At 55.1% G+C, this 132173-nt stretch overlaps 7 protein-coding genes and 1 long non-coding RNA gene across 11 annotated transcripts; 4 read left to right on the top strand and 4 right to left on the bottom strand.

Moving 5' to 3' along the window:
* Positions 1–9606: 9606 nt before the first annotated feature.
* SDC4 (syndecan 4) lies at positions 9607–31186 on the bottom strand. 3 transcript variants are annotated; one of them, XM_065645432.1, is made up of 6 exons: positions 31099–31186; positions 29591–29706; positions 14870–15011; positions 13886–13938; positions 13467–13650; positions 9607–12201 (listed from the first exon to the last, which is right to left on the bottom strand). In XM_065645432.1, the coding sequence occupies exons 3-6, from the start codon at positions 14991–14993 to the stop codon at positions 12050–12052; spliced, it is 513 nt and encodes a 170-aa protein (XP_065501504.1). In that variant the 5' UTR covers positions 14994–15011; positions 29591–29706; positions 31099–31186; the 3' UTR covers positions 9607–12049. The 3 variants fall into 3 exon arrangements, with proteins under 3 accessions (XP_065501504.1, XP_065501503.1, XP_065501505.1); XM_065645431.1 differs by lacking the exons at positions 29591–29706; positions 31099–31186 and adding an exon at positions 28797–28920; XM_065645433.1 differs by lacking the exons at positions 29591–29706; positions 31099–31186 and adding an exon at positions 21497–22107.
* Positions 31187–35412: 4226 nt separating this feature from the next.
* Positions 35413–37743, top strand: SYS1 (SYS1 golgi trafficking protein). The gene is made up of 3 exons (XM_065645435.1): positions 35413–35578; positions 36124–36191; positions 36757–37743. Exons 1-3 carry the CDS (start codon positions 35417–35419, stop codon positions 36995–36997), a joined length of 471 nt encoding a protein of 156 aa, XP_065501507.1. The 5' UTR covers positions 35413–35416; the 3' UTR covers positions 36998–37743.
* Positions 37744–41567: 3824 nt separating this feature from the next.
* On the bottom strand, positions 41568–46135 carry LOC135994678 (neuritin-like). The gene is made up of 4 exons (XM_065645437.1): positions 46061–46135; positions 45453–45588; positions 41966–42202; positions 41568–41634 (listed from the first exon to the last, which is right to left on the bottom strand). Exons 1-3 carry the CDS (start codon positions 46101–46103, stop codon positions 41977–41979), a joined length of 405 nt encoding a protein of 134 aa, XP_065501509.1. The 5' UTR covers positions 46104–46135; the 3' UTR covers positions 41568–41634; positions 41966–41976.
* A 17372-nt stretch (positions 46136–63507) lies between these two features.
* Positions 63508–66962, bottom strand: LOC135994679 (uncharacterized). Its single transcript, XR_010607030.1, has 3 exons — positions 66630–66962; positions 65627–65818; positions 63508–64282 (listed from the first exon to the last, which is right to left on the bottom strand). It is a non-coding gene; the product is annotated as an uncharacterized LOC135994679 (long non-coding RNA).
* Positions 66326–73201, top strand: DBNDD2 (dysbindin domain containing 2). The gene is made up of 4 exons (XM_065645434.1): positions 66326–66461; positions 71063–71218; positions 71681–71818; positions 72614–73201. Exons 1-4 carry the CDS (start codon positions 66419–66421, stop codon positions 72820–72822), a joined length of 546 nt encoding a protein of 181 aa, XP_065501506.1. The 5' UTR covers positions 66326–66418; the 3' UTR covers positions 72823–73201.
* Positions 73202–74170: 969 nt separating this feature from the next.
* Positions 74171–80546, top strand: PIGT (phosphatidylinositol glycan anchor biosynthesis class T). The gene is given in 14 exon segments (XM_065645426.1): positions 74171–74260; positions 74263–74428; positions 74431–74694; positions 75812–75989; positions 76816–76943; positions 77413–77513; positions 77673–77759; positions 78020–78107; positions 78196–78293; positions 78591–78756; positions 78855–79055; positions 79551–79716; positions 79848–79931; positions 80043–80546. Coding segments are annotated over 14 exon segments (2070 nt in total). The 3' UTR covers positions 80296–80546.
* Positions 80547–83421: 2875 nt separating this feature from the next.
* BLCAP (BLCAP apoptosis inducing factor) lies at positions 83422–91466 on the top strand. Its single transcript, XM_065645634.1, has 2 exons — positions 83422–83568; positions 89807–91466. Exon 2 carries the CDS (start codon positions 89890–89892, stop codon positions 90151–90153), a length of 264 nt encoding a protein of 87 aa, XP_065501706.1. The 5' UTR covers positions 83422–83568; positions 89807–89889; the 3' UTR covers positions 90154–91466.
* A 5699-nt stretch (positions 91467–97165) lies between these two features.
* Positions 97166–125174, bottom strand: SRC (SRC proto-oncogene, non-receptor tyrosine kinase). 2 transcript variants are annotated; one of them, XM_065645429.1, is made up of 13 exons: positions 125060–125174; positions 111625–111700; positions 107202–107451; positions 106911–107010; positions 103186–103284; positions 102370–102473; positions 101027–101176; positions 100631–100786; positions 100323–100502; positions 100166–100242; positions 99663–99816; positions 99303–99434; positions 97166–98871 (listed from the first exon to the last, which is right to left on the bottom strand). In XM_065645429.1, exons 3-13 carry the CDS (start codon positions 107440–107442, stop codon positions 98663–98665), a joined length of 1602 nt encoding a protein of 533 aa, XP_065501501.1. In that variant the 5' UTR covers positions 107443–107451; positions 111625–111700; positions 125060–125174; the 3' UTR covers positions 97166–98662. The 2 variants fall into 2 exon arrangements, with proteins under 2 accessions (XP_065501501.1, XP_065501502.1); XM_065645430.1 differs by lacking the exon at positions 125060–125174 and adding an exon at positions 112947–113027.
* Positions 125175–132173: the final 6999 nt, after the last annotated feature.

Below are 132173 nucleotides of genomic sequence, written 5' to 3'. Positions count from 1 at the left end.
CAACAGTCAAACCCATGGAGGTGTTTACCTCACCCTGAACCCAGCAGGCAGGGAGGCAGAGGACACAGTGCTCCATGTCCTGCAGCACGCCAGGAGCATCCCTGGCTCATCGCCCAGCTTACCTGCGTGTTTTGTGCCACGCTGCGGCTCAGGATGCTGAATTCGGGGCTGAAGGGGACCGACAGCCTCACACCATCCAGCACAGCGATGCCCGGTGTCTTGACCTCCTTCCTCTGCAGCTTGTTCATGGCCCCAGCACCCAAAGAAGCACAGGAGCTTGAGTCTTCAGTCTTGAGGGCTTCCCTGGGGGCAGCAGCTCCCTAAACCCCACCAGGAGACAGGGTTCCTTCTTCCCCAAAACAGAAGGTGAAAAGCTGTCAGCAGACACATCCATGTGCATCTGGAGCTGCAGCTGCCAGAGGAAAGACTCAGGGAAAATATGACAGCACATACAAACAGCTAAGGGCTGGTGGGGGAAAGGGCTGGTGGACAGAGGAAGGGGAGCCATGGGGAGATCCACAGGGTGTTCCAAAAGGAAGCGGTGTCTTCCGCTGTGTGACAGCTGCTTGGGCCACCCCATCAACCCATGCTCACCATCCCCTACGCTCCCCAGCAAATCCACCCTGGCCCTAATGCAACAGAGGATGAGATGCAAGAAAATCCTTTAACCCATCTGAGTGAAGGAGCCCTCATATCTCCCTGATCTCCTGGAGGGCAGTGGAAAGATGGGGCCAAGCTTTTCCATTCCTGCCTGCATCCCACACAGGAGCTTCTGGAGCCTGCGGGCTCCTCAACCCACTCCCCTGCCTTGAAGGCCGGAGTATAATTCACATTTTATGAATGGAAAGTGCCCTGGGCTATATTTAGCAGCAGCCCGAGCCTGAAGGGCAGGAGGAGCATTTGCTGTTGACTTCAAGGGCTTGGAACAAGCCTGCCTTGTTATGTTTACGGCACAGCGCTTTGCTGGAGAGGCCAAGAAAGCACCGAGTGGCTCATTCTTCAAGGCTGATGGATTAAGCAAACAGCCACAGTAATTCAAGCCACATGGGGAAAGGGAAGAGGAGGCGGGCGGGCTGGGGGGGCCTTGAGGGGCTCCTGCCTTCCCCCAACCAGCCACGGGCTGTGTTTAATCTGATTTTCACAGCAGGTCCCGCACATGAAAATGAGGAGCTTTGCGGCTCCTGGAGGAGGCACTTCCCTGCCACGGGGAACATATGCTCCACGTCATGGCGGAGTTGCTGGTAGCATTGGCAGAGCTGTTTATTTGCAGAATCAGTGATTAACACAAATGTCTCGGACAGGCGCCAGCCATCCAGTTGCATGTTCTCACTCGCTCGCGGATCGGCAGCACCCGTCTCTGCTGGATCCTACAATAACCCAGTGCGTGCCAGGGAAACACGCACAGACCATCCCACCAGCTCCGGAGAGCTGGGCTGCCCTGCAGAGCCCGTCTGGCAGCTCTTTCTGTGCTCCTGAACTCTACGTGGAGCTTTTCCCCAACCACAAGGCAGCCAGAAGTGGGTATAAAAGGTAGCGTGAAAAAACTTTCACATGACTCCAAGAGCTGGGGATTTAGGAGAAGCATCAAATTCATTAGGGATGCTCCGGATAACTTATGTTGTGTGCAGCCACAGTGTTGCATGAACAATCCTGGAGGATGATGAGGCTCAAAGGCAACAGGGATCCCAGAGTCCCATCACATCAAGGAGCCAGAGGTGACTGTACCTTCAAAAACATCAAGAAGAAAATAAAATCCTGGCTTTCCCTCCATGAAACAACACCCCAGAGGAACACAAAGTCTGGTCTTGGTCTGTCTCCCTTTTTGCCAGGGCTGTGCAGCACTGTCCCAGCCGTTTGGGAGAAGAGTTGCTGCCATCTAGTGAGCCCAGGCACCAGCACCCTGCCTGCTGAGCACCACCACGCTCATCACCCTGCCTGCTGAGCACCACCACGCTCATCACTCTGCCTGCTGAGCACCACCGCACTCATCACCCTGCCTGCTGAGCACCACCGCACTCATCACCCTGCCTGCTGAGCACCACCACACTCATCACCCTGCCTGCTGAGCACCACCGCACTCATCACACCGCCTGTGCCCACGCTGCCCAGCAGCTCAGGCCAGCCTGGGAGCCATGCTGGGTGCTGGGGATCATCTGGGCATCTCTGGCCACCCCAGGGGGACATTTTCTGCCCAACTCAGAGGGTTTGGCTGTTCTTTTCTTAAACAGCCATTGCATTGCGTTTTGCCCCAAACCATACAGCAGGTTTCCTGACGTGTTGGTTGAGTGTTTTTCGGAGCGTGGGGGGCAGCTGTGACACACAGAGGGTGCAGGGAATGTCCTTTACCTGCTCACCCAGCCCAAATCCAGCCTGGTGACACCGTTCTTGGCAGCAAACCAGCCAGCAGGCTGGCTTGCTTGTAAGGTGATTGGCAACCACACCTGCAGAAAAGCCAGAAAAATTCTGGTTAAAAGGAATTTTTGCATCCCCTGAGTGTGAGGGGTGGTGAGCTGGCCTGGGGTCTGTGAGAAACTGGGCTGTTCTGTACCAGCAAGGTGTTTGCCTTGGCAAGGGCAGCCCGGGGCAGGTCCCTCTGCTGCGCTGTGGCTTCATCACCTCCCCACACAAGTGTGCCCACGGTGGTGGCAGCGCTCCCAGGTCCCTGCCCGTCTCTGTGGAGGAGCACAGGCCTGCGGGCGGGCATCACCAGGGTCCCCACGCCAGGACGAGCTGCTGCAGCCAGTGGTGGAGATACGGAACAAGCGGGACCACCCCCCCAGAGCAGCCTGCCCCCTGCCAGCCCTAAACTCTTTGCCTGGGTCTCTCCCTGCCCCACACCCCCAGGCAGAGCCTCCGGCTGGTGTAAATACCTGTATCACCATCCCAGGAGAGCAGGGGATGCAGTGATAGTGCTGTGCCCACCAGCTGGGGTAAAGGTGCAGAGGAAAAAAATCCCCTTTCTTGGAAACGTGGTGCCCCTGAGGCTGATGCCCAGGGCTGGTTCAGTGCACAAACAGGGCTCGGCCAACAAGACGGAACCAAGGGGCTGGTTACCGCATCATGAACCAAGAAATCCCCTTCCTTACCAATCCCTTGCATTGGTCCCAGCCCTACCCGCAGACCCCAGTGGGGTCCCACTACCCCAAGCATCCCCTGGCCCCAGCCCAGCCCAGCCCTGCTTACAGGGCTGTAGGTTTGGGCAGTACCCAGAAACCCTGTGCTGACTTTATCCTTTCTCTGACAGAGCTATAAATAACCCAGCTGGGATGTAGAGCTATGCCAGGGCCAAAATAAGTTGAGTTGAGTCTTTGACAAATTACAGTTACCTGTTCAAGAGACTCTAAGTGCATCAGGAACTGCCCAGGGCTGCAGCCCCGCTGGCCAGACTCTAAAAAAAAAACCAAATAGCATTAAGGACAGAGCAAGCCAGAAACTCTCATGAGTGCCCGTGTCACCAGTGATGGCAGGAGCAGGTATTATTAGCCCCTGTCCCAAGTTGGGCTGTTCAGGGGCAGAGACTGTCATGCTTCTGTGCCCACAGCTCTGGGTGCTCAACCCTACCCTTGCAGCCAAAAAGCCTGTGGAAAATTTGGTTTCCTTTTTTTTGGTTTTTTCCTTGAAACAAGAGAAACAAGTAGAAAACAAGCTCACTCCTGGCAAGCTCCAGGCTCCCTGCAGCCCAGGGAAGGACTGAGCGCGGGGGCCAGCAGCATCCCGCTGGGATACGGGGCTGGACCACTGCCTCATGGCTGCACCTGGGCCTTGGGGCTGGATTAGGGGAGCGGGGCCAGCGCTGGGCACGGCTCCCCACGGCCGCCCCACACTGCAGCACTGCTGGGGACTCCGGGGGGCACAACAGGAGGACCTGGCAATCTGCTTTCATCCTGCTCTCAAAACTGACACACAGAGAGTTTTCTCAGGGTTCACTGGGAAGGGAAAGTAGATTTTTTTTTTTAGACGGCTTAAATAAACAACTGGGTTTGAAAAACACAGGCCTGATTTCCATGCACCGTTGCTGTAATTAGGCATGCAAAGCAGGCAGACAGGTACAGTGGCTGGGATCAGCACTGAGAAAGAACCGACTGGGTGCAGCTCCCTCCCTGGGAGCCCAGCGAAGACTTGGTGTCTGTGGAGTCGCTGGCAGAGCTGAGCAGCAGCCCTGGGTGCTCGTCCGCAGCCCCAGGGCTGTCGGGCTCGGTGCTAGCCCAGCTTTGCTCAGAGCGCCTCATGGAGCAGGCAGCACCATGCAGCACCGTGCACCGAGTGTGCTGGCACCCGGCTACACGGTCATGCTGGCTGCAAGAACCCCCGTGCCCCCTGCCACATTAAATCTGGCCTCCTGCCCTGGGACATCTTGGGGACACAGCCTCAAACTCCCCCATTGGTGCTCCTCACCTCTGCATCAGTCCTGGCCAGGACATTCCACTCAACTGGTCTCTGCGAAGGAACCGGGATGTCGGGGTGGGCACCAGGCTCTGCCAGGACAGCGGCTGGAAGGAGAAGCAGCAGCTGAGGGGCTGAGACCCCGCAGGGATGTGTCCTTGCTCCCTGTAACCACAACAGGGGCCTGGCTCTGGTCGCAGCCCCGGGCAGCGCCAGGATTTCGGGGTGTGGGCTGCACAGCAGACATGAGCAGGGAGTAAAAAAACAACAACAACCAAACAACCAGAGGGAATGAATTGCTACAGCTTTGATGCGTGAGCACCACTCAGTCCAGCACACAGCCACTCCCAGAGAACCTGGCCCTGGGAACCTCCTGGGGAACGGGGCTGTGAGCGAGCGGGGCTGCGGGTCCCAGCCAGACCCTGCCTGCGGGGCTGCCCGTCTGCCCCTGCCTGAGCCGATCCCTGTGAGGGAGGCTGAGCCCTGCCGGGGCCAGGGGACACGGTGCCGGGGGCAGGACAGGGCTGTGGCCCTTCACACACCCACTGCACAGGGATGCTCAGCCTGGTCCTCGCCTGCCAGACCCGTGTGAGGCTGATGCCAGGCCCCTGGCACAGCAACTGGGGGGTGTCCATCCCGCCCCTGCACCAAGGGGCTGCCAGGAGCCCCTGCCTGCAGGGGAGCGAAGGGAGCAGCCCCCGCCGCTGCTCCCCGCCGAGCCCAAAACCAGCCCCCAGCCAGGGAGCTCGCATACAGGATGGGGCTCCACAGGGGCAGAAGAAAAGGCGCTTTATTCAACCTGCTCCAGCATATGGCTAAATTAACAAGACCAGATCAGTGCTGAGAGGCATGGGGAGATTTGCTCTTTGCTGTCTGCCCTGGGGTGCACAACCAGGAGCTCCAGGACGGAAGCCCCCCCCACCCTGGCCATGGCTCCCAGGAGAGCTGGGGATGCGCACGGGGTTTGTCCCCACACCACTGCCCAGTGTCACCGTCCCCTCAGACCCAGCCGAGAGCTGACACGTGTGCGTGCACACAGCCCCCCGGGCTGGCTGGGGGGAGCGGGCAGGTCTGAAGGGCTCTTTGTTCCCCCATGTAATTATACCCAAACAGGGGAATAGAAACGTGCTGAAAACCCCTCGCTGGACCTTGCTGACAGGAGCCGGAGCGTTTGGCTGCACAGTGGCCCCTTTGTTCCTTCCTGCATGCCTGGGGCTGCCAGCCCACCTCCTGCACCCCCCGCTTCCCCAAAATAACCAGCCTGTGATTAAAAACCGGGTCTTTTCTCTCTGCAATGTCAACACTGGGCAAAATGCCAGGACTGGCAGGGTGACACTGCGGCAGCAAGGGCAGCACCCATGGAAGAAAAGGTGCCTTTCGGCACTGGGAGCACCCCCAGCACCCCAGGATCTCACGACAGCCCAGCTGGGCAGAGCCATGGGGACATCAGCACTTGTGTCCATCCTTGTCCATGCCAAACCCCACAGAGGTCTGAGGACACCTGCCCCATGCTGAAACCCTCTTGCCCTTGGGATGCAGAACAGAAATGGACTTGCAGCTGCAACAAACTGGTTTCCAACAATGAACTGGTTGGTGGTGGTATGACTGCTCACTGGGGCAGCAGCAGGACCCTTATGCTGGTCCCAGCAGGTTGCCTTCAAATTTAGGCAACTCTAAGCTCTGGCTTTGCTTTCACACTGTGCTTCGTCCCGAGCCTGCTGCAAGGAGACGTGCACAAACCATCATCTTCCTGGTAGCCCCAGGAAAGGCCCAACCAAGGACCAGGGTTTCGGATCACCATTGCCAAGGACAGACTTGCAAAACACACATGCGATGAGCCCAGCAGCTTCGGTAGCCTTGGTGGCCAGATCCTGCACGAGCAGCGCCTGGGATAAGGACAGGCAGGGACTGGCTGCTGGCAGATGTTTAGCACCCTGCACATCTGGCTGTCTTGGCCACACAGACGAGCAGCTGAAATGAAGGACCACCAGTCCCAGGAGAGCATCCCACCCTGCAACCAAGTGGAGATGCACCCACAGGGCTCAGGACAGCCCCATGTGGTTTCCATCCCATGGCAAAGCACACGATGGGGCGGCTGAGCTGAGCCAGGAGCTCCGGCTCCACACCAAACCACCCACTGCCCCCGGAGGCTGGGGGTGCTGCTGGGAGCCAGCCCAGCTCCACCACACCCTCCGCGATGCTCGGCACAGTCCTTGCAGGTCCGGGCTTGCTGGTGGCTCTGAGGACACAGCTCCCAGAGCTGTGAACATGGCAGCTCATTGCAACGTGCTGGTCCCAGGCCAGGACATGCTGGGGGAGCCTCTGGGGCTGCCAGCACCCAGTGGGACCCCCATGCTGGGTGAGGGTTCCCCCCTGAGGCAGGCTGCCTGGCACCCCCAAACCCCGCGCTCGGCACAGCTGCGGGGGGATTTTCTCAGGTGAACTCCCAGTATCATGGGGTCACACCAGACACACAGGAGCTGCTCCCACAAGGTCCATTCCCCACCATTGAGTTCTGCCTCGTCTCATGGCATCAATCAGACGCACCTTCACCACAGTGACCCCGCGTTATGAAGTTTAATCTATTCCCAGGACAAAGGCATCATTACAGCTTTTCCCACCCACACTTTTCCCAAGCCGCCAATATTTGAGGATGGCAGGAGAAATCCCCGCTCCTGGTTTCCACATGGGGACCATCTCCTCTGCTGGGGAAAGGGAGAGGGGAAGGGCCCATCCCCATGGCGGTGGGACACATGGGGGTGATGGGGGGGACTCTCCCCACGTGGGCTGAGTTGTGGGGCACAGCACAGCCCGATTGTCTCCAGACACAAAATGAAGTGACCCCACCTCTATAAAGCTGCCCACGAGCTTTGGCTGCAATAGTTGTGACAAAAAGTGACGTAGCCGACGCCTCAATAACGTTTCCTCTGCATCCTCCCTGTAAGGAGCACTAACCTGGGCTGGGGAGAACCTCAGGAAGCGCTTGCGCCTGTCTGAGACTTCAGGAGTTGGTGGCATCTCCAGGTGAGAAGCTGTTTCGGTCTTTTCTCCCCATTCCTGCCAAGGGCTCAGGGCCGTTAGCTGCAGCGAAGCCATGCTCTGCAAAAATAGAAAAATAATAATAGTAACCATATAATAATAATAATAAGTATATATAGAAAAAACATAAAAATAGAAAAACACATAGAAAAAATTCTGGAAAAAAAGAAGAAAAAGATATTTTTAAAAAGGCAAACCTCTCAGCAGCCAGCTGGATTTCTGAACAGCATTACCACCACTGCAAGTTGCAGTCTCGCACCTGAGACCAGCTCTTGCCGAGGAATTCCCACCCGTGGTGGGGTGTCACGGCCGGGCAGCCTGTAATTAGCAGAGCAGCTCCCCCAAAAAATCCTCTCCCTGGCGGCGGGCGGTGTGGAAGCGCTGGCAGCAGGCAGGGGGGCAGGCGGGGTCCGGCCGTGCCGGGGTTTCCCAGGAGGTGGCAGCAGACACAAGGCGAGCGGCAGCGAAGCGCCCGGGGACACCCGCCGCAGGTCACCCTGCGAAACAAGGGACCCGAACACCTACGAACTCCACCTCACCCCCCCCGGAAGCCGCAGGGCAGAGGGGGTCAGCAAGGGTCCCCTCGTTCCCCCGAGCCCCTCCTGCCAGGGAGGGTTTTGGGAAGGGCAGAGCTGCCCACGGCTGCTCGATCACATCAGCACCCAGGAGGGTGCCCGGTATTTTCAAGCCAAGCAAAGCAGGTCCTCAGGGGTTTGGTTCTAAAACCAGAGCAGCATTAGGAGGAAAAAGTGATATCTCAAGGGTCAGAGCTGAAGACCAGAAATTCCCAAGGCGTTAGTGCGAGTCGCCCCTCAGCTAACACCAGACCCAGGCAGGCTGGCCAGGGAGGGCAGAAATGCAGACGGAGGGAACGGTGACAAATCCGTCCCAGGAGCTGCAGCCATGCAAGCACGGGCAGGCAGCCAGGCTGGTGCTCCAGGGAACTGCAGAGTACCCGTCCAGATCTCTTTGCAAAAACAAGGCACTTTTACGCTGAGGGCAGTTTTGGAAAGTACACGGGCTTCTTGCAACAGAGGGATGAAACCCAGGAGAGGAAAAAAAGAAAAAGACAAACATACATTGTTCCAAGGAGCACGTCCAAGAACCTGTCACAGCCACACGAGGCACAAGAACATGAAGATTGCAGGCGTACGTCACCGATTTACTGGCAAACAGCAGCTCTCACGGAGCAAAGATCAGCCCAGTGAGCATGTGGCTTCTTGGTACCAGTGGCAGGTTCTCAGTGGACCCTGAAGCACACCGGTGACAGACCATGCAACAAGGACCAGAGCCAGGGTTTGCTACCCCCGAGGGAGCCTGTGTACCAGTCTCAATTTGTTTCCTCCATCCCTGCTAATCCTAACCACCCAGAGTAGGAGTTCCCACCAGGGAGAAGGGAATTAGATTTTCTCAAGGAGGATAATCCATTTAAATACGGCACTTCTTAGTAAGGAGACTCAGCACTTTTCCCAGCCAGCAGCCCCACTCTCCGCACAGCCCGCCTTGTCGCATGTGCCTGGCAGACAGAGGTGGGTCCCATCCCTCAGGGGCACCAAGCTGCCAGAGCTGAGGGGCTTGGAGAAGCAGCAGCTTCCTCCAGGTCTTGCTTAAGAGCTGCTTTAGTCCCCAAGGGCATGAAGTCACCTGGGGACTTGCTCCCAGAGCAGCTGATCCCAGGGAAGCTGCAACAACTCTACCCTCACTTGAAGGCCCACAAATTAAACAGGGTTGGCTTGAAACTTGGTCAAGCAGGACTCTGCGCACATTGCTCCCCGGTTTGAGGGCACGGGAACGTGCTGCTGCCATCAGGGGACGTGCACAAGCCCATCTCTACCTCCCGCTGTCCCTTTTGGCTGCAAGGGGACAGCCCTCTCAAAGTGCCATCACAAAACCGAACACCAGATAAGAAATGGACTCACCTCACTGTGCCACGCTCCATCGGCTTTACTTGCCTAGAGGAGCTTTGGTGGCTCCAGAACCCCGGTGACGCTGGTCCTGCTGGAGTCACTGGTGGGTCAGATGCTGAGGACAGCTCGGGAGCAGCTGACAAAGCCCCTCTGAGCCACCAAGCCAGATCCCAGTGTGCCTCCCCCTTTGGTAAACCAAAAAGGTTACACAAACATCAGCTCTCTGTTATCCAGCTCCCAAAAGTAATTTCAGAGCAGAAACAGTCCAAAAAGCCAATTTTAGAAAGTACCAGTTTATTTGAGAGGAAAAAAAAAATAAAATAAAAACAGTAACAGTGGAAAATCCCCAGGAGCAATTACACAAGAGAATCTAAATATCCCGAGAAGCAGACACCGCTCCTGCCCTCCTGGTAGGGCTGTCCGCAGGCAGTAAAATCCTCCTTCTCCTTCCCAGTCAACAGTGACCTTTGTGCAGATTTTAGAGCCTCCCAGAGCCCACAGTTTCCCCAAACACAGTTGTACAGGGACCAAGCGAGTGAGTCAGCCTAGAGGAGGACCCTTGGGAGAAGTCCTCCTGCACCAGTGTCTCAATTCGCAGCTCCCCTGCCATCTCCACTTCGCCTGTCTAGCTCCGAAGAGCAGCTGCCACCAGCTGAAGCTGAATTTCTTTGTTCTATCACCTCTATGAATTTGGCCTCAAGCCTACAACAAAGGCTCGGTAAGGAGGCTTCAGGAGCCGATGGGATTTCCAAACAGCCTTTAGAACAGTCTGGGTTTGTGCTGCCTGCCCGGTCACACAGCTTAGGGACCCACACTCGGTTTTTGTGTTAAATCCGACCAGATGCAGAGAGCTGCAGCAGGACATGACTTGTACGAAGCAGTTCCATAATACCACCCTGGAACAGAGGCATCGGACACGCGTCGCCCTCCGCTCTGGGAGCACCAAGGGGAACTGGTCTGGCTCTCAGCAGGAGTAGGAGCTCTGTACATGATATATGAAGAAAGACCCACCCCAGGTTCCAGGCTAGCCATCTGTGGAAACCCAGTGCTCCCAGTTTGTGGCACTTGCAGCCCCCAGCCAGCCTCTGCCAGGGCAGGTCCCCACCCCGCACCAGCCCCCAAAACAGAGCGGTACCTTCTCCACACTGCAAACCCCCAATGCTTGCCTCAAAAACCCGCCCCAGAACAGCGATGGGGAGCTCTGCTCCACCCCAGAGGATCAAACCTGGCCCATCCCAGACCCAAACCTGCTTCCAGGCACGGCCGGGACTCGGCGACGGAGCCCCAGGCTCTGCACAAAGCCCCTGTGCTCCAGACGAGATGTTGGACAAACAGCAGCGAACACAAGATCAAGCCTCTCACACACAGTAAGGCTGCCAAAGAATTAACTCCAGCCTTTTCACTCTTAACTGTATATTTCTCAGTAAAATATATAATATATAGCTCTATCGGACTGATTATAATATATTACAGGCTAGAAATACTCTCGTCTTTTCCCTACTGCAATTATATTATGAATCCAAATTTGCATACAGATTAATCCTAGAAGTTATTGCCTTGAATTTATAATTAAAATTCACAGAATAAAGCTTAAGTAGTTTTCACAGAGACTCATTATATTAGTGTTTTACATAAAAAGGATAAAAAGTTACCAAATGAGAACAGCCATTTCAGAAACTATAAATAATTCTATTTAAAAAAAAAAAAAAAAATCAAACGCTAAAAAAAGTTATGGGAAAACCATAAATATCTTTACCCTCTACAGTAGCTGCTATTAGAACTAAAAGAAACCTGTAACACACTGTAGCTAACTCTGCTTCAGTTCAGAATATGAATCATACAAAACAACATCTCTAGAGAAATGCCCAGCCAAAGGAAACACAAAGGGATTGAAAAAATAAATCTGAGGAAATTAAAAAAGTAATTTTTTTTTATTATTTCAAAACAATTTCTACAAACTTTATATAAACATTAGGCTATTTTCTTTAAAATTTTGTTATTAAAAAAGTCCTACAAGCAATCTTTAAAAAAAAAGGTAAGAGACTGAAGGCAAGGAAAGGGTGTTGTCATAGCCAAACAAAACTGGCTGTCCTGATTTCATGGATTAATGACCCTTGCCTGGGGCCAACAGGAAGAGACAGAAATCTCCTGGGGAAGACATTCCCATAGGCCCTTTATGGCATCCAGGGATTTCGAGCCCCTATGGGCCCTTTCACTCCCTGATAAGGCAACATTATCTGTAGTGTAAGAGATTCATAAATAGTTCTCCACAAAAATGCTTCACATCAACCGCCCGCTGCAAGACATCTATTAGCGAGGTTTATAAAAAAAAAAGCCATCTTCTCTAGAAGCAGCCAATCTGAGCACGGCACACGGGATGCAAACACATGGTGTTTGCCTCCATACAGTCTGTTTTGTGTTTACATACCCTCTATAAAACCAAGCAGAAAATTTGGCATCTTTATTATTTTTACACTAGCTTTAGAAGAAAAATACACTGAGGTTTGGTTTTGTTTTGGTTTTTTTCAGACTCTTTGTATTTCATTGGGCCCTTGTTAGCTGAGCAGGATGGGAAGGGTCACGTAGGAAGTTTGTTTTTTCTCAAAAGTCACTTTGAAATTCAATCCAAAAAGAGCATTTGTTCAGCACATCTCATCTGAGGGCACAGTGTTTCCATACAGTCTGTCTGTCCCTTGATGGGCACAAGGTGCTGCTGAGCTTCAAGCATAGAACTCATTTGTAGGGGCTTTCTTGTAGATGGGTTTCTTCCCAAGGTCATAACTGCCTTCGTCCTTTTTCTTCATGCGATAGACTAGGAGGAGGATCAAGAAGACAGCAAACAAGAGGCCCACTGCCCCTCCGGCAATGAGAGCTGGGGGAGGAAAAGAAAATCGATTAAGTTTAAACTCCTGGATGACTCCAAACCATCAGCTACATATCAAAATCTGCTTCAAGAGTACTAGCCCCAGAACTGCCCCCAGAGCCAGCGCTGTCCTCGTGCCTGTCACTGTATGTGCTGGCATTTTCAGCAACAGATGTTATTGGAGAAGGCCAGAAATTGCTTTTCATCCAACCATAGAATAATCACATGTTGCACATTAACCAGTTTGTGTTAATACTCCAGCTGGAGTGGAAGAAAGAAGTTTTTATCAAAAGACATCCTCCTTGCATGAAGACAAAGCAAAACAAAAAAAGAAAAGAAAAAAAACCCCACCCCACCACAATACACAAACAGTGTCAACATCAGGAAAATGGTCCAGCTTTGATTTGAATGCTTTGTTAACTGCCTGCATGAGTACACTCTGAGGACTCTGTATTTCAATTAGACAGCAACATCCCACTACCACCACTCCAAAAAAACACCCCAACCGCCAAAACACCACAAAAAACTCCACCAAGGTTCTCTCTCTCCTCACACCAAGTATGGCCACAAGCCCTCAGTGAAGTTTATCCTTTGCTGTGACACCTACTCATTGCACTAAATCAGTTTCTTTGTGAGGTGGATTTGCAATCCACTCTTCCAGTCGCTCCTCCAGCTGGAAGGACGATTGCGGAGCAGCGAGATGTGCTGAGGTTTGTACTCGCACCATCAGGTCAAGTGCGTGACGAAGTGTGCCCCTAGACAGACCTGTTCCATGTGCTGGGGGGAAACCACTTGTTGGGTTTTGCTCTAGACAGAGGTACTTAGATTCACACCAGTTGAGCAGGTGTTCAGATCCCTTAGAGGAACTGTCTGGCTCCTGGCAAGGCTCAGGAAAGGCAGGACTTGGGCAGAGGTTATGAAGGCATTTTTCTTCTTTGATACAAAAGTCTGCGATATCATTGATGTATGGCTAGATATGCCTCTCACTGAGGTAGTATCTGGGTGCAGAGCAGCTGCCACATGAGTTGTGTGGCACTTATGCCAACAGTCAGCTGACAGGCTCAAAAACAAGCTCTTTAACCCAGAAACACAGCAGTAGCCTCCTCTTCTGGTCAAGGACTAGAAGGCAGAAGCGACCGTGCTACAGGTAGTCACAGAGGTAACACATCTCACTCCTCTTGTCAGCAGGAACTGCTCCCCAGAGGAACAGGGAACAAGAGAAGCCTTTTTGGTTTATAGTACTAATGATTTCTCAGAACAAGGTGGAATATTACCTGTAAGGACTTCTGTTCTTTCAAAGATGCTGCCGCTGGCTGTGCTTGCCATGGAGATCTTGTTGGACAGGTCCTCTTCAACAGGTGCAGCTTTGTCTGGAATGATTTCATTGTCCACCAGTATGTTTTTCTTCTCACCTTCAATCTTTCTCTCAGTATCTCCAGGGATATAGTTGTCAGATATCTACAGAATACAGACACACCACACCCATCAGTAAGCAACACCCAGCCTACCAACAATTGAAAATAGAAGGGTGTGCAGGGAAAAGAAGGTTTGCTTAGTGCATTACGAGTGTGCTGTTCCTGCTCATGCAGGTAGATTCATCTTGACAACATGTCTTGAGGGGAAAGGGTATTCAGAAAGTGTCACAGAGCAGAGTAGCTACGTGTTGCTTAAAACATGCAGAGCCAATACCTACCAGAGGAGTATCCATGGTAGTCAGATACACGGCATCTTCAGAGTCTGAGAAGTCTGCAGAGAAGGAGAGGAAATAACACTTAAAAACAGGACAGGACACCAATTGTTCCTCATTATATGCCATTTTTCCAGAATTCAGACACATCCTGCAACACCAGCAACTGCAGACAAACTAGGACTCTTGTTCTCTGCTGACTACAATTGACTAGTACTTTCACCACTTAATGCATTTGATTGCACAAGACCATGAGATGTAATCTTCACACCTCTCCCACGGGAGGGATCTTCAGCTGGATCCATCGGCCCCTGCTGCAGCTGATCGGGTGTCACCCTGCAGAGCAGGTCTGCTATAGCTTGCTAAGGTAATGCCAATGGAGGGCAATGCTCTCAACACCCATCCCTAAAGGATGGTTCACCAACCCTCTCGTTACCAGATCTGCCCAAACATGTCAGGCACCAATTTCAGCACTTGTTCTTTCCCTTTTAGAGAACAAGTGTTCACATAAAGGGGACAGTGAGCTACAGAAACTGGTTTGGGCAGGGAGCTTTGCATGTCACAGAGTTCACATGAACACCAGTTAGTCCTTTACCTTGTTTGGCTTCAGCTGAGACACTAACTTTTAGCCTTGTAACACTGCCTCAACAATAGATTATTTTTTTATTATTATTTTTATATTTTCAGAAGTTCTTTGGAGTTCAACAGGAAGGAGATCCAGCCAGTGCCATGCCTTTTCACTTGCAGTAAGACAAGCTTGGCTGGGCTCCATTTGTCCTCCCCGAGTGATTCAACATCACAGTACAACCACTTTCACTGTTCTCATCTGTGGGTGCCTACGATTCACAGGGCTTTCTCATCTCCACCTGACACTGCAGTTCCCTCTGGAGCTCTGGATGTGCACTTAGCGCATCACTCATGACCGCTGGTGCTGGAAAAAATTTCACAGCATCGAGTGATGGAGATCCATTTCCCTCCTTCCCCGCTTACCTCCAGACCCCGACACATCATCTATTTCCAACCCGTCCGAAGTTAAGTGAGGCCTGAATCCGCCGATGTCTTCATCGTCTGGCAAGTCTCCGGAGGCAGGGTAGTCAAGCCATCGGGCGTCCATTGTCTCGGTTTCTCTCACCTGACAACAGGGGTGGAGAAGTGTTAAGTACCAGGCGACTCTTCAGAAGCATTTCACAAAAGGTCAGGAGTTCAGAGCCTGTGCTGAGCACATCACTTCCATCAGAAGAACATTAAATGCAGAACTCTCCATCAAAAGCATTATCTTCATCACGCTGGAAATAGCTGAATTCCCCTAGAATTTCTCAGAACAGAAGTGAGAGCCAGCCCGGGAGGGGAATTTCCTGAGGGCTATAGATTCAGAAGGTTCACTTTAACCCACAGGGTGAAAATAACACAACAGGATCTTGGTCAGGAGTTTGTAGCAAAAACATTTGGAAAAGCAATACCTTCAGGTTTTGATAAGGAAGGATTTGGAAGGACTTGCTATTTCCAGAGGAAAAAGCCTGGCACCTTTAGGTCAGTTTTTTGCATAACACTGCAGCTTCATGCCAAGACAATTCATTGCTTCTTGTATTGGCAAACTATTTCATCACCCAAGGGTTAAAACCTAGTCTGTCAGTTCAGCTGAATAGCAGTGCAATATAGTGTGACGTTCAAGAGCACTTGCTATCAGTAATGACTTGCCTGAAGGAAGAGCTTCCCCTGCCTCACCTTTTAAAATGTGAGTAAACAAACAAGTCTGTAAAACGAAGTCCCGGATCCCGCAGCCTGATGGCTGCAGCTACAGACACATGTCAGCGAGAGCAGGAGAATGTTCCAGAGAACCAGCTGTTTGGCCACAATGGCAATTCACACACCAGAGCTCATTTGCACTTGGGCCTTCGAGAAGCCGCAAGCACAAACCTCCTGCCCTCACTGAGGTTCTGCAATTTCCCCAGAACTATTTCTCCTCGCCAGAGCCCTGGGGCCAGCCCCGCTGCGGGTACTGCAGGTATGAGCTCTCGGGTTGCTCAACACCAGCCCACAGATTCCAGCAGCTCCAGATGCTTCCACAGCCATGAAGTCATTGCCATGGTGGGGGACTCAACCCCATCCCCTACAGCACAATGCAGATGGGTGGGTCCCATAGCCAGGGGCTAAGCTGCCAATGTTTTTTCATGCCGTCCACACAAAAAGACTGGGAAGCCTTTCTGAAGGTTTATCTACCCCAGAGAGCACTTTTGAAACATCCCTTTACTTCACGGTCCCGCACATTCAAGGGCTCTTCTGAATGTACAGATTTACCATGAGCCACAGCCTCACGGGAGCGAAGAGCAGAGGCCGGTGGGGACAGTCAGAGCTGGGTGGCATCATCCCAGCACTCGCTGCTTCCTCAGGGCAGTGGTGAGACCCTGAGCGGCCAGCATCCCCTTCCTCCTCACCTGGTCACACTTGGCCCACCCCACAGCCCAGTACAACACCTGACAAACGACATCCGCTATCGATTGCACAAGCCAAGGCCAACAATGAGCCCCAAGCCATGTGTCAGCTTCCTCTGCCCACAGCCACAGCCCTGCTCCCAGCCCACACCTCCCTGGCCATTAGCCTGCTGGTTTTGCCAGAAACGAGGCCTTGCGGTCAGGACAAGATGTTTCTCATTTTGCATAAGGAGCAGTGGCTACTAGATGTGCTTTTCATCAGCTTATTGAGGCATCTCTGGTTTCCCCAGCGACTCTGCTGGAGGATAACCAAATGAACAGCCCGGAGGGCATGAAGGGCTGCGGCCAGCTCTCCTCCAGACCTGCTGTCTCCACTCTGCCCAGCTTGGCACGAAGTGATGAGGATGGGGCTGGGGAGGAAGGCCAGCTGGGAAGAAATCCCCCTCCCAGCCTGGAACCAGGCATTCCTAATGTTATGGATCACTCGCTCCAAGGCAAATTCATTTCAAGGTATGTGAAACCCAGCCAAAGTCAGACCTGCAACGGAAGCCGCTGCCAGCAGGCAGTAGCTGTTCCCACGAGAGCTCCTGGCCACTTCATCCAGGGGCAGGAAGAGCCCGATTCCCGTCATCCTGGGCTGGGGAGCACATTTACTGCAGATCTGCAAAACCGGCTGCTGTGCCAGGGCAGATCCATGTTGGCCAGAGCGCTGCGCCACACCCCTCTGCCAGCTCACGTCCTACCTCCTTATGAATCACAGCCAGCTAATGTCCTAACGAGGGCGGCTCAAGAAAACCCGCGTTTAGGCCACCGAGTGGCTGGACAGCAGGCTGGCCTTATCAGATCAGCCCAGCCGTGAGCATGAGCAAAGTGGTGGCAGACGGCCACCGTGATTAGTACGTGCTGTGGAACGCACCGGGTTTGGCTATCAGAAAACCCTATTTAAATCAGGACAGACAGTGTTTACAACCCAGAGGACCTAACAAGGAAATCACTGACTCACAAGCGTAAATAAGATTATATGGGAGCGTTCCCTGAAGTCACTCTTCATCATCCTCTTGAGCAAGGACAGGGAAGTTCCTGGAAGCCACAAGAACTTCTCAAATGGTGCAGGAAACTTTTCTTGTGGGCAGCGAGCCTCATTTTACAGATTGGTCTGTCAGGAAAGTCAGAGGGCTGCTGAGCACCAGCTTTCAAGACATGCTCTCCCTAGAGGTCAGGCTCCTCCTGGGAGCCAGGGCACAGGCAGCCTGTGAAGAGTTAACACAGGAGAGCTGTGCTCACAGAGCAGGTCTGGAGCAGGCACATTCCTCACATACCCACCTGGAGAGGGCACACAGGCACTTGCACACGTTTAAAGGCAAGGGCTGTGGGCTTCCCAAGTGCTACACAAAGATCTCCCTGGAGAACTGCTGAAAAAATGCATTCCTTTCCAGAAGGATGAAGAAGGTGCCCGTGCTTCTTCTCACTGGCGGGCTGCAGCCGAGAGGAAAAAGCCGGGAGCCTGCCGCAGGACGGCGGCCAGACCTTGCCAAGTCGTCTCTGGCCACATTCAGCTGAACACCTTCTGCAGCGGCGCTGCTGGGAGCTGCTTTCCACCACCTGTTTCCATCACTGGAGCCGGGCCAGGGACTCACTGGGAGCGTCGGACTGGGCGGCTGCACAGCCCCACCTCGCCCCAGCAGCTGAAGTCGAGCCTTACTATTAATATGCTCCTCTCCAGGAGGGGTCTGTACAGAAATCAACCTCTTCTGCAGGGAGCTAGTTCCAGCATTTCTTCCTCATGTTAAGCAGCTTTATCCCCAGTAAGCACCAAGGGGGATTAACCAGCCTGCTGGGGAGCAGCAGCTTTTGCTGCCTGCCAGTGGCAAAAAAAAAAAAAGTTTATTCCCTGTCAGACAACCAGCACATCAGGCACGTGAACTATGAGCGTCATTCCTGGAAAAGCTGGGCACAGAGGTCTCATGTTTGAGCCCGAAACAGGCTGCACTGCTGGATGAAGCCAGACACTGTTTGCTCAGCTCAGGCACAGGAATTACAGCTCTGGCACCCCAGGCAGGGCTTGCAGCCTTGCTGTGCTCCATCCCTAGCACACCCTGCTCCATTTTGTGCTCCCGGCGCCCTCACAGCCCCAGCGTACAACTAGCTTCTTCTCAGAGCAAGAACATCTATCTATTGAGGCAGCAATCAAAGTTTATGTCAGATGTGTGAATTTCCCCAGCCACCAGCTAGTTCTGGGAAACAAACGACCCAGGCAGCTCGCCTGCCCCAGCCCACACGTCCTCACCACAACCTTTGCAAACTCTTTCAAAAAAAAAAAAAAAAACCCAAATGATGTTTTGGGACAGAGACAAAGTTTTCCAGACATGGAACTGGCTTTTATGGCTGGCCCTTGTCTCTGATCAAACGCACTGGAGTTCATTAAAAGCTTCTTTGAAGGGTCAGAGCCAGCAAGCTGCAAAGGGAGCTCTTTATCAAGTTTATAACTTTGGCGCAGAGAAGCAGCAGCGCTGGCTCCTGCGGCTCCCTCCCCAGCACTGTGTACACAAGCCTAGGAGTAAACAGGAGCAAGGTGAAAGTCAACCTTTCCTAGACAAAGGCACACGGAGCTGGGCCAGCCTGGGAGGTGGCACAAGAGGGGGCAGAGGTGCAGACCTGTTAACTCTTTGTAGCCTGCGGGGCCAGAGGAACCCAAGTGGCTCCTGGTGCTTTTGTCAGGCGCTCTGCACTAGGGGACAGTGGTATGGATCACCTCATGAGCAGTGTTACACAAAACATCTTTCCCGGATCTGTGCTGTCATGGGCAGATGTCACCTCATGCCACCACAATGCACATCCAGACCAATTTAACAAGAAAGTGCTCCCAGACAACATGAGCAGCTGCGTGCATGGCCCAGCCTCAGAGCCTGGTTATAGAGAGACCATTCTCGCAAAGCCACCAGCCCAGCCCTCGTGCTGCCCTGCATTACAGCGCAGAGAGCACTGAATCCGACGAGGCCTTTCCAGCGCAAGGATGCAAAGCTCTGTAAACCACCAAGCCCCAGAGAGGGGATTTCCGTACAGTTCACTTCCACCAAGCTCTTGCAGGAGCACACAAACCAGGAAGGATCTAAAGCTCACGCAAAGTGTGCAAAGGAGCAGGGATTAGGAGCTGAGCTCACCCCCTTGAAGAACGTCAGCCCCTCCAAACTGGGAAAGCAGAGGAGTCAGCAGCGCTGGGAATGGGGTGAGCCCGGTGAACAGAGCTGACCTCCAAGGGAAGAGGTAACAGGCACAGACAGCTCTGTCTTTCATTCTTAATAACCCTTAAAAGAAAGTCATCAGAAGTGACATGAGCTTCCGGCAGAGGCAGCTCCTGCCAGACTAGGAAGGGAAGGGTCTATGTTTCCCCTCAAATCACCCCTTACTCCCACCAAGCTCCAGATCCATGGAGGGGCAAAAAAATGCAAAATATAAACCCCACTTTTGTCCTGAGAGCAAAGCAAATATCAATATTTCAATCTAGGTCACACCTAACCCCTTCAACACATCAGCAATAGTAACACATCCACTTGTGCTAACTCCTCATGCCCATTCCTGGTGGACAACATCTTAACTCCTGTTCCTGGTCAGCCTGTCCCACATAATTCCCAGCACACCCGCTCGCACCGGCCTCTGTGCCAAGGGACAGCAGTTAATCAGCTTCCATCCAGGCACATGTGTGTGTTTAGTTGTACAACAGGTTCACCCTGAGACTTCCAGACATGGTTAAATACCACTGTACCTTTGCTCAACGCCTTCCAAGCAGTCCCAGAGCAGGACCACAGGCACAGTGGCTTTGAACAAGACCAGCCTGGCCCGTCTCCTCTCTGACAGCCACTGTACAGGTGACTCTCCCATCGCCGTGAGCTGCAAAGGTACATTGGTAACACCTCTGAGGACTAAGTGGGAATCGGGGACAGAAGCACAGACCAAGGCTTGCAGGCAGCTCCTGGCTGACAGCAGGAGAGAGCACCACATCTCCAGTACCCCAGGACCAGTTACGGCATGCTCTCTCTTTGTGCCTCTTACCAAAGAGGCACAAAAATACATTTATTTTTTTGAATTGTGCTGAGTAACACAGACAAGGAGCAGGGTCTTGCTTAATAAGACAGAGCAAGAGCAACCTGCAGGCTGATAAACTGGCTGGTAAAAGTGTCACTCATTCAAGGTGACTTAAGAGCAGCATCCCCAGTGCCTGTCCAACCAGGTATCCATCTCCCCGCGGCCACAGAACCGGTCCTGCGCGCTCAGACGGGGCAGGCGCAGGAACGCGCGCCCAGCGCTGCCCCAGCCCGGGTCACTCCCGCTCACCCCATGCGATTCTTTAAGCTGTGCCGTCCCAAGCAGCTCTCCTGGGGGCTCATGCGGCAGCAGAGGCATAATCCCCGTGACAATGACACCGTAATCCCAGGCCCTGGAGAGCGACTCGCTGTCACGGGTGCCTCCTCTGCAGCAGGGATGAATCCTCTCGGGCTCTGCTTGCCGAAAATAGGCTTTCCTGCTCTTACAAAGTCAAACCTCAGCTACCTTTCAACTCAACGTGCGTTTGCTTACACACAGCCCGCTCTCTCCAGACCACACTGCACGTGTGTGCCTTCCAGGCCATGCCGTAGAAGCGAGCAGGAGGTCGGAGAGATTACAAAGGAATGAATTCTTGTTTAACTACTCCGGCCTGATTATCAACCAAGAGTAAAGCCATCAAGACTGAGCCCTTTGCCAGACGGGCACATGCTGGGATCTGTTTACTGAAACGGCAGCAAAGCAGTTGCCCTAAATACTCAGTGCCCAGCTCCAGAGGCCTATGGAGACCAAGAGGGAAAGGAGATGACTGCGTCTCCCTCCAGCTCTGCAGATAAAGCTCAGCAGGCAGCTGCAGATGGCTGTGTGTCAATCACTTGCCCTGAAGCAAATAAAGATAAGGTTCAGGAGGGGAAAGCAGGAGCTCTCATGTGACTCAGGAGAAAAACAATTACAGCAGAGCCATTTCGTGCCCCTGAAAGATTCTCCTGATCACACACACCTAGTTCATAAAGAGATTATATTTGTTTATAGTATTTACAAACCTGACCATAGGTATTTCACACGCTTCACTGCCCAGGGCTCAGTTCAGAAGTCAGAAAAATATACTCAGGGTTAAAAAAGGAATTAAGTTTTTCCAGCTCACCCTGAGTTGCCTTGTTCTATACCAGGAGCCTCCTACTGCATCCTTGTCTGTGGATGAAAACAAAAAAGGATATAAAGGCCCCAGCAAAGCAGCTTTTCCATCAAGGATGATTTCTCATGCTGGTAGTTGGGATATTTCATCTATCATATTTCCCCCCACACCAGGGAGAGGCCTGCCCTCACTGCCCTTTCCTAGAATACAGCAACACCCCAATATTTCTCTGGACACACACAAAAGCAGAATTTCCCCTTGGCAAGAAACGCGTGACATGCATTTTTGGGATCTTTATGCTACCTCATGCCTGAGTGTTAGCAAAATCAAGCCAGACAGACACCCAGCTTCAAAGTGTGCCTTTCCTAGCTGGCTCACCACACAGCTAATCTCAGCTTGTTTGTACAGTCAAGATTCCCAATGCTGCACCCTACAAACGCTTCCCCTCCCACAATCCATTTTAATCTAATCAGAAGTAGTAGCCCAAAGATTTAGGCTTAGCCCAGGCAGCTGAGCTCTGCCAGCACAGTTATGCTATTTAGAGTTTTGCTCATTTGGCAAAGCTACCAGCAAAAAATTGTAGCAGAGGAAGTTATCAGCACGAAAGCACTTGAGAGGGAGTATCCGTGCCACTCCACTATCAGGCGAGATCCATGTAAGCATTTATACAAACAAACATTTCAACAGCAGGGATTTTCCTAGTTAGCTCCAGCAGCAGAGGCTGGGGTTTTGGTGCGGAGGGGTGTTTTGTTTTTTAATAGAGACATTCCCAACTTACGCAGAGGTTGCCTTGGCTTGGGCCCAGAGAGCAGCAGAAACAGCTTGCGTGCTATTAGGAATAAGGCAGCTGTACTTTGGGAAATCTGTCACTCCTGGGAGCATTTTCCTCTCTCGGAGAGCTCTGGAGTCCCAACCAGGCCTCCTCCCGGCTCCGAGGTGGGGATGAGCCACTGGCCACAGTTTCCCAGCCCTCCCTGACAACAGCTCGGCACCCTCACTGTCACAGCCAGGAGCAGAGGGACCAGCCTCTTGTTTTGGTCACTCCTTCCCTGGCTTTGCAAAGCCTGCGCTCAGCTGGACTAGCAAGTCATTCAGTAACCAATGCACAGGACCGTCTCCTTATGCTCAGCCTCAGGAAATTTAGAATTAGTGCCAAGAACAGTCCGCACATAAACAGTCTCCTGCAAGATCCTGGCTCCAGAGTCTGCTCCACTGCACACTGTGGATTTGTAATAAATATTTATCTCGCGGAGGAACAGAGTCTTCCAAAGGAAAAGCTCCTGACATCAGCAAGGACTATATTTCCATCTGGGGGAGAGACCACTTCTCTGTTTTTAAAGGGGGACATCAGCCCACACAAGAAGTTTCTGCCACCACTCCAGCCAGGATCTGTCCCCCCACCCATGGGTGCTGCTCCTGTCCAGGACAGGGCAGCAGCACCCCATCACACCAGGCGCCCTCCTTCCAGCCACCCGGACTTGTGGCTACTGGGCCATACCAGCCATTCGGGTGCAAGTCCAGGCAGGCACTTTCCCAGCCACTAATGCACGTTAGCACTTATTTTTATTGCTATAGTTGGACTGTAAAGGCAGCTAAAGGGCAGGAGGCAGCATGGTAAACAGGGCAAGGCCACCACACTCTGTATTCCAGTTTTACAGCAGACAGCAGCAGAGTTTCAGCTGTACTGTGGTGGAGACACCTCTTCCCCTTCAGCAGCTAAGGCAGAGCAGCATCAGAAGAGAGAAATCCTTCCCTTGGCAGGCTTTGCTTTCCCTGACAAAATGCAATTTGCTTCAGCAAGAAGAACCCTTGTTTTTGCTTAACGTGACGCTATCCGCTTGGGTAACAGTGCTATGGGTCTCACAGTCTCCTTCCCACCCCAAGGAGTGTCTCTCTGGAGATTTTAATTAACTGCTTTGATTTTTAAGTATCCCAATAATTTGTCTAACAAGAGCCACTTGGCATTTTATTAGAGTCATCTCGGCCTCAAAGGATTTAAGGATAAAACCGACAAGACTATATTTCCAGCAAATTTTACAAGAAGTATATTTTTCACGTCAGCCAGCCTTCAGAAACTGAGACGGACGCAGCTACATCTTGCGTGTTTTCCCCTCCTACGCTGACATTTTCTCCAGGCTCAGGATTAAGTATTTAAACCCGTCTTTTGAGACTTTCCGCTCCTTCAGCTCGCTTTGATCGCTTTCACTCATTTCAGAAAATAATGCCGCTTTCCTCTCTCCCCTGTGCAACTCTCGTTTACAGCTGTATCTGTCTGAAAACACAACAACCACGGAGCTGCCAGAGCAAGTTGGTGGCTGCTCAAGACAAGGCCGTTTTCTGATATGCCTTTGCCAACGCCAGCTGAGCCATGGGCTGCAATCATATGTCAGCGCCCGATAGCTTTTTGCCCACTGTAGCCACAACCTGAGGCAGATTAAACGAGAGGCAGCAGCGAAGGCAGCCGGTGTCCAGGGCAGCACAGACCGTCTGCCAAATAGCATTAGTTTTGCTTGTCACCCCTTTTCTAACCCCATGAGATCTAGCTCTACGCTACAGCACCTCGGAAGTCTGAGTCATCGCTTTGGGTAAGGGGCCAGGGATGTTACTCAGAGGGTGACAGCACAATCTCTGGGAGCTGTGAGGCCAGGAAAGTGCCAGAAACCCTGAGTCAGAGTGTGACTGCTGCGAGCCGGGGCTGACGGTGACACACAGCAGAGCTGGTCAGAGGCAGCAGCAGTCACTGGACAACCACTCAGGAGCATGCTTAAAGACAAAAAAAATAGCCTGAACAAATCTAGAAGTGCACCCCTAACAGCTCATTAACATAGGATCTTTTATAGCCCCTCAGAGCAGAAGCTTATTACAAGTTAAACTCTAACTAGGCTGTCCTGTCTCTTCAGAATCACCAAGCCCACCACGCAAGTCTCATTCTAGTGCAAATCATCTGAATCCTTAATCTGAAGCGTTTGCATTCCACCGAGACTCAAACAAACAGCCACACATGCTCCGGTCTGCACAGGGTTTGTCCCCACTGGTTTCGTACTGCTTCAATGACATGACCTCCTGGTTTGAGGCTGCAAAAGCAGCACAACCGCGCTGCTGTGACAGGGTATGAGGGAACAAGCTGTATGGAGTGGAGGGCGAGAATGCAGCTGCAAAGATCTAAGAGCAGCCTGGAGAGGACAAATGTTAAGAGCAAGTGTTTTGAAGGATGGATGTTCCGCTTTGTCTAGCCAAAGTGATAGCTGGGGAGTTCTGTGGGACGGCAAGCCACAATAACTTAATCGAGTTATCTTAGGAGTCAATTTAAGTCACTTACATTGCAGATCGCAGAACCACAGTACCACGCTTCTCTTGTTGGTATGGTCACTATCACCAAATCTTCTTTTAAAAGGTTGCTTTTAAAGACAAAGCCCATCAATCCATCATCTAAGTGTGAACAACTTAACACACACTAAGTGGAACACAACCCAGTGTTAACTTAGAGCCAGTCAAGTGGAATCAAGCAGCCAGCACATTTTCAATGGTGCATTTACCAGCACCAGGAGCTGGAGGGAAGGGGAAAGTAGCTGCGGGAGCTGTGCTGCAGTCTGTATGCCCAGCAGCCAGCCAGGCTCCCTCCTCTCCATCGTCACTCTGAAAGTCAAGTTAGCTGCTCCCAGCTTGTGGTGGAAGTGGGACAGGAGCATACCAAGAAGGCAGTAACCCACCACAGGAAAACCAGGGCAAGGTCACATTAGGCTCCACTTCAGGCATTTGAGAGCAGTAAATGGCTTCCCCACCCCAACAATTCTGACACCTCAAGGCAAGGGTAAAGCCATTAACAGAAGCTTGGAGGGGAGAGGGGAAGACACACAGGAAAAAACATTTTCACTGTTGTTGGACTGGGTACAGGCCTTTGCGGGACCTCAAGTGCCAAGGACTTGGGAGACAACAACAAGAGGGGCAGCGAGAAGCAATCATGTTGGCCTCGACTTCCTAGAGTGAATGAGTCGCTGGTATCATGATTCTTAAAAGTCCCAACTTCAGGCCCCGATTTGCCTCTTGCGTAAGCTGTTCGGAAAATTCTGAACCACAAGAAAGTGCTCTCCAGCATGAGAGCTGGCAGGAATTACGACAGATGAGAACTGGGCAGCAGAACCATTTCCCTGACTGTGCCCCAAGCACAGGGGGGCGACTGCTCCCACCCTCAGGGTGTTTCCACCTCTCGTACAGACAAGGTGCTGCACTGCAGAGGAACCCCTGAACTCCCATCCCCTGAGCTGTGCATGCAGTTTGACAAGGTACAAGGTTCCAGAGAGGCTGTTCCTTTCTGTACATTACAGACGTTTCACTCCAACGGCCAGCTCTAGGTTCAGCTACCAGAAGTCATGGGCTCCTTCTCTTCAGGACTAAGGGACGTCGCCTTAAGACTTCATTTTGCTGCTCTGTGTTTCAGGAAAGCCAAAGCAAAGCCAGGATTTCCTCTACACATTCAGCTGCCCTGTGAGTTTTCCAAGTCAGAAGGTAAAATAAAGTAAAATGTGCAGATAGCAAGGTCTTGATTTGATTGGGAGGGACAGATGAGAAACTGGGCAAAGAGCAGAAAGAACAGGCCTCGGGGATCAATGGCAGCAGGACAAGCCAAACCGGTTTTAACATTAATAATGCTGCACTACTTTCCAAACACAGCTATCATCAACAAGACAGCAGCTTTGCCAATCAGGAGGCCTCCAAGCCTGATTGCTTTAAACCAACAAACAGAGCCCACAAACAGCACGAAGCCTCCCCTCTCTCCCTGTGCAATCAATCCTCTGCCAGCAGCGTCTTGGGTTGGATTTCTGCTTGTCCACACTGCTGGACACACACAGACGATGTGGTGCTGGTAGAGAGACTTCTTCTGCTTACTTCAAGGCAGGAAAGTAGGGCAGCTGCAACAAGCTTGGAGCCCATCAGCACTGGGACAGGCCTGCGGGGCTCAGGGCACTCGGAGCCCTCCCGCAGCTCAGACGTGGGAGCAGCCCCAGCCTGCAGCAGGCAGACACCGCTGCTGCGGGGGATGTCCCTTGCTTCCCTCCCGTGCTGCCAGGGGCACTTTTAGATGCCAAAAGCACAGGGATTGCTCAACGATGCTACTCTGCCCAAGCAAGGCAGACCTCACGTCCTCCATCAGCTCCACTGATCCCACGTCTGGGCGGCACTGGTGGCTTTCTGCCCATCCCCAGCTGCTGGCCCCTAAAGCATCTTCTGCGAGACCCTCATCCTCGCACGGCACCATCAGAGGTGAGCGCCCTGCCCGCACAGCCTTTGCTTTCTGAAGCACTCTACCAGAGAGGGCCGGGGAGCACCGGGAGACATCAGGCTGCAGCTCCAACCTCCCCGCACCCCGCGGGAACGAGGCGATGTTCTCACAGCGAGCTGCCGTAACGCAACCCACCCACAGCCTCAGCACCGACGTCACGCTTCGGCACTTCAGTAATATTCCCCACCCTCTTACACATCCAAGATTGCTTCACGTGGAGAAATCCCATCTACACCAGAAAGCCACGCAAGGGGAAAGGAGCCAAGGCATTTCTGTTTGTACAGGCTTGGGGAAACATTCAAGCACCGAATCACTCTCAAAAGCCACGCTCTTACATAAGCACAAGAAATACAATCCTTGTCTTGTTAAGAAACAGCTACCTGTCTTCACCCTGCCTGGACAGAAAAAACTAAGAGCCACACGCTGTGCAGCCCTGCACGTTTTGGCAGTGCTATTTTAAAAAAAAAATAATATGGGAGGAGCGCCAGCAGAACTCTCCCAAACAGTGTGTCATCCTCCTCTCCTCCCCAGCAGCCTGTAACCCAAACAATTTGTTTGGATAAGGCTTTATAGTAGGGCAGTGTTACTTCTCAAGCATACACTCTATCTTAGGTAGCTTAAAAGATATGGACAAATACTTTGTCCAAGTTCTAAATAAGGATTTACGGAATACATCTGTGCAAAATTTGTTGTCTTTGCAGAAATCCGATGCTTGCAGACCACTCAATTCCCCAGGGAGACCAAGTTGCATTTCATACCAAACATGGTCAATGCAACTACCAGATGCTGTCTGCCCCAAAGGTTTGCCCTACTAGTTTGGGCCAGTTCTCAAACGAGCGATTCACGTGCTTAATAGCAAGGATAAAGAAACCAGATTACAGTAAAGTGGATTTGGGCTGGTCGGTCTTAGCAGAGAGTAGCTGACAATTACTACAGATGCTCTCTGTGGGAGTTTCCTACTCTACAAGCAGCAATCCCCGAAACCCTGTGTCCCTATTTGAGAGCAACCAAGCAGCAGAGCCTTATCAGCTCCGATCTGCCCATCCAGCCTTCAGTCCAGAAGGAAGCAACGTGGATGATTAAACCTACTTTTGAGAACTCCTGATCTCCTGCGGTTACCTTAATCTCAGCAGCTCTTTCAGACTAGCAGAGGAATCTGCCCTGACTGCGCTATCAGCAAGATGGGGACACACACACAAACAAACAGCAGGGAAGACAAAATCCTGATATTTCTGCTTCACCACAAAGATCCCAGATGTGCCCAGCTTGATGCATCCAAACTGTTTCACCTCCTTATATATTTAAGAGGCTCTTAAACCCTCCATGGTAGTCCATTGTTTTTCACTCCCACGTGGAAGTGAGGAAGGTTTGAAACACATATAACAGGTACCAGCACAACCAAACCCAGGTAAGGCTGGAAAGCGCTGTAATGCACTGCACACACCTAACCCATCACACATTCATAATAAAAGAGGGATTCAAGGACTTAAGTCTGTGACCAGCAGCTGGAGATCAAAGCTGTAATGGAGAGCAGTTCATTTCTATCATGCAGCCTTGTGCCCTGTACGGCTCTAATTCCACCAGCCCTGACCACAGAAGAGAAAGACAAGGTTCACCAGTGCTTAGGGGGAAGGGGACGTGTGAGGGGTGGCACAACCACTGGGGCGGGTAGTGACAGGGTGAGTGTTCTACACGGGGCACACTGGGCCAGGACAACGCTGCTTTGCCATCAGAGGGAGGAAGCAGCGTACAAGCCAGGCAGGGGAACCGCGGGAAGGAACGGGAACGGACCGATTCTCATTAACCTATTTTGTGTCCCCCCTTCTCTGGAGGAGAAATGGCGGGGGGCAGATCCCGGGGAGGGCAGCGGTGGCTTTAGCTCTCAGGTAACTAGCGAGCGGGACCCACTCCAAGTGCACCCCCAGCACAGCGGGGAGCAGCCGGGTCACCCAGCCCCGGCACCGGGAACACCCTTCCCTGCTACCGCGGCACGCAGGCGGGGGACCCTCTCCCGTCCCAGGGACTCACCGACTCGGCGGCGGCGGGCAGGAGGAGGCCGAGCAGCAGGGCGGCGCGGAGCACGGGCGGGACGCGGGGCAGCGGCATGGCCGGGCTGTGCTGGGCGAGGCGGCGCCGACCTGGTACCTCGCGGGCTGGCGCAGCGGGAACTGCCCGACCCGCCGCCGCGGCGGCACTTATAGCGGCGGCGCTGCCCCGCGGGGCGGAGCGTGGCTGCCGCCCGCCCCCCGGGAAAGCCCGCGGCCCCGCCCCGCTCCGGGATGCCCGGGGGGCCGCGAGCTGCCCCGCACCGGCATCCGCAGCACCGGCATCCGCAGCACCGGCATCCGCAGCACCGGCATCCGCATCGCCGGCCGGCCGACAAAGGGACTGGGGGACACTTCAGCCCCGCGGTGAAACCCGGGGGAGCCGGGTCGGGCTGTGCGGTGCGGGACCGGCTCTGCAGGGCCATGGTCACTGACCTGGGGGGGCTGGAAAGGAGGGGGAAAGGGCGGGGGGAAAAGGGGAGGGGAGAAAGGGAAAGGGGAGGGAGAAATGGAAAGGGAAAGTAGGGGGAGAAAGAGAAAGGAGAAAAATGGAAAGGGAAAGGGGGGGGAGAAAGGGAAAAGGAAAGATAAAGTGGGGGATAAAGGGATTGGGGGGGATAAAGGGAATGTGGGGGGAAGGGAAAGCGGGGAGAAATGGAAAAGGAAGGTGAAAAGGGGGAAGGGAAAAGGGGAGAGAAAGGGAAAGGGGGCAAAGGGAAAAGGGAAAGCAGGCCCACAGTATCCACTTTCACAGCATTCCACAAGTGACAGTCTTACGTTTACAGAAAACCGAGACCGACTTGCAGCGTGTCATCACTGTGGTTATCTGGCGGCGTGTTACATCACAGGGTTCTTGTTGGAGATGGAAAATGAAACTGCTCCGTCTGTTTTCTCTGTAAGTGGCAAGTGCAAAAAACCCACACAGATAAAGAAGGGAAAAAAACCTACAGCACAGTTTAACTATTTCACTGCTTCTTGTCTCATTAATAACTTTGCCTGACCATGAGAGTTTGCCTGAAAGCATCCATTTCAGCCCTGTAACAACCCGCGGTGCACCTGAACTGCCAGACCGGTATACCCTCTGTGTCAGTCCCTGCTGCACATTAGTTTGCACTTGGGATCTAGTTTGTAGAGAATAAAATATTTTCTTAACGGGGAAGCTACACACAGACTACAAAGCATGTGTGCCTTGATCCCACCTGCCAGGTACGGATGCAAACTCTGCGAGATCTGCTTCTCAGCCCGCTCCAGCACTACAAAGCCACCCCAAGTGAACTTGTAGCCTTCCCCCTGTCCTACCTTCACATGCTAACCCTCAAACCGAAAATATCCCTAAGGTGAAGCAGCCATCCAAACTGCCTGTTCCTTTGGGAATAAGCAGGTACAGATGGTGTGAGCTGAGCTCGTGAGGTCTCCTCAACGTTTTTTAGGACCATGCCTGCACACATGACCACTGGCAGGAGAATCTCCTGGCACCACTGTGCTGAACTGGCTGTGGAGCCGGTTGGCATAATATGAAGTGACAAGGAGCACTGCTCAGAGTTTTAAAAAATAAAATAGGATTTAAAGACAGCATACATCCACGTGAGGGTAGGAACCAGCCTGGAGGAGGCTGTCGTGGGGTTTCGTGTAGCACCTGACCCGCCATGCTCAGGACAGGGATGTATCACCAACCCTCCAGCTCACATCAGCATCCAAGGCCACCAAGGACACGAGGGAGGGATCAGCACTGTGGGCTGGGTCGCTGCCCTTCCTCATTACCCTCCCTTCATCACAGAGCTGATGAAAGCCGCTCCTGGTGCAGCCAGAGAGCCCAGCTCCAGTGAGTCTCCAGCTCTGGGCACCCAGCAGAGGTGGCAGCAGAAGGTGGAGAGGAACAAGAGCACATGGGCTGAGTCAAATGTGCAAAAATTGGCCTATACCATGAGAAAGTCTGGCAGGCAGGGGACAGCAGGAGGTGGCCAGAAGCACTCCATGCCTCCCCAACCCTCTAAATGGCACCTGTATTTGTGTGCATGTGGCCATGACCCCTCTACACCTCCTTCCAGCTAAAGCAGCCACACAAAGATGCTTTCAAAACCAGCTGCCTGTATTGTGGCTATAAACACTGCGAACCTCGTGTGCACTTCCTCTTCAAACAAGCACAATACACCGTGCTCCTCCTGGTTGTCGTACCCTCAGCACACACTCCCTCTGCCAAAAAGTCCCCTGCACGACACAGGACACTGTTTTCCCTCCTAGAGAAGTCCCGCCTCGACAGAACAGAGAGGAGCCAGTTTGCCTACCTGGCTCAGGGACCATACACATTGTCCATCAAAGTCACATCTGCATGCAGAGTCCTTCACATAAACTGGTAGAAATCTTGGCCTTCTGGAAACAGAAGAGAAAATTAAACTCAACCTTAATGTATTTTCCAACCTTGAGAACAAATGAATGTAACTTTACCAATGACATTTTCGAAGTGCATTGTGTAGATCCACCTCCCTCACACACACACATTCTGCGACTGTATCTCCGAAGCATTCACCATCAGAGGAAATGCAGCCACAAAAATCATAATATGGTTCTGTAAATCCATGACATAAAATAGCCTGCTTCACTTTGCCCTTCAAATGTCCCCTCTCAAAATGCTGACATTCTCCTCCCTCCGGAATAATGCAGAAAAATTGTGGGTATATGACACTCACCGAGAGCGACAGGACAAATGGGCCCAGCAAGAAAAAACGTACAACTGAAATGTACTTTCCTGAAACCTCACTACAAATAAGAGAAGCAGAAGAAAAATAGAACACACGTTGAGCCACACATTTGTTCTGGGTGATGAATTTTCACATTCAAGGTGTGCCAGTTCCCTTCTCCATCTAAAAATTACAGTTGGCAGAGAAATAAGGTAGCCTGGCCACCATTGTTCCTAACGCAGTGTTCAATGGTGAGCAGTTACCTAGCTCTTGTGTCGAAAATAAAAACAAACTCCTGCTAGTTCCCAATACACAACACAAACATGCTGGAAGTGGAACGGAGCGTCCAAACACAATTCATTGAGAGAGTGAGGGAAAAATCACATTTTTACATGACACACAACGAAATGTCTAGTTAATCCTGAGAAGGCCACAGGCAGAGCCCTTTAGTCAATTCTAGTTCATAAATGCTACTGCACTGGCCAAGAAGAGAGTTTTTCAGCCACACTCAGCACAGTTCCTACAGGTAGATTTTAAAACAAGCCTAAAGTAGGATTCTCAAGCACAAAGAAACCTTAAATAGAGTTTTAAAAAAACTCAGCTCCCCAGGTCCACTCAGTATGCTGAGCTCTTGGGAAAAACATACCTGCACACGGTGTGGGTAGAGGAAGGGGAGCGAATGAAAACTCTCATCTCACATTTTGAGTTACTTAACGCCAAGTTATTCTGGAAATGTGTAACCTTAGCCTGACTGTCCCTTCAGCAAAGGTCAGTGTGGCACAAATCCTACCTGCAAGAGGGAAACGAACCCCAGCAAGGGTCAGTTCAGATAGCACTGCCCTTTGTACACCAGCTGGTAAAATATGGATCACCTAAATAAACAGCTTCCTGGTTTAGGCAATGATTCCCGGGAAGGAAAAACAATACCAGCCTATACAGCCATTTCACACGGAAAGAATCCCTGGCTAAACAGGGCATTCTTATCCCATACTGCTGGTAAAGAAGTGACCATGATAGCTGCATGTCATCCAGGTACACTCTCAGGGCGTCTGCTCTATCCTGGGCAAATCGTCACTTCTTCTTCCAACTGTGCTCTTCATGACTCGGGGGTGTCACACACAAAACAGTCAGCTTGTTAAAAAAGGACAGTCTAACCAGAAGTCAGCACCTAGTGTGGCTCCCTAGAAAGCGTGATCTCTGTGTTTCAACATCCTTTTCCCTTTAATGCATCTTTCCGCCACAGCTGAATTTCGTTTGAACTAAAGAGGAAGAAAAGGAAACCTGAACATGTCACTTATTTCCCCCAAAATATTTGCCTTCCAGCTCCACTTTAGCACTTTCCCACAAAGCAGGGGTGTGGGGTCAGGCTCCCCATGGGGAGAACACTCCCTCTTCCAGGAGAAGGACATGGTCCCCTAAGCTGGAGCAGCCTAGGAAGGAGGGAGAGCTGAATTCCAGAGCACAGACGAACAGACCTGACTGTGTAACACACCATCACAAAGTCAGCCAGGAAATGAATTCATGGCAGCTGACTTGCAGCACAAATGTCTTTGTGCCACAGCAATTCTCCGGGTCCATCTGGGGAGGGAGCAGCGCAAGGTGGGAGGGAGCCCCAACTCCCACCTTCAGCCACCAGGCAGCAACCGGGCAGGGAGGAGCCTCGAATCTGGAACGAATTCGAGTCGGTGCCTCCCGAAACACCAGCTCCTAACTTGTGATCCCAGGGACTATTGCATAAACCAGAAATAACGTTGCTGATGACTTTGGGTATGGAAAGACACCCAGCAATTATACCAACGGTCCTGCCTTACACTAGCTTGGAGCTTTAGTCGACTATGACTAAAATTTTTCTGGCAAATGGAAGTCAGTCCTATAAAGCTTGTAAAGGAAAGAGGGAAGTAAAAATTATTATCTAAGTGGTGGCTCGCATGTCTCAGAGAGCCAACCACAGCAGATTGCAGGAAAGGAAACCAATTTCTACCAAGAGTTAACAGAGGAAGTGCTGAATTTTGCAGTTTATGCTCAGCAACATGCTGGCAGCAGGCAGCCCTCATACGGGCGGGATTTTCCCGTGTTTGTTTCTGCACTGGTTGAGGCTGGCAAGCTTCTGCAAAGAGAAATTCTCTGAAAGCCCAAGTCATAACTCAGCAGTGGTGGCCCACGGCCACCGCCTCTGCCTTGCACAATCCTTTCTAGGAGCGACAAGCCCAGGAACAGGGAGGAAAATGTGTCAAACTTGCCTCGGCACAGTGACATCCACAGAACGAGGGAGGGAAATCACGCAACCAAGCTGCACAGGGAACTTCCCATATGGGGACATGGAAAAAACGTCACGAGAGAATGTCAGAGATCATAATCTGAGTTCCCATAGCCAGAAATATTGCACACCCACGAGTGATGTGAGTCGACCACCTCCCGTAAAAGGTGGATTCCCCTTTTGCCCTCCTCATCTCTTCTCCAGGTGACGAGAGCTCTGTGCCAATTCCCCTGTCCATGCCCTGGGAAGCCTCCTCTCCTTTTCCCAGCAGAGAGCTTATCTCCAAAATGCCCCGTTGTCCCACGCAGCCTTAAGGATTTTAGTATTCAGATAGCAACCACTCTCATATCTGAAGCAGAGCAAGCAGGACAGCTCATTGAGGCAACTGAAACGAGCTCTGGCAGTCGAGAGCAGATCACAGAGTGAGTACGGCAGAGCACGAAGGACTCTGGCACCTGGCCATTGCATGGGGCATAAAGAGAAGAAACCCCCATGAACCAGAAGAAACCTCCCAAAAGAAGCCAAGCCCTACGCACAGCCAGCCCTGTAACAGAAAGGAGCTGCCAGGGCATCCCAGGACTCAAAACATCCTGGTGCCCCACGGCCTAAAGCTAAAATGAGGACAGCTGGGCAGCAGCTACTGACAGTCTCATCGCCCACAGGAATTGGCCTAGAGATGAAAGGAAATATCCCAGGACAATAATTTCTTGTATGTTTGGTATCTGTGTCATTTTAGCAAGGGCTGCTCAGCCAAATTATTGAATCCCTTGACACAAACCCAGATTGGCACCGTGCGGGAGAGAAGGAGCTGGGTGCGGGTGGCTGGGCAGGCAGTGCCAACAGCATCACAGGATGGTTGGGGTTGGAAGGGACCTCTGGAGATCATCCCACCTGCTGGAGCAGGGTCGCCAGAGCAGATCACACAGGTCGGTCCAGGCGGGTTTGAATGTCTCCAGAGGAGGAGACTCCACAGCCTCTCTGGGCAGCCTGGTCCAGGCTCCGGCACCTCACAGCAAAGAAGTTTCTCCTTGTGTTCAGATGGAACCTCCTGTGTGTCAGTCTGTGCCCGTTGCCCCTCCTGTCCTTGGGCACCGCTGAAGAGAGTCTGGCCCATCCTCTTGACACCCACCCTGGAGATATTGATCAGCATAAATAAGACCCCCTCTCAGCTTCTCTTCTCCAGGCTGAACAGACCCAGCTCTCTCAGCCTTTCCTCGTGAGAAATAAGCTCCAGATGCCTCATCATCTTTGTGTCCCTCCACCGGACCCCCTCCAGTAATTCCTTAACAATAAATTTCTCCCGTATAACAAAGCAGATCCGTGCTGAGGCCGCTTTCCCCCCGCAGCCCCAGCTCTGCGCTCCCGGCGAGACCCGCCCGGCCGCACGGCCGCCCTGCCCCGAGCCGGGCCGCGTTAACCGGCGGGCTCCGCTCCCCGGGTCCGGGCGCTCACCTCCTGGCAGCGGGGGAAGGCAGCAGCAGCACCCCCGCCGCGCTGCCCGGTGCCGCCGCCGTGCCAGGCCTCGGGGTCGGGGTCGGGGTCTGGGTCTGGGTCTGGGTCAGCCCCGCTTGGTCCCGCTGAGGCAGCGACTCGCCCTCCGCCGCGCTAGGGGGCGCTGTGGCGCCGGCAGATCGCCGGCCGCTTCCGGCGCGCTGCGGCGGGCGGGCGATGGCGGCGCAGTTCCGCAGCTACGTGTGGGACCCGGCGCTGATCGTGGCGCAGATGGTGCTGCTGCAGGCCGGGTACTACAGCTCGCTCGGGCTCTGGCTCGCACTCCTCGGTACGCTGGGCACGACCGGGCCCTCCCTCCACCAGGTGTTCAGCGACGAGGTGAGGGGCACCGGGCCCTGGGGCGGGGGGGCCTCGCTCGGGGTTCCCCTTGTGGGGACAGGCCCTGCTCCTTGTGCAGGTATTCCTGGGGGTTAGGGACAGCCCCCGCCGGTATACCACACCGGTATAGTGGCAGATCTCCCCCACCCTGGGGGCTGCCCCCGTTATACAGAGCCCCAGGATGGAGGCAGACCCCCCGCTTTGAATGGGGGGTGCCCCCGGTATTGAGGCAGCACCTCGCTGTGTAGGTGTCACCCCCCCAGTGTAGAAACAGACACCCTGTGTAGGTACACCCTGTATAAAGACAACTGCCCCCATAGCCCCAGAATGGAGACATACCCCCCACCCTGTTTAGGGTATAGAAACAGACCCGGCCCCCTTCTATAGGTACCCCCGGGCAGAGGGACAGGCCTCTTAGCAGGACTGCCACAGCTGCCCAGGCTCCTCTCCTCACAGAGCAGGGCTGTGCATCTGGGCCGCGGGAGGAGGTTACGTGCTGTGGGCTGTGATTTGTGCTGTGATTTCCTACTAACAGTCCTGTGTAGATTTTAGGCTTCTCAACCCCACCGGGGAGGCTCTCCATGATGGCTTTCGTCCTCAACGCACTCACCTGGTAAGTCAGCAACTAGCTGGACCACCCCTGTCTTATTCTGTCTTAACATTAAACTTTAAAAGAATTCAGTGTGACCTGCTGCCTCTCTCAAAACATCTCCTGAAAGCCCTGTGCCTGGCTGAGCGTGTTTGCTGAGGGAACTGCTAAATCCTGGATCAGTCACGTCCCGTCACTGCCTCAGTTTCTCAGCCAGGAATGAGATTTGCTTTTTTGAGAGATTTTACTGGAAGTTAGAATTAACGGATCTCAGCAAACAGTGCTCTATAAACAAGAATGTATTTTGACCCTGCCACTGGGCAAAGATTACTGGGGGAGGTTGTGCAGAGATCCAGGCAGGAATTTTTAAACTAAAAGCTCATTTCCCTGCCATCAGATGATGAAAAAGCTGTAAGCGTTTAAGCCTTGCTACAGTGGCTGGGAGCAAGGTCAGAAACAACCCATCTTTAAAACATATAAGAAGTTTTAAATCAGATAAATAATTAGCACCAACAAGTTCCAGTAGCCTTTGCTATATCCCCTTTTCTGTGGTCACAGCAGAGTTTGTTTATTAGTCTGTGTTTCGCAGTGCCCTGGGCTTGCTGTACTTCATCCGCCGGGGAAAGCAGTGCCTGGACTTCACAGTGACCGTTCACTTCTTCCACCTCCTGGGCTGCTGGATTTATAACTCGCACTTTCCCTCCACCCTGACGTGGTGGCTGGTGCACATCGTGTGCACTGCCCTGATGGCTGCGATTGGGGAGTACCTCTGCATGAGGATAGAACTCAGAGAAATCCCCCTCAATTCTGCCCCCAAATCCAACGTATAGACTCGCTCTGGCAACAACATGCTGTGTTACGTCATTGTTCTCAGCACAAGCGCATCTAATGCCCGAGAATCATCATTGAAGAAGCACAGCAGGTCTGTTCAGACTTTTTGTTTTGGTTTGGTTTTTGGACCTTGGTGACTACATGAGTGTGAGCATCCCCTCTGGCATCAGCCGACAACGGGGGATGAGCAGATGTTTATTTTGTTAACACAAAGCATTTAATATGACTGTACAGCGAGTGTGCTCTTAAAAACTCTTCGCTCATGAGACTGTTAAAAGCCAGGTAGCAAAACTTGATGCGTGAGGAGCGTCTGGAATTTAAGAAAGGTGGGAGTGCCCTGTGTGGGTAATGCAGTGGTCAGATCCTCTGGTGGGAGCTGGCACAATGAGCAGTGGGGCTGGGAGCTGCTGCTTCCCATCTGTAACTTGTTTTGGTCTTTGGTTGGAAGTCAAGACAGTAAATGGATGGGAAGAAAATAGTTGTACTTACCTGAATCACCAGCTGAGACACTAAATAACCTGTAACGTTAGGTGGGTTTGTTTGCTCTTTCCATGTTTAATACATTGAGATGTCAGACAGCAGTTTGCTGAAGAAATCTTTTGTAATAATAAAACTATTCTGTTGCTCTGAGCGTGTTATTGTTCTCCGGGGAAGCTGAGCACTTCAGGAAATACCACAAGTGCCTGTGTCTTGGCAACAGAAGGATTCAGCCAGGGAAAAACACGGGGCTGTAAGATGCCCGCTGTCTGGGGCACATAAAATTTCCTACAATAAATATTGCGTATCTCTGCTCTGAAATGAAGGCATCAGTGAGTGTGGTCTTGGGAAGTCAGCGAGTGTCATCCTTGCTTCAGGGGTCTCAGCAAACTGGGGTCTGCGTATGTTCAGCCCGGGGCTGGAGCTGTTTCGGGGAAGCCTGTAAAGGTGTCCTGGAGCCATGCTGCTCTGCACGCTTCTCTGGGCCTTCTGAAGTCTAGAAACAGATCTGGTCTGGGAGAGGTGGTGGTTAGTTCAGAGTCTCTACTTGTTGCTCAAAATAACAGGATGTGCCTTTATTTAGAAGCACTTCAAATAAACATCGGCTATGGGCAGGCAGGGACAACACCAGAGTGCTGAGGGAATAAAACCAGGTGGTTCTTCCAGGTCCAGCAGCCCAAGTAAGCAACCTTTGTCCTGTCTGCATTCTGCTGAGGGACAGCCAGGGCAAAGCCAGTTCTAAAGGCAGATTTTTCTCCTGCGCACCATCTTGCTGCAGTAACTTTCCTTTGTATGTTAATATTTGTGTTAATTTGCAAAAATTATTTGCTAATTCAGTTTGTTGAAAAGTTGTGGGTTGATTTGAGATGCAGAAGCTGATAAACTCTTCAAAGCTGCTCTTTTTACTTTTGTTACCAGGGAAGCTGTATTTCAATTCCCACTCTCATATTCAGGTACGATACAGTGAGGCAGGATAACATCCTGTTTTACATACTTGGCAGCTCTGCCGCAGAGGAGCATTGCCAGTTACATTTGTTCAGACAGACCTTTTTAAATTCTGAGGTTTTGCCAGGACCTCTTCCTGACCCAAACCCCTTTAAGCACAGTTTTAAACAGCAGCACTCTTTCAGAGGGAAGAGTTTACTCCATTTTTTTCTGGACAGGAACCAATGGTTGCTGGAGGGCAACCCTGAGGTCACTTGCTAGGGTTGCCCCTGCAACTCTGCCCTGCAGTCAGCAGGATGGTTCATCCCTCAAAATCTGCTTGTTCCTGATGTATGAGAGTCACTTCCAGTCACTCCAGCCTAGATATAAACTGGTGATCCAGTAGGTGCCAGTATCTCCTTCAGAAAAGAGCAGCGAGTATGCTGTGATTGTGATCAGGGGCCAGCAAACACTGCCTTAGGGCTGGCAAACCCCGGCTTGGTGTCGCTCCTCTTTTAAAACTCTTCCAGGGTCATTTTGTCCTCTTCTGGTTTTTGTTGCTATTATTGAGAAAAAACATCCCAGTCCTGCACAGGGAAAATTCACAGGTTTAATTCAAGGCTTAATACCACACTGAAGCACAGTGTGAACTCCCGTGTTCTTCAGGGGTGGTCTTAAGTGTGAGCTAGGAGACTAATTAAAGTGATTACAAGAGAGCAGAAACAAAGCCACATTTGTCCCATTTCTTTAAGGAGAGTGGGCAGCTGATCCCAGAGCTGCTGTGAGACTATATTAAAAAGGTACTACCTGTGTTCCCCTGTAAGAACAGGGATGAAAACTTTGGATCGAGGAACACTTACCTCCTTACGTTCTGAATACCTGAGATATCTGTAACCACTTCAGCAGCCTCCCTTTGGGGTGGAAAAGTCTGGGTGCAGTTCTGTGTCTGGAGAGCCTCAGAACAAGACCACAAGAAGAATCCTTGACAAATGTGGATTTAACACTGAGTCTGTGGGATATCCAACAAGCTGCACTGCATCAGCATGAACTGTGCTGAAGGATTAGAAATGCTTTTTGAAGGTCTGCTGACTTTGAGGACTGAATCTGTATATTACCTTTTTTTTTTAATTAAATCTACTGTAATTGTCCTCATCATAGGGGAAGTTCTGCTAAAAATGAAACACTGTTTGAGGAGGTATCTCCCATACTGTGAGACCTAATTTTCACTTACGTGCTTCCAGTCAGATTTAGGAGAACCTTTGGCTTTAAAAAAATCCACTGTTCCATACCAGAATAGTGGCAGATGGTCTTAATTTCTTAATGAATCTTTGCTTTCTTGTGTGCAATAGTTGGGTGATTTGCTTCCAGGGAAGATATGCCCCAACACCTGCTCTTCTCAGAGACCGCGGCAGCATCAGCTAACCATTTGCATTCGTATCTCCACAAAAAGAAGACTTCTTGGAGATCTCTGCTGAGACTTACATTCCCCTTCCCCAAAGCTGTTTAAAAGTAGAAAATTTTAACAGGGAGGAAGTTGCCAAATCCAGAGAGAACCTAAGGGTTGTGGAGCTGGGGGGAAGCTGTGCTTATTTGTTTTCCTAAAGGCATTAAACACCTGTTCTAAACAAAGAGCAGGCACAGGATTTGGAGGCAAAAAGACTCCAGCCTTGGCTGTACACGGTACCCACCTGCTTCAGCTTTCCCCACCTACATACCACAGACAGGAAAAGAGGTAATGGGGATGGGGGAACTGGATCAAACAGCAAATACTGCTGTTGGAGTGGAAGAAGGAAAACGGAAGCAGCGGAGCGGTTCCCTCCAGGCTCTGGTTCGCCCTTTCTCCACTACTCACCACAAGGCTTTGTGCCCGCAATGCCAGGTACGTAAGTGATGGCTCTGGTGTCTGTACAAAACCCAGGTGCCTCACACTGATGTGCCATCTGAACACCAGCTGCTCCTCCCTGACTTATTTTGTGGAATTTGCCTCAATTTATTCGTTCCCTCTTGCTGCTGCAGGAGCAGTGTTAAGTGATAGGGACAGTAAAAGGAAGAACATGTGAAAGCCAAAGCAGAGCAACACAACCCATCATCAAAAAGCCCAACACCACTGTCGGTAAAAAGATCCTTTGCTGTAGGAGAAGCTTGCGCACGTGTCTGTAGTGCATCCAGTAGGATCTCTGGAGCTTGCAGGGCCCCACATCCCCTGCTATCACTGGAAAGCACATTTTCAGGTTTGGTGACACTTTCAGAACCTCCGGATTCATTTACAGCTGGTGGTATCTACTGCTGAGCCCACTACCACAGCAGGCAGCACTCAAACCATCAGCACAAGGTCCTTGTGCAATGTTCCTGAGGCCCATGAGCTCCCCCAGCCCCACACAGGGCCATCCCTTCGCTGTTACCAGCCACCTGTCCCTGCTGAAGACAAAGTGAGTGCCCTGGTAAGGGGCCAAACTGTCTGTGGAACCAGCCTAAGTGCTGTGTGACACACCTAGCAAAGTCAGGCTGAAATACCCGGCTGGTTATAGCTCCCATGGCCCCATGCAGCCAGACAGGGCACAGGGCTTCATCAGCATCCTTAAAACACTGAACTGCCCTGTACTGCCCAATAAAATCATTGTGTTTTTCTAACATAACCAGAAATCATGGGCAAGCACTTCTCCGTTGCAAATACTTTCATGCTTGTACTGAAGTTCCAAAACTAACAACGCTTTGAGCCACAAAGGAGATGAGACTATTATCAAACAAGAGGCAGGACAAATAACTTCTACCATGTTGTAGACTCTACCACAAACTTTAATACTTTGGAATTACACTCTGCCAGCCACAGAGCTGCTTACAGGTACATTTGGAGAAAGCTTTAAAGCCAAAGAGTTGCTGTAAATCCTTCTTGTCCTGCTAGCTTGACACTCCCTCTCCCCCCAAATATTTTTGCCCTCTGTTTCGTTAGAAAAGGGTTTTTACACATAACACAGGGGTTAGTCAGGACTCCAGATGTGTGCAAGAGAAGTCATGCACTTGTGATTATTCTTCAGCAGGGGTTTCACCATGTCCTCAAAGGAAAAGGGCCAGTACAGGGTGATAAGGACTCCTTTCTGCCTTTGACAGGACATACACCAGTCCCTGCACCTCACAGATCAGTGGTAAAAATGTCCATCTTGTTTTCAGTGCCCAAATCAGAAATCTGGAGAGCTGATCTGCTGGAAAGTGTCAGCAAAGTAAACAGGTTTCTTTCCTGTAGCCATAGAAGAAAGCAAAATAATTCAGTGTTCACAACCAATTTATCATTTTTCCCCATATCCTCTGCCCCATATCTACAAGTTCCCAAATTCTGCAGTCAGCCAGATCTGTGTCAGTGCCTTGAGGGAGAAGGGGACAGGTGTCATCCCAAATTACAGGGAAACAGCAAAACCTAGGAGCTGTGCCAAGCTCTTCCACATCCCATAGGTGCAGGATGGAGCCAAGTGTTCGCTGAGCACCACAAAGTGTATTCCCCCAAAGGTTTGTAAAAATGATCGGAAAGATGCCACAACACATGCTGCCACCACCTTTGCTGCAATACTTACAGAGCTGCAGTTTATAAGTTCAGCCAAGTGACGACGAGGGGGATGCCGAGGATGGAAACATTGGGAACGTGGGTCCAGGCAAAGCTTTGGGCCATGCTGGGGCTGCAGAGGTCAAACAAGCTGCCTTGAAATTTGAGTTTTCGAGATTCCTTTCTCAGCATCTCCCAGACGGCCGCTGCTTCCTTCGGGCACTCCCAGAGTGCCGTCAGGGCACACGTGTGGAACTCATCCCAGTACCTGCAGCCGGGGGAGACACCGCCCCATCAGTCCCTTGCTGCCCCGAGCCTGCCCACAGTATCTTGTCATCCCCTCCCTCATCTCCCAGAGCATCTTGGCTAAAACTCCAAATGCATATTGTGGCCAGTGCCAGACGGAATGACCCCACACTGCATTTATTCAGAGCAGTATCCAGCCTGGCAAGGCTTTATCCCCCTCCCCAAGCTGCTTCCTTACCTCTGGTGAAGAAGCACAGTGGCTCTGCCCACGGGTGCCAAGCTGAGCAGGACTGGGGGACTCCAGCTGCCTGTGTCCCTCCACCTCAGGGAGGACAGAATGGGCATCCCTGCCTGATTTTTTTTTGGCTGCTGAGTATCTGAGGACAGCGGGGCATTAGACTGTGCATCAGACTCCTCCAAGGCTGCTGTAGGTGCTGCAACGGGGAGGGCACCTACAGCCCAGCAGGTTGCTGCACCCACACTAGCGTGTCCGTAAGTCCTGATGCAGCTGAATTCACAGGTGAGGTCTCCACTTTGTAGGTACAAACCCACAAAATAAAACACCAGGAGCCAAAAAGTCTCAGCAAATGCCATGGGCCACCCTCTCCTCTGGAAATGACTCCTCTCCAAAACAAAAACTCCCCCAAGGGACAGATAAGGCTCTCCACCATGCTTGCTGCTAACCTTCCCCCCATTACTTCTTTCAAAGAGAGTTCCTTTTGCCTGAAAAGCGCTTCACACAAGCATTTCATATGGTAGCTTCTTTGGAGCAACTAATGTCCTGGCAAGGCAGGGACCAGCCTCTGCCAGCCCACAGCACCCAGCAACCTGCACCCTGAGCACCCCCTGCCCTCCCCTCCACCTCGGCTTTGCTGCCCCATGCCAGCTGGGGCTGGGCACCACCTCCAGGCCATCACGTACCAGCAAGCTGGTGACTGCCTAGAGGACAGGAGCAATTGCTCTGCCACCCTCCCTGTCCCACCAGGACACCAGGCACACCCGCCACCCCTCAGGAAGAAGATGCAGCCTGGCCAAGCTGGGACCCTGCACATGGGAAAGGGGCTGTTCGGTTTTTCCCAAGTGCCCCGTGCTGGAGACACCACCTTGTGCAGACACAGGGACCTGAGTGCTCTACTTACTTGTTTTTCCTACCAGGGCTTACATCAGAACACCAGCTGTGAGGGAGTTCATTAAACCGAATCACTGTGGCAGAATAAATGTCCCCAGATAATGAGAAGAGCTGGTGCCAACCCAGGTAACCTCCTGTGCTTGCTCCCGAGCTGCAGCAGCAGCAGGCAGCTCTGCTAGGTGAGGCTTAAACCCGGCCTGTGTCTTCGGGCAAAGTATGGCTGGGGAAAATGAGAGGGGGATGACAGCTCCTGCCTGGTTCTGCTTTCAGCGTGGATGGCAATTCACAGTGTTTCGTCCTTCGCAGCCTCCATCTGCTCAGCCAGGCAGGCTGCACCAAGCCCCAGAGCAGCACCACGCATGCAGAGCCATGATGCCACCAGCCCCAGCTCCGCATCTGTTCCTCACCCGCACTCCTGGAGAGGGGACCAAGGCACCAGGAAAGCAGACAGCAGCAGAGAAGGCTGAGGATTACATGCAAATAATTCAGAAGTATTTCCTGGCAGGAAGCTAGGAAATCAACTTTTTCTGAGTCATGGCAAGCCCAGCTAGAGGTGCACCAGTGCCTGCAGGGTGCCAGCAGGGAAGATCCCAGGACCTGTTCTGTGACGGTTTGTGCCCCAGAGCCTGGGAAAAAAAAAAAACCATCTCACACATTTGATGTGAGTTTCAGCAGCAGAACCACTCCTCCGGCAGTCAACCACAGCACGTGCTGGGCTGCATGCTCAGTTGTTTTCCAATACCAAGCAGCCGCGTGTTCACAAAAAGTATGTATTAATATTACAGCCTAAAGCAGAGCCGTTCCCATTCCAACCCAGCCTTCACCACACCCCAGAGAGGATTTACACCCTGAGCTAGGCTGTCCTGTGGAAAAAGTGGAAGAGAAAGAGCAGGTCACAGCCAACCTCTCATCAGCATGTTTGCTGACAGGAGAATGCATGGACAAAATAATTTTTTTTTTTTTTTTTTTAAATGAGGAGTAGTTAGCTTTCCATTATCTTTGAGCAAAGGAGTTTTGTTGAAGTGTTTTCCACTTCTGACAACAACCGAAGTTACCTATTTGTGCTGGGGCAGGCGGGAGGACTGGAGACCCTCCACCTGTCTTGGCAGTGGTACTGGCTCCTCATCCTTGGCTTGCCAAGAGCCTGACCTGCCTCCTCTGAGTACCCCTGCCCTGCCAGATGTCAGCCAGCTGTGCTGGCACCGCAGAGCAGGTCCCAGAGCCTCCCCCACACCATCAAGGGCAATCCCTTCCCCTCCCAGCCCATGGGGTGGTTTTCAGCAGCTCAGAAAACCTGACCCACAGGGCACTCAGCCCTCTGCCTTCCCTGGCAGCTTTCCACTGCCCCAAGGCACCCAGGTTTTCCCTTAATTGCTGGCTGCATTTCCTTACAACTCTTTTTAACTCCCCACAACTCAGCACTGTGGACACAGAGCTGCCTCCATTTATCTCTGCAAACTTTTTATTTCCACCCTTCACTTGCCCCCCACACCTCGCTGCTTCTGCTCATTTGCTTCGCCCAAATCTGTCCAACAGCACCCCTCATTACCCAACTCTTTTACTATTATTGCAGTTATGACAAAGTTAGTGCCCCTTCACCACCATCATCTTGGGGCACTCACTACAAACTCACAAAAAACAGCGCTGGGGTAAATTCAAGCCAGAAAGAGGAAGGGTCTCAGCAGGGAGGGAAAAAGTCCAGTTTGGGCAGCAGGATCCAGCTCCAGGCCGGGTGCAGGCTGCTCCCTGAGCCTCTCCTGGGGGACAAAAACGATCAGATCCCATCAGCCCCACTCCTCCCAGCTGTGGGTGGCCAGGGCTCATGGGACAAGTCCTGGGGGCTGGAGCTGTTGCTAAGGGTTGGGGGTGCAAACTCCAGCTGGAGCAGAGCAGCAGATGGACACAGGGAGCTCACCGTGTCTGTCTGAAGTCGCAGCAAGGCACAGAGTGCACCTGCGTGTGCACGGACTGGTGGGATCCAAAAGAACAGGAAAAGAGTTCAGAGAGCGGCACCCGGCACAGGGGAAATGCCAAAAAACCACACTGGCCGTGCAGCACAGATAAGCCCCGAACCCTCCCTCCTTCAGGGAGCAGCCCCAGGGGCTGGGACACGCAGGGGGTCCTGGCACGGGGCTGTACTCACCCGCAGACACGGTGCAAGCCCTGCAGCTCCATGCCATCTCCCTCCTCGTACGTGGCCATGTTTTGCCCCAGCTTGAGGATGCAGTCCGATAAGTCCTGGTAAACGTTGTGACAGGCGGTGCCCGACGCCAGGTGCCCTGCCAGCCACCGAGGGGGTCAGTGTGAGCAACCTGACTTTTGGGAGACAGAGCCCACCTCATTCCCAGGGTGACCTGAGTACCCCGGGCTGCCACAGTGCCAGTGCCACCGGGGCACAGCGAGCTCCCTCTCCCACTCGGGGCACACAACAGCCTCACTGCAGCCCTTGCCGGTGCCCTGCCGGGGCAGGGAGCCCATGCGGAGGCAGTCGGGGCGCCCGCTCCCAGCCTGACCCCCCTGCTCACCCGCACCCAGCACCAGCATCCCCGGCAGGCGGCCGGGACAGGCAGGGGGACACGGCCAGCTCAGTACCGGCAGCCAGGACACACCAGGGACAGACACAGGGCACCGGCCCAGCGAGGAGGGAGGGGATCCCGCATCACCCCCCGCCTCGACACCCACTCCAGGGGCCACCGGGGAAGCGGCCCCTCCCCACCACGGCCATCCCAAGCCCCATCCCGGCAGCCTTACCCAGGGCAAGCAGCAGCACGGCCGGGCCCCAGCGCTGCCCCATCCCGCCGCCGGCTCCGCCACACCCGCTGCCGCCGCTGCCCGCACCCCCATGTCCGGCCGCGCTCCCCACCCGCCCTCGCGGGGAGGACACTCAACCCACCAACCGCCAGCGAGCGGCTTTGGCCGGGGCTAATTAAGGAGGGGGCGGGGCCGCGCTAACGAGCGCCCGCGGCCGCCACGTGCCCGCAGCCCCGGCCCCATCGCGCCCCGCGGCTCCTGGATCCTGCAGCCCTGGACCTCCCGGCACCGCATCCCCTCGGGACTCGGTGCCAGCACCCACGGATACACACCCCCTGCACCCCAGGGACCGGGCACCCACGGGCCCCATGGCACCCCTTCACCAGCACCTCTCCCAAAAGCCCTGCGCCCTCCCCGCCACAGGCTGCGCTGGCCCCTCTGCGTGTGTCACCCCGATGGGGAGAAGGGGCTGGGGCCGCTGCCAGCAGCAGGGACCCGGGCAGGACAAGGATGGCTTTGCGTCGGGTTTAGTCTCTTGGCACAGCACACAGGAAAGCAACACAGGACGTAAAGCAAACCCCTTAGTGTCTCTAGTTCAAATCCTTAAACATCAGCACCTACAGCTCCCAAACCTTCTCTCTCAATCCTGCCACCAGCCATTCCAAAGGCTCCCATGGCCTTCAGGGGATTACTTGAGATTTTGCATCGTTACAGCCTAATCCTGGCTCTTGCCAATACGTCCTCACTCTTTTCCTCCAGCAGGAAAGGGAGCCGCAGGTCTCCTGGCTGCTTGGATGGCATTAGTGCAGGGCTTGGTCATGTCAGCTCACTCATTGCTGGTGACAGCTTTGCTGTTGGGGACACCACTCTCCAGCAACCCATGACCCAACCCCACTGGTGCCCAGTGCCGTGACCTCTGCAAGTGGGACCCCTCTGTGCGCAGAGACCCCCTGTCCCCAGGGTGGCCGTGCCAGCACCCCCAGCCACCTCCAGCCCCAGGATCCCAGAGTGAGCAGAAACCACAACTCTGCAAATACCAGAAAAAGACAGAGAGCACAGGTCTGAAAAAACAGAAATAAATATATTTACCAAAAGAAACATACAAAGAAACAAAACTATTTACAGACAAAACAACTACAACTAACAACAATAAACCCTAAAACTCCCTCTCTAATGCACAACCCACCCTCCAACATTATTGCACTGGCTGCAGGCAGTGGCTGGGGAGCGTGTTCCTATCCGGCTGCTGGTATGTCCATCTTCAATCTGATCTTCAACTATCCGTCCACCTCCATTGCCTCCTCGATCTCTGCATCTACCTCCATTTCTTCCTCTGTCTCTTCGTCCACGTCCATCGTCTCTTCCTCCACCACCACATCAACCTCCATCTCCTCCTCCACCACCACATCAACCTCCATCTCTTCCTCCACCACCACATCAACCTCCATCTCTTCTTCCATCATCACATCTACCTCCATCTTCTCCTCCATCTCCCTTTCCTTGATCCCAGCAGCCGGATCTGCAGCTCCCCAGCAAGAGGTGGTGTATCCTAAGGCAAAAGCCAAGCAGAAAAGTGCATTGGTCCTGCCCTGGCCAGCCCGGTGGACCTGTGGGACAGGGGTCTCAGCACCCCTGACCCCTCTCGCTGCCCAGGGAGAGCTGTGGTGTGATGGGGCCACTGGGTACGTCCCCAGCAGGAGCTGCCTGGAGTCTGGGCAGCTCGTGGGCCACCAGCACCCACGGGCCAGCACCTGCAGCCAGAGGATCCTGCGCTTCGTGCCCTTCAGCGGTTTTGGGAGCGAAGCATCTTGCAGATGTGTGGGAGCAGAGAGGGCAGGGGTGAACAGCCATATCCCTGCCCCGTGGGGTGTCCCAGGCACAGACCCCAGCCCCATACCTGCCTCAGGACCCAGAAGCTCCTTACCTTGCACTGGTGTTTTTTTGTCTCTGCGCCGCTCCGCTGGCAGGGCTGGGCTGCCCTGGCTCCAGGCTGGAAAGGGGCAGAGGAGGCACCGGCTCAGGCTCATGGCAGCACCAGCTGCCTCCGCTGAGCATCCCTCCGGCACGAGCCCGGGGTGCCCTGGGCTCCCATGGGGACATGTCCCCCCAGGCAGGGATGCTCGATTTCAGCAGGGGTCGAGCAGCCCACAAGGGCTTCTCCCAGCCCATGGCCTTGCGAGGGTGGGTGGAGAGGACGAGCTGAGCTCCCTGTCCCCCAAAATCCCCAGAGTGGGGCCCCCACCCCACGCCATCCCCGCGGTGCCTGCTCCAGCCTGCCCGGGCAGTGGGGGCTGTACCTCTAACAGCGCAGGTGTCGTCTTCTTCAAGACCTTCACAACAAAAGAGCGTGAGAGAAAGAAGGGATTGAAGTGGTGGGAGCAGGTGAGAAGGGTTGGGTTTAGCAGCCAAGGCACGGGGAACAGGATACAAGGGCTGGACTGGGAGTAGGGCAAGCGGGAAGAAAGCAAGAAGGGAAGACAAGATGGGCTTTGCTCCGTGCTGGTGAGGTTCTCTTCGTTGTGGTGGTCGCTGGGCACCAGCGCTGCAGATGGAACACCGGCTGTGACATCACGCCTCGGTTGCATGGGCACTGCGGTGTCGGCTGCACAGCAGGGATGGGGATGACCCCCCTTGAATGGTGGTTATGGATGTACTACTCTGCCCCCTCCACCAAATTCATAATCCCAACCAATTATACCTCCTTGCTGCCTTGGGTATACCAGCCATTGACACTATCCATTCCCAAGGCTCTCATGGCCTTCAGGGGATTACTCGAGATTTTGCATCGTTACAGCCTAATCCTGGCTCTTGCCAATACGTCCTCACTCTTTTCCTCCAGCAGGAAAGGGAGCCGCAGGTCTCCTGGCTGCTTGGATGGCATCAGTGCAGGGCTTGGTCATGTCAGCTCACTCATTGCTGGTGACAGCTTTGCTGTTGGGGACACCACTCTCCAGCAGCCCATGACCCAACCCCACTGGTGCCCAGTGCCGTGACCTCTGCAAGTGGGACCCCTCTGTGCGCAGAGACCCCCTGTCCCCAGGGTGGCCGTGCCAGCACCCCCAGCCACCTCCAGCCCCAGGATCCCAGAGTGAGCGGAAACCACAACTCTGCAAATACCAGAAAAAGACAGAGAGCACAGGTCTGAAAAAACAGAAATAAATATATTTACCAAAAGAAACATACAAAGAAACAAAACTATTTACAGACAAAACAACTACAACTAACAACAATAAACCCTAAAACTCCCTCTCTAATGCACAACCCACCCTCCAACATTATTGCACTGGCTGCAGGCAGTGGCTGGGGAGCGTGTTCCTATCCGGCTGCTGGTATGTCCATCTTCAATCTGATCTTCAACTATCCGTCCACCTCCATTGCCTCCTCGATCTCTGCATCTACCTCCATTTCTTCCTCTGTCTCTTCGTCCACGTCCATCGTCTCTTCCTCCACCACCACATCAACCTCCATCTCCTCCTCCACCACCACATCAACCTCCATCTCTTCTTCCATCATCACATCTACCTCCATCTTCTCCTCCATCTCCCTTTCCTTGATCCCAGCAGCCGGATCTGCAGCTCCCCAGCAAGAGGTGGTGTATCCTAAGGCAAAAGCCAAGCAGAAAAGTGCATTGGTCCTGCCCTGGCCAGCCCGGTGGACCTGTGGGACAGGGGTCTCAGCACCCCTGACCCCTCTCGCTGTCCAGGGAGAGCTGTGGTGTGATGGGGCCACTGGGCACGTCCCCAGCAGGAGCTGCCTTGAGTTTGGGCAGCTCGTGGGCCACCAGCACCCACGGGCCAGCACCTGCAGCCAGAGGATCCTGCGCTTCGTGCCCTTCAGCAGTTTTGGGAGCGAAGCATCTTGCAGATGTGTGGGAGCAGAGAGGGCAGGGGTGAACAGCCATATCCCTGCCCCGTGGAGTGTCCCAGGCACAGACCCCAGCCCCACACCTGCCTCAGGACCCAGAAGCTCCTTACCTTGCACTGGTGTTTTCTTGTCTCTGCGCCGCTCCGCTGGCAGGGCTGGGCTGCCCTGGCTCCAGGCTGGAAAGGGGCAGAGGAGGCACCGGCTCAGGCTCACGGCAGCACCAGCTGCTCCCGCCGAGCATCCCTCCGGCACGAGCCCGGGGTGCCCTGGGCTCCCATGGGGACATGTCCCCCCAGGCAGGGATGCTCGATTTCAGCAGGGGTCGAGCAGTCCACAAGGGCTTCTCCCAGCCCATGGCCTTGCGAGGGTGGGTGGAGAGAACGAGCTGAGCTACCTGTCCCCCGAACTCCCCAGAGTGGGGCTCCCACCCCACGCCATCCCCGCGGTGCCTGCTCCAGCCTGCCCGGGCAGTGGGGGCTGTACCTCCAACAGTGCAGGTGTCGTCTTCTTCAAGACCTTCACAACAAAAGAGCGTGAGAAGAAAGAAGGGACTGAAGTGGTGGGAGCAGGTGAGAAGGGTTGGGTTTAGCAGCCAAGGCACGGGGAACAGGATACAAGGGCTGGACTGGGAGTAGGGCAAGCGGGAAGAAAGCAAGAAGGGAAGACAAGATGGGCTTTGCTCCGTGCTGGTGAGGTTCTCTTCGTTGTGGTGGTCGCTGGGCACCAGCGCTGCAGATGGAACACCGGCTGTGACATCACGCCTCGGTTGCATGGGCACTGCGGTGTCGGCTGCACAGCAGGGATGGGGATGACCCCCCTCGAATGGTGGTTATGGATGTACTACTCTGCCCCCTCCACCAAATTCATAATCCCAACCAATTATACCTCCTTGCTGCCTTGGGTATACCAGCCATTGACACTATCCATTCCCAAGGCTCTCATGGCCTTCAGGGGATTACTCGAGATTTTGCATCGTTACAGCCTAATCCTGGCTCTTGCCAATACGTCCTCACTCTTTTCCTCCAGCAGGAAAGGGAGCCGCAGGTCTCCTGGCTGCTTGGATGGCATTAGTGCAGGGCTTGGTCATGTCAGCTCACTCGTTGCCGGTGACAGCTTTGCTGTTGGGGACACCACTCTCCAGCAGCCCATGACCCAACCCCACTGGTGCCCAGTGCCGTGACCTCTGCAAGTGGGACCCCTCTGTGCGCAGAGACCCCCTGTCCCCAGGGTGGCCGTGCCAGCACCCCCAGCCACCTCCAGCCCCAGGATCCCAGAGTGAGCAGAAACCACAACTCTGCAAATACCAGAAAAAGACAGAGAGCACAGGTCTGAAAAAACAGAAATAAATATATTTACCAAAAGAAACATACAAAGAAACAAAACTATTTACAGACAAAACAACTACAACTAACAACAATAAACCCTAAAACTCCCTCTCTAATGCACAACCCACCCTCCAACATTATTGCACTGGCTGCAGGCAGTGGCTGGGGAGCGTGTTCCTATCCGGCTGCTGGTATGTCCATCTTCAATCTGATCTTCAACTATCCGTCCACCTCCATTGCCTCCTCGATCTCTGCATCTACCTCCATTTCTTCCTCTGTCTCTTCGTCCACGTCCATCGTCTCTTCCTCCACCACCACATCAACCTCCATCTCTTCCTCCACCACCACATCAACCTCCATCTCTTCCTCCACCACCACATCAACCTCCATCTCTTCTTCCATCATCACATCTACCTCCATCTTCTCCTCCATCTCCCTTTCCTTGATCCCAGCAGCCGGATCTGCAGCTCCCCAGCAAGAGGTGGTGTATCCTAAGGCAAAAGCCAAGCAGAAAAGTGCATTGGTCCTGCCCTGGCCAGCCCGGTGGACCTGTGGGACAGGGGTCTCAGCACCCCTGACCCCTCTCGCTGCCCAGGGAGAGCTGTGGTGTGATGGGGCCACTGGGCACGTCCCCAGCAGGAGCTGCCTGGAGTTTGGGCAGCTCGTGGGCCACCAGCACCCACGGGCCAGCACCTGCAGCCAGAGGATCCTGCGCTTCATGCCCTTCAGCAGTTTTGGGAGCGAAGCATCTTGCAGATGTGTGGGAGCAGAGAGGGCAGGGGTGAACAGCCGTATCCCTGCCCCGTGGAGTGTCCCAGGCACAGACCCCAGCCCCACACCTGCCTCAGGACCCAGAAGCTCCTTACCTTGCACTGGTGTTTTCTTGTCTCTGCGCCGCTCCGCTGGCAGGGCTGGGCTGCCCTGGCTCCAGGCTGGAAAGGGGCAGAGGAGGCACCGGCTCAGGCTCACGGCAGCACCAGCTGCCTCCGCCGAGCATCCCCCCGGCATGAGCCCGGGGTGCCCTGGGCTCCCATGGGGACATGTCCCCCCAGGCAGGGATGCTCGATTTCAGCGGGGGTCGAGCAGCCCACAAGGGCTTCTCCCAGCCCATGGCCTTGCAAGGGTGGGTGGAGAGGACGAGCTGAGCTCCCTGTCCCCCGAACTCCCCAGAGTGGGGCTCCCACCCCACGCCATCCCCGCGGTGCCTGCTCCAGCCTGCCCGGGCAGTGGGGGCTGTACCTCCAACAGTGCAGGTGTCGTCTTCTTCAAGACCTTCACAACAAATCAGCTGGAGAAGAAAGCAGGGACTGAGGTGGTGGGAGCAGGTGAGAAGGGTTGGGTTTAGCAGCCAAGGCACGGGGAACAGGATACAAGGGCTGGACTGGGAGCAGGGCAAGCGGGAAGAAAGCAAGAAGGGAAGACAAGATGGGCTTTGCTCCGTGCTGGTGAGATTCTTTTCGTTGTGGTGGTCGCTGGGCACCAGCGCTGCAGATGGAACACCGGCTGTGACATCACGCCTCGGTTGCATGGGCACTGCGGTGTCGGCTGCACAGCAGGGATGCGGATGACCCCCCTTGAATGGTGGTTATGGATGTACTACTCTGCCCCCTCCACCAAATTCATAATCCCAACCAATTATACCTCCTTGCCGCCTTGAGCGGTTCTTCCCAACCATCCCGTCATGCCCGGCAGCCACCCTCACCCCTCAGAAAGGTTTCTCTCCAGTTGGTTCCTGCAGTAGCCAAAGTTTACCTCACTGTTCATGGCCATGCCTTTGCAGGCTCTGATCTCGCTCTGCCTCTGTACAGCACAGCTACTCTTCCATGTGGGCATGAATGGCACTGCAAGCCCCAGCCTGGGTACTATCAAGGAAGACTATAAAGCTGGGGATACAAGTGAATAAATCTGGTGCCCAAGTCATCTTTTCCTCCCTCCTACCAGTTGGAGTTAAGGGCACAGCCAGAAATAGATGTATAATGCACATTAATTCCTGCCTTTGTGGCTGGTGGCATCCTAAGGGTTTTGGCTGTTATGACAATGGGACATTCTTTGATGACTATAACCTGTTAGGAAGTGATGGGATCCACCTGTCTAGGAGAGGCAAGGGAATTTTTGGCAGCAGGCTGGCCAACTTGGTGACGTGGGCTTTAAACTGAAGGGCTTGGGGACAGTGTCCAAAGTGGCAACGCTCACGCCACCACATCCAAGTGAGGAATAAGCCAGGCCAACCAGAGCAGCAACAAATGTTCCTGAGCTGCCCTCCAAGATGAGAACCAGAAGGCCAACCACCTCCAGGGTGTGTATGGCTGTGGTGGATGCTTCTGCACTCCTCACGGGAAACCCACACGCTTGATTCCTTCTCTGAAACGTCTGTACAGCAAGGCACGCAGCATGGGGAACAAACAGGAACAATGAGATATCCGTGTGTGGTCACACAGCCATGATCTCTTCGTGATTATGGAGACACAGTGGCACAGCTCACACAACTGGAACGCTGTCATGGAGGGGTCTGTACTCTTTAGGAAAGACAGGCCAGCAAGGGAGGTGGAGGAGTTGCGCTTTATGTGAGAGAGCAACTCAAATGTATCAAACTCTGCCTGGGGGGATGAAAAACGAGTCAAGAGCTTATGGGTAAAAACGAAGGGGCAGGCTAATGTGGGGTGACATGTTGTGGGTGTTTCCTACAGGCCCTGGTCAGGAAGAGAAGCTGATGAGGCCTCTACAGACAGCTGGATGTAGCCTCATGGCCACAGGCCCTGGTTCTCATGGGGCACCTCAGCCACCCTGATATCTGCTGGGGAGACAACACAGCTCAGCACGCACAGTCCAGGAGGTTCCTGCACAGCGTTGATGATAACTTTTTGACACAGGTGGTGGAGGAGCCAACAAGGAGAGATGTGCTGCTGGAGCTTGTCCTAACAATATCTTTAATATCTTTATCAATTATCTGGATGAGGGATTGAGTGCACCCTCAGTAAGTTTGCAGAGGACACCAGGTTGGGTGACAGTGTTGATCTGCTGGAGGGTAGGAGGCTCTACAGAGGGATCTGGACCGGCTGGATCGTTGGGCTGAGGCCCGTTGTCTGAGGTTCAACAAGGCCAAGTGCCGGGTCCTGCACTCGTGTCACAACAACCCCAGGCAGCGCTACAGGCTCAGGGAAGAGCAGCTGGAAAGTGCCTGGTGGAAAAGGACCTGGAGGTGTTGGTCAACAGCAGCTGAACACGAGCCAGTGTGTGCCCAGGTGGCCGAAAAGGCCAACAGCATCCTGGCTGTATCAGGAATAGTGTGGCCAGCAGGACAAGGGAGGTGATCTTTCCCCTCCCCACTAGGGAGGCCACACCTCGAATTCTGGGTTCAGTTTTGGGCCTCTCACGACAAAAAAGACCTTAAGGTGCTGGAGCGAGTTCAGAGAAGGGCAACGGAGCTGGGGAAGGGGCTGGAGCACAAGTGTGATGGGAGCAGCTGAGGGACCTGGGCCTGTTCGGCCTGGAGAACAGGAGCTGAGGGGAGACTTCCTGATCTCTGAACTGCCTGAAAGGAGGTTGTAGCAGGGAGGGTGTTGGTTTCTTCTCCCAAGCTGGTAGACAACAGGTTGACCATGAGGCAGCAATGTGCCCTTGTGGCCAAGAAGGCCAAGGGTCTCCTGGGGGGCATTAGGAAGAGTGTGACCAGCAGGTCGAGCTGCCCTGGTGAGGCCACATCTGGAGCTGTGTGTTCAGTTCTGGGCTCCCCAGTTTACAAAGGACAAGGAATTACTGGAGAGAGTCCAGCAGAGAGACACAAAGATGATGAGGGGTCTGGAGTTTCTTTCTTAAGAGGAAAGACTGAGAGAACTGGGTCTGTTTGGCCTGGAGAAGAGAGGCTGACAGGGGATTGTGTTTATGCTGCTAAATATCTCCAGGGTGGGTGTCAAGAGGATGGGCCAGACTCTCTTCAGCGGTGCCCAATGACAGGATGAGGGGCAACGGGCACAGACTGACACACAGGAGGTTCTGTCTCAACATGAGGAGAAACTTCTCTACTTTGAGAGTGCCAGAGCCCTGGAACAGGCTGCCCAGAGAGGTTGGAGAGTCTCCTCCTCTGGAAACATTCAAAACACATGCAGATGCCATCCTGTGCCATCTGCTCTGGTGAACCTGGTCTATGAGGTGGGTTGGACTAGATGATCTCCAGAGGTCCTTCCCAACCCAAAACAGTCTGTGATTCCGTGTTGAGTTTCTCAAGAGACAAGAGGCCCTGCAGAGGGATCTGGACAGACTGGATCATTGGGCGATGATGAATGGGTTGATGTGTAACAAGCCCAAATGCCGGTTCTGCCCCTGGGAGGGGGCAACAGCTGCACAAGTCTAAAAGGGGAGAGGAGGAGCTGGAAAACAGCCCTGCAGAAAGGGATCTGGGGTGCTGGGGGGCAGCAGCTCAGGAGCCAGCAGCTCAGGAGCCAGCAGTGTGCCCAGGCACAGAGAGGGCAAACAGCGTCTTGGGGACATCAAACACAGCCTGACCAGCCAGCCAAGAGAGGAAATTGTCCCGCTGGGTCTAGGGTTGGTGCAGCCCCACCTGGAGCACTGTGCGTCACGCTGGGCCCCACCATTTGAGAAGGACTTGAAGGTCCTTGCATGTGTCCAGAAGAGAGCAACATCTCCCACTGGTTCCAGCCCAGCCGCTTCTGCCAGCTGGGAGCAACCCCAGTCCTGACACCAGCCTGGTGGGGATCAGCTCAAAAGCCCTGAGCATGTATAGGTTCAGAGCCTTAAACAGCAGCACCTACAGCTGCAAAACCTCCTCTTAATCCTGGCACGAGCCATTCCCAAGGCTCTCATGGCTCACTTGTCACTGGTGACAGCTTTGCTGTTGGGGACACCACTCTCCAGCAGCCCATGAACCAACTCCACTGGTGCCCAGTGCCACGACCTCTGCAAGTGGGACCCCTCTGTGCACAGGGACCCCCTGTTCCCGGGGCGGCTGTGCCAGCACCCTCAGCCACCTCCAGTCCCAGGAAGCCAGAACAAGTGGAAATGACAACTCTGCAAATACAAAAAAATGACAGAGAGCTCAGGTCTGATAAAAACTTAAATACATATATTTACAGAAAAACAAGCCACTAACACCTATTTACAGAAAAAAACAACTAAATACAAAAAACCACAAAACTTCCACCATCTCTAAATCCACTTCCATCTCTTCATCCACTTCCATCTCTTCATCTGTCTTCAAGTCCATCTCCATGTCTTCTTCAATCATCCTCGGCACATCAACATCCATCTCTTCTCCAATCACCATATCAACTTCCATCTTATCGATGTCTTATTCCACAAACCCAGGAGCCGGCTGTGCAGGCAAAGCACAATGTGATGTATGTTAAGGCAAAAGCCAAGCAGAAAAGTGCGTTGGTCTTGCCCTGGCCAGCCCAGTGGACCTGTTGGACAGGGGTCTCAGCACCCCTGACCCCTCTCGCTGCCCAGGGAGAGCTGTGGGGTGATGGGACCCCTGAGCACATCCCCAGCAGGAGCTGCCTGGAGTTTGGGCAGCTCGTGGGCCACCAGCACCCACGGGCCAGCACCTGCAACCAGTGGATCCTGCACTTTTGTGCCCTTCAGCAGCTTTGCTAATAACGTGTTCTTGTGGATCTGCGGGAGCAGAGAGGACAGGGGTGAGCAGCCATGCCCCTGCCCTTGGGGGATCCCAGGCACAGACCCCAGTCCCACACCTGCCTTGGGACCCGGAAGCTCCTTAACCTGCATGGGTGTTTTTTTGGCTCCGCACTGCTCCACTGGCAGGGCTGGGTTGTCCTGGCAAATACAAGAAAAAGACAGAGAGCTCAGGTCGATAAAAACTTAAATACATATATTTACAGAGAAACAAACCACAAACACCTATTTACAGAAAAAAACTACTAAATACAGCAAACAACAAAACTCCCTCTTCTAATGTCTAACTCACTCACCAAGCCCCACAACATCATTACACTGGCTGCAGGCAACAGCTGGAGAGCATGTTCATATCCGGCTGCTGGTACTTCCATGTCCAATCCCATCTTCAACTACCTATCCACCCCCATTGCCTCCTCGTTCTCTATATCCACCTCCATTTCTTCCTCTGTCTCTACATCCACTTCCATCTCTTCCTCTGGCTCAGGCTGTGGGCAGCAGCAGCTGCTCCTGCCGAGCATCCCTCTGGCACGAGCCCGGGGTGCCCTGGGCTCCCCTGAGGACATGTCCCCCAGGCAGGGATGCTCGATTTCAGCAGGAGACGAGCAGCCCACAAGGGCTTCTCCCAGTTCGAGGCCTTGCAGGGGTGGGTGGAGAGGCCAAGCTGAGCTCTCAGCCCCCCAGAGCAGGCTCCCATGGTGCCTGTTCCAGCCTGCCTGGCAGTGTGGGCTGTACCTCCAGCAGCACAGATGTCCTCTTCCTCCAGACTTCACAATGGGAACACAGCAGCAGTGGCGAGACTGCATTGAGGCACTGGGAGCAGGCAAGAAGGGCTGAGTTGCACATCTGGGGCACCAGGAGCAGAGGAGACGGGCTGCATTGTGCTCGTCAATAGACACCAACAGTTGTAGCTGGAACATGGGCTGGGACATCACATCTCTGTGACACAGGAGTTCCAGTGCCTGGCCAGGTCCCCTCCAGCGCAGGTTTCAGGGAAGGACAGACTGCACTGGGGACTCTGATAAAGCTGCTTCCAGCCAGGTGTGAAAAGGCCTTCAACAGGTCATCAGTTCCTGGCAACATTTCAGGAAATCATTCTCTGTTGGGGTTCACTTTGCTGCATGGGAGTTCAGGTGCTGCCTCAGACCGTACCTGGAGCTGCCCAGGAAAGCTTCATGAGGCCACAGCCCATGTTTTTTCATCTCCGTCACTGGGAGAGGGATCACATCCACACAGCTCAGGCCACTTTCTGCACAAATGTTTGCCCATTTGGTTTCAAAAAAATCGGGAGGTTTCCCTTCTCTACAGCCTCACAGGATTGGGGGTGATGGGCCCAATGACACTTTGGACCCAGCTGCAGGTTGCCCACACTTTTTGCCTGGTAAAATGAGTCCCTTCTTGCTCTCTGGTGTCAGGGGAACACTAAACCCAGGAATTAGAGCACTCCACACAGTTTTTGCCACAGATTTTTCATCTGCATGTCTCCAAGGCTAGGGCTGCTTCCTGAGAGTACATCCAGGTGACAAGGACACTACCTTCAAGCATTGAAGCACCTGAGTAAATTTGCCAATTTACAAACAGTCTCCATGGTTTAGGGTGTGCAGCACCACTTGTCTTCTCATCCTGTCTTGTGTTCTTTTGTTGACCTAGCAATATCAAAATTTAAACTCTAGTTAGCAAGCTTCAGTCATTTACACCTTAATTTACAACAAAATGAAAGTCTGCCTGATTATTCAAGCTATACAACTATTTGATTAAATAAAAATGCATATGAATTCTAGAAACACTAAATGTGTGGGGATTATTTTCACAAAACAAATCATATCCAAAGTTCTTTAACTTTCCCTTGTCCATATTAGCTCCACCTTCAGCTACACCAACAATTTTAGTGATGTAATCATTAGCTCAGCAAATCCATTAAAACATTTACTGCTCTCAACCCATTTCAGAATAATGTTGGAAGAGCCAAATACCTGAAAAATAGGCTCACAATAAAGATTTGGAGCAAATCCATCCTGCAACATGGCTGCAACCCTCCCCGCTCTGCTGGTGCGTGGCATTGACGGGGGCACCGAGCAAGGGCAGGGGGAATCAGCTTTTCTCGCTGTACCCCAAAGCCTCTTTGCCTGCGGGTTGTGGGGAGCTGGAAATCCCTCCAGCTGGGTCTTTCCTGCCTCCTGGGGCTCTTGCACTACAGTTACTGTGATCAAGTCAACTACAGCTTGAAACTGAGATGGGAGAGAAGGGTGTTTTCAAGCAATAGGAGAGTTTCCTAACCTCCCCTTCACAATCTCAGGAGAATCTCCTGGGGAGAAATCCCTGGGCCCAGTGCAGGACTCTGAGCCAGCCCTGTTTGTGGGGCTGCTGCCATTTTCTGCATTCCTGGGCCAGTAAAATGGGTCCCTTCTTGCTCTCTAGCATCAGGGGAACACTAAACCTGAGAATTAGCACTCTCCGCAGTTTTGCAGGACTCTGAGCAACGCCCCCTTCTTTGGCCTTAGAAACCCAATCTCGGGCATAATGTGGGGGCTGAGCAGCCAGTTCAGAGCAGGTTCCGCAGGGACTGAACCTTGTTAAGCAAAGCTCCTGCTACTTTGCTGGATGAGCCTGGAACCCCCAGCTCTGTGCTGGAGTTTGGGCTCTGACCCTTGTCTCAGCCCCTTTGCCGGCGAGGCCTGCTGTAGTGACACTGACAAGAGGAACAAAAGTCTCTTAGAAACCCCTGGGCATACTGTAACAAGACCAGGCCTCATGTAACAGGAACTTCATACAGAAACAATAACTCTAGGGACACTGGACATGAGGCAAAGCGGGAAGTCCTCAGTCGCAAGCTGGGAAAGCAGAATGTCCCGCTAAACGAAGAAAGACCTACATGACTTCTGCTGAGTAGTAGCACAAAACGACAATGTGCACACTGAAGAAATTAAGTCAAGAAGCCAACACCGGGAGGGCATCAGGCTGCAAAAAACCCTGGGGACCACTGGAGACCTTTGATGAAGACTCTTGAATACCAAAGATGGACTTCCAGCAAAGTGCAGGATTATGGAAATAATTTATGTTTAATGCATTAACTAAGTGGTAGAAACAAATGAATATGCAATAGATATATTTAATAAATATCAAGAAGTGTGAGTCACTCTCAATTAGAGGAGGAATCCTCAGAGTGTCCGGTGGGCTGCAATAAAAGTGCCTGCTTTTTAGCTTTCAAAACAGCGTTAAGGAATTTTTTTGCCAACCCTTCGGTATCAGAGGGGATCTCACACTGCCCCCCGCCTGGACACCCACCCCAGGGGCCACCGGGGAAGCGGCCCCTCCCCACCACGGGCACCCCAACCCCCATCCCAAGCACCCCAAGCCCCATCTCGGCAGCCTTACCCAAGGCGAGGAGCAGCACGGCCGGGCCCCAGCGCTGCCCCATCCCACTGCTGGCTCCACCACACTTGCTGGTGCTGCTGCCATTGCCCATACCCCCATGTCCAGCAGCACACCCCTTGCACCTCTGCAGAAAAGACATGCAAATGGTCCCTCTCCATTTCCATCTTCAACTAGATGTCCATCTCTATATCCTCCTCCATGTCTTCTTCAACCTTCATATCCACTTACATCTTCTCCTCTATCTCCCCTTCCATGAACCCAGCAGCTAGCTCTGTAGCCCCCAGCATGAGGTAGTAAATCCTAAGACAAAAGCCAAGCAGAAAAGTGCATTGGTCCTGCCCTGGGCAGCCCAGCAGAGCTGTGGGATGGGGGTCTCAGCACCCCTGACCCCTCGCGCTGCCCAGAGAGAGCCAAGGGGCAATAGGGCCCTTGGGAATGTCCCCAGCAGGAGCTGCCTGGAGTTTGGGCAGCTCCTGGACCACCAGCACACACCAGCACCCATGGGCCAGCACCTGCAATCAGAGGATCTTGCGCTTTGTGCTCTTCAGCAGTTTTGGGAGCGAAGCATCTTGCAGATGTGTGGGAGCAGAGAGGGCAGGGGTGAGCAGCCATATCCCTGCCCCGTGGGGTGTCCCAGGCACAGACCCCAGCCCCACACCTGCCTCAGGACCCAGAAGCTCCTTACCTTGCACTGGTGGTTTTTTGTCTCCGCGCTGCTCCACTGGCAGGGCTGGGCTGCCCTGGCTCCAGGCTGGAAAGGGGCAGAGGAGGCACCGGCTCAGGCTCGTGGCAGCAGCAGCTGCTCCCACCGAGCATCCCTCTGGCACAAGCCCGGGGTGCCCTGGGCTCCCATGGGGATGTGTCCCCCCAGGCAGGGATGCTCGATTTCAGCAGGGGTCGAGCAGCCCACAAGGGCTTCTCCCAGCCCATGGCCTTGCAGGGGTGGATGGAGAGGACAAGCCAAACTCCTGGCCCCCCAAACTCGCCAGAGTGGGGTCCCCACCCCACACCATCCCCGCGGTGCCTGCTCCAGCCTGCCCAGGCAGTGGAGGCTGTACCTCCAGCAGCGCAGGTGTCATCTTCTTCAAGTCCTTCACAATGGGAACACGGTGGCAGCAGCAATACCGGACTGAGGTGCTGGGAGCAGGTGAGAAGGGCTGGGTCGTGCATTTGAGGCACTGGGAGCAGAGGAGAAGGGCTGCATTTTGCTTGTCGATGGACACCGGCAGTTGCAGCTGGAACACAGGCAAGGACAGAAATACAAACACAACAAATGGAGACTCAATCTCCTTTTTCCCAGACTAATCCATCATGTGAACTCACTTATTCATCACTCAACTCATAAGGTTTCTTAACTCAGAACTCTTAATTTGTGCACCTACAAGCAAAAATTAAATATCTACCCAGCCAACAGGGAAAGGGCTCATCCTTCCTCCTCCATCACGGTGCAGTCATCCCCTGTATCACATTGGGAAGCACAAAAGCCTCAGCAGTCCAGCTCCTGCTACGGCCACCTCAAAAGCTTTTTGGGAAAGCTCATGTTTTATACCCTCTAGCTCAGAGGTTTGCTCTATACCACTTCCATAAGTTAGCAGATTTTGACAAAACTGCGAGACAAAGGTGCTGCCTGCAGGAGGCAGCAATTTCCAGGCGATAATACTGCATCATAGCCCTGTAGCTCACTCTTGCCACTTCTCCTGCCCACCTTGAGCTCTGGGTCTGACCTAACGCACTGCTCCCAGCACATGTCAGGCCTTGGCATGAGCCAGGTTAGCCAAAATCTGAGCAGCAGCAGAGTGAACAGTCAACATCACACACCAGTGATGTTTTGAAACGAGGATCTCCTCTTATACCAATGCTGTCTTGGATCTCCGTCCAGTTCCAGCCCCGTCGTTTCTGCCAGCCGGCAGCACCCCCAGTCCTGACAGCAGCCTGGTGAGGGGCAGCTCAGACGGGGAGCTCGGTACCCAGCAAACCTCTGCTGCAGCCCAGACCTCCCTGCAACACCAGGCTCCATCCCCCTCCCAGGGCTGTGGGAAGCAGCCACAGCCTCTCCTCACCTCTCCCCTGTGGGCTCAGGTCCCATCAGCCCCACTTGGCCCAGATGGGGGTGGGCAGGGGGGTCACAGGACGAGTCCTGGAGGCTGGAGCTATTGCTGAGGGCTGGGGGTGCAAACTCTGGCTGGAGCCGAGCAGCAGATGGATGGAGGGAACTCACCGCATCTGTGTGAAAACGGAGCAAGGTGGGGAGAGCACCTGCATGTTCACGGACTGGCGGGATCCAGGGGCGCAGGAGAGTTCAGAAAGCAGCGCCCGGCACAGGGGAAATGCCAAAAAGCAGACTAGCAGCGATCCAGGGAGGAGGGGAGGGAGCCCCGCATCGCCCTCTGCCCGGACATCCCAGAGGCCACCGGGGAAGCGACCCCTCCCCATCCCGAGCACCCCAAACCCCCACCGAGGCTCCAGCCCCCCTGCTGCCGGTACCAGTACCGCTCCCGCCCGACTCCAGCCGCCGCTAATGAGCGGCTTTGGCAGCGGCTAATTAAGGAGGAGGCGGGGCCGCGGCTAACGAGCGGACAGGGACCCCCTGCCCCCGGGGCGGCCGTGCCAGCACCCCCAGCTGCCTCCAGCCCCCCCAGCTGCCTCCAGCCCCGGGAACCCAGAGCGAGCGGAAACCACAACTCTGCAAATGCCACATGTGCCCAAAACAAATGCAATCTTGAGACAGAGAGGCTGGTTCTGAAAAAATATAAATAAATCTATTTACAGGAAAACAACACAACAGACTACAACTCTTGAAAACTCCACACTCGCCCCAAAAAAAGCACAGGGCAGTGCGGTGGTGGTGGTTGTGCCACCAGGATGAGGGGACCAGGCGTTGTGTCCCTGCAGTGTGGCCATCCACCCCAGTCTGGTGAGATGCGACCCTCCTGTCACTGCAGGCAGCAGATGGGGAGCATGTGCATGTCCTGCTGCGGGTGGGTCTCTCTCCATTTCCTTCTTCAACTAGATGTCCATCTCCTCCTCCATCTCCAGATCCACCTCCATCTCCTCCTCTGTCTTCATCTCTTTGTCCATCTCCTCTGCCATTCCCACAACCAAGACACCAGCAGCCGTGCCTGTAGCTCCCAGCACAAGGTCACATATCCCAAGACAAAAGCCAAGCAGAAAAGTGCATTGGTCCTGCCCTGGCCAGCCCAGCAGACCTGTGGGATGCGGTTCCCAGTACCCCTGACCCCAGCTCCCCTCCCAGCTCTACCAGCTCCCATGCCAGCAGCTGGCTGTTGGGGATGGCTGCATGGTGTGGAGCCCGAGGACGTGGGGACACAACACACTTGGTTCTTGGCAGGAACCTCCACCAGCAATGTGGGGACTGGGCTCCACTCCCTCGGGGCAGGACACACCAAGAAGCCAGCCAGCCCCTGGCACAGAGTGATGCTGTGAGCCCCAGCCAGGCGGCACCTCGGCGCAGCCCGGCTCCCCCCGCCTCGCCTCCCCGGCCCGGCAGAGTTGCTCATTACTCAGTAGCCACGTTCCTTTGATGGTGTTTATGGCTTTTCTGTCTCCCCACTGTCCCGGGCTAAAATCATCCCTTTTAAGGCAGCCGCAGGACAGCCGGTCACTGGAGCCTTGCCTGCTGCAGGCTGCTCCCTTGCAATGTATCACCTCCTTTACTGGGAAAACAGCGTTGCTTTGGATTTTTCTTGCCTCTGCAATCTACTGATCAGCTGCGGCTCACTCCCAGCCCCGTCCACGCACGCCTCCTAGAGAACAAGATCTATTTTCACCAGCAAGTGATTCACCTGCCTGACGCTGGTTCCTTTCCCTTCACAGCCGACTCCTCCCCAGCTCCCTTACCCCGCAGCTGCCTGACTCACCTCCCAAACCTCTGATGGACAGAGAAACCTGAGCGGGAAGGGCAGGAGGAACAAGTCACGTTACATTTTCTCCTGATGAGGGGTGCACTTTGATGCTCGCTCCCCTGGGGACTTCTGGCAGGAGCTGAACTCTGTTGTGGAGAGAAGAGGTGTCATTCCTACCTGGTCTTGTGACCCACATCTCCCAGGGGCACTGCCCAAGGACCTAGGCGTTTGCAGTTAGGGCGAGGGCTGTTGACACAGGACAGTGCCATCAGCCTGTGCTGGAGGCACAAGGGAGGCAGGGATGCTGCGGCAGACCCTGCAGGTATCTAGCAAGGCTTATTCTTAGGGCTCCCTACCAGAAGTGGAGACTCTCCACTGACTTCAGTGTCACCTCTGTCCCCTCTCACCTTTTGGCCAGGGCAGGCACGCTTGGCCATGAGCGAAAAAATCACTCTGTGGAGCTGGCTTGCCTGTGTTAGTTTAATTGGAATAAAAAGGGTGCGCCGCTGAGCAGCACGGCTTGTGCTGAAGAGCTGAGATGAGTCAGGCTTCTTGCTGATGATATTACTGCTTTTCCAACCCCTTCCCAGCAAGGCAGGGTGGAGGGGCCACAGAAGTGGGGGGCTTGGGTGCTTGTCACTCTGCGCAGGCAGCACCCACACACGCTGTCCCCGCAGCAGGAACTGGGGCTGCGGTGAGCCCTAGGGAACTTGGGGTGCTCTGGGAGACAGAAACAGTCTCCACACCTCGCAGTAGTAACCGGTGCCAATCAACCCAGACATGTCACAAAGCAGAGACCTGAGCTAATTCCCGGGTTCTGCCTCCTCGCCTCCCCGCTGGCAGGGCAGGGCAGGCAGGGGGTCAGCAGGGATGGCGGTGAACCGATGACAGTGCCCAGAGGCTGTGCCAGACCACACCGAGCTGTGAGCAAGCCAGAGCTGGCAGGCACTCAGCCGAGATTTGCTCCTGCGGCTCCTCAGAGACTGTGGCCCCCCCTCTTGCTACACCAGCCTGGCTCCCTCAGCCTTCCAGTACCCAGCCACAGTGCCAGCATCCCAAAGTCAGGTGGAAACCATCAGGCAGGACTGAGGGTGCATTTTGAATACCGACAAACATTCACGTGGACAAAGTTCATCCCTCGTAATCACCGTGTGAGCTGAAGCCAGCAGCTATGGGCAAGTGCAGAGGGTGCAGGCATCAGGTTCCCAGCACAAAGCTGGTTTTCAGCAGCAGGAGCTCCCAGGAGGCTTGAGGGGACAGCAAAGCAACAGTAGCCAAAACAGAGCTGGGACACAAACAATATACCCAGTTATCTTTAATCATCCAGCGAGACAAACACGCTGAGAACGGAGCAGGCGGGACACGCCACAGACACTGGAAACTCCCTTTCAGCCAGAGAAAAAGGGACGAGTGGTTCCCCCCCGTCCCGGCTGGCCAGTGACCAGGCTGCGGGCAGAGCTGGCGCAGGGCACGGCGAGGCACTGACTCACCCTGCTGAGATACAGGAAGGGGGCGAACAGCCAAGTTCACTTCTCTGCCAAGGAGCAGCCCTGCTGTGCAGGGCTGAACGTGGGAGAAAACACCCCAGAGTGGGATCTGCTGGAGGATCGTGGTCTCGGAAGGCTGAGGGTGAGCTGGGGAGGGAGCCCATGGCCCATCCACACAGCGTGCTGTCGCCTCTCCTGTGTGATCGTGTGAGCCGGGCATTTAGAGAAAAAAAGCATAAAAAAAGAAAGCGTGAATGGTAATTGTGCTCCCTGGCCAGGCACAGGAAACCCTGCCCACCCCCCTGCCACGCGTGGCAGAGCTCCTGCCGCACCTGCAGCCAGGCACTGCGGGCACAGAGCTCTGCCTGGGACGGCTGGGGGGGGACCCTCTGCAGGGACCCTCCCTGGGGACCAGGGACCCTGCATGGGGACTCTGTGCGTGACCCGGAACGCAGAGACCCTCCGTGAGGACCGAGAACCATGCACGGGGACGCTGTTCCCCACGGGGGCCAGGCACCCTGCATGTGGACCCTGCCTGGGGAGCGGAGCCCCCTCCGCTGCACTCCCGCAGCCAGGCAGCCCCCAGCAGCCCCGGGTCGGTGCCCCGGGGGGGCAGCAGCCGGTAGGCGCCGCCGCCGCGATGCCCCGGGGCCGGTGTCGCTGGCACCGCCCCGCGCCGAGCACCGCCCCGCAGCGCACGGCATGGGCGAGCGGCGGCCGGCGGCGGGGGGGGCGGCGGCCCCGCGCTGAGCCCGGCCCGGCCCGGCCCCATCCCGAGCCGGTGGCAGCAGCTGCATGTCGGGGCCCGGGGCGCAGAGCCGCAGCCGGCGGTTGCCCGGTAAGTGCCGGCCGCGGGGTGCGCTCGGCGGGAGGGGAGCGGGGCACCGCACGGACTAGGGGCCCGGGCTGTCCGCATCCTCCCACCCCCCCCGAAACACCCACCCGATGTCCCTGGCAAAGCAGCCATCCCCCCGCTTCCATCCCCGGACGCCCCCGCTGCACCAACCTGCTGCGCCGGCACCGCTTCCCGGGCTGCCTGGGAAGCTCCGAGCCGAGGATGAGGATGCTCGGTAGGGGGGTGGCACCTGCCTGGAAAACGGCTGAGCTCGGGGACCTGTTGGGCATGTTGCAGGGTGGCACCGGTGTCCCTTGGAGCCCTGACGCTCCCCGGGAGGTGCGGATTCCCCCGCACCCACGGGGAAGAGGAGACTGAGCAGAGCAAACACATCAGTGAGCAGTGGACAGGGTGACAGGGGACTTGCAGGGGGACGACCTGCCACAGATCTGTCCCTGGGTCTGGCACATCGTGCTGCCCTCCTGCCTTTCTTGTCCTCACGCTTCTTTCTGCGGGAATGAAAGCAGGGCCCCGTAAATAGCAGGGTCTTATGACACAGCCTCTGCTGGGGAAGGAGCGCTGGGCGGCAGGGATATTTTTAGTGCTGAGACGCAGGGGATTTGGAGATCGCTCAGAGGAGTGCAGGCGCTGAAACCGCAGCACCAGAGAAGGGTTACAAGGTGCCATATCCTCCCTCTCTAGTTCCTCCCCCGGTGCTTTTCCCAGCCAGCGGCTCTGCCAAAACCACTGCCTCCCTCGCACTCGCCTGGTGCATTTCCTCTCACCAGGGCCACGGTTATTTTTTGCTCTGCTGCAAGACGAGGTCAGACGTGCCGATTGAGAAAAGGCTATGTGGGGAATTCGCGCTCAGGTGGCCAGCGTGTCCAGGCATCCTGTCTCTGCACAGCCTGACCCTACATGATTCTCCAGGGCATTCCCTACTCTCCACACCAGCTGCTTCTCCCAAGGCTAAAGGAGCCGAAAACCCTTGGGATTGACCCTTGTCCCGCAGTGGTTTGGCTGGGGCAGGGTGACAGGGTAAGGCTTGTGATCTCTGCAGGGTTTCCTGGAAGATGCTGCGGCAGCTGAGGAGTTGCATCTTCCCCCACCTCATTTCCTCGCAGCACCGGGAGCACAAGGCACAGTCAGCGAGCCGGGCAGCAGTGGGGTGTCCTGGGCCTCTCTTGAAGGAGCAGGGCCAGGGGATCGGGCTCTGGGAGAGTGCGGGGAAAAAGGCAATATCTGGCTGGGCCAGCCTGCCCCAGTCACCAGGGAACTGAGCCATGCTTGGAGTCACCCCTCGATTAAACTCTCTTCACTTCCCCATCATCCCCTGTCCTTTTCCACAGCCCCAATTTTTTTTTTTTTTTCTTGAAATCTCTTGAAATCTCTGCAAGGTATTCCAGAACCATGGCCTCAAGAAAAGGCTGTCCCCATCTTCTCTTGGCCTTGTGCCTTCACTAACAAGCCTTCTCCCACCCCCCAGATACACCCCTCCTATTCACAGGGACAGAAGTGGGGTTGTACTGGGATCCTGTGGGCCAAGGAGGAATGAAAAACACTTCCCCTCCCAGTGGAAGCACAGCCAGATAATTGAACCATGATCTGCTCCTAGCCCGGATGCTGGGTCAGAGAACACCCTGGGCTGGTGCTCCCAGCACCCTCAAGCCCATCTGGCCCTCACCCCGTGCTAACTGCACCCCAGGAACTGCTCCTCTCCCAGCCCACTTCAGCAAGGGTGTGAATGGGAGGGCTCACAGCAGTTTGCTTTGCAGCCAGCCCTCCCGCAGCTCACCCCACTGCGGGTGGCCATGAGCCCACACCACGTGGGGCTGGCTCCTCGGTGTGCCCTGGCAGGGCAGAGGGACCAGCGGGGCCAGTGTGCTCACCCAGAGCCCGCCCGTGGGCAGCTGCCCGGGGAGCTGGCGAGAAGGAAATCCCTGCCTGCATCTCCTGGGGGGGATCCTGCCTGCCCAACCTCTGCAGCAGCGTTTGGCCCCTGTTCCTCTCCAAGCTGTGCTGGCTAACAAGGCGTGAGAGCCGGAAGGATTTGAAGGCAGCGGGGCGTTCGGTGCCGTTGCAGCCGCGCTGGGCGGTTCAGCCAGCGGGGAAGAGCCTGGCTCTGAATGCAGATAAGGCTTCGGCCCCTTGGCTGAGTGGGCTGTAGTAATAACCATGACAATAGTAATAAAAGCCAGGCCACCAGCAGGTACCGACAGATCCCCCACGGTGCACAGGGGCCGCATTGTGTGTGCAAACGTGTCCCGCGGTGGGAACATGCCAAGTGGATGAGACAATCCCCGCGACTGACAGCCGGGGAGTGTGACCGGCCGTCACATGGGGAAGGGCCGCGCCAGGGAACGCCGCTCTCCTTTATTTCCCCGGGGAGGGTTGCTGAGAGGCAGCTACACTAGCAGGGCTGTTCACTCCCCCTGGGCCCAGAAGAGTCCCGGGAGGGGGGAAGGCTCCGTCCCCAGCTCTCACCACGGTCACGGGTCAGGCAGGGCCAAGAACAGCCCAGCTGCCATCTCCCGCTGCCGGCGTTCTGTACATAATGGGATCTCAGTGCTCGTGCCTGACTCCCCGGCGAGAGCTCGAAAACAAGTTCATGAACAGGTCCTGCTAATTTCTCCTGCAAGAGAAATCCCGGTGCCCACAGGAATGCTACCACAAGCACCCTTACCACAAGTATCGGTCACGTGCATTAACAGCACAGATCAGCCATGCTCAAGGTTTATTTTATATTTGCACTGCAGAAGGATTTAGAGACTCTCATCCTTACCTCCACACTGGGGCCCCTTTGGCAAGATGCCACAGGGAGAGCCAGTCTGTCACCCCAAATCTGGGAGCCAGCGCAGCCTCTGTCCTGACCCCAGCCTCCCTACGGCTGGAGCCTGATGGGCTCTCCTCGACATAGTGAACCGCAGCAGTTTGCCATGGATTTGGCACAGCTGGGCTGGGGGGAAGAGCTCTGCCTGGGACAGACAGCACAGGGCTGCCTCCAGCTGCTGGAACGCAGCCAGCTCCATAATCAGTGCCCCAGTCACCTGCTCTTTGTCCCTGGCTCTGTTCTCTTTTGCAGTGAGCACAGGGGAGGCAGGAGGTTTTTACCTTACCCCAGCAGCACGGGGCTGCAGCCACTGGTCAGCCTTGTGAGGAAAGCTTCACCAGCACGATGTGTCCGCTGCACAGCACACCAAGCCTCTGCACCAGAGCAGGTGCCCAGAGCTTAGATCAGACATAACAAGACTGAGGTACCTTCAGGCAGTCAGGATCACTGCCCTGGGCCTCACAAGAAGACGCTGAGCAGCCAGAAAAGGACCAGAGCCTCTTCCAGAAAGCGCAGGGTGACTGGCCCTGAGTCACGGTGCATCCCCACACTGTGCTGCAGGCACAACCTGGCCTCCTGGGGCAGGCGCCTGCAGACGATAGGGTTTAGCTGAAGGATGCCCCAGAAACCGAGTGCAGAGGAGCCCTAGAAGGGCTCTCAGGAAGATGTGACATTGATCTCCAGGACATCTCACCAGGCCCACTACCTCTCTCCTGTTTGGGCCCTAAGCTGGTACATATTGGTGACACCAGCCCCCCTGCTGTCCTCACCCCCGCTCCTGCCAGACAGGGTAGGGATGCTGCTGCTTTGTTCCCTCCTCCCCAGCCTGGAGGAGCAGAGGGTTTGGGCCTTGCTCAGGCGGAGCAGAGGATGTTTGTTTGGTTTCCGTGGTTACTGCGCTGCCTGCTCCAGTAATCACATTTTCCTTGTGCCGTCTGGGCCAAGAGCAGAAGAGAGGAAATCTGGAATGGCTGAGGTCAAACACCAGCCTGGGAACAGCCAGGGCCACCAGCCACAGCCCCTCTGTGCCATTTGGGTCCTTGCAGGTGTGGGTACCCAGCCCAAAAGTGAGGTACCAGGCCCAGGGATGCAGCAACAAGCTCCTTCAGCACCAGCCTGAGGGTTCCCATCACTCCCTCCCATGTGAGCTGAGGACACAGGCACCGGCACTGAACTGCGAAAGGAATTACAGAAATGAAAATGTTTGTGCAGGCAGAAGCCAAGCTGGCTGTGTGAGTGCCAGAGGTGAACGGGAAAGCCTGCCAGTGTGGGTGCGGCTGTATTTATAGCGCCGGTGGCCGCAGGGGTGCACGTGTGCAGGGGTGACAGGGTTGCTGGTGCCTTTTATTCCTTACACGTCACTCAGCCCAGAAAGCCTGAAGCACTAACGCCAGTTGTTGTCCCTGGGAGTTTCCCCTACTTGTTAGCGTTCACAGACAGCCCTCTGTTTTATAGCAAGGAAACTGAAACTTGAACATGTGCAAACTGTGGCTGATCTCATAACAACACCCTTTCCCTCCTTGGTAATTCAGTTCAGCAGCCACGACCATAGCATATGAGCTCCCAGCTCCTCGCTGCCCTGTGCCTCAGAAGCGAGAATCCGAGGCTCCAGCACAACAAATCCTGGTGATGCTGCCATTACGGCATGTAACATCTATTCACAGTGACTCAATCAACATGTGCTGGTAAAGCACGGCTGTACCATGTGAGCTGGGACAGGCAGAAGAGCTCAGACAGCCCTGCCTGGTCCAACCCTCCTCACCTTTCTCCCCAGCTGACATGGAGCAGCCGCAGCGGGGCCTGGATGCAGAGCAGATGCAGCAGCAGCAGCAGAAACTACGGGACCGGCAGAAGTTCTTTGAAGAGGTTTTCCAGCATGATGTGGATTTCTTCTTCCCTATGTCTCACCTGCAGATAGAGCATCGGAGACGTAAGTGCTGCGGGCACCAGCACAGGACTGGGGTTGTTCAGGGAACAATGACACGGGGGTCGGTGGGACATCCCCAGTCTAAAGGCAGCTGGGGACACACGTGTCCTGTGCTGAGACAGGACCACAGATGCTGCGTGTGGGTGTGCTGTGCATTACTCACACCACTTAACCAAAGTCACTGCACATGGGTACCCAGGCTGGTGCCCTGCAGAGTCACCGGGTTCAGATAGGGTCATCCAAACAGCAGTTTGGGGCAGGGACAAGGCCTGCAGTGAGGCAGCGGGGGCTTCCAGAGGGATGTTTTAGGGAAACATTATTTTCCTGGGGGCCTCTTACCAGCCAGTAGAATTCAGATCGCCACAACAAGGCTGGTTCCCTCCTTGGGGTGCTGCCTGCACAGGGCTGGCAGTGCCCTTTGCCTAGCACCAGCACTCACCTTCTCGCTGGCCTCTGTCTCTGCAGCGCCCTTAGGCAGCATTTCCTCCATGGAGGTGAACGTGGACATGCTGGAGCAGATGGACATGATGGACCTGTCAGACCAGGACACCCTGGACGTGTTTCTGGGCTGTGGGACAGAGGAGAGCAGTGTTGCTGGGCCAGGTACGTGCAGTCTGAGCCTTTTGCTGGCTAGGCTGAGAGCCCTCTCTGTCCCCAGTGCCCACTCTGGCTTGTCCCTCAGCCCTGGCCACCCTGCGTGCAGATCCACACACACCTGTACAAAGACACTTGGTGCTGGGGTCTGTGAGGTGGGAGGGACCTCAACCTGGGCTGGTCCATGCCAGTATCCCCCTCTGCAGCCCAGAGGTTCAGACCCCTGCAAATATCTTGCACAGAAGATGAGCGTGGAACCCAGGCACTTTCCAGAGTCCATAGGGCTAATTCTCTTGTCCTGAAGCTACTCTGGAGCAGCCAGTGTCTTGTCATTACTTCCCAGGTCCCCACCACGCTGCAGAGCTCACTGCACTGAGCAGGAAGGCTGCAGGACCCCTCCACTGCCCAGCCAGACCCCAGGGAGCTGGGCTTGGGTCCCACAGGGAAAGCCCGGGGTGCCAGCACCTTCCTCCCCACACACATGCACTGTAGTGATTCACAAGGGCCGAGCCAAACGTCTCCTTGCCTGCTGCAGCCAATGGCCTCACACAGCATGGCTGCAAGCTGCATTTCACATGAAACAGTGAAGGCTCTGCTGCCAAAACCGGGGAAGGAATGTGCGGGGCTGCCCAGAGCCAAGCCGGGGGTGTGAGGTGGGGAACAGCCACGGCAGCCACGTGGGGAGCAGCCAGGAAAGCACAGCCTGCTGAGGAATGAAATGTGTGTTGGAGGGGTTATCCATGAAGCTTAAGGAGCAATAAACCTCCAGAAGCCTTTTCTTTCTCTTACCGCACTCTCCTCCAGGGGCAGATGCCAGCCAGTGCCCAGAGGAAATCACCCTGCAAGTGCCCAACGCAGCCGAGAGCAAGTCACGCATTTCCTCCACATCCTCCGTCTCCACGGATCCGAACAGCCTGGACACCAGCGAGGAGGGGGCTGAGACCCCTGTGGTGCAGTCGGATGAGGAGGACCTGCAGGAGGACAGTCCCAAAAAGCAGGTGGCCAGAAGCTAGCAGCCAGCTCTGCCCTGCTCCCAGCCTCCTCCGTACAGACCTGTCAGCTCCGAGGAAGGAAAGCTGCTGGCGCCCAGTAAACCCCATCCTGGACTGCTGCCCTGCGGGCGGGGAGAGGGGCTTTTCCCTTCCTCTTCCTCCACAGGTTTTCCTGGCAGCCAAGGGAGAATGAAAGGGGTATTGTAGGCTCCCAAAATTAACTCTTCAGGCTTTGCTGCTAACACTCCCTGCTTCACTCCCCTGAAACGCTCAGCATTCCGCAGCCCCACCATTCCCAGAAAGGCACCCCTTGGGATCCCAGCTCCCCCATCCTACTGACAAGGGTCCTGTCCAGACAAGCATTTAATGATACAGAGAAATAACACTCCGGTCTAAACAAGCAGTGGGTGTGTGTGTTATTGGGAGAAACCAGTGCTGGGGGTGAGGGTTCGGTGGGGGCTGCAGGAGGGAGAGCGGTGCAAAGCCCGTGTGCTAAGGGCACAGTGCAGGAGCAAATGAAGCCCAGCTCCAGCACGGGGACAGTTCCTGCGCCCAGGGTGGGAGCAGACAGCACGGAGCTTGGGGAGAAGGGCGGCTGTTAGCAGAGCAGGTCACCAAGGTGAACAAGCCAGGTGCTGCCTCTGGGAGAGAGCCAGCAGCTGCGGTACAGACACGGCTGACCCAAGCAGGGCTGTAACTACTCACCACGAGTATCTAGGGAGATTTCCCATGGAAATTGGCTGAGTGGAGAACATCAGCACATGCAGCACCAGCAGCTGTGGCTCCCCCAGCACAGCACAATGGCAGCTGGAGGCTGCTTTAGAGGAGCAAAGGAAGAGCCATCAAAATGAAGCCACTTCACAGTGCACTACACTTGCTCCCTGCAGGATAGGATGAGAGGAGTCAGGCACAAAGCCAGCAAGGGACTCATGGCCACTATCAGTGGTTGCAGGCCAGGAAAGCGTTGTCCCTGCTCAGGCTGCATCAGCACATCCCAACAAGGAAAGGAGCCTGGCAGATAAGCAAGCCAGGGAACACTCTGCATCCTGGCTGCTTCCCAGGGTGGGTCCAGACCCTGCTGCACCCCCTCCTGCATCAGCCAACCCTTAGTGAGACTGGCTGGAGCGACCTGGTTATCCGTGAACCACTGGCCAGAGTGGGAGATGTTGAGAGCCTCATTGGTCTGTCCCCCCCAGTGCTGCAGTTTGTGCCCTGGGGTAACCCCAGGCTGGTGGCCAGTGGTAGTGGGGTGCTGTGCACCCACAGATAGACACTGCCCTGCGGAAAGGAGATGTCAACGGGAGAGGGGCAGCAGCCAGCAGCGGCAAGAGCTGAGAAGAGGAAGGTACCCCAGGGACGGGTACAGTCCATGTGGAGTCCTCAGGCACGCCGAAGCCTCGCAGTGAACCAGCCAAGCTCAGGCCGCACAAGAGCCCCGCCCAGTTCTCAAAGCCGGGGGGAGGGGGGAGGGAGCCCTCGGGGAGCGCCCCACGAAATGGACACCCTCGCTCCCAGGCTGCTGCCAGGCGCAGGCACAGCCGGGCAGGCGCCAGGCTCCGAGCCTGCTCCTGGCAGCAGCTCCCCGGCCGGCTCGCACCCCATGCGGAAGGAAAACCCGCCGGGCCGGCCCAGGCCGCGGCGTCACGTCTCCATGGCAACCCCGGAAGCGGCCGCCATTGGCCGGCGGGGCCGGAAGCGGAAGTGGGCAGTGGGGCGGTGGGATGCTGGCGGCTGCGGCGCTGCTGGTGCTGCTGGCGGCGGGGCCCGGGCGGGCGGACACGGGCCGGGACACGCTGCGGGAGGAGCTGCTGCTGAGCCCGCTGCCCGCCGGAGACGTGGCCGCCACCTTCCAATTCCGGACGCGATGGGACGCCGACCTGCAGCGGGGCGCCGGTAGGGCGGGGCGGGGCCGGGCGCAGGGCGGGCCGCGATTGGCTGGGGCAGGGGGGCGGAGCTCTGTCGCGGGGTGATGACATTGGTGTGGTTAGGGCATGACGTCAGCGGGGCGAGTGACGTCAGGGCAGCGCTGTTGTCCCAAACCCAGGGTTCTTCACCCGGTGTGCACACAAATGAGCAGATTTAGCACACAGAGAGGAGAGAAGGCGGCTGAGGGGAGATCTGATTGCTCCGCAACTGCCTGAGCGGAGGTTGGAGCCAGGGGGGTCGGGCTCTGCTCCCAGGTAGCAAGTGATAGGATGAAAGGAAATGTCGTCAGGTTGTGCCAGAGGAGGTTCAGATGGGATATTAGGAAAAAAATATTAATGGAAAGGGCTGTCGGGCATTGGAACAGGCTGCCCAGGGAATTGGTGGAGTCGCCATCCCCGGAGGGGTTTAAAAGACGTTTAGACGAAGTTCTTAGGGATGTGGGTTAGTGCCTGAGTTAGATTATGGTTGGCCTCAATGATCTTGATCATCCAACTGAAATGATTCTATGATTCTCTATTGTTTATCAGAGAGTTGCGCAAGTCTGGATGCTGGAATAAAGCCAGCACGCCAGAAAGAAAAGTAACAGCCATTCTACACAAAAATCTTATCGCTACATTAAAACCTAAGGAGCCGATTGGTTACACATTTGCAAATTGCATTACATAATCATTTTAGCATGTAACGATCAATATTCAGCTAAAGGACACTTTATCCAACAGTCTCGAGATACGTGTTAAAGCAAGACACAACTAATTGTGTGGGCTTCAAAATGTCCAAATCTGCAAGGTCACCCTCTCTGATTGGGTGTTCTGCAGGTCACCCTTATCTTTGTCAGGCTGACCTAAACCTGGAAGGATTTACATATCTTTGGGTAAGCAATTGCAGACAGGATTAATTCTTTTAAGTGGTGATGACAACAGGGCGAGGCCATGGGGGCTGCGGTGACATCACACGAGGGCGCTCAGTGCGCTGATGCAAGCAGGGGCAGCCCCAGGGAATGATGTCATGTGTGGCCAGGCCCTGGTGTGACATCAAGGGAAGGGGCAGAGGGAACAGGCAGGGCAGGGGCTAACACTGCCTGCAGTCTCTCACTACAGGCTCTTCCCGAAGGCACTGGGGCGGCTGGTGGCAGCACTGGGCGTGCGGGAGCTGCACCTCGCCCTCACCCAGGGCTTCTGGCGCACCCGGACCTGGGGGCAGCCGCCCCTGCAAGCACCCGCCGGTGCCGAGCTCTGGGTCTGGTTCCAGCCCACTGTCACCGAGTAGGTACCTCAGACACGGGTCTGTTCCGGGGGTCCTCTCTCTGGGAGCTGTTGCCCTTCTCACAGGAGGCAGCCACCATGTGTGGTGTGCAGGGGCCTCCTGCATTGGAAAATGTCTGCTGAAATAAAGAGTTTGCAATCCCAAGAGCAGCTCTAAGGAAAAGCAGAACATAGCCCCACTCAGTGCACAGGGCAGGACGTGGTGCTGAGGACAAACCCTTATTCACTAAAGGAACAAGCAATCCCCTTATGGGCTCTGTGATGACACTGCACTGAAACGACAGGGTTATATCTTGACCTCTTGTCTGTGACTCATTTCCACTGACTCCCACCCAGTCCCTGTCACAATCTCCCTGAGCACACAGCCCCTGTTCAAGCCACAGCAGCTCTGCATGGGCTCACAGAGCTCTCTCCTCGCTGCCTGTTGTAGGTCTGCTGGTCAGGTCAGCCTTCAGAGCTGCACCAGGGTGTTGCTTTAGGTCTCGCAGCCCCTTCCCCATGCACTGCACATCACGTCCTGTGTGCTCCCAGCCCACCCAGCCTCCCTCCTCCCATCCCAGCTGCACCCACCGCTGGCTCTCTGGCTGTGTGAAGCTCTGCCAGCCCAGGGGCTGCCCCTGTGCTGAATGTCCCCCAGATCTCATGTGTTAGAATAAATACCAAGAGAGCTGGAGAGTCCATGACCAGCAGCCTGTGCCTGCATGTTCCTTGCAGCTTCTGAAAGGCAGTGTGGTCACCCCAGTGTGTTTATTAAACGTTACTGACTTAACTCTTGTTGTTCTGAGGATTCAAGCTGCCGAGTAATCACTGGTATCTGTTCTCACAGTGTTGACAAAGCCTGGAAAGAACTGAGTAACATCCTCTCGGGAATCTTCTGTGCTTCTCTGAACTTCATTGACTCGACCAACACGGTCACTCCAACAGCGTCCTTCAAACCCCTGGGCTTAGCCAACGGTGAGTCCAGCCTGCACTCAGCTGCCAGCTCTGCCCTCTCACTCTTGTCTCCAGCTGGAGTTCTGCCCCATGCCACGGCAGCCTGTGCGAAGGTTCTAGGTGTGTACAACAGGGACTGTTAACCTCCTCTTGGAAGCATTTCCTCTCCATATGAATGAGGCTTGGATTTGAACAGAGGAAAGCCACAAGCAGTACGTGGCAAATGCTCCCAGGCCCTTGTCTGTCTCTCTGAAAAGTATTTTACGAAACAGCGAGGACTAGAGGATTTAAGGCACTCAAGAAAAAAAGTCTGCTAGAATATGCCTTACCTATTCTTTCCAAATCACTCTGAACAGAGCGGGATCTATTGCTGATTGAGCTCGTGGCATTTTCGGCATATTGAGAGGCGGGCTGGGGGGTGGAACAGGTCTGCTTCTGCTCTCATGCCTGTAGCAGTACCAGCTTGGTGACCCTCCACCTCCCTGCCCAGGAACAGATCACCATCTCCTGCGATACGCCGTCCTGCCCCGCGAGGTTGTCTGCACAGAGAACCTCACTCCTTGGAAGAAGCTGCTCCCGTGTGGCTCAAAGGTAATGGCGAGCCCTGCGGCTTTGTTGGGCCGCTCCTGGTGGAGCCGTGTTCCCGACAGCAACATGAGAGCGTGCGCTGGGAAGTCTCGGCAGGGCCTTTCTCTCAGTGGGAGCAGAGAACAGACCTGGCGCTGAATTTCTCCTTTTCTCTCCCCGCAGGCTGGGCTCGCTGTGCTGCTGAAGGCTGAGCGCTTGTTCCACAGCAGCTACCACTCACAGGCTGTGCACATCCGCCCTGTCTGCAGGGTAAGCGTGAGGCTTGGGGCTCCCTCCTTTAACATCCCAAGAGAAAATACAAAGCCTTCTTATGACGCTGCAAGGTGACACACTGGTTTTCCCACCTCCCCTGCGGTGGGTTTGCTGTGTCTAACACAGCTGTTGTCCTGCTTCTCTGGTCTCACCTGCATCCTGAAGGGATTCCTGCAGTTGTGGTGGAGTTCCAGCTCCCTCCTGGTGTCCTGTCCCTCCAGAAGGTGTGATCAGAGCTGCCTCTCTCTCTTGTCCAGGATGCCTCCTGCCTGGCTGTGTCCTGGGAGCTCAGACAGACCCTCACCGTGGTCTTTGACACCTTTTCCAGCGGCCAAGGAAAGAAAGGTGAGCTCAGCAGGACCACGCTGTGCTCCTTGCATGCCCCCAGCCTGCGGCACTTCACTCTGCTTGATGCTGACTTTGCTTCCTGCAGACTGGTCCCTCTTTAAGATGTTCTCCCGCACACTTACTGATGCGTGTCCTCTGGCATCAGAGAGCAAAGTCTACGTTGACATCTCCCCTAAGAACAAGGTAATGCTCACGGACCAGAGGACACTCCCTGCTCCCTCAGTACAGCCACTTTGGCTTTGAAACACCCTCACCTCCACCCCTTGTGTGGCCGAGTCCCCCTGGAGCCCTCTGGGGCTAACGACAGGACGGGCTTTCCTTCCTCTGAGCAGGGCTGCAGGGATGAGCATGGTGGTGTTACTAAAGGTGCTGAGCTGGCCGTTGGGTGGGAGAGCTCAGGGCCAGCTGGAGGAGCTTTGCCCAGCACTGCCAGTTACTTCAAGGGGCACTTTTCCTTGCATGGTCCATTTGCTTTCTCAGGAAAAGGAGTTACTGGAAGTGACCCCTGCTCCGACGTCTGTACTTGAAGCTGTTGTCCAGGGAGACAAGAGAACCTACGCTGCCTATGACCTGCTGAGCCCCTCACTCTTCAATACATCCCGCAGTCTCAATGTGCAGCTGAAGTGGAAGCGGCCCCAAGACAGCTGTGAGTGATCAGAACTTCACTCCACCAGCCCAGGGCTCCAGGCCTAAAACTCACCTGGCATTGCCCCCCATTCCTGCATCCTTTTCTCTCTCTCGCAGCGGAACTGCCCACCCCTATACTCCACGCTCACCGCTACGTGAGTGGATACGGGCTGCAGACCGGGGAGATCAGCACTCTTGTCTACAACACCCACCCATACCGGGCTTTCCCCGTCGTCCTGCTGGAGACTGTACCCTGGTACCTGCGGCTCTATGTGCACACTCTGACTATCATCACCAAGGGGAAGGAAAACAAGCCAAGTAAGTAAACCCTCCCGGGAGCACACGCCAGCCGGTTCTCCTGGCACAAGCAGCAAATTCCAGAGATGGTTTAGTCCCTCCCTCAAGCTCCAGTGATCACTGGGAAACTGGACTGGGAAACAAAACATTTTAAGATGTTTTCCTAGCCTTCAGTAATGAGAGGCACATGGACAGTGTTTCACAATCCAACTAGGGTCTAAACTAAAGTGCATTGATTTTTGGAGTAAAGGAGGCTCAATTTAAAACTCATGACTGGGTCTTATTTTGCATTTGTACCTGTCTGTGTGAACATCAGACTTTCATAGGTCATCAGCTCTAAAGACCAGCCAGATTTAGCTTTAACACATGCTTTTTGCTACTTCTGCATCTCCACTTGCCCAGAAAACCCCTCCCAGGACAGTGGAAACAGGAGCACCCACCTCCTGGGAGATGTCCAGGCAACATGAGTTTGGACAAGGTCCCCCCGGTGCCACTGACACGTGTTTTTGGGGTTAGGTTACATCCACTACCAGCCAGCCCAGGACCGGAGACGGCCTCACCTCTTGGAAATGCTGATCCAGCTGCCAGCCAACTCTGTCACCAAGATCACAATCCAGTTTGAGAGGGCCTTACTGAAGTGGACAGAGTACCCGCCTGACCCCAATCACGGCTTTTACATCAGGTAACAACATAACCTCAGCTCCTCGTCCCCTTCTGGGCGTCGTGTAGGACTTGCTGCCCAGATCTCTGGGGACGGGAAGGATTCTTGTCGCTTTGCGGGCAGGACTGACGCTTCGTTCTTTGTCTCCTTAGTTCATCTGTGCTCAGTGCCCTGGTGCCCAGTGTCATTGCGATGAAGGATGTGGATGTGGAGCAGAGCCCTCTCTTCACCTCACTGTGAGTGTCCCAGCGCTGGGAAGCGGGACCGTCCCGCAGCCATCATCGCGGTGAGCACGAAGCAGCGGTCCTGTGTGGGCTGATGCTCCTTTTTCTGCTTCTGCTCTCCAGGTTTCCTTCCTCTGACGGCTCCAGCTATTTTGTGCGCCTGTACACGGAGCCACTGCTGGTCAACTTGCCGACGCCAGACTTCAGCATGCCCTATAACGTCATCTGCCTGACCTGCACCGTGGTGGCCGTCTGCTACGGCTCCTTCTACAACCTGCTGACCAGAACGTTCCACATGGAGGAGCCGAGCCGGGGTGGGCTAGCCAAGCGGCTGGCCAACGTCATCCGCAAATTCCGGGGGGTGCCTCCCCTCTGAGAGAAACCAGGGCAGCAAGGGAGCAGAGTCCTGCTGCCTCTTGTCTTTGGTGGAAGCAGCCTGCTCTGTTTTGCTGTCTGGATCTCTCTTCAGGATCCAAAAAGCTGAGACGTTGCTTCTGTCATTAAGATGGGAAACGGCTCTAAGTCCATTGACTACTGAACTATACTGCTGTGGGGCTGGCAAAGGTGTAAGACTTCTGTTTGTGAGAGGGGTAACTTATGTGCTGGGAACAATGCTGGAAGTAAACGAGCTGTTTTGTACATTCGTGCTGCTCCTGGTTGGTTTTTACCTTGACCCATAGGCAAAGTTGACACTGTAAGACTCTGAGCTGCCAAGTCTCTGCAATGCTGCCTGAGTCAGCTGGGAGGAGATGCAGAGATGGGAAGGGGTGTGATCTGCAGCGAAGAGATGGGCTCATCTGCTCCACCATCTCATCTTCCACGACTGCCACCTTTCACAGCTCCCTTCTGCCACACTTCACATTTGAACCAGTTTGCAAATTAATTGCAGGTCTGTCCCCTCAGCCATGGCAAGGGGTTATTTTCTTTCTCAGGAGAATGTTTCTCTTCCTCACAGCTTCTATTTGCAGCATTTTGAAACCCCTCCACCTGCTCACCCCTCTGCTGCAGCACAAGATCCTCCTCAGTGTCATTTCTGCACCTCTGCTCCACAGCTCCCCTGCACCCATGCTGTCCCCAAAGCTTCGGGAGCCTCTGGGCTGAGCAGACCCCAAGTGCAGAGCTGCTCCCAGCTGGGCTCTGCTGGTGGGCAACAGCCTCAGCCCTCCCTGAGTCCAGAGTGCAGGAACACCAGCACCACTGCAATCCTTAGTTATTTTCATTAAATACAAGGTACCACCTCGTTGCTGTTCATGGGGAGCAGTGAGAGGATGGGGGGGGCTTGCTCTTTTCAGGGGTATGACCTGTGCATCTTGGCTGTAGCTTTTGTGATAGGAACAGACAAGCCTACAAGCAGCTAAACAAATCACGAGGAAATCATTAGAAGAAATATTCCCCAGAATCAAAGCAAAGCACAGCCAGAGGTCTTCTAGAAGTTTTTACTTGAGCAGAAGGGCCATAAAAACCACTTTGCCTCCTGCCCCACATAGAGCGGTCTGTTCCCGCTGGCCTGGGATTACCTTTCCCTTCCCCATCCACTCCACTGGATGGCTCCACGCAGCCTGCACAGCTGCTGAAATATTAATACGTGAGTTTGGGATGATCCCTCTGTCCCTGCTTGTGGAGAAGGACGCCACAGGGCTGGGCGCTCAGGCTGCTCACAGCCGCAGGACTGCTGCTGCAGCTCCGCCAGCCAGGCTTCAAGTGCAAGACGGAATTTACAGAAAGCCAGAACTGCAACCAAACAAAACCCGAGCGAGTGTGCAGCTCCCGCAGCTGTGCAGGGACAGGGGGAGGCAGCCAGGAGTCTCAGGTGTAATGATCCACATTCCAGTTTGCAATAGGATTTGAAGACCTCAAGTTGTTTCAGGTTGCATCCAGGATAAATCCTGCAGCCATTGGCATGTGCCAGAGCAGCTCAGAGCGGCCATGTACCCCAGCAAAGCCTCCGTGCTGCAGGCGTTCAGTGGGATCCAGCAGAGACCCCCAGGCCAGCACCCATGGGTGCAGCTGGCACCACAAGCCAAACCAGCCCAAAACAGTGCAAGTAATGCAGCACCGCTGCAAACCCAACCGTCACTTGTGCAGGGAAAAGGGTCCCTGTGCTGAGCACGACAAGGGCACCCTGGGACCAGCCAGAGCTGCCACCAGCCAAAGGCCATTCCTGTGCGGTGCCATAAACCAGGAATTTAAACAGCCCGTAAAGAGGTTGGCCAGGAATAACAGCTGAACAGGAGGGAAACCATCCCGGGCTGGATTCACACTTGCCTGGCCATCAAGGGAGTCACTCTTATCACAAACATCAAATGCATGGGCCAGCCAAGTGGAAAACCCTGCAGGAAATGTGGGTGAGCCTTCAGCCATGACTGGATGGTTTTTAAACAGCTGGGAAACCCCAAAATCTTGGTGTTTTAGGGGTTTTTTTTCCCTAGACTATTTCTCTCCCTTCCCTACGTGGCCTCCTTGGGAACCTCACCAGAGCTGGGCACGGCTGAGCGGTGCCTGCTCACCTGCTGACGGGTGTCTGCAGAGAGAGGGGCTGGAGCTGGAGTGCTCGCAGCAGCCTGGGCTTTGCTGCCAGCCCAGTGACACTCGGCCGGAGGGCTGCCAGCAAGCGACATGAAAACAGAAGTGTTTAAGGGGAGAGGCCGTGGTAGCATCTCTGCTCTAAGCGTGAGAGGCAGCACCAGGGACTGCACAATGGGTGGTGCACAGGGCTGCAGGTGCGCACCCCACTGCAGCACCAAAAACTGGGGGCTCTGCAGGGCTTGGTCAGCAACACAAGTGCACTGCCATGGGTGACAAGGGAGCAGCATGCAAGAAAGCAAGCCCAGAAATAGTATCCAATGGAACGCAAGAAAGCATAGACTCAACGTGTCACACAGTGCAAACACCGTGCATGAACAGCACGAACGGTGTGCAAGGATACGTGCCAACTGCATGCAATGAAAAGCCTGCAAAGAGCATGCAAGCACATGTAAAGCACGCAAGAAGCAGACGGCCCTCCAGAAAATCATGCAAGCTGCACGCAAACAACGCAGTGCCGTGCGACATGCAAGAAGGCAGGCAAACAGCACGCCGCACAGTGCGGAGCAGCACTCAAACAGCTGCAAACTTCTGTATAAACGGCGTGTCACAGTGTGCAAACCGCCTGCAACGGCGTGCGAGCACCTCCCGTGCAACGCCGCGCCAAACCGGCCTGCGAGCAGCATGCCACGCGGTGCAGAGGAGCGTGCAAACGGTACTTAAAATAATAAAAATAATCATCATTTTTTTTCTAACGCTCAAAACACCACCGGGCGCAGGCGCGCCACCTCCCCGTCGCGCAGGCGCAGTGCCCGCCGCGCGGGGCTGCCCGTGTCGCCGCCTGACAGACAGGCGTTTTCCCCCGCTCCCCCCACCCCTCCCAGCCCCGCCGCCGCCACCGGAGCGCGGCCCCGCGGCGGAGCTGCTGCGCGGCGGGGCCGGGCCGGGCCGTGCCCGGGACAGGCGGGCGGCGGGCAGGCGCGGCGGGGTCCTGCCGGGCGGCGGCGCCCTGTCGGGGCGCGCAGGCGGGGGCGGCCCCGCGGCCGATCCTTCGCTCGTCGGGGCGCGGACGGGCCCGCGGCGGAGGCGGCCCCGGGATGGCGGCGTGAGGCGGCGGCACCGCGCCGTGAGTACGGGCCGCGGGCCGGGAGCGGAGCGGGCCGGGGCCCAGCCTGCCTGCGGGGCGAGCGGGCCCATCGAGGCGCGGCCTGGGCGCTGCGGGCGGGCACGGGCGGCTCCGCCGGGGCTGGGGGTGACGGTTCGCGAGGTTTGGGGGCCGGAGGAAGCGCTCGGGGGGGTTCCCGCTGCGGTGGTCACAGGGAGCCGGGTCCAGCCCACCGGCAGCACCGGAACATAGATTATCACCAACCTGAGAGGGAAACAACAGCAGCATCTGCTTCCCCCTAAAAAACTCCTTTTCCTCCCCTCTGTAGCTCCAGCCTCAGGGTCAGGCACATCTCACAGGTCACTATGCACCATCCCAAGGCAAACCCTGGCCTGTTACTGCACACAGCAACACAACCCTGACATCCTTTAGTCCGGCGGAGAACTCGGCGCTCCCGGTGCTCTCCGCCCCGCCCCGGGCACGCTGAGCCAGCTCCTCACCTCGCTTGCAGCTGTTCTGCTGTACAAACATTGCCCGTTACATCCTGAACGCACAAGTGCAAGAGAAGATGAAAAACAAAGCTCTCAAATGCAGTCTGCAGCACACCAAACTCCTACACTTCATTACCCCTGTACTGACACATCACGACTGATCTTGAAAATAGTGTCACAGTGGAGTAACCTCTGGCTTTCCAACCTGTGTGTCGTAACTCCTCAGAGCCCCCCGCCAATATTGCATCTTCGCTACTCTTTACCTGGCATGCAGAAAACAGGCCTGCATCAGGCTGCATTCAGAGTGCTGAAGCCTGTTGAAGGCACAAAAGGTTGAGAAATGATCCAAAATTAAAGGTAATTATGTTTTTCAGGGAACTTGCAGTGGGCTTGGAATTCATCATCTTTGGCAGTTAAACAGAGGCAGAGGGCAGGAATGAAGACCACTGAGAATTAATAAATACATACAAACAAAAGTAGCAGTACATCAGATGACAACTGTTTATGTTGACATCTCTTCCCACCACTGAGCTGACATAAGGTTCTGCTCCTATGATTTACTGTGCAGAGAAACGCGGATCATTCTGCTGCTGTCCTGCTCACAGCTGGGGGTTTACTCACCCTGGTGCTGTGCGTGCACTGCACTACCTCTGGACACAGGCTAATTAATCCCCCAGTCAGTAACAAAGCTCAGTTAGCAGCTACGGAAGTGATGAAACAAGTGGCTCAACAGAGAGCCTCTGCTCTTCATGAAATTAATTGCTTTGGTTTGTCTCTAGCTTGAGAAATCAGAACGCTTTGTAACCCCGAGGCTTGGTTAGTCAAGGATTTGTGGCTCCTTTGGAAACTGTTCGCAATTATATCGCACCATTGCTGAGCCTACATCTAGTGTTCAAGGCACGAATTTATCAAAGACTGGGGCAAGGCCTTTGCCAAAAATTGAAAACTTGCTTCTTCCAGCTGAGTCATACCAGCACATAAAGCTTTGAAAAAGTAGCGGCAAGGCCAAAAAAACCCTGAAGAAGGTTAAAACCCTGATATTGCAAATAGGCCTTAAAGGTTGAACAGTTATGGTTCCTGGGTTTTTTAAGAGAAAGGGTTGGCATCAAAAAGCTGGTCTGCTGTTGCTTTTCTTAGCTGAACTCAAACTCATGACTTCATAGCTCTTTCACTTATTTTTTTTTTCCCCCAATGCTTTGGATATCATAATTTTTAGCAGCTGTTTTGGCTGCTACGTGGTGTTTGAGAGGTGGTTTTGAACCCACGCTGGCAGCATGAAGCACTACCCACACACATCAGTTCAAGTTCTGTGGCTGTGACAGGGTTTTTGATTTACACGATTTTACGCAAACTATACTACAGGTGAACCTTATAGGTAAGAAACTCAGTGCAAGTCCCTGAGGTCTCTTAAGTTTATGTGCACTGTGCAACTTGAGAGATTTTTATCTAGGTAGCACAGCTTATCATTCCCAAGCAGAAACTTTGACTTCCGGGAAAGGAGGAGATTGGCACCACCACCTGCCAATAAAAGCGTTACTTCATCTTTTACTGCAGACCTTTAAGTGACTGTTTCTGTAGCACCTGCTGGGGAAGTTCCTTGCGGACAGTACTGGCTTAATAGCTGCCTTAGTAAGGTCTGAACAAGCTTACCTTTTAAGTGATTAGTGAAAGCTGGCTGATTATTCTCCCCTGTCAGGTAAACGAGCTGTTAAGGAATTAAGACATTCTTGAGAAAGGCGCAGACTTGGTGTCAGCATACCGATAGAACCATGTATAAAGCCTACAGTGTAGGAACACCTCTCAGCCTCTTAATTGCTGAACTGGCTTGTAGAACATCAAGTAACAGCTTGCTAACTCAGATTTATTCTAAAGTGTAACTGATCCATTGCAAAGCACTACAGACTTGTGCTGTGCTACTCACTTTTGACTTGTCATAATTAAAGTTCTGTTTCTGGCTGTAAAGGTGTGACACTACCCTCGCGCTGGAATTTGAAAATCCTCCCAGCAAACACACACCAGTGGGACCTGCTGGTTTTGAATAGTCTCAGGAGGGAAGATGACAGAAGGAAGGGCTGTGAACACAATGGAAGCCAATTAAGGAGCATGTTGAGTACTGGCGTTTGCTTACTAACAAGGTGCACAGGGAACCTCTCCAGGCTGCTCCCCTGCCTGCAGGAACTGGCAGGGAGGTGGTTCTGGCAGCACAGGGAGATCAGACGGAACTGTGGAGTGCTGACCGCGGGGAGAGGAGCGGGAGCATCGCCTGCTCGCTGCTGCCGAGGGGTCTGAAGCGAGTTCAAGCAGCTCTACGAGCTGTAGAGGAGCGAGAGGAGGCAGCGGTGGTGTGGTAAAAAGGAACATCTGGTAAACACAAGTGGCTGCCAAGTCAGATGACTGGAGCAGGAGCACGAGAGCAGTCTGCAGGGTGGCAGGACAGCAGGCTGGCCGGGGAAGGAGATGAGTCAGGCAGGGGAGAACAAGAGCAACTGGTTGAGGAAAAGCAGGATGCGGTTGTGAAACTGGGAGCTGGCAGAAGTACTGTTGGGCGACAGGTTGTTGTTTGCCCTGGGATGCGGTAATCTTTAGCTTGGATCTCGAGGAGGGGACAGAGAAAACAAGGTGGGAATGTCTCATTTGCAGGTTTCACCTTGGTTGAGATCTAGGCAAAACTGAATATTGTTGTGGCTTTGAGAAGTACTGCCTGTCCTGGGCACTAAGGGGAGTCCCTGCTCCCTGCTCAGTAGAGCTGATAGCAGGAGATGCTGTTTCTCTTTGCTTGATAGCATGGAAAGAGCACTTGGACTCATTGCCAGCTGTATAAAGGAATCTCCAGTGAAAAGCTAAGGCCAAGTACATATATCACTAGTGGAAAGTCCCTTGACGAAGACAGAGCTGCAGAAGTCCCAAGTCTTAGGTACTTTATCTAGGATCAGTTGTGGGATACAGCAGACAAAAGGTTTTCAGCCTTTAATTGGTGGCTAGTGAAGGGACACATGAAAACATGAGCAAACTGACTACAGATACAAGACTGACTGACTGACCATCTGCACTTGCTCAAAGTCCAAGAGGTCTGCTGGTTGAAGGGCATTGTCATTGAAACTTCATAGTTAAAATAAGCACTATTAAATGGTTCTTTATCCTGCAGAGCAGTTGCATTGATTGCTTTAAGCAACTGGCTCTTGCAGGAAATACCTATATTTAAAAATGGGTAACTTGTTCCAAGATGAATTTGTGTTTGTAGGAAGTGTTTAGGTAATGCTTACACACTTAGAATCAATTTGCTGTTCAGAGCATTATCATGTAAGTGTTTGCTGTGGTGAGGAGGCCAGATTGTGGAGTGAAAAGTAGCAACATCATTAATTAGAATTATACTCTATAACTGTAGTCAGTTGTAAAGTTGGGGGCCAAAGGCTCAATAGCAACACACGGCCTAATTTAAGCCAAGAGATATATAACATTAGTCCTGGAAGATTCTAGAGCTTGGTTCCAGCCTTGTGCTCTTCTGATGGACCCATCATCTTAGGTTGGTTTTTATCCATTTCTTTAGCGACAGAAGGCCCAAAGCAGTTGTCTGTAGGCATTTTAAACTAAAGCTTCAAGAATGGGTGACCCAAAGGCTGCAGCACATGTCCAGCTGCAGAAGTCAAGCTGATGTGACTTCAGGGCTGGATCTCACACAAATAGGACATGATGTGTTTGCAGTGATTTGTACTGCTCAGAGCTTGCGAGAGAAAGACTGTGGGTAACTTCAAGGAAGGAGCATTTCAGGAGGATTAAGGCAGCTGCATTTGTTTGGTACAAAGTGGTTATATTCAATGCAGTCTGAACTAAAGAGTTGGGTGGTGGAGTTTAATTACCTTTCTGTTCAAATCTTTGTTGTTAAATCTTTTATCTCTATTCTTCCGCTTGGAAAAAAAACATGTCATCTGCCACTTCTGCAGTACTTTTACTCCAGAAACATCCAAGTGATTCACAAAGGCGAGCAGGCAGCATGCTTTGTTATGGAATAAATAATCCTTATTTCCAGTTTATAGATGGGCAAAGCAGGCTTGGGACTAGACTTGCTCTTAAAGATTTGAGTGAGCTGCACAAAACAGTACTAGCATCGGGAGTTTTTTTCCTTTCACTTGACTTTATCCACATTGCGATGTAAAATAACTTCTTCCTTATTCTTTGGCTGCTGAACTGCAGCTTAGTTTTACTAATTGAACCCCAGCTGCCCTCTCTGCTGGAGACCACTCTCTTGCAGGAGCGCCAGCACAACAGACTTTCCCCAAATACTCTTAATCTCTTTGCTCTGGTGGAGATCTTGGCTTGCATTCTCTCCAACATTAAAGCAGATCCTGCTGCTCAGCACAGGGCACGGCAGCATGCTCCCTGCTTCTGACAGAGCCGATTGGTACCCACGAGCTCACAGAGCTGTGAGACGAGTCTGACCTCAGTAGTTTTTTTGGAAGAGAACCATGTGTGGTTTTCTCTTGGCTTTTCTCTGCAATCCCTCCCTCTCCCTTCTCCAGGAAATCCTTTCTCCTGCCAACAGGAGTCAGCGGAACGTGCTGTTTGTTTACCTTCTCACTCCTTCATCCTACTAACCTTCCCACCCCCAGTGTAATCCTGACAGCCTCAGCTCAGCCCGTCACCCTTCTGACAGAGCACTACTCAGTTGAGTATTTTCAGACAACAGGATTGCTGCAAGAAGCTGCTCTGACCGGGCTCCCAACAATACTGATATCTTCTAGCATGACCTGCTGTTGCCACCCCAGACTGCTAAACTCCATTCTTCTGCCCCCTTTCAACAGTTCTGGCTCTGTAAAAACCCCTATAAAGCATTTATTATTTTCAAAAAACGTCTGAAATTCTTGGATGAAGATGCTTGTACTGCTTAGAAAGAAAAAGCCCATAAGCTTAGTGTAGTTGATGTGGTTACTAAAGGTAGAAGTGTGTTTTCTGGGCTTGCAGTGTGCTGCCTTCTCTGGTTAGAGAAGCCCTTAAAGCTCACTGTTTCCACAGGGTTTTATAATAATCTAAGTGAGGAAATCCTGTGTTGAGAGCACTTAGGAAAATTGCCATTTTGAGACTGTTCCCTCTTTGATCTATTCACATACTTTGTCTTATCTGACTTTAGCTCATTGGCAAGGATTATGAATCCCATAAGCAGGGACTGCCCTCCCCTTTGTTTTGCAGCCTGGACACTGTCGGGGCATTCCTGGGTAGCTATATGCATAGCTTGAATTTTATGCTGTCCCACTGGAAGGCTTTATAATGGGTCTAGTGCCTGGGGAGGAAGCAGTTTGTGCGCTTGATGCTTCCGAGACAATTTTTGCCCTAATGCTTCTTTGTAGTACCTCATAGTTTACCCCGTTGCATTTCTTTATACCAGCACTCAAGTCTTTGGATGGTCTTGGATAAATCCGTGCATAGGGAAGGCTGCAGCAGTTCATTTTCTGTTCCATTTCCCACTCTACCTTTCTGTTCCTGCACTATATTAAAGAACAGGGTCTCACAACTTAGGCTTTTACCCAGACTAACAGAAACAGAGCACACAAGGGATACACTTCTACACCAGCAAGAGATAATCCTGTCCCTAGCTGGGTGGTTCAGAACACAGGAAACTTTCCACCAGCTCTGGGACACACCAGAATTTAGTATTAGGAGTTCAAGCATCAGCACGCAATGCTTGGGAGTAAATTAAGCTGTATGAGAAGAAGGTCTCTTGATTTTTTTTGCTGTGTTTCTCTAACAGTCTGACATTTCACCCCTCTCTACAGAAGAGCCCGCCTGAGGAGCTGCTGGAGCCTGTTCTGGATCCCATCTGATCGCTGTTGCCACCAGGCCCCAGCCAGCGGCCACCATGTACTGCCTGCAGTGGCTGCTGCCCGTCCTGCTCATACCCAAGCCTCTCAACCCAGCGCTGTGGTTCAGCCACTCCATGTTCATGGGCTTCTACCTGCTGAGTTTCCTCCTGGAACGGAAGCCTTGCACGATTTGTGCCTTGGTCTTCCTGGCAGCTCTGTTCCTCATCTGCTACAGCTGCTGGGGGAACTGCTTCTTGTATCACTGCACAGGATCCCAGTTGCCAGAGTCAGCTCATGATCCCAGTATAGTGGGCACCTAGAAAACGATAATCTTCTGGACTGCTGAGGGCTCGTTTTGCTTTTGAAAAGGGGGCGGGCTAGGGAGGAGGGAGGGAGTGTTAGGCTTGTGACTGGAGTAAAACCAGCCTGTTTCCTGTAACTGTGTGTGGACTGGTGTGGTAAATTCCTCCCACTGCCTGTGAAATTTGACTTGTTTACTGTGTGAACTCTGGCAGCGCCACCTGCTTTTTTGGAAGCAGAATTTTTTTTTTTTCTCCTCCTTCCCGTATCACCGGGAACAGACACCAGCCCTCCTAGCAGAACTGGTGGAGGACTGAGCTGCTGGCCCCTGCCCAACTGTCACACGGTGGTGGAGTTGTGTGTCACTCACTTGTCTGCATTAGGCCACGCTGGTCTAACTCAGGGCTCTCGGCCCGCTGATTCTGCTCGAGTAGCTACAAGATTCTCTCCATCTTTCTCATCGTGGGGAGCCAGCCTTCCCACCTTGCTGATCAAGGGCAAGCTCAACAGCTCACAGATGCACTTGGCCAAAAGCTGCTGGAGCCAGAGGCAGTTGAGTCACCTCCTCCTGCTCAGCCTGCCAAAGAGATGCGTGCACTGCCGAAGTGCTTTCTGAACGACTTACGCTCCAAGATCACAGCCTGAAAGCCTCAGTTATGCTGCTGCTTTTATAAAGCCTCACCCGTAGTGGAGACTGTCTCTTCCCCTCCTAGATTTCCAGGGTTTACCAAGGTGTTGACTGTTGGGATGAAGAACTGGTATGCTGCAAGATGTGGGGTTGTGAACCTCACCCTACAAATCTCATGCTAGTCCAAAAGGCCGGGTGTGGGCAGGGCAGGAAAGGGCCCTGAGGTGGAGGCATGGCTGGAAGCCCTAAATGCTTCAGCAGTTTTCTGTGATAGTGTTTTTGGGGCCGGGGGCGACCAAAGGTGCTGGTGCTACTGACTGGAGAATGGGAGAGGCTCACGGGGTGCCTGGGGTCTCCAGCTCCCCTGGCAGGGGCTGTCAAGAAGCCTGGGGGGTGGGGGGATCAGTCCTACAGCCACAGCTGTGCAGAGCTCCACACATTGCACTGCAGCCACAGCTCTTGGGGAGCCCAACCTGGGGCAGGGGTTCATTTGCTAGAGGTTAACACAAAACACCGTCTCTAAACTTCAAAGGTTTCCCTCCCCTTTGCCATTTGTCTTTACTTCAGTCTGGTAGTGGAGAGCAGCAGAAGTGGCTGTTGCTGTCCCCAGGAAGTTGGAGCTATGAGGTTGTGAAACTTCCAGAGTATTGTTTGTTCATTGCACAGCTGTTCAAAATGTTTAATAAAGCTTTATAAACTTTGGTCTATGGCCTCCTGCCCAGTATGATGCATTGGCTGCTCATTGCGGGTGCCTGAGCCCGGCAATCATGCGTCTCTGTATTGTTCTGTTCCCAGCACAATAACCCCGGAGAGTCTCCAGCAAAAGGCAGAGCCTGTTTGCTCTGTAGCTCCCAGTACTGACTCTTCTTGTTAACTGTTTAACCTGACCATGAGCACACTAGGAACCACACTGGCGATTCCTAAACAGACTCATCTTACAGCACAGGAGGTGGTTTCTGGTTGTATCTCTGCACTTATGTGACAGATTCCCCTCCCTTTCCTTACCGCTTATGAAATTAAACCACAGAGCAGTGTCCCGAAAGCCGCTAATCCCCAATGTTGGCAGTAAAAGTGTTATCTGCCAGGCACCTACGCAGCATAAGCCTATCCCACAACACCCATGTCTGCCCGACCTGTCCAGGGACCGGGCTGCAACCCCACTGCCCCGAGCTGGCTGGGGGACAGTTGGTTGTGTCAGCCCTTCACCAGCTTTAGCCACGACCCCTTGTAGGACCAGAGGTAGAAGGGGGACACACAGCCAGACATGGGACTGTTGGGTCTGACTGCACCCAGGAGCAGAGAGTTCAAGGGTGCAGGAGCTGAAACCAGCCTCCTCTACCTGTGCTCCTAGCCCTGAAGACCAAGTCCAAGTTGGAAAGGGTTCAGGTCATATCAGTGTTTACATATTTTAAAAAAAGCGTGTGCCACATCACCAGGAATAGATATGACAGCTCTGTCACCTGTCAGGCCGAGGGGAATCCCAGCAGCTGTGATACCAGCCACAGCATAAACAACAAATAGAAAGGAGAGGGCATGTCATCTGCAACCTATGGCAAGACTTGTCTGTACTCTGAGCAACTTTTAAGTGTAAATTTACTTAAGCTCATTCCATTAGTTCTTTTAAGAGTACGCTTTTATTGCTTACTAGCAAAGTTGCACCTTACAGTCATTTAAATAAATCCTCGCCACAACACCAGACAGTCCCTTGGATGAGGGCAAGCCCTGGCTTTGTACGTGGGGTTGGAGCCAAGCCACCGCTGCAGGCTTCCCCTCCTGCGAGACCCAACTTGGAGCAAAAAGCACTTCAAAAGAGGGAGGCTGCCGGTGTAGCGACAGGAGAGATGTCGGCAGACTGATGGGCAAGAAAACTAATTTTTGCAACCCTCCCAAATACAGATAAAGAGCACTCTTTGATATGCACGCAGCCCTCCCCAGCACACTGCCTTACCCTCTTGAAGGCACCGAGATACCATCTTCATTTTAAAGACAGAAAATTAAAGCAACTTTATCATGGTCAGACAGAAAGCCTCAGGCAGAGTGAGGAACCCAACCAGGTCTCACATCCCATGCTAATGTCCTGCTTGTCCTCTGTAAAGGGACCGTGAAAAACCAGCTTGCGACTGCAGAACAGGTCAAACCCGATGGCTTTGGAAAAGCATTGTCACATCTTCCCTGCCTGTGCACCATGGAGTGGCCTGAGCCCGCACAGACACAGCACCTGTGCTCTCAGGCCTTTTGCCCTGGTCTCAAGGAGGCTCTCTGCCAGAAGAGCAGAGAGGTGACTGTCCCCGGTATCCTGAGGACACCAAGGGGTCTCTGCCTGGGGACCACACCGGTGGGCAGGCACTACAGTAGTGACTCTGAAAGCAGTGGGGTTTGAAACACAACCGCTGCGTTGTGCCAGGTCCTGTCCAGCCTGGACACTGCCCGCAAGCACTTTGGCGCAGAGTGAGTCTCATCACCTTGCGGTGTTGTTAATATAAAGTGTCCATCTGCCTGGTGCTCCCTAGATACAGGGAGCAGGAGCCTTAAGCTGTTCTTTTGTCTTTCCATTTGAAGGAGAGATCGTTTTCTAGGTCACATAACAGATCGGTGACACAGCAGGGTCAGGAAAAGATAAGACAAAAACCAAACCCAGGCTCAGATCCCTAGAAACAGAGAGACAGCTCAGGCAATTCCTGGGGTCTGGGGGCTTCTCGCTCCCCTCCTCACCACTCACCAGGGAGAGGCAGAATCCCCAAGACAAGCAGCTGGGACACTACAAGGCTTCCTGTGGAGAAGGTTTCCTGTGACCACCAGGCTGGTGTGGCTTTTTGAACCCTGGATCCGCTGGACAGCCACGTCAGCACATCTCATTCCAGGGGCTGATGTTTGGCTGTCGAGCTCCCTAGCACAGCTTGGGGTGCAGGTGGGGAACCAGCGGTCTGGGGCCACCACAACCACCAGCCCACTCTCCATCCCCAGATCTTGCTGGGTGATTAGTGCCTCCTGCCCTGACGCTCTCCCCGCTTACCCTGAGACAACACAGCTTATTAACTCAGCAGCAGACGGCAGAGGGAGGTTGATCCCGCTGAGGAGCCACGTGGGCTGGGAGCACCCACCGGCGGGCTCAGAGAGGCAGCAAAGTCCAGGGCGCAGCCCTGCTGCTCAGAGCACCAGCCTGCCATGGCCTCCAACCTCATCCCCTCATGCTGGTCCAGCCAAACCCCTGAGCCAGGGAATCCATGAACATCACTCAGCACCACAGAGAGCCCTGCCACTGCCCTTTGGTTTTGCCTGCCTCTTGCTCCTTGCCCCAGGGTGGTTTCCTGCCCTCAGTAACTGTAGGAGGTCAACTACACATCAGGTAAGGGCTTTAGCTCTTCCCTCAGAGCCTGGAGATTAACCCCTGGCAAGAAGGTTTTGCTGCTCCTCTGAGCAAAGGCAAATCCTCAGGTAGCAGGGCAAGGGAGGACGGATGGCTCAGGTGCCACCCAGACCAGCTGCTGGGGCATGAGACCTGGGTGGCTGAGTCTGCAGGGGACAGAGACAAGCTCTGTCCTCTGACTCAACACATGCCAGCAGCCTCCTGTTCACCCAAGAGCCCTTCAGCTGGGTCTGGGCTATGGGAGAGACCCCAGACCCACAGCACAGCCCAGGATTTGCTCTGGGGCATCCTCACTTTGTGGCTGCCCCTCACATACAAGCATTTATCCTCCGGGAGACTGGATCAAGGGCCAAGATTTGATGTGCATTGGGGAAAGTGAAGGGTGATCATCCTCTTTGCTTTCCCCAAAGCCAAACAACAACTCCTTCTTGCCATTTGAGAACCCCACTGCCAGCACAGACTGCCCAGCACAGAACCCCAAACCTCCTCATGAGCCCCACTGTGGGGGCAGCCACCACCCCCACCCTGACACCCAAATCCTCTCCTGGATTTACAGGGTGAAACACGAGCACGAAGCAAACAACAAGATTAAGTCCTTAAAGGAGACATGTGGTGCAATCCCCAGGAGCTCCTGCCTGCCTCAGGCTGGGGACGCCTGGCAGGGGCTCCCTCTGGTCCGAGGGGACCCCGGCAGCAATTCCCACCTCACACCTGGCCCAGCAAACCTCTGCCCTCAGTCACTTAATTACTTTACAGAAAAGCAAAACATAAAGCACAAAACATTGAAGGTGATAGAACTGACTCACCCAACAGCCCGAGAAGGAGGGAGCAGCCGGACCCGGGGGGCTCAGGGCACCAAAGCCCCCCCTAGACCATGATGGTGGTGGTGGAGATTCATCGTCATCAGCCACCTTGCTTTCAGATGGCCCATTCCCCCCAGCACTGCACTATATATCAATTACTTAATCACCAAGTGAGGGACCCCAATCAGCACAAATTATCCTAATGAAGCAGGCCTGCTACTTGCAGTTGCTGATGAAGCAGATTCTGCTGAAAGGGGAGGGCTGTCCCCATCCTATTCCCACCAGCCCAGCTGGTGGAGGTTGGCAGTCAGGTCTCCTGGCTTTGGCCAGGTCAATGTGCACCCCAGGGTCACCGTGTCACCCACAGCCCCGCGGGGGCCAGTGCTCCTCGTGTGTGACAGGGACCCAGGTGTCCCCACACGCAGAGGCTGGGACGCAGTGATAGACGCAGCATCGTCCAGAAAAAGCCTCTAAAGCACCAGGAGCCACCCATGGGCATCGTACACTGTACAGGAACCACCAGCTCCTGTAACAGGGTGCTGAGTCCTCTCATACATGAGTACACTTTTTTTTTTTTTTTTTCCCCTGTGAGGTCTGTTTGTATTTAATTATCAAATTGCAAAGTATTTACATCAACAATAGTTTCAAAGCATCTCCACCCCCCACCACCCACAAAGCTGGACCTTTTCAGGTTTTTTTTTTCCCGACCTTTTATTATTATCCAAAAAAAAAAAAAAAAGCTAAATATTTTACTTAGACACTGAAAAAGGCAGGTGGGGGAAGAGGGGAGCTGGGAAGAGAGACACAGATCCACATGTTCTCTGCATAGTCGGTTGGAGATCGTACAAAACGCTGTTTAAAAAAAATTATAATGGCAGAGGAGAATAACTTGTAGGGCAATATTGACCCTGGGAAGCCAAAGAGCACCCTTAGGTGGGGGCTCCCCTCTGGAGCTTATTGGCTTAAAAAAATAAATTGGCAGACAACAATGGTGATGGAGCAGAGGCTCTCGATCCCCGCTGCAGCTGCAAGTCTGGAGATGCTGGATCCTACAAAAACCGCTGCACAGAAACACGGATGGACACACAGACACGCAGACACACAGCCCCAGCCCTGTGCAAGGAGGTTCCTCTGGGATCACTTCACTGTCCTCTGCCCTGAAATGTTCCCAGCACGTCTCCTTCATTAGAGCTTGCCAAAAGCCACAGGGAATTAAGCCAGCCGGGGGTGTTCCTTGTGCCGAGGGTGTGTTCCTGCTCTGTCACTTGCCAAAAAGAGCCAGAAAATGGAACCGCCAGGGCAAGCCCATTCTCGTCCTGCTGCGCTGGTGCAAGACCCTGTATGTGCTGCGGACAACCAAAGGGCAAAGCTGAACGTGTGCTCCTGCCTCCTCTCCCCAGCTTTCAGATCAAACCTGGCTTCCGCATATTACAGTTTTAAGAGGTTTCTCCTGGGGAGAACAGGAGAACTATGGCCCAGGCCACTACTCAGACTGGGACAGGACTTCTCTGGCAGCACCGATGGGGACACAGCATCCGATGGGTTTGGAGAGTCCCTGCCCAAACGCAGAAATGCAGGTAGAGCAAATCTGCTAGGCAGGAGAGGAGAAAAAGCTCCGAGTTCCCAAATGATGTAAAAAAAAAAAAAAAAAAAAAAAAAAAAATATCCATCAAACCAGTCGCCGTTCTCCAAGCCAGAAAAGACAAGATCTCCCAAGATCTCTCTGTTTTGCTAAAGAGCCCATTCAAGCTGATTTTGAAGGTTTTACTCATTAAAAAGGTGTCACCAACCAACCAAGCGAGCACTTGGTTCATAAATAAGTGGCCAGGGAGCTGCGGGAGGCAGCGGCATGCCCAGGCCCTGCGCCAGGGGGGTGTTGGTTTTGGGGAGGAAAGGTGGTTTTGGCTGCCCCCCTGCCCACACTCGGCTCTCACCCGCCTTTCATGGGACACTAGCACCACGGTGGGGGCTGGCAAGAGGTGGTTTGGGTCTGCTGCCTGCAAGGGGGCTGTGCTGGAGGGAAACCCCATCCCACAAGCCCTGAGGAGGCAAAGAAAACCCACTGCCTGGGGACCAAGAGGTGGGCGAAGCCACTGGCTCCCCTTCTCCAAGTCCTTCCTGGTGGTGCGCACCAGCACCCTGGCCCCACAGCGCCCCCACCCTCCAGCCCCCATCGCACCCCCTGGTCCAGGAGAGCATCCAAAGAGCTTCCAGGTCTTTCTGAACGAGGGTGCCTGGGACCCCAGAGGTGCGGGAGCAAAAACCTCGTGAGCCACCGTGGTGAATGGTTTCCAGCTGTGTACAGCCCCAGGAAGGGAAAAAACCAACACATGCAACTAAGTCAATGTCTGGGAGGAGGGGGGTGCTGCTTCGGGGCTATGTACAAAGCAGGTGCTGGGTGGGAGAGCGCAGGGGTCCCGGGGTTCAGCCCCATGGGCACCGACACCCACTGCCAAAACGTGGCTGAGGGCTTCGGGAGCGAGCGGGGAGATGAGGATGCAGATGTCTCCCGGGTGGGACAGCGCATCCCGGGACTCTCCTGCACGGTGACAGCCCGTGGCTGGGGATGCTGCGGGCATCACAGCCCAGCGGCCGAGACACAAGAGGTGAGGGGAAGGCAGCTAAAAACGTACCTGGTGGACAAAAGCATCCGTGAAAAATGGATATTTCCCCCAAAACAGTCCCACACCCTGAAAACCCACCTGTGCCATGCACCCAAACCCCATGGTGGCACTGGATTTGTCGACAGGGCCAGCCCAGGGGACTCTGCTGCTGGGAGAGCTGGCAGCGGAGCGGGCGAGGTGGCTGGGGGGTTGTGGTGCACCTGCTGGGGGGCTCTGGGGCACCTCCCAGGGGACCAGCTGGAAGACCAGGAGCGCTTGGTGGCAGAAAGCGCAGTCGGGGCGGTGGGGCTGCCCACGGGCAGGGCAGGGCAAGGGCTCTGCTGGCATCCCCCGTGCTGCTCCCAGGAGTGACGAGATGGGTCCCTTGGGGGCACAGACACAGCTGGAAGACTTGAACGCACACCCACGTGCTCCCACAGAATGGTGATGGTCATTGGAGCCACGAACACCCACATTTCATGCCCTGGTGCCCGCTGGCACGACTCAGCTGCAGAGCCCTGCTATGGCATGGCTGGAGGGATGCCTGGGGAACGGGGACCGCCAGCGTCCTGCTGCCACCCCACGCTGGCATCACCGCCCCAGCACATCTCCCCATCCAAACCAGCCAGGGCTTGCACCTTCCCTGGGGCAAAAGGTCTCTGCCAGCATCCTCAGGAGAACTGGAGCCAAGGGGGAAATGGCAGGGAGGGTGAAGGGGCAGGGAAAATTGTGCTGATTTAGAAAGGGGGTGCAGGAGGCCAGGGCCACATGTCCCGGTGGAGGGTGCTGTACCCCAATTCCTCTGGGCTCACCCCAGAGCTGCCAGGGGGGTGGAAAAGTTCTCCCAAAAGCCAAGTCTCTCAGCAGGAGATGCTCCACTCGCCCTCCTGAGCCGCCAGTACCCGCAGGCTCCTCTTGCCAGCGGGATGGCACCACTTCGTTAAACATGGGCCAGAAGTCTTAATGAGCGGCAGGGGGACTCAGCACCTCCCCTGGCCGCGTCCGGAGGCGATGCCCCATCCTGCTCTGGGGCCGCTCCGCAAAAACCGGCCCCCGGGTGGGGAGGCCAGCCCTCGGCGCCCCGCGGCGAGGACGGACACGTCCCTGGTGCCAGGACGAGCTCCTGGTCTATAGGTTCTCGCCGGGCTGGTACTGGGGCTCTGTCGAGGTGAAGTAGTCCTCCAGGAAAGCCTGCAGGTATTCGAAGGTGGGTCGCTCCTCTGGGTCTTTCCGCCAGCACTGGCACATGAGGTCGTGCAGGGACTCGGGGCACTCGGGGGGGCAGGGCATGCGGTACCCCCGCTCCACCTGGTCCAGCACCTCCCGGTTCACCATCCCTGCATGTGGACAGAGGAGATGTGGCGGTGAGCGAGAGCAAGGCCAGATCCTGCACTGCACCCTGCCCGGAGAGGACACCGAGGGCATCCCACTGGGACGAGCCTCACAGGCAACCGTGGTGATCCAGGGAGGGATCCCCCCAGCCCAACAGCACTCGTCCCTGTCACCTTGCTCAGGGACAGAGGAGCCGTGACCCTGCACCCCAGGCAGGCTCTGTGTACCTTGCCCCAGCAGGACAGGATCCAACCTGGGCAGGGGTCCCTGCCGCAAGCGCACCCTCCATGCCCACATCCCAGGAGAAACTGGGAGCAGTTTGCTCCTCTGCAAAGATGGCTCTGGGGGCCATGAAGTGCCTGGGGCGAGCGCTGGGCACAGGTAGATGGTGCCAGGGCACCACAATGGGTTTTTGCCGGTGGGCTCCAGCCCTCACCTGGGTATGGCACTCTGCCCTTGGTGGTCAGCTCGGTCAAGAGGATGCCAAAGGACCAGACGTCCGACTTGATGGTAAACCTGCCGTACAGAGCAGCTTCGGGGGCCGTCCACTTGATGGGGAACTTGGCACCTGGATGGAGAGACAGGGTGAGGGGCTGCTCCTGGCCCCACGGTGCCCGAGGACACAGGGGCTGCAAGTGTCCCCAGGGGCTGTGAGTGTCCCCAGGATCGCCACGCAGCCAGGGCCATGTGCCGCCTCGAGATGCAACACACAGTCCTGGGGACCAGCGACCACGGAGGGACCATTGCTGTGGTTGTCCCCTGCCTGGGCAGGGTGCCAGCAGCCCCGGGGACGCACCTTGCCGAGCCGTGTACTCGTTGTCCTCGATGAGGCGTGCCAAGCCGAAGTCAGCCACTTTGCACACCAGGTTCTCCCCCACGAGGATGTTGGCTGCCCGGAGGTCCCGGTGGACGTAGTTCATCCTCTCCACGTAGGCCATGCCGGATGCGATCTGTGGGGACCAGGACACGCGGCAGTGAGGCTGGTGGGGTGACATGAGGGTCCCCGGGGAGCGCCCAGCACCGCTGACAGGAACGGCTCCGCGGTGGAACCCAACATGGGGTACGGGAGCAGCCGGTTGCTCAAGAAAACCCAGGTAGACACAGGTTTGCTGGCCAGGGAGAGCCGGCAGCAACGGGAACAGGTAAAATGATGGTCCCTGACTGCAACCCAGCTCCAGGCTGAGCACACAGTGGGATGGTGGCACCCGCAACCCAACAGCTACAACAGCCCAGGGAGGTGCTGGGGCAGCCAGTGCACTGGGAGGGGGATGCGGGAGGCCCAGGGACGCACAAACCCACCTGAGCCGCCATATCCACGAGCTGGGGCAGCCGCAGGTACTTGCCCATCTCGCCCTTCAGGAAGTCCAGGAGGCTCCCTGCGAGGAAGACCACGGTCACGGCAATCCGGAGCAGCAGAGCCCCTTGACCACCCCCCTGGCATCCCTCCTGCACTCACCCTTGCTCATGTACTCGGTAACGATATAAATGGGCTCCTCTGAAACCACAGCATAGAGCTGAACCAGCTTCTCATGCCGGAGCTTCTTCATGACCTGGGCCTCCTGCAGGAAGGCCTCCGGGGACATGGTGCCGGGCTTCAGTGTCTTGATCGCCACCCGCGTGGTGCCATTCCAGGTCCCTGCGGCACAGGACACTCTGCTCAGGACACATCTATGGGGCTGTGCCCCCCGCCTGCTCCCCCCACTCATGTGTCTGGGGAGAGGATGCAGGTGGTGACATGGAGGGGACAGCGGGAGCGATCCTTACCCATCCACACCTCTCCGAAGCAGCCCTGCCCCAGCTTGACCTCCAGCCGCAGCGATTCCCGGGGGATCTCCCAGGCGTCCTTGGCCAGGCCTTGGGTCTGGGGCTTGGACGTGGGACAGACATTGGTGAGACGGTGGCACAAGCCATCGGCGTGTTCTAGCACAGGAGGGGACAACACCAGGGTGACACTTGGGCATTTAGGCATGTGATGCTTCACCCCACATCTTCCCTGCAAAACACCTCAGGGACCCATAGCCAAACCCTCACCCTCCTCCCTAAAACCCAAGCAGCTTTTCACCAGGGTCCCCCCGCAACTGGTTTGGGGACCCCCAGCCCCATGCTGGCTTCCCAGCAGTGTCACCCAGGGTGTAACCCAGCCCCCGAGGGGACACCCACTGGAGTAATAGGCCACCAGCTGCTGCAGGCTGTTGAACTGGGTGCGGGAGGTGATGTAGAAGCCACCGTTGTCCAGCTTGCGGATCTTGTAGTGCTTCACGTTGAGCCCTTTGGCGTTGTCGAAGTCGGAGACGGAGAGGCAGTAGGCACCTGCGGGCAGGACCGAGGAGATGGGGGGAGATGCACCACAGATGGGTGCTCCCCATGGGGTGGGGATGGGCATGGCGGGGAAGGACTGGGCAGCCAAGAGCCAAGTCAGCGTCCCCGTGGGACTGGGAAAGTGCTAGTGAGGGGCGTCATCCCCTTCAGCCCCCAGGGACAAATAAAAATCCAGCAAAGAGGGGATTCTGAAGGAGCAGAGGGGACTGGATGGGTGGGGGGAGCTGCTGACCCACAACCCCAGCGTCTTGGCATCTCAGAGAGGAGCCAAGGGGCTGGGGGGCCAACTCCCCCCTCCACAGACACCACCATGGGCAGCGCTTTGGGTGCCCATCTCTGCTCTACCCACACAAAAGCAACACCGGGGCCTCAAATAACGAAAGGGAAGATAGCTGCTGCTGCTTGAGTGAAATGTTTCTACCGGAATAAAACAAATAATGACAAGTTTAAGGCATCAAAACAGAAAGAAACCTCAAGGAGCTTTTCCCAAAGGTGTATTTGGAGCCAAACTAAACCATGTTTCCAAGTAAGAAACAGCAGCCTCAGGCAGCCAAACCGCGAAGATCACAACTTGCACTTTCGGGAGGCACAAAACAAGTATAAAGAGTTGTTAGACTTGAAAGAAGTACCTAAAAATTCATTACTGCCTTTGCCTGGTTGCCGAGGGAGCACATGTTCAGGATTTTGCCGCTATGTAAGGACCAGGAAAAACTAAAATCATCCAAAAGAACAAAATCAGGAAATAGAGCATCCTGCGTAGTGGTTCTGCCAGAGCTGGGGGGACACAAGCTCCCACCCTGCCATGAGCTGAACCACCTCTCTGAAGGGCAACTGATGGGCAGGCAGCAGTGGGAGAGATGTGGCCGTGCCCCCCAGCCCTGCGGGCTCAGTGGTGTCACAGCACATTCAGCACAGAAATGTCACCGGTGATTTAACGGGTGCATCAGCACCCGCTCCCTGGGACTGGCACGGGAGACCCTAAGGGACTGTCCGTGCTGAGGGACATCGCTCAGTGACCCCAACATCAGCTCCTGGCTACAAGGTACGACTCTGCTCTTCTCTCTCCCTGTGCACCCAAGCTGGGGGAACCGGGACTGCGCAGAGTGACCAAGGGGACCCCCACACAGATGTCCCCCCAGCCCCCGGGGGGCTCCTCCTGGCTGGCTCACCCCAGCCCCACTCACCTTTCGTGGTCTCACTCTCCCGGACCAGGAAGGTCCCTCGGGGGTTTTCGGGGTTGAGCAGCAGCCGCTCGGACTCCCGGCGAGTGATCTTCCCAAAATACCACCTACAAGAGCAAGATGCCCACTCAGCACCCCGCACTCACCGCCCCCCTCCATTGTCAGGCCAGCCCTGGCCCCCCCACTGCAGATTTTGGAGACCACAGGCTACACCTCCCAGGCTTGGGCACCCGGGGTGCGCAGTGCCCCTGTACAGTGTGGGCTGAGCATCGCCAGAGGAGCAACCCTGCATCACAGACCACGAAACGCCAAGTGAGTGAACTCTGAAACCTCCCCAAACAAGGGGCTCTGGGGACCCCTGAAGCCCCTCGAGCTCTTGTTGGGGGGGATGCCATGCTGCTGGCTGGGGACAGGCTGTGGGGATGTGGCTGGCACCTCCTGCTCTGGGACTTCTGGGCAGCTTCGCCCCTGCCTGCTCTCCCTGTGTGACGGTCACCAGCAGCATCCTCACGCACAGATGTGCGTCCATGCGGAAGAGTGAAAACCAGACCAAAAGCATCAGGTCCACCACGGCCCCGGCTCTGCCACCGTTCATCCCTCCACCACGCGCGCATGCTGCACCTCTGTGCTTCACGGGCCTTAAAGAAAGGCTGGAAAATGTTTAAGGGGTTTGCAAATTCAAAGGGGAAAAAATAACAAAAAGGGAAAAACCCAGAATGCTTTCAGATTTTGCCCAGGAGAGGGGCAGGGGGAGGTGGGGAGCACTCAGGGTGCATTTGCTATCGCTGGTCTTTAAACTGTCTCAAAGATGGCAATTACTCTTCAGCCTGGATGGAGTCTGAGGGCGCGACATAGTTACTGGGGATGTAGCCCGTCTGTCCTGTAGTGAGGGAATGAGCCAGCCACCAGTCACCTTCCCTGCAAGAGAACCAAAACACACTCAGTGTGAAGCCAGGACCACCCAGCCAGCCCCTCTCCTGCCCGCAGCGCTGCGGCCGGGGGGTGAGCCCACCAGGAAGGGGTGCAGCCCCCCAGCTTCCAGCCAGACCCCAGCCAGGAGGGCTCCTGCCCTTTGGGCCAGCCTAGGGTATTAGCCACCCATCTACATATGGGATGCTTTAAAGTTAAATTGGGCAGGGCAGCCAGCGAGGCAAAATACCTCTGGAGCCAAATGAATGTGAACAGGATCTGGCTGGAGGTTGAGGGGTGTCTGGGATCCAAGGCAGCGGGGAGCAACAGGGGAGGGAGGAGAAACAGGGAAAAGCGACAGAATGATGGCAGCAATTAAAAAAAAGTACCAGGAAAACCCAAGAGATGGCATTTGTTAAACAGGCTGCAGAAAGTCCTGAAGTTTGGGCAGGGTGGGATGAGACCTGCCCTGCAGCGATGCCCGCCTGGATGTGGTGAGCTCCATCCAGGCTAGGCACATCCCTGGCAGCCCTGGGACGGGCATCCTGCCTGGCCACAGCCCCTGAGCTTCCCTCCAGCCCCCAAAACGAGCCACACACCCCCACGGTGCTGGCCCACGGCCCCCAGCACAGCTCTGCCTTGCTGAAGCCCCCAAAATCCCGGGGCTGACCTGCCATCCCTCTTCCCCTGGGTATGGTGACCCCAAGCATGTCCCCAGGAGCCTTCTACTGCTCTGTTCTCCTCCCCGCAGGCTCCAGCACAGGACGCGGCAGGAAAGGACAATAAATAGCGAAGAACAAGAGGATGGCGGGAGGCAGCTTCCTCTTCCCTACGGACAGTGGGGCTTCCTCCCACCACCCACATCTTCTCACCCATCAAAGACAGAGTCACCTCATTTATCCTGACCACGAAGGAGATGAGGCTACGGGAAAAGTGCAGATCCGTGGGAACGGCTTCGCAAGGATGCAAGAACTTGGCAGGATGACCTCCACAAACACTTTACAGAACAACCTTAATAACCTCAGTCACCACTGCAAGACCCCTCAGACCACATCCAGACCCGTCCCTGACCCCTGCAGATCTGTAAACCTCCATCCTTACTCCTGACACACCATCAACTTGTGACTTTTGCTTGTCCCAGTGATGCCTGGAAGCAGCTGGGAGAAGACAGACACAGCCCCTGGCTCCCCGCACCAATACCAGGGAAAGCGGGGACCCTTCGGGCATCTCCCCCCACCCCAAGACCTGGGTTCTGACGCTGCCCAGAGCCCATCCCCAGCCTTGCAGCAGTCTCAGCCCATATTTTAACTTCTCCTGGCCCCAGCACATCTCATGGCAGGTAGCTTAGGCTCCCCAGCCAGAGCTGCTGCCCCAGTCACCTTTACCGGGGTGGCTCCGAAGGGGACAGGAGGCTGGTTGGGCTCCTTTCCCACGGGATCAGGGTAAACGTCTGCTTGAGAAATGCCCAGCTTTTGACTTGTGGCTTTGTTCCAGCTCAAGCTGCAAGGCTGCAAGCTGGGAATTCAGCAAAAACAAACTATTCAAAAAATGTCTCAGCAGGGAAAAAAAAATAATAATCATCATCATCAAAACAAAGCATTTCAACAGTTCCCTGCACAATCTTACCCAAAATACCCTACCACATCCCTGCTGGCTGCTGGCCGGCTGGCAGGAGACCTCCTCCCACTGGAAATGGTACCACGGGAGCCTTTCTGCACTGGGGTGGATGGATTGGGCCCCTCTGGGAGGCCGAGGGTCACTGCAGACAGCCTGGGCATTGCTGGGATGCAGGAACAGGGAGCTGAGGGATGCGGAGGCTTCTCCTCTTGCCCTGTGTGACCTCAGCCCCGGCAGAGCAGCTGAAACCCACAGCCACCCTGCAAAGCTGCTGTTGTGCCCAGGACCCATCAGCCCTTCCCAGGCTGAGCCCAAGACTCCTCCCCACAGCCCCCGGGTGCTGTGCCCTGGGGGAGCCCAGGGGAAGGGGACATGGGACATGGCACGCCTGCCTTCTGCTGTCCCCACAGCGCGGCAGCCCGAGCTGCTCCTGGACCATTCGAGCATCTCTGGGCATGCCCTGACCCTTCACTCTGACCCAGCCTTTGACAAACAGCACAAGAGGATAAAAGTACGGAAACCCCAGAAGTGATGTAAGGCATAATGAAAAAACCTTAATATATGGGCCCAGTCTGGCCCCGCAGCGGGCAGAGCTTCCTTCATAACAGCCCAAACCAGAACCCAAGCCTGGGGCTAGCACACTGCTGAGGCTGTGAAAGCAAGAAGCACCAAACTCCCCAAATTCAGGCTCTCCCTGGAGCATTGAAGCCCTGCACATCCTGCACTTCATGGATTAAATGAATCACCATTAATAAACAGTGTTGGAACAAAGAGAACAAGGATCAGATTGAAAACATGCTTGTGCAACACTGCTCGACCACTGCAGCAGAAATATCACCCCCAGGATGTCCTCCCATCTTCCCATGCTTTGACTTTGCAAAGCTGTTGGGGTGCTCAGGCTGGAAGGCAGCAGCAGAGGGGCCAGCGGGAGCTGCAGAGCCCGGAGACCATGGGGCAGTGCTGGGGACGGCGGCTCTGCCCGTCAGGCCACCAGCGGTGCAGCCAAAGGACGCTGCAGACCAGGCATGTCAGAGCAGAACACACGCGGGTTCGATACAGGATCATGTTTAGGAGCATCTTCCAGCTTGTGCTGCTGCCTTGCTCCACCTGGCAAGCGATGGGTGTGCTGCTATGGCCGGGGTGGAGAGCAAACAAGTGGGAGTCAGACCCCTAAGGAAGTGCTTGAGTCCCCTGAGCCACTCACAAAAAATAAAAATAAAATTTAAAAATGCAAAAATAAATGCAAAAGAAAGGGCAGGAGGGAGCAGAGAGCCAAGTGAAAAGGGACTGCAGAGGGGTGTGGGTGCAGACGAGGAGAGCGGGACAGGTCCAGAGCTCCTGGGTGCAGACACAGCTCGGGATGGAGCAGTTCCCAGCATGGGAAGGGGTTCCCTGCTCTGCCCTGATTGCTCAGGTAGGACAAACCAAACCAACCACTAAACCATTGGGCAACCAGATCCTCCCAGCCCTGCTCCACCCAACCTAATATGGGCACCAGACGGGCTTTTATCATTTAAGATCATTAACGATAATAATAGTAACAATCTGTGATACACACCTGACGTCCACTTTTCTCCTAAATGACAGCATGGCACAGAGGAGAGAAAAAAGAGTCAAGAGAAGGTGAGATCAGAGACACCGTGCAAGCACAGGGGAGAGCACCCGTGAAATTGAGGAGATGTGTCCAGCCAAACGAGAGGGAGCTGAGCACTGATGGGGACAGGGGACCAGCGGGGACACAGACCCTCATTGGAGGGCATGGACTGCCCAGCAAGGAGGTGGCTTGGTGACCAGGCTGCAAGGCAACAGTGACCAGCAGCAGGGCCAGGAGGACGTGGAAGCAGGCAAATGATTGCCTCCAGTGCAGATGCCCTCAGACAAGTCCCTGCAAGTTTTGTCACATCCCTCTATGAGCACCCGTCCCCGGGTAGAGCTGGTCCTGCTGGGGCTGGGTTTAGTGGGGGACAAAGGTGGCAGCTCACCTGCCTGGGCTTGGCTGCAGGGATGGGGACACTCACGTGTTGTTGACGATTTGTAGGCGCTCTCCTTTCTTGAAGGACAAGTCCGTTTCGGTCCGGGACTCATAGTCATAGAGGGCCACAAAGGTGGTGACGCCACCTGCAACAGAGACCGCTCAGGATGCGCAGAGCCGCGGGACCCTCCTCTCCCCACACCCTCCCACCGGCTGACAAGACCGAGGCCCTCAAAAGCAGGAGACCCCGCCACCATCAGAAAAAACTGGAACCAAACCCGCAAAGACCCAACCAAGACCCCCCCCAACACCCCGGTGAGCCCCAGCCCACACCGACCAGCCAGCGCCCCGGCACGCTGCGGCGAGGTGACCGTGTCGGAGGTGTTGAAGCCTCCGAAGAGCTTGGACTCGGCAGCCGTGGTCCCGAAGGAGCGGCTGGGGGTGCGGTGGGTGTCGGGAGCAGCCGCCTTGCTGGGTGTCTGCGAGGCCGGGTACCCCCCGTGGTGGGTGTTGTCGGTGGGCTCCAGGCTGCGCCGGCGCTGGCTGGCGTCTTTGGGCTTGCTCTTGCTGCTCCCCATGGTCCCAGGCTGGAGGAGACAGACACATGTGCTTCTTTTATTATTATCATCATTATTATTATTATCATTATTAAGGCATTGAGGTGCTGGAGAGAGTTCACAGAAGGGCAACAGAGCTGGTGAAGGGGCTGGAGCACAAGTGTGATGGGAGCAGCTGAGGGACCTGGGGCGTTCAGCCTGGAGAACAGGAGCTGAGGGGAGACCTTCTGATCTCTGAACTGCCTGAAAGGAGCTTGGAGCCAGGGGGAGGTTGGTCTCTTCTCCCAAGGAACAAGTGATAGGATGAGAGGAAACAGCCTCGAGTTGCACCAGGGGAGGTTTACATCAGATATTGGGAAAAATTTCTTCATGGAAAAGGTTGGAAAAGGCATTGGAACAGGCTGCCTAGGGAAGCAGTGGAGTCACCATCCCTGGAGGGGTTTAAAAGATGCATAGATGAGGTTCTTAGGGACATGGTTTAGTGCCAGTGTTGGTTTAACAGTTAGACTTGATGATCTTGAGGGTCTCTTCCAACCAAAAGGATTCTACGATTCTGTGATTATTTATTATTATTGCTGTTATTATTACGCTGCCCAGGGCTTGTGCAACAGACGCCTGCCCACTAGGAAACAAAACAACCTCTGGAGTCTGTTCAAGCATCAGCTGCTGCAAAGTCTGGCCATCCTGCCCTTGCCCTGGGACAGCATTGTCCCTCATTAACGCCGAGCCGCATCCCACCTCGCTGCAGCAGCCAGCGGAACGCCGGCAGCGGAGCTGCTAGGACGTGTTTTGGGAGCGGGGGGATGCAGGATCAGCCTGGGAGTGAGGATGCCAAGTGCCTGGGTGGGTGACCCAGGGCCAGGCACCCGCCGTGGGATGTAGCTCAGCACCCCATACAGCCACATTTCCTCCTACACGAGGGTTTCTATCAGGGCACAGACAGGAGAAGACAAAACCCAGACAAATATCCACGAGTTGGGATTACTTCAATGTCGGAAATTTGGAGAACCCATAGCTGCATCACTCTCCTTGCTCAGGATGGGGATTAAAATGCTGAGGATGTTCCTGTGAAGTCCAAAATGTGCAACAAATGGGATAAAAGTTTACATCGGGAGCAGTTCCAGGCAGTTAGCAGCTAAAGACCAAGGGATCTCAGCTTTATATATATAGTCATGCCTTCCTTTCCACTCAAGATCATGCTCTATAAATACCTTCAAGGTAATGATATAAACGAAGGGAGGGAATTATTCGCAGTCTCCAAAGATGGCAGGATATCCAGCAGTGTCCTGAAGCTATGGAAGGAAATATTTAGGCTAGATGACGCGCGGCAGGAGGGAAAAGGGAGGTGGAGACAAGTGGGGAGGAGAATATCTCTAATAAAAAACAAGCAGGGAAGGAGCAGAGGAGGCAGCCGCTGCCTGTGGGGTGTGGACCAGAGGGGGACCTGGATGCAGCCACCCACGAGGCTTTGCTGAGGGCTCAGCCTCATCCAGTAAATCACTTTTCTAACCCAGCTTTTGAGCCACCATGAGCAAGACAAGAGCCATGGGGCAGCTCCAGCAGCTTGCACAGCCCCGGCATCTGAGGGGCAGAGCCCTCCCTGCTTCTGCCGTGGGGAAGTTCAAGGATGCCTGGCACAAGATCTGCTCCCCTCCCCATAGCAAGGGCTTTGCTTGATGATCATGGCTTATTTCCCAAAAGACCAAACTTCCATCTACAGTTTTCCAGCTCTCAAATTGCACAACAGCATCCCCTGCCCCACTTCCAGGCAGGTTTGCCTCAGCTGCAAGTGTGCCAGCAGGATCAGACCCTGCCAGTGTTTGGGAATCGGAATAAACCGATTTTTGGGGGCTGGGTACGGCTACAGCAACCACTCCAGCGGGGAGTGGAGCCGTCCTGCCTCCTACACGTGCTGGTGACGAGGAGGGACCGAAGCCTCTATCTGCCAGGGGACTCGTCCCACGCATATCTGTGCCGGGCTTCAGGGGCCTCGGAGCAAAGGAAGGTCAAATAGAATCTGTGCACTTGCAAACTGTCACTGACAACGATCCAGAGGCAGAGCCCACAGCGAAGGGAAAGGGATCTGTCCCATAAATAAATGTGCTTTTAAAAGTCTGCTGCAAAAAATGCTAAAGCAGAACTGTGGGAAGGAAAGGAAAGGAAGCAGGACCTTAGAAATTACAAGCAAAAGCCGCCCCCCGTAAGGAAAGCAAACCTCCCTGTCCCCCGGCCAGCCTCCTGCTCACCTCTGCCAGGGTTCTGGCACCGCTGGTGCTCCCGGGTGGCAGCGGCAGCACGGGCAGGAAAGCAGGGACACGGAGGGGCTGTGACCACACAGCTTGTGACTGCCCACGCGGCCGTGAGCAAGGGGCGGCCGCTCAGAGTTTCCCCTGGAAGCGGCACTTCCCCAGGCAGGAAAACACCCATCGGGGTGGGGGGGGGTGGATTTAGCAGCATTTTGGGGACACAAGTGTCCCCTGAGCTCTCCCTGTGGGGCTGCCAGCCTGGGTCAGCAACTGATCTATCAGTGCACTGAGAAAAATCGGAGTGTAAAACAGGCAAAACGCCTGGAGATTAGCCAGGAGCAGGGCCAGAAAGGGGAGACGGGATCCCCCTGGGCACTTCCCCAATGGCCCCAAAGCAGGGGGAGGTCCTCTTCTTCACACCCCTTAGCCCACAGGCACAGGACATGCATCCTCCAGGTATGTCCCAGCAGGGACCACGAGTTCATCACTCCCTGTGTCGTGTTTGTGGGAAGGGAGAGCTCTCCATAATGCATCACAAGCTCCCAGCTCATGCTTGGGTGCTAACCCCCCTCCACAAGGGCTTTGCTTGGGTCTGCACTGGTCCCCAGGTCACTCTGGCTGCGGGAGCCAAAGATGGGAGTGAAGGAGGAGGAGGAGGCACAAGCCCATGATCCTCTGGGGAAGGGGCTGCAGAGCAGCGAGCCCTGCTCTGTGCTCTCCTGTTGCAAACAGCTTTGTACCTAAACACCTGCATGCACCAGTTTCAATTTGGCTTGTGCAAAACCTAAGTTGGCAACCCCAAAACATGCCCAGAGGCACTGGCAGCCTCGCACCATCCCCACTCCAAGTCCCAGGTAACAGCCAATGTGACCCTGTGACTTTAGCCCTGTGGCCACCCTAGGGGGGATGTTCCTCACCCACCCTCAAGGAGGCGGGGGGATCTGAGAAATCCCCTGCAGCCCCCACATCGCTGCCTGGGCAGCCAGCGAGGAAAAGGTGCAAATTCCCTGGAGGAGCAGGGGGTTGTGCAAGAGCCCAGCAGAGGAGTTATTAATGACAGCAGGAATGTGCTGTGCACTCAGGTCCCAGGGAAGAGGGGCCACGCACCAGGAGAGACCCCCCTGCAGCAGAGCTGGTGACGAAACCCCCCGGAACCGAGGGGCAGAGAAGAAGGTGGGTGAATCCACCGCCTGGCTGTGGCAGCTCCCAGCACATCCCAGCAGCATCACTGGGAGCTGTGGGGCAACATCGCAGTGGCCAGACTGAAAAAATTCCCTGCTGCCAGCAGCTATGCTGTATTTATGTCTAACGCACTGGATTTCTACATGTAACAGGCTGCAGCCACGCTCCGAGCCCCGGCATCCAGCCAGGGCAGCCCAGCTGATGCCTGGCAGGATATTTCCCTGCTCCTGTGCTTTTTGCTGTGCTGGGATGGGGGGGCTCAGCATCGCTCCCCGTCCTGGCCGGTGCCTCAGCTTTCGGCAGGGCTTCCCCTCCCCAGGCGAGCACGGCGGGCTGGAGCGTGGCCAGCATTCCCGGCAGTCGCCTCTGACTGCTGCGAGGCGGCGTACGGACGGAGGCAGCTTTCCTGCGGCGGGGATTAGCACCCCAGGCACGTTGCAGCCTGCAGGAACTCCCCTGGTTTCTGCTCTGGAGGGGGTCAGTGCTGAGAGCAAATCGCAAAACACTGTGGTGCTGAGTTGTGAGACCTCAGCTCTTGTCCCCACGGGGAGCACCAGGAGGTGGGAAGGACAAAGCGGGGGCTCTGCCTTTTGCTCTTGCACCCAGCTCCCTACCCACCCATGGATGCTCAAGGGCCAAATCCAGGTGTTGCAGAGCACTCGGTACCCCACATCTGAGCCCCTCCAGGGAGTTGGGAGGGTTTCCCTTCTCCTGAGTGGGTTTGTTCAGCAAAGCAGCCTGGTCCCCCCTCCCCAGGCCATCGGAGATCCCTTACCAGCGCTTCCCAGCTACAGCCTCGCCGCGGGGTGGGGAGGGGACACTGGTGAAGTCAGCTCAGCTCCCGCCGCAGCCTGCGAGACAGAGGGGACGTCAGCACCCGGCAGCCCCCACACCCCACCACCCTTTCCCCCCGCTCCACGGTCTGGTGCCCAGGGCTGCCGCTGCCTTCCTCCTCCTCCTCGCCATCCCTCCAGCGTGGGGACAGCAGCTCGCACCCGCCTGCTCTGATCTCTCATGTGTGAAGAGGGGACAATTCTCTGCTCCACTTCATCAAACCCACCCGAGGATAGGAGACGAGGCGGCTGGAGTTGCCCCAAGCAATGTCCCGGGGTGAGAGGGGAGCGCAGGCACCCCCGGCCCGCCGAGGGACTTTCTGGGGGAGAAGTGAAGCCGGTTCCTCCAGACACACCAGTGTTCCCAGTCCCGCCGCTCTGTCTCCAGACAGCTGAGACTGGTGGCAGGGAGGGTCGGTCACCGACTGGGGACCTTTTCCCCAGGGATGAGTCGCCTTCTTCACCCCCAATAGCACAGACAGATGCTACGGCATGAACCATGCACAAGGTCTGGGAGCTGCTCAAGCCCTGACTCAGCCAGAAAAGCACATTTTGGCCAAATTTTTCAAAAGGGACAGTTTCCTGCTGCAAGTGTGTGTGATGGGGGTACACCTGTCAGCAGCAGTGGCTCAGGGCAGGGCTTTGGGTTGAAAGCAGAGCAGGGCAGGGCCCCGCAGAGCCAGGGCAGCCACTTTGCCTGGCTCTGCCACCCCCTACCAGCCCCCAAATCCTGCAGGAGCTGCCCCTTCTCTCACCTCTCATGCCAAAAAAGAAACCTCTCTCCAGCCAGCCCTGCTCACCCTGTGCTGAAGTTTTAGCTGCTCCTGGGGAGCTCCGGCTTGCCTGGCACAGAGGGGATTCAGCCCCCGCAGCACCCCCAGCATCCCAGCCCCGAGCAGCATCCCAAGGGGCTCCTGTCCTGGCTGGAGCCCAGAATTCACATCTCACCCAGAGGGAACATCCCAGATGGACAGGGATTGGGCACAGGCAGGTTTTTGCAGCGCTGCCATCTAATCCTGCCGGGAGCAAGCCTGGAAGCAAGACCAGCCGCAGCCTCCTGCCTTTACACAAGAGCCTTCAGCCACGGCGAGGAGGGAACTCGTACAGAGATGGCAGCAAAAGAGAGCAAGCTGCTGCTCCCCCAGCACCGCTGGCTGCCATCGCAGCCTCCCCACCCCAGCCGCCCCGACCCGACCTGCTCAACCTGTGCGTTCCCCGGATCACGGCACACAGCCCCACGGCACACACACACCAGGCTGCTTACTTTGCAAATGCTGCAGCGTGATGGTTGGAAATCACCGAGCAAACCTCCGCGGGGTCAGCGCAATGCCGGGTAGCCGACCCGGGTCCCTCTTGCTGGGTGGGCGCCTGGGGGGGTAGATGGCACGCAGAGGACGTGGCGCATCACAGGTTTATTTTGGTGGCCTCTTCTTCCCCGTGCTAGTAAGTTCTGTCACTATTTTGAGTGCATTTGATTAGGATAATAAGCAGCAGCTGACTGACAGCTCTTTAAGACTCTGAATGGTTTGTAATTTGTACTTGACTAATATTCACTGGCAATAATTGCACAGCAGAATGGAAGGTGGGGGAAGCTGCAGTCTCAACTCCAGGCTGCAATACATACAAATAAGGCTGTGCCGTGTATGCACGTGGTCCCTTGTGTCCCCGCTGCCCACGCACGCTGTGCCACTGGGGCTCCTGGACACACGCTGCAAGGCCATGGGCAATGTTTAGATAGAACAGGACCAAAAATGCCACCAGAGAAACCCAAATACTCCTCAGCCTGGTGTCGGCCATGTGCCAGGGTGGCAAGGTGCAAAGTCCTCCAAAGGGGAAGGGACAGGTCCCCGCTTGGCTGCCTGGCAGATGGATGCACTTGCACCCCTCGTGCACCCAGGTTTGGGTATTTGGTGGCTAGAAGTGGCTGCTCTCCACAGCACTGCCATCCCCATGCGCTGCTGGGTTCTGCGTTCAGGGTCTTCCTGCCCCCCCAAGCCCCCCCGGCCCCCCCAGGCAGCATCTGGGCTGAGCCGCAGCCGCAGGGGAGGGTGCCAGGGCTGCGCCCAGACACGCGCCCTGCCCGGGGCAGGGGCTGCAGCGAGGAGAGAGCCGCAGCAAGAGGCCACCCCCAGCCTGCACTCTCCAAAAGCAATTAAAAATGAAGCACACTCAGCTGCACAACTCAGCTCGCATCAGATCACGGCACACGAGACAGTGGCGGCCCCGTCCTCCCCTGCCGGCGCTGGAAACGCCGCCTGGCCTGCCCAGCATCCCGCTCCTCTGGCACCCGTGACCCCAGGGATTCTCCCCTCACCCCAAAATTAACTGGCAAGTTGGGATGCAGGAAAAGGCTCCATCCTCTGCCCTACCTCCCCACAGCAGAGATGCTCTCGCAAAGGCAAGAGTGAAGGCAATCGCTGCTCTCCGGCAAGTCCCGCTCTGGCTGTTTTCTGCTGCACTGGGATTGCTCAAGGATACGATGGCCATGGCATGGCCAGGCTGATAGCGGGGCTGGCGGCGAGGGGGAAGCGATCTTATCTTCTTTTCAAAGACACTAACAAAAGACACTGATTGGGAGCAGACAAAACACAGCGGTACAGCTTCTTCTGCCAGGCAGAGGCAGAAACCTTGGGAAACGCTGCGACAGGCTGGGGCCCAACACCAGACATCAAGCCTTGGGGATGGGGACGCCTCCGACAAAACAGGCTCCGTCCTTGGGGCTGCCGAGGAGCCGGGTGGATGCTGGGGTGGGCAAGCAGCCGGGGCGCCAGCACCCACCCGCTGCCGGAGCGAGCCGAGCCGCATCCCCGGCTTGCAAAGCCCCGGTGAGATGAATAACGGCACCTGTCTCATGCCAGACTGAAAAATGAAGCGTGCAGGACGGCGGGTGAGACAGAGCAGCCGCGCAGCCCACAGGAGCAGGCATCAGGGATCCCAAACCCGCCCCATCCCCCTTTGCACACAACCAGCCCCCTCCCAGCATGATGGGGGCCGGGGAGCAGGGACAGCCAGGGTAGAACAGGACAAACAGAAGCCACCTACGAGGTGTGTCACTAAAAACAGAGATCCCAGGTTGGAGGCAGGCAAGAGACAAAGGGCATCTCACTGTCCCCCTCCCTGCATCGCCCTCTGCTCCCTCCCTGCATTTTGGTAGGGAACACAGCCCTGGACGCACTCACACAGCAGTTTCCCTCTTGGTCCCAGGAGATGCTACTGAGGTTTTGCTTTTTCCTCTTGCAAACACCATGGGCGGGGGGCAGCAAATGGCAGCGCAGTCCCCGGTGCTCTGGGGAAAGGCTCGCTGCCCCGCTCAGCCCACTATCCCCTCCTGCCATCCAAATACCACAGCTCGACATGTCCCCCATGGAAAAAGCAATTTCTGTCCCCTATCCCGTGCCATTGCGCTTTGCTCGGTACAAAAGTGGGAACACCGATGCACGTCTCTGCCAGGCTGGGACCAGCCCTGCTGCACTGACTCCTAAAACACGGAGAGATGCGGAGATGCTCTCTTCATCTCTCAGCTCCATCATTGGGACCAGGGAAGCCACTTTCATGGGTGGGTGCCCCAAATGTCCCACAGGGCCCCCACTTCACCCAGTGACTGCATGTTGAAGGCACCTGAATTAAGGCACCCCAGCCCTCCCCTGGCTCCCCCCGGCGGACGGAAAACTCTCCCAGATGGAAGGAATCACTGGCGGAGAGGGGAGGGCAGCATGGATGCTGTGTGGGGGCCCAGCTACACACTCCCCACATATGTAAGTCCCAGCCCCTCCCATCCGACCCTGTCAACTTCCATTAAATTTAAAACCATCTTAATTAAAGCTCCACAGCCCAAGCTAGCAGAGGCCAGTGGGTCACGAAAAGGGAAAGGATAATTAAATCAAACATCCAAATTCACCCTCTGCCAAGCATGGGAGAGAGTCACAGCCGAGAGTGATGCACAATGTCTCCAAAAAGATGTGTCAAAACAGGGAGTTTAAAAGACCAAACCAAACCCCTGAGAAGCACAAAAGCAGGTTCTGAATGTTTATCTGGCCAAGAAACTGGGAAGCACCAAGTGCACACTCAAGGAGCCATGCAGGGAGCTCAAGCTCTCCCCACCGTTGTGAGACCAGCCCCTCAACAGGCAGTTTTTGGCTCGCTGGGCTGATGGGCAGCGGCTCTGCCAACACCAGCAGCTGCGCACAGCTGTGGTCCCCCCGCTGCCCTCCGCAGCACCCCAAAGCTGGGCGAGGGCAGGGGAAGACCAACAGTGGGTGCCCCACCAGCACCATCTCGCTTAAGGCTGGCGAGAAAAACTTGCAAGCCTTATCTCCCCAAAATAACGCAACCAGCTGCCTGGAGCGAGCGGTACGTGCGGCGAGTTGTGTTTGCTGGTGCCGAGCACTCAGTTTTAAGCCTTTTTCTCCCTCGAGGGATGTGAGAAGGGAAGGTGGCCATGGCCACACTGTGTCACATCCCCAGCACCACACCAGAGCAGACCTGGGCACTGACCCACCGTGGCGCTCGCCCACGGCCCCACGTACCAGCTCCCCCGGAGCTTCGCACACCCAAAGCTGCCTCCGAGGCAGCGGGTTTCTAATGGACATCACCGAGCGTTGTGGAGGGCTCTGGAGGGAGCTGGCAGCTGCCTTTCCTGACCAGCGTGTCTCTGAGCAAAGCTTGTGTGAGCTCCTGGCACACCATGCCAAGGGCTGCAGGAGAACGGCTGCTGCACCGACAGAGCAGCCAGCAGTGCCCCATCACCCCCGGGCAGCAACAAAGCCACCCCAAAAATCAGGGCTCCTACAGCTCCACCAGCCCCATGCCCTGGTCCAAAGGAGACCTCCCTGGGTTCAGGGCACTGCTAGGAAGAGTTTGGGGGCAGTGAGGAAATGAAGGTCAATGGAAGGCTCCTGGACCCCCCATTGTCCCCTGTCACCCATGCATGAGCGCTTTGGACAGGGAAAGAACAAATACACGGATCCAGCAAACCCAGCCCCAGTCTGCTGCTTGCACACACGGAGGAAAGGGGAGTCATGGGGAGAGGGGAGCACCTCACCTCCCAGCCAGCAGGCATCTCCCTCTTTTTGCACTGCAAGGGCACCTGGCAATCACAGATGGAAAAATAAGCTTTTTCACCATGACAGTGGTCCAGCACAGGAACAGGGGCTGGAGAGGTGGTGGGATCTCCAGCAGGAGATGCTCAAAGCCAGCCGGTTCTGTGCAGCCTGAACTCGCCGGTGCTGCTCCGAGTGGCAGCAGGGATGCCTGCCAATGCCTCCCAGTCTGATTAGCCTGTGCTTCCAGCATCCCCACCAGGACACCAGCCAAAGCCAGGAATTGCCCAACCAGCTCCAGCAAACGCTTTCCAAAGGCACACAAAACCTTTGGCCTGCATTAACCTAAAGCCAGTTTCTCCCAGAAAGGTGAGGAGGGCAATGCTCTCCTCCTGCCAAGTCCAGAAGGAGAAAAAAAAACGTTTCCAAGAGTGAGAGTGCCCGCAGGGCCAGGAAGCACCGATGTTGGGCAGGGAAGCAGCGATGCCGAGCTGGGCCAGCACTAGGAGCTGGAGCTCCTGGCCACCAGGACTGCCTGGAGCCACGGGGTGATGCTTCCCCAAAACGCGCTTCTAGCTCAGCACTGGGAGTTCAGTGCCCCTCAAAATGTGCCTTTTTAATACTAGCCCCCACACACGCGGCATCCATGAGCTCCCACTGCCTGCCACCTAGTTCTCGTTTCCCATCACATCAATGCTGTCCCCATCTTCCTCCAGGCAAAGCACCAGCATGAGGGACCGGCTGCACTGGAGGGGGTGTCGGAGACGCAGTGACACGAGCTGGCCTCTGTAGGAGGAGGGAGGGTTTCTGTTCCCCATTTCTGCAGCACCTCTCCCAGCAAAACCAGCCTCGGGCTGCAGGAAATGGAGTTTGCTTCTGCTTTCTGGACAGGGACATCTGCCCCGGTGCTCTCCGGGGATGGCCGTGGCGCAGCACCCAGCCCGCCCCGTGCCCGGCTCCTGGGGACGGGACAGGTGGTGGTGAGAGGCTGATGTGACTCACAGGTGGCTCAGATCCGGCCAAAACGGTGCTGCCACCCACGCGTGCCCCAGCTTGAGGGCTGCTGCACCCCACAGCACCCCAGCAACTTCACCCCCGGGCGAGGACGGCAGTGCAGGCAGGTGGCAAATCTCTGGGGCAGGGGGAGGAAGGGGGCAAGGAAAACGCAGGAGGCAGAAAAGCTCCGGAGTTGAGCAAGTTACAACCACCCCTGGCCACGCTGGCGTCACTGCTAAAACATCTCCACTTTCAGAGAAACCAGCCCATCCAGTCCAGCAAGGAGAGGAGCTCCCCGGGGCTCCACTGGCCCTCCGGGGCTGGAGCTGCAGCCCCATCAGCCCTGCAGAGGGGTCCTGCAGGACCCCATGGCAGGAAACATGCCAGCAACTCTCCTAACACATAACAGGACCTGAAACACTTGGTGGTAAGAACGGGAAAAGGCAGAGAGGGTATTTGCACCCTCAACACAAACCCCACAGGGCCGGGGGCCATGAGGACTTGGCAGGACACATGCCGGGCTTCACTGCAACAGGAGGGTACGAAGGAGAAGCCAAGCAGAGGCCAAGGGTTTTCCATCACCAATTTCCAACACTTCCCACTTTGAAGATCCCTGAACAGTTTCAAACGAATAAGCAGGATCCCATGCAGCGAATTTATGCTGATTATCAGCTTACTTTCCTGGGTTACTTTGGAACTTCGTGGCATCTGCCCAACACAAGCCGTGTGCTCCAGGGAACCGTGGGGCCACCAGCCCAAACGCACATGCATACACACACACGCTACGGGGGCAGCGAGTGGCTGCGGGTCAGGGCTGCGTGATCAGCATCAGCCTCCAGCAACGCGTGCTGCACTCCTGCTTTCACCTCCGCGGGCACGGATGGGACCAGGAGCAGCTCCCACGGCACTGGGCACAGCCCGGGACCGCGGGTCTGGTCTCAGCACTGTCAGAGCGCACGCTGTGACATGTCCGGGCAGCCCGGACTTCGCCGGTGGCAGAGCCCCGAGAGATGCTGGTCCCCACAGCCACTCCCATCTGCACCGCCAAAACAAAGCAACGCGCTCAGGATGCGTCAGAGGAAGCAACCAGGGAGGGTCTTGAAGGGCAAACGGAGAAGATCAGCCAGCCCCAGACAGAATTTCCATACCCAAAAAAGCTGTGTCGGATTCTCCAGCCACTCCTGGGGCGAGCGGGATGCTCAGCAGCTCCACCGGAGCTGCCAGGAGGACCTGGCCGGGAGGTGCAGCCCCAGACAGTGCTCACTACAAACGGCCCGAGCAGATGAAAAACAAAGAAAAACGCTGAGCTGGTGTCTTTTATTCCCGCCGCTCCCAGAGGAGAGCGCCGGGCTCCACACACCTCCAGCCCTGCACCGCTCGCTGCAGATGGGCGAGATGGATGGGACCGGTCCTGAGCCACCGACACACACCAGCGGCATGGGACAAGCTGCACGTGGACCTTGCACCCTCCCGTGGCACCTCACCTGTGCTGTTCTTCATACCCAAAATAACCCTCCCGAGCTGGAGCTGCACCCCCCCCACCCTCGGGCAGAGCCTGTGGGGCCGGGATGAAGGGACAAAGAGACGAAGGGCATCTCCTCTGCTTTCCATCACCCGTGGCTCAGGGCAGCTTCAGCATAGCCCACCCAGACCACAGCAGGAGAGCTATCCCCATCCCCAAAGCACAGAGAAGGGCTCAGATCAGTGTACGTACACACACGTGCGTGCACACCCACATACGGCTGCACACGTGTGCAGGCAGCTGGGGGGGCAGGCAGCTCCCAGCAGCTGCCCCATGTGCTGCTCTCCTTGCCCAGCCCCAGCAACCTGAGCTTTTTACCCGCACGTTTACAAACTCAACCATCTGTGATGCTGAAGCATGAAACTCATCCTGGTCGCGGTGACCTTTGCAGCTCCATACACACCCTTCCTTGTCCCACGACACCCTCCCTGCCCGGCGCAGCAGGGTGCTCACCGGCGGCTCCGTCTCAGCCATGCCAAGGCTTGCCCAGTCCTTCCTGGGCACAGTGGCTTCCCCAGCCCTTCCCAACCGAGCTGGGAGCGATTCTGACAGCCTTTTTGTGGGGTGGTTTTTTTTTTTTGCAGAAGTGACCCAGCACGCGTTTCCGCCCTGGGAACACCCAGAGCCCAGGATGGCACTGCCCGACCCCGTTGCTGCCACATCGGCTGCAGCCCAGCGGCACCACAAAACCATCAAGCCACAAGGGCTGGTTTCAACTGGGGAAGTTGGTGCCCAGTCGGGCCATGGTCTGGGGAGGAAAACCTTGAAAACACCATCTGAGAGGCTGCGGGTGAGTGGGTGAGGAAAGTGGTGGCACTTCATGGAAATCAGATTGTATTCGCCTTGCCTAAGGAAGAGCTTTGCCCATAGTGCGTGCGTGGTGTTGAGCACTATGTGGTGGTGTGGTTGGGCTGGTAAAGGAAAGGTGGGAGAGGGGAAACTGAGGCACACACTTGGTGTAAAGCCTCACCAACCTCTGATGGCAGCTTCCCAGGTGCTCCCAGGGGAAACTGAGGCACGCAAGGCTCCTTACCAGGTAGGGAAGCAAGGTGGGGTAGTAAAACCCAGACACAGGGCTGCACCTCCAACCCCAAATTCCTCCTGAAGGGTGCTCCAAGGTCAGACACTTTTAAGATCAATTTAGCACCGACCTAACCCTGTCATGCTGTCCCCAAACCAGGGTATGGCATGGGAAGGGAGACACTGTGCGGGAAAGGGGCACGTGGCTCGGGACAGGCTGGACTTGTCAGCCTCACCGATGGTGGAGGTGACAATGCATCAGGGAGCATTTGCCCTCATCACCCAGGTTTTTGGTGGCCGAGGTTGCCAGACACGGTCGGAAAGGATGGGAGCAGCCACGATGCACTGGAGGTATTTTTGCAGCGCGCAGTCAGGCTTTTCCCCTGTCCATCCGGCCCCAACACAGCAGGCATGGGGCCAGCCGAAACCTCACGGTCACGGGAGCCAGACCACAACAGGTCAAGCACAGGACGGGGCTGGGAAACCTGGCGCCGGGAAACTCGAGGCTGGTCTCCAAGACTTGCAGTGCAGGGAAGGAAGCGCAGCACAGCCCGAGTCACAGGTGTCCCTGTGTCACGCGTGGGCAGAGGCACTGACCCTGCAAAGCCTGCTCGCCCTCTGCTGCAGATCCCAAAGCCATCCTGGTGCCCTCCTGGCATGGGGACCCAGAGATGCGAGGCTGGACGTGCCGCCCAAACCTCCGCTGGTTCCCCGGCTGTGAGGCAAAGGCAGGCTCACTACGCTTATGTCCCATTTCCTATATTTTTGCCTTAAACACCTGCACAGTTCTGTTCCCCAAATTCCTCCAGACGAGCCCACCGATACCGTGCACCAGCCTACAGGTATTTCAGATACTGCATCTCCACCGAGACCACTGGGAGCCAAGGGGCTCAGGCAGATTTCTTTAAGGAATCAAATAAAATCCGCAACCAGCCACCCCTTGCCCATCAGCCCATGCCCCACGGCCATCCTGTCAGCCCCCAGCCCCCCCAAACACCTCCCGCTCCACAGCCAGGAGATCCGTAGCCCCAAGGGAAGTCAGTGTAAGATGCAGATTTGCAGGTCCTGGTTCCTGGCCCAGGTTCAAACCACATTTGTTCCTGAAATCTGTTTCAGGGCTTTATTTTCAAAGCATGCATGTGCGCAGGCGTGTGCAAAGCAGCACCGGTTCCCGCCGCAGCCTCGCACCGAGGTCACCAGTGCCAACCCAGGGCCAAGCTGGGGCCCTGGGTGCATCCGAGCACCGACCGCAGCCCACGCCGACACAGCCACGCTCAGTCAATTAATTATATTTTTCTGTCTTAAGCAGATGATATACTGGACTATCTCATGGCTCACTATCAATTTAAAATATGAAGGACCGAAGGCATTACTATTTTTCTGAGGCCCGCTTCAAAACAGCCCTGCGACAACGCTGCACATTTTTTTGCTGATGGGTGGAAACTTCAGCAAAAGGCGAACCCCGGGAGAGTCAGTCCACACCACCCGCAGCTATGGGCGGTCAAAAAGAGAAGGAGGCTGGACTGGAAACAGCAACAATCCACGCTCCCATCCCAGGAACAGCCACACGAGGATGGTTATTTCCATCCAGAGGTCTGAGCTGCTCTTGGGGCATCGGATTAAAGAGATCTCTCATGGGATGTGGCTGGACGTGTCTCCAGGCGGGCTCTGGGGAGAGATGCGGAGGGCTGTGGAAGTGAGCTCAGATGGGAAATTGTTCCAAGAGATAAAGGAACAAGTTGGAAACCGAGCTGCAAAACAGACAGTACAGGAAACAATAGCACTTCAGATAGCCTTTCAAATTTCCCCCAGTGATGCCAGGAGCACAGCACTTTGTCCAAGTGATGCTCGGGGTTTCCACCCCCCCGCCTTAGACACCGTGGGAGGAGGCACAGACTGTTTGCTCACTCCTACAGATGTTACAGCTGTTTGCTGGTCATTAAAACAAGACCACACAGGCCATATCCTTCAGGTCTCATTAGATAACAGTTTTCGCTCTGTGATGGTCCTGGTGCCAGCAGCAGGGAGAGGCAGACGGGATTTTGGAGGCACGGGAGCCCCATGGTCCGTCCCCTCCTCACCTTGGTGAGCCCAGCAAAATGATGCTGCTTCCTGGGAGCTGCACATGCTGCTAAAGACCACCTCTGCCTCAGAACCGCTGTTGTCCCCTCCGTGCCACCAAGGCAGCAAAGGAGCCTCTTGCCTCTGCAGCAGAGCCTCTGCGTAGGTCAGTCACCACAAACTGCCGCTCTTTTCCTCGTCTTGTCCCCCTGCTCCCCAGCTGGGGGTTTAGATGTCCCTTTCTGCCTCCCCTCGGTACCTCTGTGATTTTCCATCACTCTGGCACAAAGTCATTAAAGGACAGAGCTATCGTTAGGGCATCTCCATCACACAGGGAGCACTGCAAGGCCACTAACGATCGAGACAGGGGACGTTGGACTTCCCTTAGCTGCTGCTGCACCAGCCCATAAATAACCCTGTCTCCAAAAAAATCATCAGGCAGAGCCACCAAGGCAAGGTGTCTGGAGGAGCCTCTGCCCTGCGCTCCCAGGTCAAAGCTTGGAACTGGGAACCGACCCTCGACCTTTCAGGCAAAGGTGCCCTTCTCTGACAAACGAGCATTAACTGGCTAATGATTACAGAGACGCGGCTCCCAGGGAGCCAGCACAGGAGCCTCATCTCAGAGACACCGAATGGCCAAGGTTTTGCCACAGGCCAGATCCTGAGCCAGCACAAAGTAGCATAGAACAGCTGGCTTAGCACTGGGCAGCCCAGATCAGCCTCTTTGGCTGCAAAGGTGTTGGGACCAGCCCCATAGTAGAAATAACAAAAAAAGAGATTACTTTAAAGTGCAAGATTGCTGATGTTCCCCTGCACGTCCCCGTCCTCACGCCTTCCCCAAGAGTCCTGCCAGCCCCCACCCTTGTTTGACCAACACACGCTGTACAGGGGCCTGGGCAAGTGTTGAGCTGCTGGGTGCTGAGGGGGGTCTCCAAGCCTGGCAGGGACGAATGGCTTCTCACTATTAACAGCTTGGGAGGGTTTGTCATGACTCGGTTCTCCCACCCGCACACCGGTCACTGCTGGCAGTGGGTGTCTCTTTGGCTGAGAGGAGAGCGACGAAGCACTCCAGCTCCTCCCTGCCCTACGCCTCCTCCTCTGGGGAGCATCAGCCGGTGAGCTGGAGGAAGAAAAACCAAGTCTTTTGTTGCCACCTTCCCGCAGCTCAGTTTGCATACGGCACTGCTGGGTACGTGCTGTCCTGTTCCTGTCCCCACTGCGTGGGCAGCACCAGCCCCAGGCAGGAGCTTGCCCCAGGAACCTCCAGCACCTTCCAGTGCCCCCAGCTCCTAATGCCATGGGGCAGTGGGACCTGTCTTGGGGGGCTCCCCCAGCTGCCCTGCTCCTTCCTTTGCACCACTCCTGGGGAGCCAGGAAGACAATGAGCCAGCAGCACATGCAGGGAGGTACAACCCACTCTCTGCCACCTACGACCTTTACTGACCCACTGCTGCTCAACAGCATTGGGACCAGGACAGGGCTGGAACTGCAGCCACCTCCTGGCCCCAAATCTGGGAGGCTGAGCCCTGACACACCGCAGCAGCAGTGGCTGTGGCAGGGAAGGGCTGCGTGGGGCCAGCAAAACGTGTGGAGATGCGGCAGATCCCCACTCACTTCCAGCGGGTCCCGCAGGAGGCTGCGCAGCTCCTTGAGATGATGATGCTCGGCACCAGACAGGAGCGCGCCAGGGTCAGCGCAGTGAGACATCCCCCCTCCTGCCCCCGTCCCCAGCACACACAGCCCTGTGCAGTGGGGCCCATCCCTGCAGGCTGTCCCCCTGCCCACCCCAAACGGCACTGGGATGCAGCACAGCCCCCCAGGCAGTGAACAGGGATAAAAACCCACCCCAGCTCCAGTGCGGCTCAGGGCAAAACACACAATGTTCTTCTGTGGCACCAAGGACTGTGACGGGGATGGTGGAGACACACCAGTGTCACCACTCACAGCCACACATGAGGACTGGATTGCCCAGGCTGCAATGGGGTAACTTCCCAGCTGGGTAAAACCTTTAATTGAGCAACCTGGGGCTCTGCAGCCCCCCAGCAGACTGGGGAGCCCTGGCGAGGAGCCCGGCTGGACACAGCTCTCCAGGCCCATCAGGGCTGGACACCAGCCCCAGAATTACCGGTGAGCAAACATGACAAGCAAAGCAGATCAAGAGACATAAAAGCAGGGGGGCGATGAATATTTAATGTCCTGGCCTACATACAGCCCGGCTCTCCCCGCCCTGCGCTCCCGGGGGTCCCCCGCAGCCCCTGATCACAACAAAGGGGAGTTGCAGGCAGGCGGTGCCGCCCCGACAGACCCCATGGCCGCCCCGCTGGACCCTCAGCATCCCCAACCGGGCTCAGAGCTGCCTCGCTAGAGCAGTGGCATCCTCAGCCAGACCCACAACTGACCAGCCAGACCATGTGCGTCCGCTGCTGGACCCATAGCCACCCCACGGAAACCCGTAGTCAAACCGCAAGCATCCTATCCCTGTCGGGACCCATAGCCAGCTCACCGGACTGCGGGCATCCTCCGCTGCCGGACCCACAGCTACCCCACCGGAGCCTGGGCATCCCCGGCCGGACCCACAGCCTCCTTGCCAAACTGCCATCATCCCCCGCTGGATCCACAACCAGCCCACCCGGCTGTCCGCATCCCACCGAGTCCCACGGGCGGACCCCGCGCATCCCCCGCCGGCCCCTGGCCATGCCCCGCTGGCCCCACAGCCGCCCCCCACCGCCGCCTGCTCACCTCCCGCCTGTGCGCGCAGCTGAGCCGGCCCCTCCGCTCGCCTCCAGCGCTCAGCCCCGGCTTTGTCTCCGCGCCGGGGGCGCGGCCGCCGCCCCCCGCCGCCGCCGCCGCGCTGGGTGTCCGCACCGGGCCGTGCCGAGCCGCGCGCTCAGGGCTGCGCCGCCGGCAGCAGCATCGCGCAGCGCCGCGGATCCGGCGCGCTGCTGGCTCGCCCGCCCCCGCTCACCCCTTCTCCGGGGCGGGGGGGGGGGGGAACCCACGGGGAGGGGAAAAAAAAAAAAAAAAAAAAAAAAAAAAGGAGGAATATGGCAGCAAACCGGAAACGGCGGATGGGGGAAAAAAAGCAGCAGCCCCTCCCCTCTATGTATTTTTTTTTTTTTTTTTAAGGGAGAAGGCTCCGGGCCGCCGGGCTCCGCGGGGCGCGCAGAGGGCGAGGGGCCGCCCCCGCCGCGGGCTCTGCCGGCGCACCCCGGCCCCCGGCGGAGGGAACCGCCCGGTCGCGCCGGGGACACGCGTGGAACCGGCGGCCTCGTTCCTCGGTGCGCGTCTGTGTCTGCGCGGCCCCGCGGGTGAAGGGCTGGGGGAGCTCCCGACCCCCGCGGCCGTGGAGTTCTCCCACCCGCGCCCCCGCTCCGAGCCCCGGCGGGCTGCATTGTTGTGCTTACCTGGGAGCCACAGCTGGTACCAGATTTTCAGGAGGCTAAAACCCGGCTGATTTGGGGGTTGCTTTATTAAACAGCTCTAACACGTGGTGAATAGCAGGGTGAAATGCTATTTTGTCGGTCTCTCCACTTGAATCTGTGCATCGCCATCCCCAGGATGGACACCTTGCCATCCCAGGGGGCTGCAATACCTGTTACCCCATCTCTGAAGTCGGGAGGCAACATTTAAGTATAGTGAAAAAAGTGGGGAAAGATAAACCATATCCCAGGGATCCCCGAGTGGCTGTGAGGTCCTTTGCGGGCAGCGCTGGCAGGCAGTGGTGGCCACGTCCCACTGGGCATCAGCCCCATCTTTGGGTTAATACACCCCCAGCTGCCCCTGCAGCCAGTGTCAGCCTCCGAAACAGGGCAGAACGGAGCTGTGTGTGTTCCGGGGGTGCCCTGGCTGGCAGCGTCACCCCACACGGGGCTGGCTGAAGTGCGGGTCCCCCTGAGTCCTGCTTGGGCAGGTGGGCACACGGGGACAGTTCCAGCTGTCCCTCCTGTCGCTCCTCAGCACTTTCCCCTTCCAGCACTGGGGGAGGTGGGGACTGCCCAGCTGTCCCCAGCACAGAGCAGTGCCAGGGCGCACACACAGGCTCAGGGCTCAGCCGCCCCGACGCCTGCACCGAGCCCGTCGGGGCTGCCCGACCAGCTCGGCGGCGCTGGCAGCCCTCCCACCTTCCCCATCAGCGATCCACCAAGGTGTTCCCTGTCACTGTGTCCTCTAGGAAGAAATGGGGCAAAGCACTCTGCTCCTTAAAACCCCACTGAGCTGGTTTATGAGGCGCGCTCGGCTGCTGGCCGGCTCCGGTGACCCGTGGGCTGTATTTCCACAGCCAGCACCGCCTCCGTCATCCCCTGCCCACCTCTCCGACCAACCCTTACGGCCACTCAGCAGGGATTTCTGAAAACCCCATTAGTCTGAGCAAGACCCGACACTTCAAGAACAATTTGGGAAGTTAACAAGTTTCAGACAGCTATGTGGCAGAGAGTTTTTCTTTCTGTTTCCCAGCCCTCCGCCCCCCCGCCCCCTCGCCTCGGTCTTTTGAGTTATTAAAAAAATATTTCCCATGACACTGGCGAAGGCCAGCGAATCCATGAGTCACCAGGAACGAGGAGTCACGCACACACCAATCCATCAGCCCTGGCCAGCACACCGGAGGGGCCCTTCCCCGGGAGGAGCCGCCCGCCGATAAGGTTCCTGCAGCCGGGCAGGGCTGACGCTTTCCCTCCCGCTTTCCCTCCTGCCTCTCGGCTCCCAGCGCTGGGACAGGGCGGCCGGGCTCCCCGCACACCCGCGGGGCGGCTGGGATGGGGCTGGAAGGCAAACAGCCCCACTTGCTCCTTGCCGGAGCATCAAACCCCAGCCTGGTTTGAACTGAGGCTTTTTGGGGTGTTAACTTACAGCCACCCCCTCCGCGACCCGGCTGGCGTGGGGATGCGTAGGGAGGGACTCCTCCATTTATTGTCCAACGTGGGATTAAGGAATTAACAACCACCCGGCGTGGGGCAGCCCCAGGGGGCTGCTCTGCTCGCTCATATGTTATTACTTTGTTCATACTGTAGCGCATGTCAATGCCTGGGGTTCCCCGCACCTTCTCCCCCGGTGCCTGCACAGGGACGTGGGGACAGTCCCCTCTCCCTCCCCATCCCAGGAGATCCCGCAGTCTGGAGCAGATGTGAGGAGCTGCTGCCGGAGGGGAGAGTGTCCTGGGGGTGCAGGGATCCGGCCCCAGCCGCGGGTGAGCTGGTGAGGGTGACTCAGCCTCTACTGGATCCAGACCCGAATCTAAGATGCAATTATGACTTATAAATATTTGAATTTTGTTTTCCTCTTTTGCAATCAACTCTTTTCCTACGGGCTGCCCTACAATTGTAGTTTTCATCTCCGGCGGTGCTGGCCTGTTGCTGGAAGGCAAACAGCAAAGACACTGTGTCTTTTAACACGCCGGACCAAGTCCACGAAATAATCTTATTTGAAGAAGATGCCAACATGCAAATTTTAAATGGCAAACAGATACTCTCTAAAACTAGTCTCTTATCTTTTGGGCTCAGATTCAGGAATGTGCCCTCACAGGACTCTGACATTAAACATGCAGCTCTGGCGATAATGCGATTTAAGACCATTTAAGTTGAAGCAACCCAGCAAAACCTCAGTGTGTCCCTGACTCAGCCGTGAAGCCCTGAGCCTGACAGACACCCCCAGCCGCCTGCTTTCCCTTCCCTCCTGCACACTCCAAGTATTTATCTTTAAACAGTCTAATCCACAATTATTTTTTTTTACCCAAGTAGGGATTTCAGTCTCTTCCCTGAAACTTGTTTTCTTCAGATGATTCTTCTCCACTTTTAAACAGCACCGATAAAACCCACCCCAGGGAGGGGAAGAGGGTACAGAAGCTGAAAACCAGGTACTTTCAAATGAAAAAAAAAAGCAGCACTGGATATTTCTGGTGGCTCAGTTATGACAGCACATCTTGAAATTATATTCTAACAAGAAATCAAGATGTGCCCAGGTATTCCTGTGCTTTCTTGCTGACCTTTACACAAGCTTCATCAGGAAAAAAGAAGAATGAGAGTTACTACAGGTATGAGTAAGTAAGTACGTGACTCCTTCCCCCTCCAGGTGTGCAGATCAAACTGCTCCACGAGGCTCCTGAAATCCTCCTGACGGGTAAGAGGGTGCTTCTGGGTCCAGTCATTGACCTGAGTCCTGATCTCTGCAATGTAGCTGTGGATTTACAACAAAACATCTATTCATCTCCAGCCAGATTTATTTTTAAGCGTTCCCTTGGCAAGCGTGAAGAAGTTTTGTCTAATGGATTCTGTTCCCGAGGCTAGCTACAGTTTGTTCACTGCAAATTCCAAATATATTTGCACGAATCATTACTATTAATAATATAATGGTTGTGTTTGAGATGCTGGACAGATGCAGAAGCAGCCGCGACTCTTGCCCTGGGATTTTATGATCATTGAGCTTTACAGCCCTGCAAATAGTGAGTGTGTAATGGCAAACAATCGGCACCACGTTAGAGAAGCTGCAGTTAGAAGCTCAGGAGCTGATTTACTAAGGGGGATTGACCACAATAACTCCTGCAGTACAAGCCATTTGGCAATATTTCATGCTAGAAACGCTAATTCTGGACATTCTCTTCTGCACTAAGCATCCAGGCTGCAGGAGCTGAGTGGCAAATGCCAGCATCCCATAGGTTGTGGGATAAAAAGGGGCAGCTGAGAAGAAATCACCAGGAGGGCTCAGGACCCGTTGTGTCCCTCAGTGTGGTGACAACCTGCTGTGCCAAAGGGGCCCTTAACGCCAGCACCGAGGTGGCCCCAGCCAGGAAGTGTCACTGCAAAATTCCCCGGGGGAAAGGACAGAGGGAAACCACTGACTGGGTGACGTGCAAATGTTTGATAAGGAGGCACCGAGTTCAACAGCTGGGGGAAGAAATTATTAATATCTGCATGTTCAACAGAGCCACAACATTTCCCGTCAGGTTTCTGACTGATAAAATACAATGTCTTGATACAATCTGAATTGGAATAGCTCATTCGGGCAAAAATCCGACACTTTCTGCTTCTTGCCTCAGCAGAAAAGCCGCACGCAAAACGTTAGCATTTCCCAGTGGTGGAAACTCTGCTTTTTGGCCAGTCTTAGTATCAATAGAAAAGAGCGGTTCAAAAAAGTCCATAGAAACTCACCCAGATGAGGTTTAGAGCCCTGGGTCCAGCTCGCTTTGCTAACAGAGCAGCAGAGGGATGGCTGGCTAGCACAAAGCTCTGGTAGCCACATCCAGGTGCCCCTGCCCTGGGGCTGCGGCGTTCCAGGCAGCAGAGGAGGCTCAGGCACCCAGAGCCCAGCCAGAGCCGACACAAGGGTGTTTCCCCTTAATCATCTTGGTCCTTTGAGCGAGGGATGGGCTGAGGAGGCCAAAGTCTGAATCTGAAAAATTTAAACCATATGATGTTTGGATCCGTGCTTAGTTTAAAGTGAGCTAAATTAGGGGGGAGCTAAGGAACAGAAATGGTTGCTGTTTCTCCCCTTCTCTCAAAAGCTGGTCCCCCTACGATTCCCTCCACCGCAGAGGCCTGACACTTGGGGACATCTGCTTCAGCCGCCGCAGCGTCACAAGTAGCCGCTCCGTAGGGACCACAGCCGCCAGGACCCTCTCCCGTGCAGACCCCAGCAGTCGCGGTCCAGCTGCTCCACTGCAGCGTGGGCCCCCCCAGCACACACTGAGCTGCCCATGGGGAGCCGGAGGGACGTGGCCCCACAAGTCCCACGGCTCCAGCTCGGCTCCTGCCCACGCTGCCGCAGCGGAGGCACAAATAACAGCAGGAAGCGTCTGGAGCCGGTTCCTCGAGCCCAGGGAGCGGCTCTGCCCCGTGAGAGCTCGCTGGTGCCTGTTGTACTCTGGACTTTGGCTTTTGGCGAGGTGAATTCACAAGCCTGGGATGGGTTTTGCAGAAGCAGCAGCCAAAGGGAAAGCAGAAGGAACGGCCTGTGAGACGGCTCGGGCCAGCGCTGATGCCTTGTGTGGTCCGTGAACTGGGACTGGCTGAACTCAACACTTACAGAGTTGGCACCTCAGAGGCTCGGGCGGCCTTCTGGCAAGAAACAAGGGGACAGTCCGAGGTGCAGGTTTCACAAATAAGGAATGCTGCGTTCAGTGTGTAAACAGGACTTCCAGCAGAGCATGGTACTAAGGACACGGTTCCTTGCTTACCACTGGAGAAAGGAAGAAGTGAAAGCCCTTCAACCCCTCCACCCACAGCACCCCGCATTGGGAGGCGAGCTCTTTGAGTGCAACAAGACACATCAACCAGCCAACAGGTTGTTTTAAAAATCAAAGCAGATGTGATCTAAAGCAGGTTTACCTTGTACCTACCAGCCAAAAAGGCTGGACACGAGCCACGGAGGAACCTGTCAGCCTCTCTGCTCCAACCACCCGCTCTGCATCGCTGTGGTCCTCAGTGGGACTGTGGTTTCCTGGTGCGTGGCTGCTCCTGCCTCTAGCAAAGTCGAGTGCGAGGAGCATCAAAGTCACACCGGGGCCTCCGGGCACTAAATGAAACCAGGGAAGCTGGGAGGAGGGAAGGGAGCACTGCGAGAGGCTGGGATTGCACAAGACAAATCTGCGTGTGCTGGCCAGGAGCAGGATCTGAACAGGTGGTGTGAAGCACGCACTGCACCATAGCGCACACTGATCGCGAGAGCTCGGAAGCGCAATATTTGATCATTTTAACTCCTCAAGGGTAGACTGATGTGCGTGGCACAGCTTCCCTGGAATACCTGGGGCTCCCAAGGTGGAGAGCTGTCCTTCCCCAGCAGTTACATCTGCTGGTTGAAAAAATCCTCAGCAGAGAGAAACTTGCTAATGGGGCTGCTGACAAGGGGACACCTTTCTCCATCCTGGATGCTTCTCCATGTGTTCTTTCTTTGTGTCAGTCCTTGTAACAGCAGATACCCACAGTCTGTCACCAGCAGGTAAAATTTGGCTGCAGGGACAGAAGAATTGCAATGGACATGAGTCTACACGGTGAATGCAACAAGAGGGGACATGGGGATGAATTACAGTGACAGAAAAGCCACAAATTTGGAAGAAACAACATGAAATGGGAAAATCAGCTGAATTTCAAGGCAGAGGCAGGAAGCAGAGTTCATTGCCCTGCAATTGCCAGCCCCAAGCAAGAGACATTTAGACCAGCTACTGCACACTGGCCTGGGTAGCAAATGCCAGAAAACAGCCCCACAAACAACCGCTCAAAAGCCACAAACTACCAGCGGAGAAGAGCAGGACCTTGGACCTGCAGTAACTGCCAATTTAAGGAGAAATGCAAACATTGATTACAGCCCTTGTCTCTTGCCAGAGAGAAAGGGAACACTTCCCCATCCTTCTGGCTGGATGAGGAGGAGGGTGAGATCCCTTCCCAGTGCCAAAGCTGGCGATCAACCTCATCACCAAACAAGCAGCCATGCTCTGTACTCCAGCACGCTCCATTCATCATCCCATTTTCTCACTGCAGTCAGCCTCTGATGCCTCAGGAGATTAATAAACAAACAGTGAAATCAATACAGTCATCCCGATCCCTGAAGGCCACAGGCTGTGAATAATATAACTTCCACCTGAAAGAAGTATCGGCGTATAAGAGAGGCTCCCAAGAGAGGAGTCCAGCACCCCAGCTCTCAGCTGGCCAAAAATTAACATGCACACACAAGGGAACAGTTCAGCAGTGCCCTGGAAAACAGGGACACCGAGCAGGTCCTCCCCTCCTACAGCTTCCTGATTTTCTCCTCCAGCATCATCACATCCAGCCTCAATCATCCCTGACACCCAGGCACTGAAGGAATATTTTCACATGCTTCATGACATGCACCAAAATAATCTCAGTTTATTGACTCGACAAGGGGG

Source organism: Caloenas nicobarica, chromosome 15, assembly GCF_036013445.1.
Source record: "Caloenas nicobarica isolate bCalNic1 chromosome 15, bCalNic1.hap1, whole genome shotgun sequence".
NCBI lineage: Eukaryota > Metazoa > Chordata > Aves > Columbiformes > Columbidae > Caloenas > Caloenas nicobarica.
Note: the sequence above shows the minus strand (reverse complement) of the source record. Positions and strands in the feature narration are given on the sequence as shown.

Bases quoted from the DNA above. Each gene is read 5' to 3' on its own strand.
- SDC4 (XM_065645431.1), bottom strand. From the start codon at position 28,874: ATGCCGCTGCCCCGCGTCCCGCCCGTGCTCCGCGCCGCCCTGCTGCTC. The intron at 13,939-14,869 runs GTAAGCGGGGAA...CCTTCTCTGCAG, and splicing joins TGATGTGTCGGGGTCTGGAG to ACTTCTCAGACTCTGAAGAT. The intron at 12,202-13,466 runs GTAATATTCCAC...TTCCTCCCCCAG, and splicing joins AAGAACAGAAGTCCTTACAG to CTCTCATTGCCGGAGGGGCA.
- SYS1 (XM_065645435.1), top strand. From the start codon at position 35,417: ATGGCGGCGCAGTTCCGCAGCTACGTGTGGGACCCGGCGCTGATCGTG. The intron at 35,579-36,123 runs GTGAGGGGCACC...AGTCCTGTGTAG, and splicing joins ACCAGGTGTTCAGCGACGAG to ATTTTAGGCTTCTCAACCCC. The intron at 36,192-36,756 runs GTAAGTCAGCAA...TGTGTTTCGCAG, and splicing joins GTCCTCAACGCACTCACCTG to TGCCCTGGGCTTGCTGTACT.
- LOC135994678 (XM_065645437.1), bottom strand. From the start codon at position 46,103: ATGGGGCAGCGCTGGGGCCCGGCCGTGCTGCTGCTTGCCCTGG. The intron at 45,589-46,060 runs GTAAGGCTGCCG...GGTGGCTGGCAG, and splicing joins CGTGCTGCTGCTTGCCCTGG to GGCACCTGGCGTCGGGCACC. The intron at 42,203-45,452 runs GTGAGTACAGCC...CCCCGGCTGCAG, and splicing joins GGCTTGCACCGTGTCTGCGG to GTACTGGGATGAGTTCCACA.
- DBNDD2 (XM_065645434.1), top strand. From the start codon at position 66,419: ATGTCGGGGCCCGGGGCGCAGAGCCGCAGCCGGCGGTTGCCCG. The intron at 66,462-71,062 runs GTAAGTGCCGGC...CTTTCTCCCCAG, and splicing joins CCGCAGCCGGCGGTTGCCCG to CTGACATGGAGCAGCCGCAG. The intron at 71,219-71,680 runs GTAAGTGCTGCG...CTGTCTCTGCAG, and splicing joins GCAGATAGAGCATCGGAGAC to CGCCCTTAGGCAGCATTTCC.
- BLCAP (XM_065645634.1), top strand. From the start codon at position 89,890: ATGTACTGCCTGCAGTGGCTGCTGCCCGTCCTGCTCATACCCAAGCCT.
- SRC (XM_065645429.1), bottom strand. From the start codon at position 107,442: ATGGGGAGCAGCAAGAGCAAGCCCAAAGACGCCAGCCAGCGCCGGCGC. The intron at 102,474-103,185 runs GTAATTGCCATC...TTGCTCTTGTAG, and splicing joins GACTCCATCCAGGCTGAAGA to GTGGTATTTTGGGAAGATCA. The intron at 98,872-99,302 runs GTGAGGGCTGGA...GTCCACATGCAG, and splicing joins GGGCAGAGTGCCATACCCAG to GGATGGTGAACCGGGAGGTG.